The following is a 144,179-nucleotide window of genomic DNA, read 5'->3' on the forward strand; positions in this document are numbered from 1 at the left end:
AACAGGCTATTGAGTTGTTGCATTCATTTCCATGTTAATGGAGTTAACAGCCATTGTGTGTTAGCTTAACCTTTGATCTTGCCTTGTCAAATTGTTGTCAGCTAATATTAAATTAGGCTAGTAATAGAGGCTTTTTATGTAAATGATGTAAAATGCTTTAAAACTATAAATAGGCATAATTCAGCTGAGAGCTGATATGATGGTTCGTGTTATCAAAACATTTTTGCTGCGTTTTAATGATCAGATTGTAAAAAGCCATTTATGATAGAGGATATTCAGAGGTGCTGATGTTGAATGTTAATCTTATTCATCATAATCACAGTGTATTTTTTTGGATTTAATACTATAATGGCTCAGAATGCACAGAGCAAATATCTGCAGGTTTTTTTTTTTTTTTTTTGCAAATCAAGCTGGAGCCTCATGTTGAAGCATTAGTCACATAATTTACACCAATATTCTATGTAAATATAAGTGAAACCGGTGGCTCTGTGTCACCCGTCTGGAGAAACACCGCACTTTAATCTCTGCAGCATTTTGCTTGCATAGCATAACGACAAATTGCAGATTTTATTTGAACTTGGTAGTCACTTTGTAGCTCCGACTCGTCACACGCTTGCGCTTCCTCCCTCGTTGAAAATAATGAGGCTGTTTGATGTGAGACCACTATGAGCCGTAATGAGAGGAGTAGACTGTTCAGGTCACATGAAAGCTCTTCAGTCCATTTGGACCATAAGCGGCCATTACGGTGCGGGACCGAGACACCATGGAGGTCTACTGACTTTATGAAGGGGTACAGGTTTTAATGATGGAGGCAACAGCTAAATCTGTCACCCTTTTAACTTCACATTGGAAGGAGGGAGTAAATATTCCAGAGGTGTTAAACACGGGGAGACCTACAACATTCAAGGGCATGCTGAATGGGCCACATGCACAGAAACATGGCCACATTAAAAAATGACAGCATAGGGACTGTAGGAGAACACAAATGAAGAGAATCTGCCACATAAATTAAAGTCCTTGATTGTACCAGCTCTGCGACTGTTTAAGTGATTGTTCAACTTCAATCATACTTCTGTATTCGTTCATAATGATAATTTCTTTGAGGGTTATTCTTTGTTAAAAAAAAAAAATACAGATTTCACGACCCACAAAGTGATGAGTCCATAAATGATCTTTTTTCTTGTCCAGAGGCAGGAAGCAGCACATCTACCTCTCATCATATCAATCTCTTCCTCCTTCACAAGACGCCACTGTCAGTGGTGCCAGAAGAGACACAAACAGAGAGAGTGGATGAGTAGGAGGAAGGAGAGGCTGATGGTGATGGAAGGATCAGCATCTCTTCATTTATCTGCGGGACGATAGAGGAAGAGCCCCAGCTGAGATGGGGTTAATATTTCTCCAGCCTAAGTTCTGGGGAACATTGTGATTTGTCACCTCAGTAGCACAGTGAGCCCTAATACCAAGAATCTAGTTAATGGTTAGACACAGCATCCTGCCACTGGGCACCATTTTGGCTCCATAACAAAGGAAGAACTGCCTCAGCCACCGAGTGCTGCGGAGAACCGGGGCACCCTGTCACTATCTGTCTCCCCAAAGATGGCAGTTCCTGATCAGTTAATAGCTAACGGACATGTGGATGCATCAATCCTGAGGAGTGACAAGGAGTATAAATGCACAAATACACAGACCGTGGGAGCCCAACGCTGATGCTGTAAACATATCTTGTTAGCAGGAAGCAGACCCTATGCCACCGCAGCATTGACTGACAGGATCCCAGATGACTAACAACAACAGCACAGGACTTTTTTTTTCCTTCTTCTATTTCCTAACTAAGCATCTGTGATGCTGATTCCCAAACGCTGAAATTAACATTATTACCTTTATTCATTCTTTGCAGGAAACTTAATGTAGGAAAGTAATTTATTAGAAAGCAAAAATAAATAAATATTTGCACCTTTGACAAAAAAAGCAGAGGATTGTGAAAGTATGACTTTATACATTGCCTTTTATGTACTGTTCTAGTATTTTATATATTTTTCTTGTCTGCTACAGTATGATTAACAATTTTAAGTCCCGCAAACACTGCTCAGTTTCTCCATTTCCAGCTTTACATGTCCATACCATACTCTCCAAAGCAACAAAGGCAATTACAAAAACTACAACCTAACTCACATTTGTTAATTCACATGGTGATTGCTTACAACACAAGACAAGGGAATTTAGGCAGTGAGAGAAAGTGTTTTGATTTTTAAATGTGTACTGCTGATCTGACTCATACATATGAAAGCCCAATTTAAAGCGGCAAGAATCGGAGGGGGGGGTGGGCTTGGGGGAGGACGAAACATGTCTCTTTAGGTTTCCAACACTCTACAGGTTTGAGATCAGAGACATCTTCCGTCTGATATATGGCCTGAGCTTTTAGGCTTGGGAAACATACTCTACCGTATACGCCCCTCTGTGACCCCAGCATGGCTCCTATACACTCAGACAGGGAGAGACGTCACTCTCTGTGCCCTCCCCACTGTGAAAGTGACAGTTCATCACCTGCTAAAAGCCACTGGGAGGAGGGGGGGGGGGGGTTAGGACTGGCCATTATGCACTACTGAGGAGGAACAGTAAGGAATAAGGAGGGGAGGGGATCGTGGGATGCTACAGCTCTGCTATGTAGCTAATCAGAGGGGGTACAAGCAGCCAGCACAAGCACGGCTGACTGAAGAGTAGAGATCTTTTCATTAGTGTGCAGCAGCATCACAGCATATTCCTACTGACCCACATGGAAACAAATAGTGCAGAGTACATTTACTCAAGTCTGTTACTTTATACCTATATTCCACTATAGTTCAGAGGCATAGTTTGTACATATACTACACTGATTTGGCAGCAGTATTTACTAATTATATTGCAGATTTCACATGTAAAACATATGATGCAATGTTACATGTTAAAATACCAACCAGTATACAAAGTACTTACACTCAGACCACCTCAACCATCTACAACATTATAAATGAGTGTATATGTTGGTGAATCAGTAGTAATAATCCAATTTATAATAATTTAAAGGCCCTCAAAACGGCTTCTTACTCTGAGTGTCTGAGTCCTACATAAACACACTATTTTCTGACAAAGTTGGAACAGTTTTGGTTATTTTGACATGAGAGATTTCTGTGTTTGTGTTTTTGTCCTGTCTGTGCTTTTCTCACTGATTTGAAGTTGTATTGTTACTTATTTTGTCAGTAATATTAAAACATTTTCGGGGGCTTTGACCCTCTAAAAGGGCCTATTCTGCAAAATGTCTACAGTAATGCTTTACTAAATGTACTTGGTACATTTTGCTGATAATACTCATGTGCTTTTACTGAAGTAGATTTTTTAATGCAGGACTTGTAATGGAGTATTTTTACAGTGCAGTATTTCTTCTTTTACTCAACTTAATGATTATACTTCTTCCACCACTGAGACAACTGTTGTAACAAATGTATCTATGGTGTTATTGTATAAACATGTGACGGTAATAAAGATTATTTAAGGTCGTAAAAAAGACTCAAGGCTGCTCATCTTGTCAGTCCCGACTAAGATGGACTAAGACTAAAAACTTTAGTGGTGGTTTTTCTGACATTTTTTTCTTTCTTTTTTTCAACTCATAGAATAGAATATATTGTACAATACAATACAATACAATACAATATATCATTAAGGGATGCAATTAAACATAACAGACCAAAACAGAATAGAACAGAGTAGAATAGAATCAAAGAGAACATGATACAATATAACAGAATAGAATAGAATAGAATAGAATAGAATAGAATAGAATAGAATAGAATAGAATAGGGTGTAATAGAACAGAACAAGATATAATAGAACATAATAGGATGCAATAGAACAGAATAGAACAAAATAATAGGTAAGGATAGATTAGAACAAAAGAAAACAGAACAGAGTAGAATAGAATAGAAAAGCAGGACAGAATAGGATAGAATCAAATCGAATAGAACAGAGCCGAATAAAATAGAAAATAATAGAACATAATGGGATGACATTACAACAAAACAGAAGAAACATAATGGGATATAATAGGATCGAATGGCATAGCTCTACTAATTCTCAAACTAATCTAAAAATGCACTAATAGATAAATTAAGTGATCTCATCCTTGATAAACAAGCGCTGTATTGTTAGTTCTCCCCGCCTGTCCAGAAAATAACTAGGCTCTCTGTTGCCTTGTTATTCTTCACTAATGGCTCCAATTCACAACTATCAGCATTCAGCAGGCATTAAAACAACTGTTGCGGCAGGGAAAGAAAGCTGCTAATGCTGAAGTAGCTACATTTTGCATACATTTCATGGAGCTCTGAGGAGCGGCGCTTGATTTTGATGGTTAATTTAGATGCAGAATACATACTGTAGTTGGCGTTGGGGTTGGTGTGCACATGCAAATCGTCGCCCTGCTTGACGGGAGGGTGCACTGTATGAGCTGAGCGTGTTCAGCCCACTCATTTTTTATACTACTAGTCTTTATGTCCCAGCCCAGCCTCCTCTCCCAGTCTCTGATTCAATCTTGGCAATGACAGACATGCACACACACACACACACACACACACACACATACTAATACACTTCACACACACTCTTAATCGGCCTCCCTCGCTCACTTCTTTCTCTCACTAAAAACACACATGCGCACACATTTTCCTCAGACTTCGACACATTCCTCTCTCCGCTTCTCTATGGGTGAGCCATCATTATCTAGAGAGAGTGCCAGTGTTTGGCCACAGTATGCCTTCTTCCCCGGCGTTGAACTGAACAGCCGAGACATAGGCTGCCGGTAGTGACACAGCTGTCACAGACATGCCTCATTACTGCTGTTGCAAATGTCAAAGCACTAAAGTAATCACTCACAGCTCTACTGGACACATGGTCATACAGTAATTTATTTTACAGGAAGAGGGGTTAACAGTTGTGTGTGTGTGTGTGTGTACATGGTGATGTTACACAGATGAGTGGATTTTACACAATTTTTGTTTAAGATACTTTGCGAGATGGCTGCATGCTAATGTGACAGCAGGTATCTGGATGTTTGCAACAGGTAATAGCATGACAGACATTTTTTTTTTTTACATAAGCATAGACTTCCTTCAGAGTCATTACTGTCAATCCAGGATGCTTTCAGCTACATTCCCCTCACGGAGTTGATGATATATATGCACCTGACGCTCATTTCAACCGCACTTGTCACAGCAGTTGTGTTGGGCAGTTCATTGTCAACAGGTTATTCCCAGATTCATCCAAACAACAAAGTGATGAGAGCACAGGTGGGATTTTTATGTGTGTGTGTGTGTGTGTGTGTGTGTGTGTGTGTGTGTGTGTGTGTGTGTGTGTGTGCATAGCTGCTAACATCTATCATGACTGATTTGAATGATCATTCACTGTTAGAGGAAGCTGTAGTACTCTGCCACCGGCTGATTGGGTTAATGGTTAACATTTCATCCTGTTGTCACTACCAGTCGCTGTCACAGCCGTCCAAACTGGGCTGGATCACAGTCACAGTGGTATTGTTATGGAAGGAAGGGGAGAGAGGCTAATCAGGTCTGTGTTGTTGTAAGAACACAAGCAGATTGTCTTGATGGAAAACATGTGATAGCATTTCCTTGTTTCCTTCAAGGAACTCTAAAGGCTCAATTTGTCCTTTATACATTTATTTTTAACCTGCAATTATCACCTTATAAAGTTGTACTTGTTAACATACAGTTTCCCATTAATACGTCCAGCAGATACAGAGCAACATTAGTATTCATTTGGAGTCATGTTTCTGGCAAGCTGGTGAATGTAAGTCCAATTTTTACTCTCCTCTCAGCTCTGTTCTTGGTCTCCACTAACTCCTGAGAAAAAATATCTGCTGTCTGCCATTTGATGCAGGGCAGGTCATGTATAGAAGGCTTTTAGTGCTTTTTTGCTGAAAAAAGCTGCCTGCTGCCCCTGAATATGACACTATGAGAATGAACCAAAACAGTCAAGTTGCAGGTGATAAAACTAAAACAATGAGCTTAAACTCATAATTTTAAAGATTTTCATTTAAATAAATGTCTGTTAAGTCACTATCTATCGCCGAATGAAGTAACACAACAGTGATTGGCCCACTGATGAAAGCCCTTGCATTAGCAGTATTATGAACTCTGTGTCAGTGGCAACATTACCTGGAAAAATCATAAGCGATGCACAGTTAGTGTCGTGTTTTCCATCACCCAGCAGTGGTTGGTCCACCAGAAAGGGTAGGTGGAGCTAACGCAACAGACTCACTCTTCAACTCATTTGTGTGTGAAGCAGCGTACTGTTTTTTCCAGTCGCTGCTAGCGCTGCCAACTGCCAACTGCCAACTGACTGACACACCTGCAATTACCACTTATCGCCATAGGTGCCACCAAAGAGAACAAAACAGAGATCTTTGAGATTGTTACTTTAAAGATACTAATATGCTCCACAGAGCTGAATTGCAGAGTTAAATGATAAACCTCTGTGGCTTCATCACTATGAGCCTCCTCTTGCACATTACACATATTCAAGAAACTTAATTGTCTGTCACATTGTAACAGAAATTCGTCTTTGACATGGCTCAGTTAAAGACAAAGGTAGACAAACGTAAAAATAACAAAGTAGAAACAGTAAAACGGTAAAAAAAATCACAGCAGAAAAAAACATTTGATACATCATTATTATAAAAAATATTGACTATAGCAGCTTTAAATTATTTATGTTATAAACTACTAAATAGGACCATGTTCCTGCACTAACACTAGCATCAAGCACCCAGCAAGCTGGGGATGTCAGACCATCAGGTTAAAAAGAAATGGATATATGGTTATAAAGCTGTTTGAGTTGACTGAAATTATTATTTCCATTGACTGTTCATATTCCTGGAAGGTTGCCACAGCCTACACAGCTGCTCCACAATCCTGCAGTAGTATTGTAAGGGCTCAAACCTGGAATGTTCCAAGGGCAGCTGTAAATTTTCCCGAGTAATTGAATTGCTATGAAGTCATTCAGCTAGCTAGGGTATGTTCACCACAATCCATTCACTTTAGCTGCAGCATATACTGCAAGTCCTATTACGTAGTTACCATAGAGATGTTGTGAGAAGGATAAAAGTGGTAGACTGGTCTCCTTGACCTTAGGGTTGACTTGTAATTTATGAAGGAGCAAGGAAAAAGTTATTCTCAGTCTTGTGCTTCGCCTGATCAGTAATACAAATGAAGAAATTTGGGAACCAGAACAATGGAAAGAATTAGGCACTTTAAAATGTTTGCATAATGAGCTCCTTCTCGCCGCAGTGGTTCTCCTCTTTTTAATCACCTGCACTCTCCAGACCACCTACACCCTTCTTCATGATCAGATACAGGACCAACGGGCTGATGTATGATCCGAGGAATTAATCTGCTAAGCCTGATTGCCATTACCGCCATGCGATTGTACACCTTGATTACTGAGCCCACCCCAAGGACCATGACGTGCCCCAGTGCACATTTTAAAGGTGCGCATAAAATTATGTGGTGATTACCCCACAATAGATCAATCCAGAAGCGAATGAGACTGTGTGGCCATATAGACCGTCTCAAGTAGGATTTTGATTATTAATAGGTACTTGAGGTGACCTGATACCTGAAGCTTGAACCACTGAAACTGCCTCTGATCCTTCATATAAGCAAATAAATTGATTTTCATATATTCTGAAAGTCATTATTGGATTATTGTTGTAGAGGTAGAATTGTTTGGAGTTCAAGCACGGATAAAAGGGATGCTGGGCTCTTCAGAGACGACTGGGGCTGTACTTGTTCCTCTTAAGATAGACTTCAGATGTTTAATGGCACCACAGATGTGGATTGGCTTGATACTGGAGGGGGGGCAGCATGTACGCTCCACTTATCAGCCTTTATCATATAGATTTGCTGGAGGTTAGTATGCGCTTGTGCATGATGCAAAAGAAATGGAAAAATATATATACGAATTATACAGAAAAAAAACTTACTTTTGTGTGCCAATCAGAATAAACAGATAGCTTGTGCTTACAAGTAATGAACATGTGAGTACATATCATTCTGCAATGACACTTATCCTCAGAATTTGGGCCCATCTAATCCTTCACTGTCAATTTTAAGGATTTTTTTATTTAATCCTGAGCCAAAGTACTCGTTTGGTACAGCAGATAAATAGTCCCATTGACTTATCCAGAAGCAATCCTACATCAAGCGATTAATTGGATGAGACAATGAAGAAGTGAAATCACATCTGTTCATGGTTTTCTCCCTGTTTACATATGGAATACATTAGTCACACAGACACACTACCTTGGATAAACCCCCCAATGTAAGAGTCCTAATGTTAACATGTTTGCATTAGTAATACCCTGGCGAGGATTTAATGGACTTGATGTGCTACCATTCACAGCAGAGGTCCACGTTCTGAGAAAGCACAGATCTCAGTGGCGGTCATGTGCCCTTCCTGCGCAATTACTTAATGGCTTCAGCAATTACGCATATCTACGGGAGTCGAAAAACATAAATGTCAGTCAGTGGAAAATAACTGATTTATGTCTTTTGTCTGTATCAGAGCGTGAGTTAGGCAGGTTTATGACATGGTAAATGTATTCAATAAAGACAAAACAGCTGAAACAGTGCTCACATGCTGTAGATATATCAAGGACCATTTACAGTATGCAAATGTGAATTTGAGCTTCCAAACGCACAAATGCAGAAATTCCATCACTGGCCAGAGTTCAATAACTCTTCAGTCTTCAAGTGTCTGGATAATGGTCACTGTGACTGCACATCAGTGCAATTCAAAACCTCAACTATCCATCACTGGACAATGTTTGCCACTAAAACAACATGGATGTGGGAGCGTGTGTTGATGTTGCTCAGGCCTTTTGCTATTGTAAGTGATGATGAGTGATGGACAGGAGAGGATGTGTGCATACTATTCACAGTGCTCCATGTGGCAGCTTGCATTTTCACACTGGTACAGTATGTTTGTCAGATACAGACAGCGCAGGCACTTACGCACTGCCGTGGGCAACCAAAGTAGTGTTCTGCCAGCCAACTGCGTCATGGGCACATGCATGTCCTACGTACCACGGCGGAGTCCCTGGTAAAACATGCCTGTGTCCATCCATGCATGGTTTGACAGATTGTAAGATTGATCTTGGCTTCCTAGAGAGACCCAAAGAGTACAGAGTGTCTTGGAATCCCACTTAAAGTATAGATGCAACAGTCTTTCCCCCCTAAGCTCTTGTATGTAGACTCTACTATGAACAAATCAAATTTGCTTTATTTGAACATTACTGGTGCTGTGTTTAAGGTTTTGGGGAATTTTTATCACTCCACATGAAAATGCAGCACTATTTGAGTCTATTTTTGATATACTGACATAAAAGTTTTGTTGCTTTGCAAAAATTCTCTGCTTCAAGTAAAATAAGCACTCACAACTACAAAATGAAACCATAGTTTCCACCACTGTTTTTTCCATTGCTCTTTTTTTATTCAAGTAGAGAGCTTTCAAGAAATGGAGGCCATTAACTGCATTTACAATAATGCACAGGTAGTTATGACAAGATGAGACTTCAGTACCACCATTCTTTGAGAGAAAAAAAAAATTATGTGATGATAGACCATAATCGCATCCAGCAACTGAGTGTAAATTAATATCCTTTTATTGCAAAAATGGATGAGTGAATAGACAAGGGAATGAAAGAGCAGAGAGTGTCAGATTATCTCACTGACATGGGAAGAAAATGTCCTGTTTAACAGGTTTCCTGTAGAGATTACCATGGTGTCCATGGTGTTCATCTCTACATTTACAACATGAGAAAAGTGATCTTTGAAGTCGAGGGGATTGAGAATCACAGCACTGAGTAATAGGGTATTCACTTTAATGTGTTTGAGTCAAAAGCCTTGTGAGTCACAGGGCAGAACTGTGATGTATAATGTTACGGCTACAGTGTGGTGCCGCAGGTGGTGTGTTATCATGTATATTTTGGGATAGAAACACACTCATCCGACTGCTCCGATGGGGGGATTCAATGCTGTATGAAACAGACTGGTCAGAGTAAAAAAGGGAGAATTTTGATCATTCTAAACCACACACAAGAAACTTGCTGCTTCCAGAAAATGTTTATTTTGTTCATAAACTTTTCATAAAAATAACAACATCAATATTAATTTAATGTATTGTAGAAACTGTGTATGTACAAAATCTTTAATTGAACAGTTAATATAACTTAAGGCGAGTTAAATTACTTTTTTGCAGTACCCTGTTGGTGACAATTTCACCAAACTCTCAACATTGTTTTTTTTGTTTTGTTTTGTTTTTTTTTTTGTTTTTTTGTTTTTTTTGCTAAAGTGAACATTTTCAGCTTACAGTATCTCCAGCAAAAGATATCAGGAGTCAAAAACCCTTTCATCACCAAGATAAAGTCCACAGAAACTCGCAGCAATGTGTGCTACCTGATTACTCAAAAGCAATGTTCATATGGTTTGCTAGTAAATTCTAGCTTGATTAAACATACTTCTGTACATACTGTAAAATCATTTTGTCGAAAAGCCGTACCACAACTAGTGTACATTCTGGTCCCTTTTAAATCTAAATCAGCAGTTCAATGAAATAACTCTTATCATACCAACAATGGGATGAAGTGCGAAGTTAAAATATTGTGTTACTGAACAATAGCCCTCGAAACCCAAGACATTATTAATGATTTAGAATACATTTCACTTTAGAAATGATGCTCAAATGTGATAAATGTAAAATATACAGTTAGCTATAAAAATACAAAGAAGTACAGTAATACAAATATATTTATTTCCCATTTATGATATATCTTTCACAATTGTAATAATCCAAACAATTGTAACACAACACAAAGACCAATGACAAAAAACACTGACAGCCAAATGATAAGAAGTTAAACAAACACTAAATTTGATCAAAGATGGACAGCTTTATGGTCAAAGCCATAAATATGTTAGCCTACATTCATGTCAATAACCCTCACTGTGGAGTGAAGGAGTACCTTGACAGTGGTTGATATTCCGGTTAAAGGAAAAAAACACTGACATAAACATGCATTTTAAGAAACATAGTCCAAACCATTGCTCTAAGAATGCTAAAAGCAGAAAATAAGAATCTTAAATGGAAATATTAATAATCTGTAAGTGCAATCCATCCAGGCTGAGAGGCGGATGGAGGTTGGAGCTGTCCAGATGAAGAGGTGCTGAACAGCAGTCATGCAATGCCGCAGCAGAGAGGTTTGGCTCCACTGACAGTTTCAGCAACAAGTCACTGTTGATCTGTTTACCGACTTTTACAACTTATGCATCTTTGCATAAAGTTATCCAAGGAGGGTTGAATCGAGGGCAACTGGACTTCTTGGTTGTAGATACTTCAAGACGTTTCACCTCTCATCCAAGGGGCTTCTTCAGTTCTAACTGACTGGCGGGGAGTCCCAGGTATTTAAAGTAAGCAGCATCAGCAGCAGCAGCAGCAGCAGCAGGCAATAAGGCCGAAGCAGACCCCTTCCTCCCTCTCTGCTCCTCAAAAGCTGCAATATTCGCAAAAACCTCTTATGTCAGAGATTGGCTTGCCAGTCAAACCAACTCAGGCATCAACTTGTAGTCAGCTGGCTTATCTTCCAAGACGGAAAGATCCTAATATTGTGTATGTGTGGACACATAGCTTTGTGGGGCGTTCTCACACTTCAAATCCCCTCGGGAAGAGTGAATGGCCATGCGCTGGGGGTCACCTGTGGCTTTATTTCCATTTTCTCCTTCTGTTTCAGGTGTACGCGTCCGTGCCGTTTCCTCTCGTCGCTCCGGGCGAACCGTTTGCCGCAGACGTCGCAGGAAAACGGCTTCTCCCCGGTGTGAGTCCTGGTGTGGGTGGTAAGGTGATCGCTACGGCTGAAACTGCGCAAACAGATGCGGCACTGGAAAGGTTTGTGGCCTGTGTGGATGCGGATGTGCCGGTTGAGCTCATCCGAGCGAGAGAAGCGCCGGTCGCAGCTCTCCATGGGGCAGGTGAAGGGTTTCTCTTTGGCTGGGCCATGAGAGGCGGCGGGGCTCTTTCTGGCCCTGGGGGGCTTCGTCGCACGGGTGGTGTAACTTTGGGCAAAAGAATCTGGCAACAAGGAAGAATACAGGATGGAGTCTATGGTGCTCGGTAAAGCTGGTGATGTGTATAAGGAATCACATTGATTAGATGGCTGTGGAGGTTCGGGGAATGGTTTCAGGTTAGAGGAGAGGCCCATCGGCGGTGGGAGGTAATTGCTGTACAGGGGGCTGGAGTAGCTTTGAGAGCAGGTGTCAGAGAAACACGGTTCCTGTTTGATACCTCCCTCCACTTTAAACTCCATCTCTGGGTTGGGACAAATTGGGGGGAACGTATCTAAAAGTTCCTTTACATCCATTTGCTGGTCAGGGGGGAAATCATTTGACATCGGGAAGGTTTCTGTCTGGAAGCTCGTTTCCAAACAGTCAGATTTATTAAATGTCCCCCACTCGTAGCAGCTGCTCTCAAACTCATTCTTGACCACCACAGGGAAAGATGCGGCCTCTGACTTTGGTTCAGCCTTCTTCTGGTTGGGAGCTCGGGAAGAGCCGAAGCTGAGCTGGGAAGTGGACGGGTCTTGGGCCTGGCTGGTCTGGGCCTGATCATCAGCATACCTCGGGCACGTCTGGTCTGGAGAATATACAGGAGGAGTAGGTCCGGAGCAGGTGAAGGATTGTCTTTTGACGCCGGGGTCTCCAAAATTCCCATTGGTGGTGTCCATCGGCGCAGGCGATGGATAAGTTCCCCGACTGCTACCGCTCTGTTGCACTTCTGAAAGTGGCAATGTAGATATACCCACGATCTCAGTGATCATATTGAGGAGTGTTTCGGTGCTGCACGGCGCTCCCTGAGATGCCTCAACATAGAAACTGCCAGAGTAGGCGAGCGAGGAGGGGGTGTAGGTGTCTTTTGGGCACTCGCAGGGGTTAAACGCAAATTCCGAGTTGGAAGCTTCGGTTTTGAGAGTTGCAGGGGTTCCTTCTGTTGGATTAGAAAGAGAGAAAACTTTGTCATCCCCCAGTGTTTTTTTATATTTGTGAATCTGTGCAGAGGAAGAAAATCAGCGTTACATAAACATTCGTGCGTATTTGGCACAGGAATGCCTTCATATGATGCCTTGATATACACGATTGCGCCAAAAGTATCAATATTTTTTCCCGTAAAATACTTCTATTTGGCATATTCACATTCTCGTGCATGCACATTTTTTTTATCGACTGTGCAAAGATGCGAACTCACCGTGGCCAAACTGGGCAGGTACCCCCCGCTCTGCATCGACGTATACCTCCTGATTATCTTTCCGCACGCTGTTTTCCATTCCCAGGGAAGAACTGTTGCAATTCTCAAACTGAGGGTAAAAAGAATCTTTCGCATTCAAATCCATATTGTTCAACATAATGATGCACTTAGAAGTCCGTCTCTTCCAGGGAAAAAGGTAACAGGGGAAAATGTAAAAAAAAAAACAAATTATGCAGATGACTTGTTTTTTCTTTCAACTCCCCCCTTTTGATGGTTTTCAACAAATGATCCAAAGTGGTCAAAAGGTGTACAAAAAAGGCAATTAAAGGTATTCCTTTTCGTCTCTGCTCCTCGGTAGATATTTGCTTGCTGTGGATTTCACATCAGCGACTTCCCCTCTCTCTCCTTATATACACTTTGGCAGCTCCCTCGGCCCTCCTCCCCATTCATCAGCTCCAGTGAGAGGATTCCCCGCTGCGTGTAAACTTCATGCCCATATATGGACAGAGGATGTGACGGAGTACCCCCCCACACCCCACCCATCTCCTCCTCCCCCTCCAGTCCTCCCTCCTCCCGTACTGTAGAGATGGAGACTGACGTTGCAACAAGTGGCGACCAGTGCTGGGTGGTAAAACGTTGTAATGGTGCATGGCATTTCACTGCACAGCAGCGATGTGTCATTTCGCTTTGAGGACTATTAAAGTAAAGCAAATATTTTTTAAAAATGAAGTTACTCTTGGTGTCATCTTTCAAAATATTACACTCTGTTATCCCAAATGGCTTATAGGTACCTCCAGCATCCGCCGATGAGTTTTGGCTGTGAACGCTGTCCTCATATGAGAGATAAGACATGACAGAAATGTGAGCACTCAAAGCAGAGGGATATTCCAGTTTTGGGGGGTAAGAAGACATGCAGCCGTCAATTTAGGGGGTGGAATGGGAAGCGAATGTAACGGGTAATATTACAAATACTCTCAGGGAGTCTACAGTTTTGAGAAAAAAATTAGGGAAATCAGAAAATAAACATTTTTGAGCAAGGTGGCAGCTAAAAGACAAAATGATCTCCTAATATCTCACGGTATTTTGCTATACATTAATATAATACAACTTAGATATTCAGTGAATGGCACAGACTTACTCAGGATGTAACCTTTCAGAGGTCAAAGACACTTTTTTGGAAACTTCACAAAGCAGCAAAGTATTTGCTACACAAGAAGTTTAGCGCTCAAATATAACACTTGTAAATTTATGTAATTTATTGTAAGCTAGAAAACAAAGCGCTGTAATAAGTCTATAACATACTTCAGAGAAATATTGTAGACCTATGGATATTACAGCACACTAAACACCGTATGCTTTATAAGGGGATATAAATGGAACACAGATAAAATATCATAAAGCAGGATACAATGCACAGATGGATTTTACGATACTCTGAATATAGATGTAGCTACTATATGTTTAAGGTCACTATGGAATCCCAGACACTGTAACTCGTTATAGCAATAGACTACAGTATTTATTTTTCCACTAAGGCATCTCTATCATTGGGGGCAATTCTGGCATTCAGTGTCCAGTCCAGGTTCAAACCAACATGTGCAGATTTCAAAGAGATGTATGATTTATAGATCTGACTGCCGACGTCCGCACGCTGTACTGAAGCTTAGTTTGATGTAAATGTAATATATGTGGTCAAGTTACCTCAGACCTAAACTGAAACCCTATCTTGTTATGAACAAATAATAAGATATATTTTTTTGCCAGTTTGTCGGGTTATCTTTGAATATAAGTTCTAGCTAGAGAATGACTTTATTTTACAGACGGATACAAGAAGAACTTGTTGTCCAGTTCAACTAATAACTCCTTTGAGAATTCACCCGCCTCATATCTGGGCCAGACTGCACGGTCTCGATGTTTTTCAGCAGTTTAACCGAAAACCTCTCCCTGGCAGTGGACTGCTTAGATTTACTTTCACAAATTCACTTCCTCTCTTGTGGTCGCTGAAAATTGTGGTCGCTCACACTGTAAGGGCGAATAAACTGCAAAGCCCTGCCTGAACGAACCCTTGGCCTTTAAAAGCATTGAAGGGAGTCGATAACACCCCTGAGGTGTTCAGTGGTTGAACCCAACTGTTCACATGACATTTCAACCCCCAAAGCATTTTTTTTTCTGTTTCGCATCTGTTGCTGGGTGCACTCAGTGGTCACACTTCCTATTACAAAAAGTCGATACTCTTTCATAGGACGTTGCAGTCTGCAGCAGACCTCTAGCACCTGTTTGAGGTTCAGGACCATGGATAGCGACGGTGCTGCATTCAGTCCTGTAATCACACATGAACCAGCAACACAAACCCTTTACTTTTTTTTTGTTACTTCTCTCTGAATGCTTCCTGTGGTTCTCTATTCATATGAATGGCATTCTTTTGCATGAAATCAATCCAATCACATCCCAGAGGACTATGGGAAATTCCAGTCACTATTTACACAATGATTTTGTCGGATTGCTTCAATCCTGTGGTGCATTTCTTTCTACAGGAACAACAGAGGTGTAATGATCCTGTTGGTATAATTTGAGCAGTGGCCCTGTGGTTTAAGCGGTGTAATATTATACTGTATTAGCATTAACGTACCACACAATCATCACATTTATGGGATGATTTAAGTCTTTTGGCTACACTAAGATGCTCTCTTCCATTTTAGATGCAAGCCACAGACAGCTCATAAAAATCAATATTTTAGTGGTGATGTGCATTATCTACTAAATTAGTTCTCAGTGGTGGAAAGCAATTAAGTACATTTACTCAAACACTGTACTTAATTATAAGGTACTTGTATTTTACTTGCATACTCCAGTTTTTTGCTGTTTTTTAATTGTACCCCACTAGATTTATTTATTTTTTTCAGCTGTAGGCACTATTACTTTTCAGATTTTACACACAAACATATGTCCAGCTTATAAACTATGCTTCATTTTTATATTTCATAGATCAAAACACCCAAAAGCAGTTAAAATTAGCTCAGCATCAAACAACTTCAACATTAAAGTGATACTAAGTACAAACATAAGTACATTTTGTTGCTAATACTTCTGTGCTTTTGCAGAATTTTGAATGCAGGACTTTTACTTGTCATGGAGTGTTTTTACAGTGTAGTATTGCGATTATATACTGTAGCTTCTTAAATAAGTGATCTAAATACTTCTTCCACCACTAGGGATTCCCAACCTGGGTGTTAGTAGCCTAACAAGGGCCACAAGATGATTATTGGAGTAAAAAATATTAATTTTGCTACACAAAATCATGTTTATATATATATATAAAGATGATTTTGTTTATAAATGGGCCAAAACTGTAGCAGAAAATCACTTCCTTTACACCACTACAGACTGCATTTTACCAATAACCACACTTTTGAGACAGATAGGAAACATAGGGAAGGATAGAGGAAAGGTGACATTCAACAAAGGTCCACAGCCTGAAACAAATCAGGGATCTTAACCACTAGGCTACTAGGACGCCCCCAAAAGTAATTTTTCAGACTTTTCTCTGATTTTTGGTTTCTTTCTTGTGAAATGCTGTATAGTTTTGCCTCTTCGGGCCTCTAAAAGTATTCAAATGAAACAATCTGAGAAGGGAAAATCACTGTTCAATTGCACTTCTCAAAATAGATGACGCATCCTGCAACAAAAGGTCACAAATATGGCTGTGCACAAGGAAAAAGGTTTGAAACCAATGCTCTGTAAGATAAATGGATCAAAACTGTAGCAGAAAATGTCTTCACAACACTACAGACTGCATTTTATCAATAACCACAGACGTATTTTAAAATTTTGACCTGTAATGAAAGGGCTCCTGTGAGCTCAGAGCTCAGACTATTTGAATAATATCCGAGTGTGCTTTGTTATGGACAAGATCAACTGGAAATAAGAAAGCTTGTGGGCCATATGGAATAAAATATATTGTGTCTATTGCAGCACAAATGCAAAGAGACTATTAGACATAATAAACAGCCTGCTTATACTAGACTACTGAAATTTTATGTTATCTCCTACAATACTGAGCGGTGGAAAATGTATCAAAGGATCTGAGTCGCTGCCCTGTCATCTTTTTAAGGTAGTGTATGATAATAGCGTATAAGCTCTTTCATTGCAGCAGTGACATTCTCCGGAACAAATCGTTTTCACCTCAGATGTGCACTCTAATTCTAGGCCCAGAGATGTTTAGCTTTGAGGAACTGCCTCCAAGTAATCCAGAGTCTATTAAAACCAATCTGATCACACAGAGTTCAGATCACGGGATGCTGTTATGATAACTGCAGTGTGGCTAACCTCTCTCCTCCATAAAATGCCACAGCACAGGGACTAAGTAATGGATTTATGTAATGTTAGCACTTACTGACATTATAGCGCAGGGGTAACTCCATATCTGTGAAAGTTAAATGAAAGCCTTTGTTTTATTCCCTAACATCTGAGCAGTGTGAGAAAAAATGCTCCTGTTTCTTAGGGAACGGCGTGATAAGTTGAGAAAGAATGTGGAGTGATGCAAAGTTGGCTCCGTGTTTTAACAAGGATATTGACTTCAAAAGGGGTTCAAAGTACTGGCCATGGTAAGAAGATGAAACATTGCTTTAATGAAAGGATATCTTGGCACTTCTACTGAATGTGAAACATCCTTTAATATGGTCCTGACCTAAAATAGGTTCAAACATATAGTAAGTCCTCCTAAATTAGTCATTTGTCTTTCCACATAGTGTAACAAAGTAAATTGCTTCTGAAAAACCTTCATTTGTGACATTAAGAGCCACATAGTATGATTTTTCTAAATTAAAGCCTGCCTGCCTGATACATTTCCAAATCAATAAAAATTTGCCATAAATTGCAAATGCACATGACACTAATTGAATGCATTAGCATGCACAATTCAGCTCAAATGCATAAAATAAAGTTTGTATTTTTAATTTAAAAAAATATCGGTGTCCTGAAAACTGCAGACCTATTCTTACTTGCATATAAACTGTCAAACAGACTCGTTTCATTCTCTGTTGATTATATTTTGATTACATTACTCCTGCTTTATTGATCATGTGTGCAACGCTTAATATTACTTTCATAGCTGGAGTGAACGCTTTGTGCTTCAGGGAAATGTAAATACTTGTCTTTATTCTGTATATGTAACCCCCCCTGGCCGCGTTATTTTCAGGTTCACTCCTGGACAGGGTGTGGGAGTTTTGCTTGCAGGTGGGTGCCTGATAGAGTTGAAGAGGCAGTGAGGAGTGACTGGCTTCTGGAATCACTGCCTGCAAGATGAAAGATGAGGTGGACAGTAATGACTTCTGTTTATTTTTTTTTATTTCCTGTTTTAAATATTATTCTTCAATGTTCATTATGTTATAGTAATAAAAAGAGCTGTTATGGTGGCAACACTAAGCTAATCTAGCCAAGTGCTAGACAAACTGTGCTGTCTCTTGTTGTGTTGAGCCTTTATTAAACATCTACAAACAATGTGAAAGAAATTGTATTATCTTTAACAACATTTTACATTCTGGCTCACACAAAGCAAACAATACATAATCCACAAGCATGTGGCCTGTTGTTGATTTTGCAGAACAGCAGTCGAGCTATTGACAAAAACTAAAGGCACATCAATGAATCATATTACACCTTATTTGGGTTCTGCAAATATGGTAGTTTAGGCTGATCACCAGACATGCCAGCAAAATCACTGTTATCATTTTCTATTGTTATTGATTTTTATTATTGCTTTTTCCCTCTAGAAAGCAAACTGTAATTTTGGTTTAAACTGAGTCAGATAAGTAAAGGACATTTGCCCCTGTTATTGAAAATCAGTAGCCAGTTTCTGTTCATCCATAGATTTGCAAAGGAATTCTAATTTTAGTGGACAGTGCAGCTTCACTGTCTTTTTGATTTTGTCATACCATAACAATTTTAAACCCCGACTAACTATAACTGTGTTTCTGGTGTCACATCCACATTACTACTGCACAGCATAAAAGACAATCATTTCATACTCATAATTCTTACTTCAAAATGAAATATATCACACTTGATGTACAGTAGCTCCTCAAAGTCTCAATGCCTTGGCATTCTGTCAACCAACTATGCAACCCACACTGTTTGAGAGTAAATAATAGAAGAACCTGATCCATACCAGGAAATCCACTGAGATGCAGAGGCTGTCGTTGCTGTTTGAAATAAAAAAGCACTTCAAACCATGATCTGGAGAGGTTTTACAGGAAATACTGAATCTACAAGTCAAATACAAAATACCTAAGATTAAATAATAAGGTAGGCTACACAGCTTAGCCTGCATCCATACAGTAATGAAATGCATATAGTATTTCACACAGAACATACATTTACATTCAGCCTCAAGTACTTTTGACTAGTGCCTTTTTAAGTTTCTGGATGCAAAGCAGATTTTTTGGAGCAATCCTACGAAAGCTAGGGTTGCACAAGAGCTGGAGAAATCCATCTGCCTCCCCCAAATCACATTCTGACATGTCTCACATTCAAATCTCCCCCCAAGGCGTTAGATGAGGGAACATCTTCCATGTAAACCTGGATACAATAGGGCCTGTAAGACACCGCAAAAATGGATTGGGAGTGCTAAGACCACAGAAACCTCTGCCGGAAACACGACTTTCTATAAATACGAGATACTCGCCTCAGCTGCCAAGTTCGTTATTTTCTCCCTCTCTCCCTCTCTCTCTCTCTCTCTCTCTCTGTCATGTTGGGCTCTGCATAGTTATATATACTACATCATCATTCAAACACTGGGCAATTGAAAAATAGCACAAATAAGAAGAATAAAAGCAGCGGAAGCGTGGTTCTTCTTCTGAAGGAACATCTCTCTCTTGCTCTTCCTCTGAGAGTGGGAGTGGGTTAGGGAAGCCCGGTACCAGGCCCCGATGCTGCTGCTGTTGGTGTGGCAGGTTTCCCATGCGTTCCAAAAATACTTTCGCACTCGCCCACTTTGGTCCCCAGCCGCCTGTACTCTTTGGTTCTACAACAGGGATGGGTGAGAATCATATTCAGCGCTCCAATCGTGATTGCGGAATGCCCCGGTGTTTCTTTAACCATGCCCCCAGACTCCTCCACACACACTGCACTCGCATGGCTCCCACCTTGCCCTCTTCTCTGCTGGATCCATGCTCGCAGCACTCTGACAGTCCAATTCTTGGGCCTGATCCAGCTCCTGTACCTGCTGTTACCTAACGGCTTGCACATTTTCAAGATAAATCCATGAAATATAGCATTGAATTTTCACATGTTCTCTTTATCACAATATTTGCAGAACTGATTCAAAAATGTTTGAAGAATGCCTTCACTCCCAGATACCTGATAGTATGTTAGATAACAGTAGATTAAGTGTCAAAATGCAAATATCTACGTTATTTGCTTCACCAGATACAACAACAATCCCCTTAGACTGAGGCTCAATAACATCCACTACACAAAATCATTATCATACAACATGGGACTAATTGCATGTACTTTTGACCAACAGAAGTTAATAGGTGTACATATTTGAATCTCTGACTCATGTGCACCCACACTGATTTCTATTTGTTGCTCTTTCTCCCATCCAGTGACACCACAAATGTGCATGAAAAGATACAAACGTTATTAATTAGAATGCACTGTTTTCATCACTGCTTTATCGATGCACATACAGTCATTATGAGGACATGCGATGCAAACAGATTGAAACAAATAGCTAACAGCAGACATGTGAGGAAACAGATGAAGAATGTTAGAGCTTGCAGCTAACAAAAGTAACTATGGAAACGGCCAGCTCTACATTGCACTAGCTTCCACAGCTCTCTCCAGAAATAAAAACTGTAAGAGCGAATCAGGTAAAGACAAAAGATCCCGGGTGAACCTATTTATAGTGGGCCTTACATAACATACATAGACCTATGTTGGCTGAGGCAAGTTTGGTGCTCAGCAGCAAGCTTCTGGGGGGCAAAGGCAGGGTACAGAGCACTGGAGATGCTGGATCCTGGAGAATATTTTACAGAAAGACAAGTGTAAACAGCAATTAGGCCAGTGTGGACGATGATGCTGATGGCAACTGAATTAAGTAGAGGGAGGAAGTCTTGCTTGTTTTGATGTCAGGGAGAACAAACACTGTTACAGTGCCCTGGGAGGGCAGTGATGTCAAAGCTGGAGTTCCACGAGCAACATTGACATGCAGTAAGCTGATGGAAACTGACGCTAAAATGAACATTAAAGAACATTAAACAGTTCATAGCCATGAGGCTCAAGGAATAGACAAAGAGAGAAAATAATGCATACGTCACAAGAAGCAGAAGTTCATAGTCTGTTTGCCTAAAAGCTTTGTTTGTTTGTTTGTTTGTATGTGAAGCAAAAGGAGTTGTGTCAGAAGAGAACAGAACAAACACACACACACACACATATAACTGTGTGGCCGCAGGACAAAACATCTGACATCTCCAGTGAGATGATATGAACATGCATGCCCACATATGCACAGAGAACCTGTGTGAGAGTTACTGTAATTTAAGAACAGCGGTCTCCTGGATATACAGCCTGCCACCATATCTTAAATCCAAATTGAGCCATTAGCATAATTATCCACTTATACTGCTTTAATTCTAAGTAGCACTCCATTGTAAGTAAAATGATAGCTAAGTTGTATTGAAAAAGCCTATTTTACACTCCCAAATTCCTTATTAATTAGCTCCCTCTAGCATAAGTTCCCAGTAATTACATTCAATACAGCAGTCAGTGCTGCAGGGGGGTATTTCCAGCAACTATTAGACAACTTTATTATCACTATGCTGATGTATAATGATTTCCATCATAAAAATACACTATCTCAACACTAAGCAGCGGCCATTTGGACACTGCATTCACTACATGTTCACTGCACTCAATAGTCAATCCACTGGTAGTAGGCAATCACAAAATACTCACTATATAGAAGCTCTATTAAGGTTGGGATGATATGCAAATGAATACTCCCTGACTCATCTGTTTATTATGCAGTCACATTAGTTAGCTCTGATGCTGTTTGGCTATTATCCCATCACACTTTGAAAAAAGGGTCTTGGGTGAGGGGGATGGATTGCGCAGTGAGTGCTTTAGTCACACAGATTGTCCGCACTCTTCAAAGAAATAAATGCATTTTCGACTGTAGTTGTATTGAGGGGATGTGGAATCCATTTCCTCTGACAGAAACTGCAAAAGGCAGAGGATATGGCTCATCTGTGCCCAAATCCCTTGATACCATGCTTTGCGTTAACAGGTCAAAGGGTCAAATGATGAGCTTGTGTCTCCCACGACTGAGGCTGAAGGCAATCATTGCACACTGATACATAATTTGCTAGTTTTTGAGCTCTAAGCTCACAACGATTCAATCAACTGAATTTCTCAAAATGTTGAAACCCTCTTTTAAGATGCACACAGGCATTAGTATTTATCAGTGTTGCTGTTAATTTACAGTATCTAATGTTCTGTTAAGTACAAGAACTGAGGCACATACTGTATATGATGACTGATAAATGTGGTGAAACTACCAATCTGTGGCTTCACAGCCTTTCTGCTGTTCTGCTAACTGATAGAAGCACTATTTTTAGCCATGCAACCTGAATGCACCACGCTAAGCCTCCAACTATACAACTGCACATCTAGCCCATTCAAAGGATTCATAACAGTCTAGAGGTTGGAACCCAGTGGTCAGGCACACAGACTGAGAGCCAGTATCAGTGCTCTCAGTACCAGCGTTTTATATCTGGTGTCAAAGTATTAATAAGAACACTGCCACTGTATGCCCGATGTGTAAATGTATGCCAGCATATGTCAAGGAGTGAAAAGAATTCGCCATCTATGTACGCTCCATGCCTTTTGATGTTAGCTAATTAAGCACCAAGCCCTTACAACTGCGCTCCATGGAAACCATGCAAAAAAAAGAAATAACTTGCAGCAGACTGACGTCAGCCAGAGGCCTTCGAATGTGCCATCTGACAAAAGAAAGAGGACCGGGCTGCTGTACTTAAGGTCACAGTGTGCTGAAGCTACTGTCTGCATTGACTGACAGAGAAATGCTGATATCTGTGCTGAACATGTGAGGGATTATTAACGGAAGGGTGAATAAAAAATACTGTAATTTCAACACTTTAAGAGCATTGTATGCAAAATAGGGACACTTTATGTTAATAACTGGAACCAGAAGCAGTAAACAAATTTGGTTTGATCGATCCACTGTTGAAGCTGTGCATTGGGGTTTAAATATTCTGGCTCTCTCAGGTTTCCTGTTGATGATACAGCATACTGTCCATTAAGCATTTAAAATCTAAATCATATTTTCTGGACAATATGCACTCCTGGGCAATTTTAGAATATTTGAAAGGTTTGAAAAAATTACAAGAAAAAAGAGCCATGCTGGGATTTCATCTATTGGCAGCAAGAAAAACCTTACCAATCTGGGATTATACTTATTACCCAACAATGAAATGTGCACACATTCAAAAACTACCCACACAGACGTGTGTACTCTCAGTACGTGTATTGTTACATGTACTGTAAAATGGAGCAACCAGCAGCTGTTATTAGAATGCATGTTTGTGCTCATGTATATTTTGTTCACTGCTTTCTTGTGACATATAATTCAATACAGTCAAATGCTGTTCCATACCATTGCATTAATCAAAAACATGGATTAATCAACTCTGTTTGCAAGGATAGAAAACTGAGTGATCTATTTTATTTGAGAGGGACTCAGATAAAACTTCCATTGAGAGCAACTCATAATTAGTGGCTGAATAAGGTTATATTCAGAGATCACCAATTACAAGCACCTAGTGTGAAGGAGTGTCACTGTCTGAACCATAATGATGATGATGATGATGATGGATGGCTCTGTAACAACAGATGAAGAAGGTAATTTTCTCTCTTCAGACAGACTGCAGCTATAGGCTTAGATTGAGTCAATCATTTGCTTAGGTCAATGGAGGCAACACACCAACATTAAAAAAGTACAGCATGACCAAAAACTTATTTAAACCATTTATTGTTTTTTAACAAAACAAGACCAATGCCACAGTCAATGCTGCTCCCTGCCAGTGAAACCACAGGCTGTGTATACAAAATACTGCTGCTTTTAGAAGCAGTGACTTTATAAATGTTGAGCAAGACTGAAAAGAACTATTTGTGAAAGACTGTGATCAAACAATTAAATATCAAAATGACCAATCATTAAGACAGAGAACTGAGGACATATAATAGATTTAAGAGAAAATGGCACAATTAAAGATAATGACTCTTATTTGTCAAGTGACACAACTCGCTCATTTATGCACTTATTGTCCCAGAACGTGTGACAAATCTGGTAACAGTTCTTCATATATGGCATCACACGTCTAGCGTGAAAATATGAACCTTCCCTCAGACAGGTGGACCAGTAGTTCCCTGCATTAAAAACAACACCTGTCTTGATTTTCCATATTAAAGATTGCCGTTTGAAGCTGTGAAGTTGACGTGTGTGAAGTTGAGAGGGATATGATTTCTTAAATGCATCTTAAGTGAAGCACTCAACAGTGCTTGGCTCCACATACAGCAAAGAGTGGTAATGTAAGCTGTACATTACCCTTCAGAGAATACCTGTATGAAACCTGTTATTTTAATTAAAGGGCATGGCTAAATGTGGAATTGTGATCTTAAATGCCTGTTTTTCAGCTGAATCTTGTAATTACAGTTTTTGATGATTAGCACAGTTTCCACAGCCAGACAAGACATATTTCTATATCTTGAGACCTGATTATGTTGTTTCAGTCACATCCAGATACAAATGAAGGCCGATATCTTGAGATATAAAACATGAGATGAAATCTACAGTTTTAGTACTGTTCAGCCATCATTAATACTGTCAGAGCTGACCAGCCAGTAAAGGGGTGGCTTCCTTGGCCCTTGCCAGTGCTGTCATTGTACTGTTCCCAGATATACCCTGTTTGAACATACTGTCTATAAACATTATTGATAATGTTAGTCCTGAGTTCCTCATAAAGAGCAGCTGCCTTCTCTTGGTATGGCCCTTGTGTGGTGCCGTAGTGGTGGAGGGCTCTGACTGCCAAGTAGTTGATGTTAATCCATATCGGTCCCCTCCAGTAGGGGGCGTCATGCTCTGTGTTTCGCTCCATATACAAGGGATCGGCCTTTGAGAGTGAACGCAGACCGTAGGGAGTCCACAGCTTATTGGAGTCTCTTATCTCTCGAAGAATATGTTCATGTTTAGGGGAGTCCGGTTCGAGGATGTGCAGCAAGAAGGGGAACAAGCTCACATAACCTAAAGCATTGACATACTGTAGCTTGGGCGCCCTGCGGACGGAGCGCACAAGGCGTGCTACAGGGAACTGATGACGAGGTTGTCCGGGAGGTACGTACACCTTCTCCCGCTGCAGGGACACACTCTGGGTGTGGTTGCCAAAGTCACTAAAAGCACGAAGTTGTTCTGACCAGTGGAGCTCATTCAGCAGGTTGTTGTCACTGAGCACTTGGTGAGTGAGTTGGTAGTCCTGATGGGGCTCGCCTAAAAGCTGAGCTATACGAGCCATGATGCCTGAGGCCAAGGCCATCCAGCAGTGTAAATCCACGTGGCGCTCATCTGCTGATGGGTGTGAGGCACGAGGGTAGTCATCTAGCCCAGATGTCAAGGTCTTGGGGTTGAGGAATAGATTGGTGTCCTTGTCACGTCCACGCCAGCGGTAAGAGTTGGGTAAGGGCCCTGACTGTGTGGTGTTGTACCATTCAAACCAGGTTTTCAGTCTTGGGAATAGCCGTCTGAGGAAAGGCAAGGTTGGTTGAGATGCTGCCTCGTCTGGATTTGAAGAGAGCTGTTCAATGAGTTCCTGAAGACTTAAGAAGAGAGTGGGTGGGTTGGCATTCTCGTTCCGCTGAACTACAAACTCAGCTGGGACCTTACTGCGAGCCTCATCTCCGAGGATTTGCTCACGGGGGATCCAGCCCTCAATATTCATCAGGTCTATCCAGTGGGCAATAGCCTCTCTTGTCACCTGGGGATCCCACTTGCTCAGTAGCAACTGGTGAAAGCCCTCATCCCAAAGGAATCCTCTGGGAAAGAAAGAGCGTGATGGGACAGCAGTAAATAATGCGCCTTCGGGGTACAGGAGCGGATATTCATTGTAGACGGACTGTACCACTGACTGGCCGTAGAAATAGCCCATTCCACCTAACATGTTGCTGAGTGCTGCCTTGCCAAACTTAATATGTGCGTGGCTAAAACCTTTGCTCTCAAGCCCAAAGGTCTTCTCGAACTTTGCATCAAACTCAGCTTTCCTCTTCTCCAGCTCCTGAGTCATGACTGAGCCCACCAGCTGGTTGGGACGGGCGTGGAAGCTTGCCGACTCAAACAGAACTTCAATCTGAAATGGCGTCTGGACGGTGACTTGGTGAAGCACAAAGTCACTTTCTTTCCTTGTGTCGGTGGGTTTCTGTTGGTTTTGGTGATGTGGTGGCTTGTAGGTGTCCACAGCAATGTAATGCCTCTTCTCACCAGATGGAGGACTGTAGACAAACCTACGGTTCAGACTGTGCTTCACAATATCAGTCAGCTTCTCCAAGCCAGGAGAGACAGTCTGAAGGTAGTTATAACTGAAAAGACAAGAAATTAGTGATTATCATCCCGTTTTTTTCAGAATCTATGAAATCTAAGCAGTCACACAAAATATTCAGGTGTAGTTTATAGTCACAAATGACCTTAACTGCACTAGCTATGCTTATGAAGCCTTAGCACACTGTATCTTAGCTTTTGCTGTCTCGTGTTGTGCTGGTGAGTCAGAAGTGAAGCGACTGGTCATACAACGAATCAGTAAAATCAAACATTAAGCTCCCACTTAAACTACATCCTCCATTGACCTACCATAAGTCATAAGTCATACAACTCTTACCATTTCTATCAGTGCATACCTTTCTATTTTGCTACGCTGGTCTTCTTTGGCCTTCGTGAAATTGTGAAATACTGTTGCTCCCTGTGAATGTTGCTAGCAGTGAGCTAGCAGAGAGTCTTGATCCACTCAATATAAAACTTTAATGCAACAACAGCTCTTTCTAAAAGGTAGATACACACCTTTACTTAAGTAAACTGATGCTGTGCTGTTTCAGAAAAAAGACTAGTAGCTTCATAGAAACGGTCTGCTTTTCTTTGGCTTCTCAAACTTTATTTATCCTACTATATATCACAATGTCCAGGAAACTGTGTGTGGGGAATAAAAAAGGTGATGAAACAAAGGCTGAAAGGCCTGTTTTTTGCTGCCATCTAGAGGTTGTGATTTTCTTACCCCAGAAGTCTTGTAGGATCACACTACAGCACAACATGACATTTCTACTGAGTGTCACGTAGAATGTTAAGAGGCCACACTTCTGATGCTGGGAATCTAGAGAGGCGCAAAAGGCCTCAAAACTCCGAATCAATTAAAGTCAGTGCAACAATGCTTTTTGTATTTTTATGCATGAGTCTTGCACTTGCATGCAGTTTAAATGGCCACTGTTGATTGCTGCTGAATGACAATGTCTTCTCACCTTTCTATCAAGATTTCTGTACATATGCAGCTTTTCCTGCTTTCACTGATTGATAGTTGTAAACTGTTTGCTTGCTTTATAATATTTTGTTCATTTTATGAGTCATTTAGTCTAATTGTCAATTTTCTTTACTGCTAATACTAAACACTAGCGTTCTATGTTCCCTCCAGATTTCTAGTCTACTCCTTTTTGGGTGATGCTGATCTTATCATTCTCTCATGCCTTCATGCATTTACCTGGCATATTTAGCGCTGGATAATTCCCCGGTAACAGGCTTTCGGAACGTGATCTTGAAGTTGCCAAGCTCCTCTGAGAAACCAGTGATGGATGCGAGGCGGTCTCTCTCTTCCACGTGAGCCTCCAGTGAGCCCTGTGTATCAGCTGCTGCATAGAACATCAGGGAGATAACCGGCGCTTGAGGGGCAGAGCTCTGGTGGGGGGAAAAAATAAATCAGCATCCTACAATGATCCAAACTTAAAATCATTAAACTGAAATCATTAAATATTGCTTTCACAGATATTGTAAGTTTTGACCACATAAAATACAACAATTTTGGTCATGTGAAGGAACATCTGCACATATAGTAAGGCTGAATAAACAGTCAGCACTTACATGCTGTTTGGCAGTGACCCTCCAGGTCCAGTCTCCTCCATGATCCCCTCCCATCCTCTTGACAAACTCTGTGGTCAGTGTGAAACCATTGTCTCGGATTTCCTGGACACCAAAGCTAATCCCGTCATGCATCAGCCAGCCATAGCCTTGCAAACGATCTCCCTGCTCACAAGTGTGCCTCAGGTTCACGTCTATGTCAGAAAACTGACGCATCCACATCATACCTGAGGAGATACAATAAAGCAAGTAAATAAATTTGCTGGTACAGCACAGAGGATGCACAAATAGATATGCATCAAATGATGTGGGAAAGAGTAACTTGTCAACAGTTTCACATAAAAGGTAAGTCCCAAAACTCGCTGGCAACGTGCAGTAAGTTACCAGCCAACTGGGTTTTGAGAACAGCAGTACATAATTATAGGTGCTTACTTAATACTGGAAATTGTAGTGCACTTTTTGTTGTCATCTAATCAACAACAAGAGTTATCCAAATTGGCTGCTAGAATGTACAGTCAAAACTGCGGCCAAAATTTACCTGAATTTAGAAAGTGTCTGGGCTCATTTCCCACTAGTAGTGCAATTTAACAATGAAGATTTGATTAATAAAATAATGTAAATATTTTGTAAAAGCAAACTATGATAATTAAATACGAGGGGAAAACTATTCTAAAACAGAATTTAAATTGTGTTATTTATGTAAATGTTGACATGTAAACAAGTAAAGTATCTATGAAACATAACTGTGTAAGCTGGTAATCAGAGTCTTAAAGGAGAACTCCACTGATTTAACATTGCACTCCTGTAACATTGTCGGACTCATGGTGGACAGTTTAAAAAAAAAGGGATCAAAATCGATGCAGCAGGATTAGAAATAGCATTTTTTTTTTATCCCATGCGTTCTTCTTTCCTATCAAAAACCTGCCATCTACATTACCCACAGAAAGTTTTTTTTAAAAGAAATATTTTTTATATATATAAAAAAGAAATATTATTATATTACATATCATTTTATACACATTTCAATCATTCAAAATGCAGCTTGACCCTGACACATTTTGAATCTTTGGAAACCTTGGGATACCTTGGGATCTTCACTAGAATTTAAAATAGTTCTGTGGGCTGCACAGGAGGAGTTTGTAATGACGGACCCACCTGGAGGTCAGTTGGGTTTAAGAGGTTAAATACAAGGTTTTTTTCATGGTCTTAATCTTTTGAACTCATTAGTACTAGGTGCCTGAGTGAAATAAACAATGCATACCTCAACCTGTAAGCAGACGTGTTGTTTCTCTAGAATTTTGACAAACATTCTGGAGAAAATATGGTCAAATCATATATCAAGATATTGAGTCATAAATATTTGATTAAATATTTAGATTCTGTCAGTATCATCCAGATCTACTCATACTCTACTAAAATCACAGGTTATGCCCCATCTGCACAATATTACAGAAATACTGTATGTCCATGCCAGTTTTTTCTTTAACCTTTAGCCTCAGTTTGACTATGAATGGGTCAGCACACCTGTCACCATCGACCTCGGACTCCTGGTTTTCATGCCAAAGTAGACCTGAGGTCTGTATGAGCCCCAGAACCTCTCCGGAGAAACCTTGGCACTGCTGCAATTGGCGTCCTGGACGGGAGACGAAGGGTGCAGGGTCACCACCCGTTTGGCCAGGGTGGACCGCATGTAGAGAGCATAAAAGAACCAGATCAGGCTGAATATACAAAGGCCGATAGAGATGTTGATGAACACTTTGCCAATATCGACTTTCTTTTTCTTCTCCTTGCGGTGAAACGTAGCGGGCTTCTCATCTTTCCTTGGTAGGGGAGCAGCTTCACCAGTTACCACCCTCTTCCTCTGCCTGCCCATCCTGCCCTTCTGAAGCTGGAAACAAGAAGAGATTCATATGCACTTGTCAATGAACCATTTCATAAATCTGCACATATAGCAAATACAACATATAGTATCCAATAACCTCTTAATCTTATAAATCCCATATGTTGACTACCTCATTGAGGCACAACACACCTTTTAAATTAAATGAATTACAAGCAGCTTTCAAGCTCTTTCATGCCCCGTGGAAATTTTAAAGCTTTATTATCTAATGTTTTTTCCTGATTCTTATAATTGTTATGCATTCTATTTGTCACCCGGTTGTCGATTGTTTGACATACAATACTTTAGGGGTGCAACTACAAGTCATTTTCATTATCGATTAATCTGTCGGTTATTTTCTCAATTAATCGATTCATTGTTTGGTCTAAAAATATCAGAAAATGGTGAAAAATGTCCATCACTGTTTCCAAAAGCCCAAGATAATGTCCTCAAATGTCTAATTTTGTCCTGACCAACAGTCCACAACCAAAAGATATTCAGTTTACTGTCATAGAAGACTGAAGAAACCAGAAAATAATTGCATTTCAGAAGCTGGAATCAGATAAATTTGGATATTTTTTTCTTAAAAAACAATAATAAATCAATTATCAAAATAGTTGGCGATTAGTTTAATAGTTGACAACCAATCAATTAATTGACTGATTGTTGCAGCTCTATACTTTTTATTTGAAATGCACTTATAATTGATAGCTTATTAGACACATCTAACTAAAACTAATAATTCAGTCTAACACAAGAGCCCTGCAATAAATCCCACCTTCACAAAGATCAGGTTCAGTTTTTGTTGAAGATGTGAGAGAGGTGTCGTTTCATGTTTATCATCATTTTGGAGGCAAAGAGGTGTTTCAGATTTTTAGTCTACCCTCATTGATATGAGAGGGAGAAAAACTCAAGGGTCTAAGGACAGAGGCTGAGGTATGCTGAACAGATTGTAAAGCCCTTTGAGGCAAAATTGTGATTTTCTGGGGGGCTATATAAATGAAATTGATTTAAAATGACTTTCTTGTGTGCCAGCTGGTTGTTTGGTTGAATGACATTAGCAGGTTTTTTTGTTTTCAGGTCTGAGACCACAATCTCAATGAGACTGCCTGCCTAAAAATACTTCAGTCCACTTGATTAAGCAAATTATCAATCAACAAATCATTATCAATTAATATTATGTCAATCAACTAATCAATTAACAGTTTCACCTGTAATAACAATGTCCACTTTCCATTAATACTGCTTTAGAGAGGTGTTCATTCAACTTTAGGGTCATTTTGGAGTTTGTGGTGCATCTGGATTGTATTGGTTATACTGACAGGTGTTTCTTTTATTTTGTCCATTTTATTTACATCAATTAGGGTAGATTAATTAGGCAGGATTCATTGCAGGGCTGTTGTCTGTTACACTGCATTAGTTTTAGGTACCTAATAATGACCTGACAAAATTTCATTAACCAAAGCAGGGGGAAAATATTGTCACAGGAAGATGCATATATTATAGAATCCGGATATACTTATGATAACATTTATCTGATAAAATTCGTCCTCATCATTGCTGTTGTGGCTCTTTGGTAGCCTCCTGTAATGTTAAGTTCACGTCATCTTAGGCTAAAAAAAGCAATCTAGCTATCGTTAACCTTGCATGGCATATCATGGCAGACTGGGCAGTTTGACGGCGCCGACCACTTTATAAATCAACCTCAGCCTATGTGCATTGTGTTTCAAATGTAAATATCTATCCCAGACACTTGTTTTAACCAGAACAGGCTGGGTTGCCACTAACATAACCGGTAATGCAACGTTTCGTGCAGGCTGCACACTACTCGCTGGTAGTGCCGTAATGCTAATTAACGTTACTTTTAGCGAAACCGACCGGCTGTCACGATATAATGTGTCAGCTAATAAAATATGGTGCCGAATCGTAGTTCCACCTAAATGTTCATTGAGCAAAAGGCTACTGACCTGTGAAAATACCAGACTCTCAGCTGCTCATTATCCGTTGCTAGCTCACTAGCCACTTCCTGGTTAATACTCGCTTCCACTGACGTGTACTCCGCTCCCGAGTGCACGTGGGTGTGACACCATCAACTCAACTGCCACTAAATGAAATGAATATAAAATACCAGTGGTGGAAAAGTAACTAAGTACATTTACTCAATTATTGTACTTAAGTACAATTTTGAAGTACTTGTGCTTATTTGAGTGTTTCCATTTATTGCTACTTCATACTTCCACTTCACTACATTTCAGAGGGAAATACGTACTTTTTACTCCGCTATATGTATTTAACAGCTTTAGTTACTTTTCAGATGAAGATTTGACACAATGGATAATATAACAAGCTTTTAAAATACAACACATTGTTAAAGATTAAACCAGTTTCCAACCTTTTTGGTTTTTGACGTCTTACCAAAAGCAGTGTGTAGTCGGGGTCATATTTCAGATGTCTATGAGTTGACAGCTCCACCAAAAACTTCTCACATGGTTTCATTTCAATAAATATTCAAGTGATTCAATATTTCACCAAAAATCAAAGATTAGAGAAACAGTCCAAAAACTGAAAACAGATTTGTGTATCAGAACTTTGTTTTTTTCTTCTTTCCTCGCCCATTAATCATCCTACAACCTCTCAGATTTACCTGGTGACCCATTGCAGGGGTCCAACCTCATGGTTGGGAACTACTGGACTAAACTTAACTTTATATAGTAGTTCAAACTAGCTCCACCTCAAGCAGCAACAACAGTAACATGCTGCTTACACACTGATGATTCAGTATTAATAATCTGTCATAAAATAAGTCAGTCAGAGGGACCAAACCACTACTTTTACTGCAATACTTTAAGTACATTTTGCCACTAATACTTAAGTACTTTTACTTAGTATAATTTTTCATACAGGACTTTTACTGGTAATGGAGTCTTTTTACATTGCTGTATTGGTACTTTTACTTTAGGATCTGAATACTTCTTTCACCACTGCAAACTATTGACATATACACAAGGGAAAAAAAGCAAGTGTGACACTGCAGAGGGAAATATGTCATGTTTATTGAAATATATAAAATGAGCCTCTTGAGTATGGCAGTATGTTGCAAACAGTTTGCTGATTCCAAAATATATCAATAGTACAAAGATGACTGTAGGAATACAAAACATAAACATTGTAGCCCGTATTTGACTGGACAGCTGCATGCATGCATGAATGAATCCTGTGACTTACACCTATAAGCATTTCACATAATTTCCCTCAACCAGTTATTTACACTGTAGGCATAGTAAAGCTGTGCTATGACAACACATAGCCATTATCTTATATGTACCATAAATGGGGTCAAACATCAGAGTCTTTTAGGGGACAAAAAACCACTTTGGCCTCAAACTACTTCTCAATTTCAGGTTTAAGTTACAATTTTTACACCTGCTCGGACTGTGAAGTCATTGAGATGTTAAATGATACACACTGACAGAGAAGATACAAGTGAAGGATCACAACCGATGACTATGATCAACACATGTGATAGATGTACATCTCTACTACACTTGTACAGTCACTTATTCCTGGTTCCTCTTTTACAAATACTGCTGGCGTGAAAAAAAAAAAAAAAAATTCAGAAACACCCTTCTGTTGCCTTTTTTTAATGAATGAGATATATATATATATATATATATCTCCATATTTAAACTTTGGTCAACATGTAAAACTGTTACAGACAATGGCAGAAAAGTCTGAATATGTTTAACATATAATCTTCCAAGAAAAACTGGGCTTTCCATTACACAGACATACAGCTTAATTAAAGCAGGCTTGGTTTCATATGTGAATGTTACCTGTCCAGAATACACTACTGACCACATGGCTGTAAGATCCATTAATTGCAAAATCATGCTCAAAAAGATTGTTTAATTTTTTTAATATATTTTTTTTTTTTACACATATTAACCCCAATTTATTCTCATTTTTAAGAACAAACTTCCAAAACATACTTTCCCTAATGCAAGTGTCAACTTAACACCCAAACAAGTGCCCAAACACCTCTTGCTTTGACTGCTTTGCTTAAGAAAGTGAACATCTTGCTTCAGAGACCGAGATGCAAAGGAAAAAAAAAAAGAAAGGAACATTGTTCGTAAAGGATCAATAGAACCACTTAAACCAGAAACTACAAAGCACATCATCCTTGAAATAATTTCAAATCATTTGTGGCAGAAAATAAAAAGGTTTGGATCCTTGCCATTGAGCTAAATTGCTAAGTGCTCACTGACTGTACAATATGCTCTGTCTTTTAAGTGCTTTTTCCATTTAGAGCTCAATACATAAAAAAAAAAAAAAATAGCAACATGGCAACAGGTGAAGCAAAGCAAGAGACTACACACCCCAGTTTATCTCCCACAAACCCTGATCTGTCCACCTGCCTTTTCTTCTGCAGCTTTGTCTTGAATTATTCTTAAGAAACAGGTACAAAGACTGAGGCAACAGGGGTGGATCAACCCCAGAGATAAAGAATATTCTTACAAAAAAAAAAAAAAAAGTCAAAAACAGTGATTAACAAGATGAAGGGAACTGGACGTCCGGGTCACTCTTCAGTCTACTTTCACCGAACATCAACGCTGGTTTGTGTCATGACAATGTTATCAGGAGAGGAACAAGGAAACTTTGACTGCCAGCATGTCCGATTTCAGGGAAACACGCTGGAGCAGAAACAGGGTGTGAGAACCTGTATGCACCCTTCCTCCTCCTGCTTATCCTCTTCCTATTGCGGATTAGTTTTTGATCACTCCTCCGTCTCCTTCGCTTACAAAACGCTTCCGCCCTCTAGTGGACAAAACACAGTTTGAAGAGCGTGTTAGTATAATATCGTAAAGGACTGTGCAATATGAAGAATAATGAAATTAGCAGATATGAAAAGAAATAAATGTTTTGCCTCTTAATACTAATTCCTAACTAACCTGGAGGGACAGGCATCTCTCAGCTGTTTGGTGATGACAGACTCCTGGTAGCAGAGATCCACAAATGTCTCCATGATAGAGTGAGCATGCGGCACATCCAGGTTGATTTCAGGGAGGTCATCGTACACACGCTGGAAACCCTGCATGGAAAAGAGCATAAGTACAAGCTTAAATGTAGAGCTGATTAGTTAACTATAAACTCAATTGGTAGATCAACATGAAATATTAATTATTCATGAATTGTTTACATAATTTATCAAGCAAAAAGTGTCAAACATCCTCTGGGTCCAACTTCTCTCCATTGTGAGGATTTGGTAAATAATTTGGGGTTTTGGACGATTTGCCGGACAGCAATTAGAGGACATCACATTACGCTGAGGGAAACTGTGAGAAGTGTTTTCTCATATATTCTGATATTTTAAAATCGTTATATTAATCAATGGTAAAACAATAATGGCGAGTTACAGCCCTGATTAAATTAGAAAATGGAAATTTTGTTGTAAATTATTTCATAAAGAAATATTTCTTCAAATTAAACTACACTCATACACTTTCATACAAAAAAAATTTTTAAAAAAAAGGGACTGACCCTGTTCATCTGATCCACAGTGATAAGTCCCATTTTCCAAAAGGCCTGCAGCAGTTTTACCATCATATGGCTGGCAGTGTCCCCTTTCGACTCCAGCACCATCACCACAGCCTTTAAAAAAACAAAGATATACAACATAATGTGTGAAAGAGAAGTGTGCTGCACAGATGTCAAATATTAGAAAGCGACGATTAAAATGGTATTTTTAGAGATCTGTAAGTTGCACGTTTCACCACATGGTGGCAGTGTTTGCATCTACCATCTAACACTAAAAGCTACAAGACACAGTGTGAAGGAGGACAGTCAGTTTTCTTTACTTAAATTAGAGGCATCACAAATTAATATTCAGCTACAATCAAAATATCACTGAGCAAGAACATTTGTTTGGAGGACGGCAATTCCATGTTATGCAATGTGCTTCTTCATTTTAGATTGACTGATTTGGACTGAGCTGTGTTAATAGATGTAGTGCAAATGAGAGAAAAGTCTCTGCCAAAAACAAATTGTCCTTGGCAGAAAACAGAATGACTGTCACTGAAGAGATTTTTTTTTTCCCAGTTTTGCTTTGCAATTTGCTTGCCTGACACCCAGAGAGAAAATACTTAAAGGTTCACTTTCCTGATTTTAACTTGCATCATGTTGTCATAGTGTGGGGTGAACATGTAGGAATCTAACGCAAAAATTAAATTTTGTTTGACATCAACTTGTTTTTTTTCTACAAATACAGGTAACACTCAATACCAACATATAATCAACATATAATCAAGTCTTGAATACCTCATAGACCAGCTCATGGTGGAAGTGGGGCACCTCCAGCTCCCGCAGACAGCGTCCTGCCTCAGACACGTCTCCTGATGTCAAGTACTCTTTAAGCAGAAGGTTCATCTGGAACAAAAAAAAAAGAAAGAAGTTGATTTATTTTGTCTTTGTTGTTGGGATTCTGTTTCTCTGCACAGTTGAGGATACCTTATTCAACCTTTTGTGCCAAGACCTCTACCAGTACTGTCACTGGAGGAGGTTAGGTCTATAAAGCCACTCAAAACAATTTCCTTTAATTTACCCACCACTTGGCATCATTTATTTAATATGGTTATGGGTATAAATATGTATATATACAAATTTGGGATTTAATTCAATGAGTTTATTATGTATGAACCATCACTTCACTTCACTGGAAGGCTTTCATCTTGAAACAGAGAAAATTTCTATGAAGAAAAGAAAGTATTTCATGACTACTGATGGAATAATACAATGGAAATGTGGATTGTACCATGTTTAAGTACAGATTATTCTGTTTTTCTCCCCTTCATTCCCCAGCCTTTATCTTAATCTTCAAACAGAGCTGAGCATGGAGAGCTCCATGAAACCTGAAAACACCCATCTGTGAAAAGTATTTCATCAAATACTACACAACTGTTACTCCAGCAATAACCTGACTCCTTTGAGAAATAAAACCTAGCACACAACAATTTGAAGTCAGTTAAAAAAGATAAAACATTTCTCTCTGTTTGGAGCTTGCTTGAATCTTTTAGTGTCTGCTTTCTTTGTTCATATTGCTTAGTTATGTCACTCGCACTGCTGAGCTGCGCACACGTCAACGAGCACTCATTCGTTTAAAACTATTTACGGAACAATTAGTCATAACACTTGAGATTGATGCAACAAGTTTAAAATCCGCTGAGCTTGACCAACACTTCAGAGTCAACTCTGGGTCTAATTCACTGAGCTGAGAGAATATGTGGCCATCTGAGCTACAGATGCACCAATACTGATATCGGATATCTGTCCGATACTGACTCAAACAGCTGGATCGGGTATCAGTGACAATGGGCCGCTCTGGTACCGGATACCATTATTATAATAAATAACAATTCAGTAAATTTATATCTATGTATATATTTATTACATTTTTGTTTTACAAAGTTAGGAAAGCAATGTTTAATTCAAGCCTGATTTTGTCTTAGACATAAAAGAATGATCCCAGTCTCTTCCACACAGTGAGCCATACAGCTTATCAATTAAACACTGGTATTGGATCGGTATTCTCTATCAGCTGATACCTAAAGCCCAGGTATCGGTATCGGGGCTGAAAAAGTCAGATCAGTGCATACCTAGTCTGAACAACAACCGAACCTAAGAAAAACGAACAGGAGGGAAATGTAATATGTGAACACACAGGGCAGTGACAGAGAAGAGGAAGAAGAAATTGAGAGGATTAGAAAGAGTGCAAGTATGAGGTCAACAACAGATTGAATCAGAAAGTGAGTGAGAGCAGCAAGATAAAGAAGTCTTGTGCCTCCTCCAGCCCATCGTGTTCCCCCTTCGGCTGCACACAACCAGGCAGGAAATCAAACCTGGACACGAAGGCCTGAGGGCTCAAGAGGTTTGCACAATGCTATATGACTGAGAGTTTACTGACAGACCAATCTCCCATTTCTAAACATCACTTAAAATGTTGCATAACTTAAGTCTACAAGATGTGCACTTGAAACTCCCACATTATCCACACCCACATTAGCAAGAAAAATTGCAGAAAATCCAGATCATGGAACAATAAATGTAAACAAAACAAAGCTGAAAACATGTGGGGTGTTCATGAACTGTGTGTGTGTGTGTGTGTGTGTGTGTGTGTGTTTCTCAGCTAAAAACTAGAATGTGCGTTTGTGTCGGCCCTTCCTGCACCCTCGTTTCTGCAATTCACACTTCTCAGGGGAGAAAAGTGCTCTGCTGACACAGCAACATAGCAGAGGGCTGGCCCGTGGCTCTCTACCCAGCATGCATTTCTGCCTTCTGTTTATATTACATAATGTCAACAGAAAAGCAGAGCCCGGTCAATACAAGTACTCTGACCTCAGGTGTGAAGGATTATTCAATCGCTTTTAATAAGGAAACACAAAACAAATAATTAGACATTCATTTATTTATGAGTTTACTTTTTAACTGGTTAACATTCTTGCTTACCTCTTTAACGAGATGTTTGACAGGTCTTAGTCCTCCGCCCACACCCCACACATTATCTAGGCGAACCATCGCTCTCTTCATGGACAGCAGCACTGCAGCGCGGTCTAAAGCCACTCTGAACAAAAGACCATAACCACAATGTCGTTAATATGACACAAAAATGCACATACATAAAGTCTAGTTTGTTTTAGAGAATAGTAAGACTCAAGTGGTTTCCTTTGTTCAGCACAGAGGTCCAAAATCACCAAAACAGCATCATAACACAGATGTTTTATTCTATTTAATCATTATCTAATAATCACACTGTCTTATAAGAGAGGAAGACAAAAAAACTATTCCTCCTATAAAAGAGAAGGAAAGACAAACAGTTTTCCTGTTGCATCAACAATCAGCATTTGCTTATCTTGCTGTTAACATTTCAAGACATCTTCTACTTTATCTGCATGTTAAACTTTGCTTGTTTTGGCTCACCTGGCATGCTCACAGTCTACTTTGCCCTTGTAACAGTCCAGGAAAGACATGGGGAGGACGTGGTCCGCTATGGCTCTGGCTATAAACTGGCCTAACATCTGAGAGACACAAGAAAAAACATCTTTTAAAAAGATAAAACTAACAGGCCATCTTTTCTTTCTGCCATTACAGAAAAATTTCAACAGAACTACTTTGAAAAAAATGACATTTTAAACAGTTACACTCTAGACTGATGTGTGTGTGTGTGTGTGTGCACCTCTATGGAAAATAAGAGTCACTTTTAATCTTTTAAGTGTGTTAAGCCCTGTAGTGTGTCCCCACCCTCTTATGCAGCCAACACTAAATCAACACCACCTCAGATCCGGATCTTGATTGCTACTGACTCCTCTGCATATCATTTATACCTGTGGAGCCTCAGGTGTGTCCAGTATGAGGTCTGGCAGCTCTTTGAGCATCTTGTCGAAGGCGCGGGCCATGTCACTTTGTGACAGCAGCTTCACCGACAGATCAGACAGCAGGCGGGAGGTCAGCTCTCTGTGGCTGGCCTTGCCTTCGAGGGACAGGGACACGGCCACGGAGGAGAATTCGAACTTATGGGGGCCCAGGTTGAGCTCCTTCAGTAACATCTGACAGGAGGGAGGACACGCAGACATTAAAGATTGTTATGGAGGCAACTGATCAACTCTGAATCAATAGTGTAGTCCACAACCAGCAGTTACAGACTCAATGATCTTAGAATACATGCTCTCAATTACTTGTTTCATTCATCTACTAAACCCACCGATCCCTGATCAGTATGTACTGAGTGAACTGTAGGAAAAAGGTTTAATATCAGTTAATTTACCTGGACCTCTTTTGTGTCTCCGTGTTCAAAGTACTCCTTTACGATTGGGTTGACCATTTTTCCCAGTTCCTTCTCATCTACCTCAGGCACAACTGTTGCATAAACTGTGTCCCCCTTTTAAAAAAACAGTTAAAAAAAACAACTGATAAACACAAATATTCACAACAAAGTGTATTCAAATATCTGTGCTATATTAAACATGGTCAAAGTTCCTTAAGTATCACGGTCTTAAAGAGACAGGGTCTAAAACGGCCTGTTTCAGACAGAGGCTGAACTGAGGGGTTGTGTAAAGGGTCAGTATGAGTTAAATAAAGAGTTTTTTTTAACTGTATGTCATGCAAAGATATACTAGTAGAGCCCCAGATTAAAAATATAGACCTGTAAATGTGCATAATATGTCCACTTTAATATCATGGCACAATAATTTGAGATCATCATCAATAGGTTATCTTTTTCAAAATGCCAGCGTTATCTGTCACTATTCAGTCCTTCTGTAATACAGTCTAGTAACTTAAATTTGTCTCTTTGGTTTCAACACTTACATTCATGACTGCCAAGAACAGTCATAACCAGTCCAACTAACTTTACAGGTGAAGGTTTTTCTTCCCCTGGAGAACAATAGTAAGCATTGATAAAAATCTTGGCACAGATTGAAATAATTAAGCTCCTTTAAACTACAATAGGAGGATAACTACTTTTGCCTTTTAAAGAGAAGAGCTGGCTTCTATTTTGATGTCCCGTAAAATTTAAGAACATAAAAAATAATTATTGTATTGTTTTGACCTCCCCTGACAAGTCCAAATCGGTAAGACAGGAAAAAAATATTAGTATAAAGAAGGATTATAGCCAAAACTCCAACATGCTGATTCACTTTCCTGTTTTCTGTGAAATGACGTAACAAAAATAATACTTTATGGCCAAGAACAGGCAAAAGAAAGAACCCTTTGGGACAGTTCTGCAGAAGTTTTTTTATTTAATTTCTCTACCGAACTGGATTTCAGAAGAAGATTTTGTTTTAAATGTTATCATTTTCCCAAAGGCAGGGTGACCTTTATGATCCAGAAATCTTTCATCAGGTGATCCCCTCCTCTGATTCAAAGGCCACAGTCTGCACATATTCCACGTATTTTTCTGTACCACTCTGTCCCAGTCCCCCACTGACATCATTCCACACTGTTCCTACAACATTCAAGGCCAAATCACACTGGCTTTTCTACACAGTTCCCAAATTGTTATCAACTTTTTTTTTCCCCCTGACAGAAGCTCCATTTCCCACTCTGCATTCAGTCACTGTGTCCATAACTGAAGACAAACAAACTTGGCTTTCACCATCACACTGAGCATTCGCTTGATAACGGGGTTAAAGATTGAAAATACTGTTGATTGTGATGGGACAGAACCATCTGGATGAGACAATCATGTGACTGGTTGTGTTATGAATGTGCTTTGGCCAACTCCTGAGGACTTTTTGATATAAGAACAGTTTAGAGCTTTCAAATAGATTATTAAACCAGTACAAATTATTTTAAAAATATGTTCTTTGATTGTGGGCAGAAAATTTATGCCATGCAAGATACCATTTTATAACAAGAGACTAAAACACTATGCGATGCATTAGACAGACAGTTGTGCATTCAGTATGCTTGTTGTCCATGTGTGACAATCATCATCTTGTTCACAGAGAAAGAGCCTCTTTTATATACTTAGCATCCCGGCAGTTCTTCAACATCAGCACAGTTGTTTGACACAAGAAATAAAAAAGGTGTTATTCCAATATACCACAGCTGTGATCAGTGGGCCTCTTTGAAACAAAAAGATGTTCCACACAACAGGTCAGAAGAACAACAACTGTGATGAACTGACCTCTGCAGATGACGCTCATTCATCACTCACTGGCAAACGCAGGTGTGTGTATGTGTGTACAACCTGCTGATGCCCAAGTAATGCCAACATTTTGCAAATAAAGTTCTCTCTTTAAAAGGTTGTCATGGTTTAAATACTTTTTTGGTTAAAATGCTATTTCACACATTTTTCATGGTTGCCTCTAGATTTTCAGTTTTCAGTGTAATGCATCTTTAACGTAACAGTAAGTCCAAAAGAGAATTTTTTAACATTCAGCTCAAAACTTAATGTCTTCAATCCCAACTTTTTCAGATGAGCATGCAAACTAAAGTATCGCTACTGCCAGACTAACTAACCTGAGCAGATTCATCATAGTTGGGATCCTGTACATCAGGTTCCTCATCTTCATAAACCATCCCTGCAGCCCCCCAAACTCCTTTACCACCAGCTCCACCTGTGAGACGACAGAGAATGACAGCATGAAAAAGTATGCCACAAACATATTCTGTGAGGCTCATGAAAGCAGGTCATGCAAAGAACAACGTTTCCAGCAAAACCAGTTGCCACTGTCAACACAGCGCATATTTATAAGCCACACTTCATAATCAGAACCTGACAATCAGCTAATAACTAAGAGAGATATTTTCTGTGTTTTTCCATTATCATTCTAGTAGTTGAGGTTGTAACCTGTCTGTTCATTGTTGCGCTCTGGTTGTCTGAAAGCGTCAAAAAGACTGTGGAAGCCTTCAGAAAAGCAGGCGGCAGCATACACCACTGTAGCTTAAAATGTACCTTTTTTTGGCAGGCCTCTGCCTTTGCCTGTCCTGGATTTGCGGTCATTGGTGTTGACTTTGCCTTTTGGGCTGTTTGGGTCACTTCCTGCCAAGTCTCCTGACTCAGAGAAGGACTCGCTGGTAGAGTTGCGCGATGAGGACTTGCGCAGGCGTCGCTTGGCTTTGGCTTTGAGCCGCGCCTCGTGAAGTGCTTTCTCCTGGGGCGTCCAGTTACCATTCACCTCCGCCTCGTTCAGCTCGTCTTCATCATCGCCGTAGGGACGGTTAGCCTCTGTCAGGTTGTCATCCAAAGAGAACATTCCTGTGATCACAAAGAACCGTTGATAGCATGATGCAAGTTAGCACAGACATTATTGTAAAGTTTGTAAAAACACATAACAAAAAGTATGTGGACACTCCTGTTCTTTTAGTCTGGGGTTGTTTTTCATGGCTTTGCCCATTTCATTCCAATTAAGGGAAATCTTAACGTTAAAGCACACAATTATATTTTAGAAACTAGTGCACTTTCAACTTTGTGGCAACAGTTCCAACATGACAATGACCCCACACGTAAAGAGAGGTCCATAAGGAAACAGTTTTCCAAGTTTGGTGTTGAATAACTGAACTTGTCTGCACAGAGCTCTTACTTCAATTCTATTCAATAGTTTTAGGATGAATTGCTGCAAGTTAAACATCACTACCAAACATCAGTACCCAACGTCCCGAACCTTCTTGTAGGTGAGTGAGAGCACATCTCTGCAGGTTACAAAAAACTTGTGGAAAGCCTTGAAGAGTGAAGGATTGTGATATATGTTATAGACTATATGTAACTGTCACATTTGGGTGTAATGTTCTAGTGTCCACATACTTTATTTGGGTGTCCAAATAGTTGTGGCCATGTACCACACATAGGTAGATAGACATATATATGGTATATCTATGGGGGTTTTTTTGTATATCTTGTTCTTATCTACACCGCTATGAAACAATGTTAATAAAAACAGCAGTAAAAACTTTATGGTGCAGCTCTTCTACAAAAGCTGAGGCTGGCAGTGAGCCTAACAAGGTAAATGGTAAGTTTTTGCCAGTTATTTTAAAGCCAAATAAAACTACTGTGCAAACAAAAGAAGTCAAATATATTTGGTAAATACTGCATCAGCCTTCAAGGGATGCATTCTGGTAAAGGTGAAAAACACAAGACAATATTTCAGCATGTTACAGCTGTAGCTAAAGAGATATACAGTCGCTCCAGATACAGTTGGTCACAACAGCTCAAGCTTGGTTTACTTGCTAATGGTGTCTAGCCTGGATTCACCTGCACTGCAAACACTGTGCATATAGCTTACTGCACAACAAAACACCTTTACACCACAGCAAAAAAAAAAACCCAGCTCAGAGTATGACACAATGCATTCTGACTGTGTGGGCTCCATATGTCATGGCCGCGTTTTGCACATCAAGCCAAAGGTCTCAAAACATAACGTAGAAAGATGGCAGCACAAATTCTCACACGCACATTCTTGTGACACTCACCAGAGCTATCAGCAGCCATATAGTGGTTCAAACTGTCAAGTTACTTATTAAACTACTCCTCTGAGTGTAAAAAAAAAAAAATACTGTATCTAGGAATAAGTCTGTCAAGCTCAGGTTGCTTCTTCAAGGTGTGGAGAAAGAGACAACAACAACAACAAGTGGGACATGAAGTGCTGCTGCAGGCATGGGAGGAGGGAGGGAGCAAAGGGGAACACATGCTGAAGAAATGCTGACACCAATTTTTTTTTCCCTTCCTCCGTCTTCTCGCGATCTGTCCGTCGCAGCTAGAGTGGACCTGACTACATATGGCATTGTTGGGTCCATGACTGGTCACATGACCGGGCTGTAGGAAAGGAGGAGGAGGAATGTCTGAGGGTGTAATGAATACTTAGATTCCTTATGCACAGGCCCAAATGGCAGTGTGAGGAGTTATGGGCCTATAGATTACAGGACATGTAGAAAACACACTGAGGGAGGAGGAAAAAAAATGCACAAACCACAGATAAAACTAGCAATCTATGCTCATTCCTCTCAGAAAACACGAGGAAAAAAGTGAGCAAACGTGCATAAAAGGTAGAGAAAGGTTGCGGCTAGTGTGTTCATCAGACTTTTGGTGCAGGGCAAACCGTTAACTAACAAACTGCTTTAAAAAGGTGCTAAAAGACCTCTAAAATGTTATTTTTGCTGAGTTGAGTCCGCTTAAGAATGTCAACAACAAATGAAAAGGAACCTCCTTTGAGCAAAGTGGGACACCTCCCTGAATTAACCTGTTGAAGGAAGAGCAGCGCCACACCCTTGGCCTTCAAAAATCAGTAAACAGCCGACCATGTGTCACCTCCTCCTTCAGCTCTTCCTCCTTCCCTTATGTAGGCTACAGGGGCTGCCAGCACAGTAAATTAGGAACTAGCCAATGGCAGCGTGCCAAACACACGACAGGCCAATTGGAAAAGAGCGGAAAAACGAGAAGGCAGAAAAAGTCAGAAACGTTTGCCAAGACGAGAGTTGCAAAACAAGCACTTAAAATGCAGCCAGGCTAGCGAACTTTTTAAAAAACACGGCAAAGATCGTGTGTTTTGTAGTGCAGAGATTCACTGCAACTGCTGAAAGAATTATTTTAAGGTTTCCTTTTGCAAAAAGGTGGGTCTGTGTGTTACTGTCACAGTCCAATAAAGCTGCAGCGACCAGCCCACTCTGCTGTCTTTAACCCTGCACACCCACCAGAGTGAATCAAAATGAATACCAAACCACACAACGCTGTCATGATGGTTTTTTAAAACCGCCCCCACTGTTAACCAGTTTTTAAACAGATGAAAACTGCAGCCAGATGCAGGCCAGCAGAGGACCTCTGCCCTACATGCTGTGTGGGAGCTTTCCACAGGCAGCAAGCCTGAGCAGCAGTGTTGAGGTGTTTAGTTTGAGGTATTCGTACAGTAGCAGCGAGAAGGGGGTCAGTGGAGCAGAGCTCTCACATACCTCCCTAGGGACAGACCTAGTTTTCAAAACTGTAAATGCAACTATACATATTATCATTGTCATTTTGAGGGTAATCTGTCAAATGCTCCAAAATTTTTTAAAGCCCCCCCCCCCCTTGAAAATTCTTGGTCCTTCACTTGGATGTGAGCCTCGTTGTGCAGAGTGATATATGTGCAGAGTTTGACGCTTGACAGCTGTTTCAAATCCATCTGCTGAAGAGGGGAAAGTTTCTCTGTGCTCAGAAACTTCAAGGCCAGTACCTACGAGTATGATTTGTGACATCACAATTAGTTCGGAGCCCATCATGGTCATGGTCTGCCAGTGCACAAACACTGAGAAAATGACTTTTCGGTTGGAGAAGAAGACATTGTGTGTCCGGCATGAAAAACATTCATGGACGTATATTCGTAGATTTGGGATTTTTCAATGAGGGAGAAGGAGTAGATGTAATATAATCATTTTTAACGAGATAATTGAACTTTTTGTGTGGAAAAACCATATCCGACACCGATTATTATTCCAAGCAGAGTGTTTTTTTGCATGTCATAAAACATGTCTGGAGGGGAAATCATTTTGCAGATGACACAGATCTGTTTTTCCATTTCTACTGTAAAAAGCTTTGGGAGACTCACTTTGATGAAGTCAAAACTTCAAAAAATTAGGCAAGTCTTATAAATCCCTGTACATCGAATGAGAAACAACAACAAAAGCTGCAAGCAATTAACGCACTTTAAGAACTAATGATGACACTCCGGTGTACATCGCTCAACAAGGTTGTACATGAAGGCTGGGAGAGAAGCAGAACTTTTTCTTTTAGCCTATATTTTTTATATCTTTTTTAATGTTTCATGCCTTTAAGTAATTTTTTTGAGACATAAGTACGTTGCCATTCTGTCTAGGACTCCATCAAAAAGAAAAAAAAAAATCTCAAATCAGGAAAACACTCTGAATAAATAAAAGTCATATATAAATAGATCTTTCTCCATCAACCCACACATAGAATAACACAAGCAAAGACACATGATGTCCTCTGAGGTCAAACAAGTTTCTGCACCCTATATGGTCCTGGTGAGTATTTATCGGAGGAGAAAAGGGTGTGGCTGTCCTTGAGGTTTAACTGTCATTTCAAATAATGAGAGGACAGTCTACTTTAAAACATGCTTCACAGAGATAGCCTAAACTTGTGTGCATATGGTGATTCGTGTTTAAATATACAACGGTAAGAACAGGAGCTGAGGATCGGGCCACACATGCTCGACAAATAAACGCTCAAGGGTTGTATTAGGTGAAATAACGTTAGGCCTCTTTTTTTTCCAGGTGGAATAAGAGGGAAAAAAAAAAAACTTTAAAAACTTAATGATAACTTGCCAAAACTGTAGTTGTGCTGACTGGGCAACAGGAGTAACCCTCCTGCGTAACAGCTGCAGAGCGGTAACACAGATAAAGTGCACGGGGAGGTGCGTACACAAGATTACAGCTATTCAGATAAACGGTTAAGAGTGTGATAGCATGTTGTTTTTATAAAGATAATCAACCAATCACGTCTACTGATGCCCTGTAAGGCATCACGCTGTAGGGGTGGTTTGTTCGGTTTCTAAACTGAAGGACTTAATGCAAACGGATGGTGTGTGCAAACATGTATTCATGAACGTATGTGGGGGTGGAGGGGAAACAAAAGAAGAGATGGAAAGAGCATAACATGATGTGCACTCAGCAGGCCACGAAGAGATCTGGCTTGACGTTTAAGGCAGCGGGTGTATTTATCCGAGGAGTTATGTAAATGTTCTAACAGTTGGGGCTCTACACAGGCATTAAATCAGTACCTATAGGTCACTTGTAAGAGCAAAGACCTGCTCTGTGCTTCTCCAAACACTCAACCAAACCAGACAGAGTCAGACATTACTTGATCTGTCTTTAGACTATTTATGATAATAAATTAATTATGTCTAATTTTTAGGACTTCTAGTTTATCAAGTAAAAATGCCAAAAAAATGCAATCCTCCCTTGGACAATAAGTTTAGTTGTTTATTAAGGATTTTGCTTCTAAAAGCCAAATTACAAAAAGAGATTAATATTAAGCAACACAGAGAAAGGATTAAGGTGATTTCTACTAGATTAAATTATATCAGTTTGGCAGATATATCCAAACTGCACAGCAACAAGAGCTAAATGTCATAAAAATCGTCATGGGTGTGGAGGAGAAGTTATTGTATTTGCACAGACTATACCAGACCCATGTACCTCACATTAATAGCATCTCAACGGTTTTTTTTTAAATTTATTTCCAATTATCGTAAAGACAATATGTTTGTGAGTTGTTTAGTTATGCGTTTAGTTAATGCAATCAAAATGGTCTTAAAAAACAAACGTGCTGGTTTTAGATTTGTATTCAATGAGTTTATCAATAATTTGATGGATTAAAGCATTAAGAATTGGATGCTAAAACCAGATAACACTGAAACACGAGAAAGGTATTTGGAAACCTGAATAACCGATCATGAGGAAAGATGCACGGACCATATACAATAAGGTTTTACCCATTTCCCATACTGCTATATGAGTCCAGCGTCCAGTGACAGACCCACAACGTATGGAGGAGTTGTTTTCCCTGCTTTTCCAGCTCAGACAATAAAGTCTTTGACAGTGTGTGTGTGTGTGTGACCACCTCATCAACAGAGGCTGCTCGATCAAGCGTGTCTGACCTTCCTTGAGAAAAAGGGCCAGATTAACCAGAAGGGTAAAAAAAAAAAAAAAAAAGAGCCCCTATTAAACTCCATGATAATCCAACTCTTTGCATAGCTTTCATACACTATGTCCTCACTGTGCAATGTGGCCATTTGATTAAAAACATGCATCGATGTGGGAATATGCAACATGTAAGCTCAAGAATGACATAAAGAAGTTCTTGAGAGTCGTTGACAGTGTGTGTGTGACCACCCTCATCAACAGAGGCTGCTCGGTCAAGCATGTCTGACCTTCCTTGAGAAACAGAGCCACTCAGGAACACTACCATAACATACCAGTAACGCACCATGTGCTGTCTCACATGCACTGATTCTACCTCTGTGTAGAAGGTGAATGAGGTGAATCTGTTATTATAATTAATGCGTTTCAAAAAGGCAAACACAATCCACTGTTCGGTTAAAAATACAATTATCACACAGGTTGATACATTATCACAACCGGCTGCGGTGCTAACAATACATTTCTACTACTTATATAACCTTTAAATACACAGCAACGCAGAGATTATGTAAGGCTTTCCGATTGGCTCTTATAGTAGGCTATACGTGTCGACGTCACCGCCAGGCTGAGTGGAAAGCACGGAGCACAGTGTGCCATGAGCTCAAATAACATTCAATAAAAGCCACTGTGTGCAATGATCAGAAACATGACTCAAGCACTGTAAGCGTAAAGGAGAAGTGTGTGCTATAAAAAAAAGATCAAAAGATGAGTTAAATGTCGAGTGCTTATCGAATGAATCAAAATTGCATCCTGGTTTAAAGTGGCTGCAGGTTGAATGTGCTCTGCAAGCACTTAGCTTATCGGAAAAATCTCATTTCATGCACTAAAGAGATGTGTATTATCTGCACTGCGTGTTGGTCTAAATAAAAGACTTAAATATCCAGACTGACACATATACACACACACACTAACACACACAAGCGCGCATAAGAGATTGAGGAACTGCAACTAAATATCTCGCAAATCACTGTAAGAAGAGGAACAAAAACAGTTTTTTTCACGCATCCTCTCGTGTAGCTGCAAAGAAAACAGTCTCTGTGCATAGAAACACACTCTCAGCTGCAGTCCCCCCCTTGTGTGTGTGTTTGTGTGCACAAAGCGACTTGCGGAAGTAAGCATTGTGGCCTCGTCCAATCAGGAGCGTAAAAGGGTTAAATGTAAAAACAATGACAACAACAACAACAAACATCGCGTCGAACCAGTTCAAACACGAGGAAAGTGTTAACGTTTGGTTTCTGGCGCGGTGGTGTGAAGTGGTTGTTGCACCAGTGCTCGCTGTGTGTGTGTGTGTGTGTGTGTGTGTATGTGTGTGAGTGTGTGTGTGTGTTTACGGAGCACATGGTGGAGCATGGCTGGCGCTGCAGCCCATCCCATGCAGGGACAATGGGTGAAGGAGAGCACGCCAGCAGGCCAAGTGGCAGCCCCCTGAGACTCTGCACCGACAGACGGTACAGTGCAAAGGCTGAAGCGAGTCACTCACCGTCGGCTTGCTGAGCGGTGGACCACGTCTCCACTTCGGTCGCCATGACGCTCTGCTTGATTTTAAAAAAAATCCTCTCGGTGCTCTCCTTCTGTCGAGCTCAGCTGCAAAACCCCCCCCAAAAAACCTGCAACTCGAGCGTCTGCAGCACAAATTGTTTTATTGTACACGCAGTCTTTTAACAAAACAAGAGTCCTGCTGCTTTTTTTCTTCTTCTTCTGCTTCTGCTGCTGCTGCACGGTCTCAGCTGAAGAGAACAAAAACAAAAATGGTGAAATTGAATTACAAAAAAAAAGACCAGAAAAAAAATGCTTGAAGGAGCGAAATGCAAGAGTTTTTCACTCTTCTCAGCGAATAGTAAAAACAACGAGACGCGTGGAAAGAGGGAACGTAGGGGGGGTTATAGGTGAACTAGTCGGAGAGCATTTCAGCAAACAGCCTGCTGGATAAACAAAGTCTGTTTTTAACTTTGAGAGGAGCGACCCGAGCGAAGTCACGTGGGGGGAAACGCGGGCGGGGAGTGGTCAGGAGAGGGGGTGGGTGCTGGTCCGCTCTGACCAATCACAGAGCAGGATAACCTGTCGCTGTAATATTTATAGTGTATGTCACAAACTATATGGAAAGAAGTAACTAGTAAAACATATAAACACTGTCTGTATCATTTTATTTATCTTTTATATACTTTTATCGTTTCCATTATTATATTTTTTGTCATGTGTATAAGGTATTTTGGTTGTATGCAGTTATTCTGATATGTAGCCTCCCCTTCCTTTTGTTCAAGCTGTGATGTCTGCCACATTGGTTTTGATAATAAAGATTTTACTAATAAACATATAATAATTATAATAAAATCTTATGTATCAAGTCTAGTTTTACACACTATCTGCCAGTTTTTACCTTAAAATTATGACCCAAAATATGACTTAATAGCAGCTTTTCAAGCACTGATGCTTTCATTGGCTGCTGCATGAATGGAAAACTGTTGATGATGTTATAGATGTTTGGGTGTTCTCCTTCTGTGCTTTTCTGAAGCTTTGACACCTCAGCCGCCTATTCCAGTTCATAGCAGCAGACCTGCCTGTTCCATTTGTGCGATGGTTTTACTCACAATACACTCTTCAGTGTTTTAGTTATTTAAAATAAATAATTTGGGGTCATCCTGGGACCCAGGGGTTTGAGAAAGTTACCATGTGATCATGTCTCTTGTTTGTGGCCTGTTGTAGAGCTATATTGCATCTCCTATCTCTCTCCCTCAAGTCCGGTCAGCAACTTATTGTGTCCAATATAATAAAGACAAAATGTCCAAAAACACTTAAGAAGGAAAAAATAAAGAATTTTGGCAGAATTCGAAGGTAAACTTGCTGCACACAAGATTAAGCCACACTTAAATATTTTTGTCAGCTAAATTCACACCAGCAGATGGCGCTAAAACCTGTGCAGCTATTTGGTGACAGCCAATAAGAAGCAGAATACCAATATCAGGTAACTATGCCTATAATGACTAAAACATATGCAAATTTTGAAAGCTCACATTAATTATGGCGCACATTTCACACTTTTTCTCATCTTTATGAAATATTTTGGTCTTGCTACTGGACATGGTGGTTCCTCTTTTCATCTGCAAAAGAAAAAAGTCTTCATGACATGTTAGGCCACTATAACGTATCATGATCATGGCCAGATTATCCAGAAGGGAGCCTCAGGGTTGAAATGAACTGTTTAAACCCCTGTTCATCCAGCTCTTTGTGTAGTTTTCCTATGCTATCCGGTCTACCTTTGCAGTGTGGTAATCTGATTAAACACACATTAACTTGGGAATGTGCAACATGTAAGCCTCAGACTGAAATTATGAAGGTCTTGAAACTACATTTTCGCACATGGACCCCGATGTATGCCTACAAAACAGTGTCAATGTTCTTATACTGCATGTTGTGATTGTCGTCTCAGTGCATGCAGCTAGACACGTTTACAGATTTCAACTTCATTTTCTGGTGGTTTACTCCTGACAAGACGAAGCTTCCAGAGTGAGCGCGGTCTCATGATTCATCTTGAGTCACAGTGACAGCTACTCATGAGTGGGAGTTTTTAGCTCCTACCCTGACTAAATAAGTTGGTGTATTAGCTGTGTTTGAAATCAGTATATTGCATGTACCCCAGTTAACAACAAGTATAAATGTATATAATGTTCACAAAAGCAAAGACATGTATTTGGTAGCACTTGGTAGCATTTATTTTGACACAAAATCCACAGTTTTTATTGAATAAAGTAGCGCAGATGTCCGTGTCAAAGTGGTAGAATCCTTGTGAGCAACAATGGAAAAAAAAAAAACTCAAATGGAAGAAACTGAAATACAACTCCACCTTCTGAAAAAAAGCACCAAGAAATGTGCAACCAAACACATACTTAAAAATGCAGAGAGATAATCTCATTGTTCAGATTTTACATCAGAGTATGCATCAGAAATCTCTATGCTATACACCAAGATACAAAATCAACTTGATATTCATGATGACATAAAAATGTTTGGATATTTATATCGACAAATATCATGTTAACAAATATCAAGGACGATCAACTTTGGCCTCATAATAAGCAACAATGATTAAACACCACAACAACACAGCTGACAATAACTCTCTCACACATGCGTACAACACACTGAAGAGCTGCAGGTAGAATTGCACAAAGATACCCTTAAAGAACACCACATTTTGTAGTAATATTAATCTGAACTACTCCAAATACAGTCACGTATAGATGCTGCTATAAATCCTGCTGTGTCGTAGCTGCAGGAGTAAAAGGAGAACGCTTTGTTTTCCCAGACAAACAGTCTTGAGCTATCCTGAATCAACAGGGTCTGATGTTTTTTTGTTTTTTTTTCCTGGCAAACTAGTTCAGCCGTACCAATGTGGGCTTTCTTTTTTTCAATTCTTCAATTATCAGCATTACAAAATAAAGTCAGTACAAATATAGAGTAAATACTATCTTGATAAGGAGAAGTAAACAGTCCTTTGCAGTCAAAACTCAGCGAGGTAACAGTCTTATATCAGGCCTTGGCCTACAGTGGCAATGAGGGCAGAGTTTGGGCGTTTTGTCTATACATACTAGCTGCTGACAAGGCAAAAGAAATCAAAGTTGTTCTATACACACTGAACTCAGATCAGTTTGGCTTCAATGTGAAATCAGAGTTTAGCCTCTAAATTTGTGCCTCTCGTGTGTCACTGTTACATTCGAGTTAGCCATCAAAGTCAAAAACTAATTTGAGTAATTTTCATATTTTCAGACCTTACATGCATCAAAATTTAACAGCCACTCCTATTTTTGATCATTTGCGCACTAAAATATTTCAGATTTTTGTTGCTTAAATGATCGTATTTGAAAAGACAATGAGACTCGCTTTTCTCCAAAATCCCACGGCTCACACATTCTGTTTTCCTCCTGAATATTTTTGAATATGCTAACCGCAATAGTCACAAGATGAATGTCAGTTCTCAACTGTGCATCTAATTATCTTTAGTAAAGATGAACAAGATGGTAAATATACAAGTTCAAATAAATAGGTTATTTTGTATATAATAAAACTTTGCTACCATCTTTGTGTGAATTACACTTTGGGAAAAAGATTTTTCAAAAAATTGTGGAGGAAATTTCTTTTACAGATTGACAGAAGAGTCTTTGAGAAATCTGGAAACACCTTCAGAACAGCGGTAAGAGTTGGTAAAAGACCTTCTGGGGTTTTCAAAGACTGTTGGGTTTATATTGTTCAGAAAAATTGATGCTTAGCTTTGTGACTCAAATAAAATAATAATACATGAGAGGCACAAACTAAGACTAAGGCAAAACCACATAATCTGAGTTTGCACTTGGGAGAAACCTTAAGCCAAAGGCATTTAAAATGCTGTGTTATGTACAATCAAGGGCCTCTGCCCAGCACAGCTCACGGATAAGTTATAAAGAGGTAAATGTCTTTTTCACAACAGTTTATTTCCTGTCAACCAGCATCAACTAGAGTAAGGAAAAAATTGTGAATACTATTGCTAAATACTATTTTTGCAAGTCTCACATGTACTGCGTACTGTGTATATTTTATAAAGAGACTGCTTAAGCACAGCTAAAAAATGTTTGCCCATTTGATGTACGACTATACACAACTCACAGAAAACACACACACACACACATACTCACATAGCAGCAGTAAACTATAGAGTGCCTAACAGAAAGTCTATTTTCATCTAGGCACCATAGACTTTGTTAAAGAACATACATCGGCTAGAGCTAATGAAAATGAATAACTCTCCATTTTTTTAGCCTTAAAATGTACAGTTGCCTTTAAAAAGGCAAGGCTTTTATGTTGATATGTTCAGAGGATGAACAGTCTCCACCAGAGCCTTGGTCACCTCTGAGACACACCTGTGAGTCACTGCACAGGAGCTTTGAACACAGATGATCAGAAGATGTCAAAATGACCTTCATAACAAAACCAAACTGCAACACAAACTTTCTTGCACTCCCTAGATGAACACATTAAGGTACAAACAAACATGATTTGTCTTTGACAAAAAAAAAAAAGGTATTATAAAGCTGAACCGAGGCAGCATTATCTGTCCAAAGAGCTATAAATAAGTTGAAAGCTTTGCCTTCAGGCATTAGACAATTAAGTCTGCCAAGGACAAAACAAAGTCCTACAAAAAGTGGCCTCTAGTCAATGAACTACAGAGACATTTGTCTCATAACTACAGCAAGACAAACGTACAAAAACACATGATGTTTCTCATACTTGTTCTACACTCCAGTACATTTCATACTGGGAATTTAATTACAAGATAGTACATGTGCGCTATCCCCACTAAGTAGTGAGACCAGAACAGACTAACTTGACTTAATCCTAGGAAGTACAGAGCATCAATCAAGGGTATCAACCTAACAGTCCACCCACTGAGGCAGAGACTATTCAATAGTGACATGTACTGTACAACTGATGGATGATCTTACATACAAAAACAGGATCAACCAAGATACACAATGTGTACCAGTCCAACTCCTAGAAGTGACTACATGTTTAGCCACAGCAATAACCAAAAACCATTATTCCAACTTTAAACCTTTCACTTCATACATTTTGCACATTTGATATTTAACAATCATTACTCGGCTCAGACAGACGTTACAATGGGCTCTTCATTTCATAGTGTCCTCTCAGGGCTCACACTTGCTAGATTGTATTGCCTTGGTGCAGGCTATAAAAAAATCTCCCGTAAACAATTTCAGTTCATATTTTGTTGCAATGCATAACCTTTTACATTCATTATCAGTGATGAGATTAGGCTTAAAGTTTCTGCCTTGTAAAAACTCAACAGTCCATCCGTGGAGGAATCAGATTCACATTGCCTTGCAAAAATGACAACAACCAACCAGGAACGTGTTCAAACACATAAAATCCAAAGTCAAACAGTCAGTTAATTATGCAGTATATTCATGTAACTGTCTGAAACAACCACCACCAATGTAAAGCTTTGCCACCCACACATCATTTTAATCAATGCTTGCATCCCTTTTCCTTAAGGGAGCAATATAAGACACAATGTATAAAACACACAAACTTTGAATCGGTCTAAATAGATGCTTTCTCTCATTATTGCCTCTGACAAACAGAGGTAAGTAGGCTGGTGAAAGCAAAAATTCACCCTACAACAGAACAAGTTTACAGGTTGGTCCTGTGATCTCAAACTATATATTCAATTTTTGTGAACCCTCATCTTTTTAAAAGTTATAATCCAGTAAATTAAGATTACATAACACGATCTGGACACACTTTTTTAGAGCTGCTCTTTTGAAAATGAACTTTTTTCCTTTATAGGATAATTTTTTCAATTAAAGAAAAAATGTCAGTTAATAATAAACTGCCTTGTTCATGTTTACAAATGTTGATTAAACTGACAGGGATGATGGGAGTAATGAACTATATAAGGAAGCGGTACTCATCCTTTTTGTCTTACACCTCACATATGTCAATAAGTTATCCGCAGTTCCACCAAAGATTGATTTTCGCTTCTCAGATTGTGTTGTTTGAATACTTTTTAAATGCCTATAAGAGGTATAAACTCTGCAGAAAAGTCAGAAAACATATATTGTGTGGCAGAGGAGATTAGCAGAGATTAATCATCTCATGATCCCCTTTGAGGGGTCCTGACCCACAGATCTGGAACAACTGATGTGAGGGAATTTCATTTCAAAGAGCTAAAATGTCATTTTAGCAATGTTACGTCATGCAGAGAAAAGAGAGATGAAAAAAGCAAAACAGTAATGGGATGTGGTTAGTATGTGGGAAAATGAGTGAGACAGAGAAAGAGCAATTCATTAATATTTTCATCGCTTCTCCCCAACCCCAAATGAACTTACAACTTTCCGGTGTCAGATTCTCCTGGGGAGAAAACAAGAGGATCTATCACTCAGCCCGTCCATCTGCTTGCAGCCAAGACTTTTACTTCAGTGATACAACTTTTCACCTACTAGTCTTGATCTGTGAGGATGTTATTAAGCATAAACATCTCATTTTTCTTCACTTGTTTTACTACATCTCACTTGCTGCCAACTTACGAGGACTCCACAGTGATGATGGCCTCGCTTGTCTTCGGGATGATATTGGAGGACGAGGAGGAGATGTGGCCGCGCTGCTCAGCGCAGTCGTCCAGGAGTGGTGACAGGATGGTGGCCTTTACTCGGAGGGAACAGTCCATGCTGTCGTGCAGCACGTCTGACCTCCCCCCACCTTTCACAGCCTCTTTCCCTCCATTGCCAAAATGCCCTTTCTGCAGTTCCTCATCCTCTTGTTCTCTCTTCACATGGCAGCGGCATACCTCGATGCCTGAGTCACCCGTTAGGCGTCGATGGCGGAAATGGTCCTCCTCGTCATCTTCTTCATCCTCCTCCTCCTCTTCTTTATCTCGTTTTTGCTCCTCTTTGTTGTCACAAAGCTTGAAAACAGCCACATTTGAAGCCTGTTTTGGGGGAGATGGAATGGGCCGGGCAGTCGGACCGCGGGGTGAGGCCTCTTCATCTTTTTCTTTCTGAACGGGCACGGCTCCAAGTGGGTCTGAGAAAACGAGAGGTTGGACTTGGCCAGCAGGAAGGGAAGATAACAGAATGAGGGGTGAGAGTGGGAGGCGAGGATGGTGTGAAGGACGAGAGGGATTAAGAGAGTGTAAAGGAAGAGAGAGCGGTGGAGCTGAAGGTGAGATTCCCTCATTGCCATTAGAGGACTGTCTCTGTACTGGAATGACATCTGGGGTGGCCGTAGGTATAACATCAGGAGGAACTTGTGATGGAGGTGGCGTGGAGGGAGTTGGTGTGCAGGTAACCCCAACCCTTGGCAGGGCAGACTCGCCCCCTGCTTCACTGGGCGTGGAGATGCGGCTGCTGTCATATGTCTCGTCTGTCACCTGGACAGAGAAGGAGGTGCTGGAGGGGGAGGTGAGGGAGCACGACTCACAGGAGCAGCTGGTGTAAGAGCTCTGGGAGGAGGTCAGGCCACTAGGACCAGGGCCCAGATAGGGAGGGCAGGGGTGTCGGTGGTGGTGATGATGGGGGTAAGAAGCGCTAGGACCACCCATGGCACCTCCCTGCAGGGCGAAGACTGAGCTATAAGACGGAGGAGGCGTGCTGGGCTGCGCTGCCACCTCCTCATAGGAGGGCAACTTGAAGGAAGCCAGAAAACCTATGACAAGAAAAAAAATTAGCTCAGGTGTGGTGATATTCTATATTATCTTCATTGTCAACAAATCTGATATAAAATCCCAAAACCAGCAATGAATAGATCCTATTAACAAGTGTTGCTTTTATATCTAAAGCATGATATAGCTCATTCCTCAGTGCCATAGACCTCCATTACTGTCAAAAAAAAACATCAAAAAACATAAATGAGCCACACTGTTGAACTAGGTGACACATTCTTTCATTACAATGAACATGGACACTGTAGGTTAATTTGAACCAATCCCACACACACCGTCCTGCTGTCATAAATATCCACTGGAGCACCAGAAGTGTATTAACCTAAAGCTACAAAACACTCTCAACAAATGCACTACTTAATCCTGTTTGAGTATCATTTGCCAAAAACTACAGTGGCCAAGTGTTTTATTTAATCGTTGAGCTTTTTAAAAAAAAATGAAACTATATATTTCTGACCTCTTTTTAAATTTTTTTTTTTGTCAGTAGGAACCAGTGGGTTTGAGTGCCATTGAGGGGGTTGGGAAGTCAGAAAGTATTGAGAGACAGACTAATGTAGTTTTGCTTTGTGTTTTTTTATGGGATTTGTTGACAGTTAAAAAAAAAAAAAGGTAGAAAAACTGCCATCCTTATCCTTTAACACTGAACTTACAGCAGTTAACAACAGTTTTTAAGACTTTAATAATGCAAATAAGCCAGTTTAAATGAACTGGGTATTGTCGGTATTCGTTTTTTATTGATTATTGCTTTACTGGTTACGGTTCTATTTAATGCAATTTTATTGCATTTGGTTTAGATTATTGAATTAAACATAATATAGACCTATCTAAATGTAGATTTGTTTAAATTCTAAACAGCACACTAAGATAGCAACATATGTAAATTCTAGGAAATTGATTTCAAGATATAAAAAGCTGTATTTATCTGTATTCAAAACCTTTTCAGACTCTACTCAGCTTCCCTGCCTGAGTAGAATTATTCTATCAAAAATAAAATAAATGTTTGAAATGAAATAAACATACTGAGGTCCAGCATTGAGGAAGGGTAGTTGCAGGCTCCGTTATAGGCGATCAGATTGATTTCCCTCTGTCTCTGCTGCTGCTGGATCCTCAGCTTGGACCGGCGGTGGCGGTAAGCACAGAAACAGCTGAAAAGGATCAGCACTGTCCAAAGCAGCCAGAACCCTGCAGGTAACAGATAATGAACTCAACATGAACCTGACTTTCAGCATTATAAAAACAAACATGGACCTTCTGCTCTGTCATCTGAATTACATCTCAGACCTTCAGATTACACAAAGTATCCTATTAGATTAAAAATTGTATGTTTTACGTTAGTGCTGATCATTTTCCAAAGCATAGCCGAAGATTTTTGATTGTTTTTCTAGTTTTGTTGCTCATTGACTGCCATATAAAAATGTACTTTCTGAACAAATGACATTTTAAGTGTAAAATAGATCATTTTATATTTTATATTTTGCCATAGATAGGTTTATTTTGCAAAAGTCTTGGTTGGTCTTTTCAGCAGACCACAGTTATACTGATAAATCCTTAAATCTGAATGTAAGTACATATTGCCCAGGCCAGGGTTGTAGTGCACACAACCTTACCTGATCATGTGATCTGACCAAGAAAAAATGATTTTCTAGGATCTAAAGATCAGAGTTAATTTGATCGCACTGCTACACTTAGCCTTAAACAGCTTTTTGGTGCCCCCTAGTGTTCATTTATAATCTTTTTCTATGGTAATTGAGTTGTATTTATTTGCAGTGAGGAAAAAAAACAAAAGGGGAGATTTTTTTCTTAACCTTTATTTCAAAGGTTATGTTTCATTGACAGCTACTGAGACATAAAATAATAAAACAGACATAAAATTATGAAATTTTCCATCTATTCACATACAGTAGCTTGTATGAATTCCTGAGGAACAACATCCAGTCAAGATAGAATCCCAATTGCAATGCAAACCAAGCCACTTTAATCGCACATCATTCATATGTAACAGGAGTTTAAACAAACACATTTCTGTGTGTCCAGATCTTTAACTTAATGCATCCTGGCAGGACTGGATTAAAATAAATGTCACAAAGTAGAGCCATTGCCTTGGTACCCTGTCTGCATAGTGGAGAAGAAGCAGTTGACTCACACCAGAGTTCATAATAGTAGGTACAGCAGCCTGTCTCTCCACAGCAGTGTCCTGTTTCACAGAGGTACCCTGGATTGTTGTTTACCCCAGGACAGTACTTGGGACTGACTACAGGCTGGCTACCAACGCCTCCGTGATGCTTCACCACCTGGTGGACAAAACACCACATCACAACATAACCACAAGGCAAATTAGGTTACTACAGTTATTACAGAGAACTGCCATCACATTTATATTTTTCCTTTGACAGATGACAGTATGAGGATGAAAGCTCATTCTTCACCTTGGAAATAGTAGTTTGACAAAATAATCTTAACTCAACATTCCCCTTACTGGTGGAGCTTTTAACCAGAAGTTCAAGCCAAGCCAGAATAGGAAGCCATCTTTTGTCTTAGAACCACAACAAGGTTTATAGTCTGCTTATGAAAACCATGAGATGGGGCCAGCACAACAAGCCGTAAACACAACACTGGCATATTATCCCTTTTAAGTTGATATGGTGGATGTGTTAGCAAACATTTTATAATTCACACATCCAGCCAATACAAAGCAACAATAGCATTAATTTAGTTAGATGTTCAAAATTCACTCTCCTTTTAGTTTTGTTTTGGTCTCCATCAACTCATGAGGGAAATATCTCTCTATCTGGCTCTTAAACAGCTAAACATTCCACTTTGTTGACTAGCTAGTAAAATAGTAAAGTTGCAGACTGTAAAACCAAAACAATGACGCTAAAATGCTCCATAGAAGGTGACAATTTTCTGTCAGTCTGCCTCTTTCACATTACACATAGTCATTTGATCTACTGCTAATTCAAAAATATTAATTAGTACAGCATTAAGATTATTTTGTCAGCATGTTTGATGGCAGCTACAGGTTAATGTTAAATGTAAAAAATCTCACACCTTATTTGCCTCCTTCTGAGAAACTGCCACCTAAAATGAGAAATGAAAAGTCCTCTGAGAATTTTACAGTCACATCTTAATCATTAACAAGTCACTGCAAACGAGAGTAGCAAGTGAAGATCTAAATCAAGATATTAAACAGATTGACAGATAGAAAATTTCAACGCCTGAGTAGAAGGGTCTAGATGAGTGCATGCACAATAATAATGCAGCAAGGAGGTTTCTAAATGAGACAGAGAAGTGCTAACAAATAATTATGCATTACCATAGCAACCACTGTGGTTACACTTTGAGGCTTTTTTTAACAAATGTGAACAATCTATATCATCCAGTGGTATGAAATGTTTAACTGTGGTTGAAGGTCGAGTTCCTTACTGTAGCAGTTTCGGTCCCGTCCAGCCCCTGCAGGGACATGGTCATCTGGTAAAAGACAAGAGAGGTACAACGGTTTAGATGGAGCAGTGATGTAGATAGAGAAATGATAGAGAGAATGATGGAGAAAATAAAAGACTAGCGCTGCATTTTTAATAGACAAGGGCACACGCTTCACAAGAAACAATCAGACATGACACACACACAAAAAAAGCCACTACAGGCCTACTTTCCAGTCTGAAGACACTGGTTGCCCCACTCTCTCTCTCTCTCTCTGCTTCCTCAAGGAGATGGAGAGGTCAATGTCTTTTTAACAAAACCTATTTCTCCTCTGTGGGTTGAGACAGCAGACAGACAGCACCAATTCCCAGACATGCTCCTTAAACCTCCCTCTCTGTCTCTTTCTCTTTCAAAGGCGTACAAGCATGCAAAAGGTACACCTCTAAAAATGTAATGACAGTCTAGGACTGCAAATAACGATTATTTTCACTATACAAGAATCTCTGAATAGAAAATGTCTGAAAATGCCCATCACAAATTCCCAGTGCCCATGGTAACGTCTTCACATTGCTTGCTCTGTCTGATTAACAATCCGAAAACCAAAGATTTTCCATTTATAGTGTTATAATATGGAAAAAAGCAGTGAATTCTCATATCTGAGAGGTTGGCAATTCAACAAATTTAAAGGCAATTTGCTTTATAAGTGTCTGTAAAGAGCTATATAAATACAGCCCATTCACTTGCATAATTAATCAGATATCAGAAATGATATTAATATTCTGTCAACTGACTAACCAATTAATCAACTAAGCCTGTCAGCAGTAAAACAGACAAAAGACTGACAGTTTTGTTTGGCATCTCCTCTAAAAAGGCATCAAACAGACTCACCTACCTATAACGGTTGATGCTGGCACACAAGCAACAAATGTGAATAATCATATTACAAATTAGCCACCAGTGTGTCCAAATATCTGCCGTGATGATCAATAATATATGTATGGAGTCGTTCCCCAAATGCAATTCTGTCACTGCACAGATTTCAAAATTCTGTGTGTCTCTCACACCTCTGTAAATGTCACACACACACACAGCAATTTAAGAGAAACATTGCGTGTACGTGTGTTGCTGGATGAGGGGCCACTGTCAAAAAAACAATGTGGAGACTCTAGGGGATCACTGCCGTGTTGCAAATCAGGCCTGCAGCCCTGTAAATGAGAGGTCTTTTGTTAAAAACTGGCTGCTGGTTATGTAGTCAGCATGAGGAACAATGTCGGCCCTACACTGCAGATCTACAAAATAACGATGAGCCAAAATTTAACAAGCAACTAACTCCACACACTGTCTTAAATCTGTACTGTATGTTTATTATATACAAGAGAGCATAGTACATACCTCTTATACACCTCATGCAACCACAGATTCATTAATATTGCAAAACACAGCACTACTGACATAAGAACTCAAAAAAGTGTACTTAAGAATAAAAAGTAAATATAATAAGAAGAAGAATTTTTGCTATTTTGAATCTTTCATCTACTTTCTACTACAAATTTCTTTGCTTGCTGTGTATTTGATTCTGATTCGTGCACAATAAATATGGTGCAACAGCAAACCCCAACAGAGAAGTCAGGCCGCATATCCGTCTGTCAAAGTATAACCTCATGTGATTCATAAGTAGGCTTCTGTACTGTTATGACAGTCATAGACAAGACGGGAAATATTCTGGCATCTGTGATGTCGAGCTGAGTTCCTGTGGTAAACCCACCACATGTCGTTGAGTACATAAACACACACATGAGTGTGAAGTTAAGTAATTCAGGCTTCCCCTGAGACCACCGACTAACCACCAATGATTTCCACCCATAGGGTCTCATAGGTCCCTGTAGCATTGCCACACACATAGCCCTTCACACCTTCCATCATAGATAACATGAAACCTGTGAACAGCTCTTCTCTATGATGGCTGGAGGGGAAAATGAGGAGGTGGGGGGTGAAAGGCTGCAGGATGTATGATGACATTCAAAATTCTGTGACCTGCCACAACAACAGCATTCAGTCAAAAGTATTTTAGCTCTGAGATGACAGCAAATTGAAAAAAAGCCATAATATGATGTACAATCCAGATTATGCTCATGGTTGTTAAATGATAAAATCGGCATGAAAATTGATTACAGTGAGGTTGAGGTCAGACTCCTTAATGCTAAAGCAAACAGTTGTTTAAGAGGCTCAACTTCAACTCTAGAAAGACAGAAAAACACTTTCGGCCACACACTGCAGCATAAAGACACCAGGAACCAAAATCTACAAAAAAAAGAAAAACTGACATTGCCATGGAAGCAGCAAAATACTGACAACAACATAAAACTGTACTGAGCTCCTTCAAAATCTGCCTTCATCTCTTTCCTCCTATTCCCTCGCTATGTTTACTATGGTTTCATTAAACAGTAGTGTACTGAGTAATAGTGTGCCAATCTATTGTTGAGTTTTGTGTCTACTATAATAAATTATGCCAATTGTACAAATTTGAATTTGAACATTTCATGTTGCTTTTTAGTTGTCCTACATGTGACGATGACTGGCTGAACACAGAGTTAAGTACCTTCGACATACTGCACATTTACATATAAGCCATGTAGTTTTCATTGTGGCGTAAATACTGCAGTAAAGGCCTGAATACTAGTTCCTTGTTTCCAGAAAACACACTTGAAAAAAGGAACTTCATCCTCAGTGTTTAACTGGCACAGTCCTGAATCAGCAATATGGTGTTATTTTGCTTGGACAAGCAACAACTGTATGTTAGATTCATCACACTATCAGTCTGGTAGTAAAAGCTTGTCTAATTACATTTGAAAAAAATCAGGGTTATTGGTGCAATACCGCAGATTTTGTAGGCTTCAGGGTGAGAAAACATGAAATCAAAGTGCAGTTTCAGCACACATTATACTTGCAGTATTCCCAGAGAAAGTTGACTGTATGTCTGAGTTTAATCACTTTATAGTAAATTTGAAATAACTACTCCAACAATGTTATGAATATTTTGTTGTGCTTTAGTGGGAGACACACCTCTAAAACCTATGATGATTTTTTTTGCATTTACTACAACATCCCGGACACCCTTGCATTGACCAAAAAAACACGCAAATAGAAACCACATAGCTGTCTGACTTCACTAACACAAACTGCTGCAGTGGTTCAAAAATGCATCTATTGTTGTCTCGCGAAATGTGTGAAAATATTCACGACAATTAAAAATTGAGGAAAATGAGAAGACAGATGTGTGCAGAAAACGAGTTGACGCCACTGTTTGTCAACAATAACAACAACAACACAGGCCGAGGGAAGCATGTTGCTCTGCAGAATAACTGGAGCCCAGCTGTTGACAGCAAGTGTGTGTGTGTGTGTGCGTGTGTATGTGTATATATGAAAGGAAAACTGTGCAGTGCGTTACCTCCTGAGCCTTCAGCCCATCGCAGAATGTCAACGTTTTCTCTGGATCCATAGCGAGAGCTGGACACCAAACTAAACGGAGAAAATAAAAAAAAAACCGCACAAGTGGGATTTTATTCTGCTAAACCCCCATCACCGCTGTCCCACTCCAAAGACACGGCGGCCTCCCCATCCGCCATTCCCCCCGGACGGACGGACGGACGGATGGACGGACGCCCCTCCCAGACTCCGCTTTACATACGGGGGGTATCGGGACAGACACCCGGTAGTGTTTTTAAGGATGGGAAGGGCGGAATATCACAGTGCGGACGAATCTGTCGTCGACTACAGTTTCCTGTAGTGAAATACAGATGTTTGACTCTTTGTTTTCGCAGAGAGGGTCGGAGCTGTGCATGATGTCATGCTTCTCCAGCCCCCAAACTACTTGTATGGAAGGGCTGCGCCTTTGATTGGCCGGAGCTCCCAGCAACAGCCGCACAGAGGCCGCCTCAACTGCGCCTTATTCACACACTGTTGCTCCAATACATTTATACTGTCTATAACATTAAACCTGACACCTGTGTGCTGTTACAAAATGTAATGAAACTGAATCCTCATATTTAGACAATATAGTTATTGCACAAAGAGAAGTATTATTGAGTATGAAGCATTTAGCCTACTCAATACCCATTAGAAAACAAGCTAACAAGTAGGAGAGTGCCTAAAGTAAAGAATACTTGTTATATTATGAAGAATGGTCCCTTCAAAGTTAATTATTATCCTATTAATGTATTAGGTGTAAACCATTTTTGTTGGAATGGAAAGTGAGCTATATTGGTCGACTTTATAGCGTTAATATCTTAAATCAGCCTCAGATTATTTTTTAAACGACAACATTTCCCTTTGCATAACCTGAACTGCTAATGCTAACTAATGTTAGTTCCCATCTCTATTTTGTTAGATTAGTTGGAGCTATATGACACCTGGAAGACAATTCTTCTCATAACTTTTTACTGTTATATTCCCAATTATTGGATAAATAAATTAAAAAAAAACCTAAGTAGAGGGGTAGCAATGTTAGCAGTGAGATTGGAAATTCTGCACTTTAGAGTGCTGTGTTAAAGGACCCCGTAGGGGAGTGTGGGGTAAGATGAGCCAATGGGCAAGTTGACCCAACCCCAATATTTAGGCAACTGTGTACATGTTTTGTCATGTGACCATAAATTCAGGAAGCACCCCCCATGTTTACCTCACTCAAGCCCTCAGGAACAGCGCCTGGCTTCGATGCCAATTTGGCATAGTGGCCAAACGGTATAATTACAACTTCCGTGTCTGTCACGTGATGCACACTGCCCCAAAAAGACTTTTCCCTGTTGACTTACATGGTGAAAGCGACGTCTGTAAATCAGCAGATTTTTTTTTTTGAGTGTCATAACCTCCGCAAAATGACTCGTTTCACTATCAGAATTTGATCCATTTGGTCTGATAACATTTGGAGAATCTAGAAGAGCTGCAAGAGCCGAATTATTTTAACCCCATTCAAGTTAGCGAAGGGGTAACCTGGAAGTTAGCTGAATCGGCCAGCAGAAGTCTCTGGTGCGCACTTTCAATGGGCCACACGATCCCAGTAGATCCGGGTAATTTTATACCCAGAAGCTGAACTTTTTTTTGCTTTATGCGCCACAGAGCAACTTTCAGAGGAATGAACGGGGCCCACCTCCGACGCTGTATCCAGTTCTCTTCATACATCCATGATCTCACTGAGGCGGAGAGAAGCACATGAGAGAAATGGAGGTATTTCTTTTTACATAGAAAAATGTTTTGCTTCATGTCAGATATAATGACTGTACAGTGGAACAACAGAAACAAAGAGGAGCCACACAGTGGAGGTAGAGAGGGAGCTTGCAGACCATATCAAGAAGCTGGCTGACCAGTTTCATGGACTCACTCCCAAAAAATGCGGTGAACTGGCATCAGAATTGGCAGAAAGAAACAACATTCCTGTCCCCAACAGCTGGAAAGAGAAGGGTCTAGCAGGAAGGGTGTGAATGAAATTACATGACTCATTAGGTCAGCATAGACTGTCTTGTGTAGTTTAATACAGCACCATGATAGAATGAGTTATAACCTACTTTTTTAAGGTTTTTAAGATTTTATGGCACACCACCGTCTCTCCTGCCTCATGCCTTAAGCAACATCTTTGGGAAGGGCTTCAGCCTTCAAGGTGGCTGGCACCATCTTTGCATTCAAGTAAATGATGAAGCATCTTTCCAACTGAGTGATGAATTGAAAAAGCTACCTCAACCTCTAATGGTCTCATGAAGTCAGATGGTCAGTTTACCCCCAGATGGCTCAATTTACCCACGCACTTGGATCAACTTACCCTTAACCTGGGGTAAGTTGAGCCACAGGAACACTTTTTTTTTTTTTTTGATAAGTCATATTTTCAGGCCCCTTTGTCATAGATGCATTCTTACAATTTCATTTGTTTGGGGATACATTCCTCAAACTACATTTTGGCACTGCTAATAAAATGCCAAAGATTACATGACTATGTCATGCTTTGGGGTTGCCTATTGTCAGTCAGTCTCTGCTCACCTGTCCTGTTTTTGTGCATATTGCAAAGAAATCCAGCTTAAGTCGCAGTGGACATACAGCTTGATGTCATTGGTGGCCCTGCCTGACCATTGCATATACCTCTTCCTATAGATGTTCTCAATAGTGCACAGTTATGCAGGGTCGGTATTATGTTACTGACTCAGCTTTTAATGTTTCTGTACTTCCTCAGAATAGCCTCCTGACCAAAGAATACGTATGTCCTGTTGCTAAATATTACTCAAGCATTTTTTTGACACTATTGTTTACCCAAGCCTGTTATATTTGTCTGCTCATTACCAGAAAAACTATTGTAAAATGGATTTTGAATCTCACTGGGTATTCTCCTGGCAAAAAAGCTGAGGCAAAAGTACTAGGCTATTAGGTCCTATCCTGCAGTGTATATCATATACACAGTTTGTGTCTCTTTTGCACAAGGGGGCAGCAGACTACAGGTTTTGGCTTTTTGCATTATTTTCCTGCACTGCTGGCCTAGAGTGTAATCAGTGACCTGTGGTAGAATAATAAGACTCCAGCAAGCAGGTTAGAGCTGATACAGTTAAAGGAATACTCATGCAAGAAACTTATTCATCCTCATTCATTCATTATATATGTATATATAAATAAAATGCTTGTGTGTGTGTGTGTTTGTGTGTGTGTGTGTGTGTGTGTGTGTGCGTGTGTGCGTGTGTGTGTGTGTGTGTGTGTGTGTGTGTGTGTAAAAAGGAGAACAAGGAAACTATTTCCACGGCCCTGCCTGTTGTTTTCCTTTTATTTCATACCTGTGGTTGAAAACCCTGAAAGTGAAATAGAAGTTTGAACTCTTGCTCACTAACAAGTTTTGATTGTGCACTTGAGCGCTGATAAACAAGGAGTGTTAGTTCGTCAGAGGTGTTGTGTTTAACCAGCCATGGGTGTTAATTGGTACATAACCACACCATGTTCCATACCACGTCAATGAGCCACATGCAGACAGGAAAAGAGCATCTTTGAAATGATTGTTATCATTCACACACGTCTGACCTAAAATCTTGATGTCAGATAGATCACTAATCTAAATGTGAGCAGGACAAATCTTAATGCAGAAAGCCAAGATGGACAGTTGACGTTGAAAGAAAAATAAAACTAGAAAAATCTAGAAAGCTGTAAGCTACCCAAAAAAATTTCCATTTCAGGTGTGTCCACAATAACGCAATACCTGATTTACTGTAATCTCAAGAATTAAACGGAAGATGTTTGGCCAACATCTTTGCTCACCTACATAATGACACAATACGACAAAACACACTTCCTCTGACCCATCTTAGCACATCCACATGCATGTGCACACTCACACGTAGGCACACACAAAAACAACACAATCATAATAAATGTCAGATGCTGTGAGAATTCATTTACATAAATACACAATGTGGCATATAAAGAAAAGTCTTTGTTTAAAATCTTTTACATTAATAACTGTTTGATTCAGAACAGCTATAGCTTTATCACACCTTTATGTCGCACAAGGCTTGTCAACAGGTAATAAGTGGAAAAGTGAGGCTGTTAGAAACAGGAACATTTGGCAGTAAACAAGAAGAGCGCACAAAGTCTGTGACATCATTTAGAAGAAATCCAAAGTGAAACACATTTTATGTTTTGTTTCCCTTTCCATGATGAGGTTAGACATGTGATTTATGCAGAAATTGCTCCTTCTAATTACTTTATTTGTCCTCCTTTGAGCCCAATAAATGTGTCGTTTACACAAATTGCAAACTGGCATTCGCTGTGTGCGATGCAGCACGTCTCTCTCTCTCTCTCTCTCTCTCTCTCTCTCTCTCTCTCTCTCTCTTATCTCACATTAGAGTCATTGCCTTTTTGTTCCACAGAAGGGGAGACACTCCAAAGCAGCACATACATACATAAATTATCAAATACATGAACAAAGATGACCTAGTATTTTACTCCAAGCAAGTATAGAATGGACATTTGTACTTTCAATACATTGCCATACATGATTTCTATTCAAACAGAAACAACTGAGTGAGCAGTTTAAAGTGACGGTTTAGAGGAGACTTTGATCAGAGTTTGTTTGGTGCTGGATCTTCCTGAGCCAGCAGGGGCAGGTGAGGTTCAAAAGGCCTGGTCACAACCACTAAACCATGTTTTGGCACAGAGTGATTTATTTTCTGCTATCCAAAATGCAGGCATCGTTCAGTGCTCAAGCTGGGAGACCTTTTCAACCTATGACAGACCTTTTAACATCCATATTTAATGCATTCCTGTAAGCTCTTCTTGATATAGTTGACTTTCATACACTAGCAAGCATGTATAGAAATATATTTACTACAAATATTAGTCATTCAGTCTCCTCCCTCCTGCTGATAAAATCTCCCTTGCACAACAAACATATTGTAAGTGCATGTGCAGAAATTTCCACAGTCATATATAAAGCTGACAGCTACGTCTCTAACAGCACAACAACACACACAATGGATTCTGTATGACAGCATGGGGGATGACAAACCACCGGTTGTTTAGTGAGCGATTAGACGCATCTCTCAAGAGTACATACTGTAGACTTTGACACAGATGTCAAAATTGAAGCTCTTATATGACAGTAAGGAATGTTTCCTGTGGGTACATTTGCTGTGTTATTTTGAAACCTGTCTATCAAATGATAGTCCTAAGTCTTGACATTGATGTCACTCTGTAAAGTGCATGAAACTTTAAACCTCCCTTTCCTCTCCAAATGCCCAGCAGAAAGTCCACAAAGCAACCACTAAAGCTTAATAATTTGCTAATGCTGGGAAATGCAAAGTGGCTTGCTGAAAAAACAACATACATCTGCCGGCACTTACCACATTGTCAAGTCACATCCTGTGCCTCATGGACATATGACATTTAAAAATGCCACTGTAAATGACAGCACAATGCATGATGGGTCCACAAAGGGGAAAGCAGAATTCCATATACTTAGCATTATTACCAGCCAAAGAAATGAAGAGCACTGAGCTATTTTCTTACCTCCATGTTAAATTACAGCCACTGACTGTGTGTGCATGCGCCTTTGGTAATATGTGCATATCAGAAATATGAATTATCTGCAAGCAAGTAACCTCCAATTCTCTTTATGTGGTTTCACCCTGGGCCCTGATGAAAGCCCTAATTTGGCCTGTTTTTGACTTGATGACACAAAACATGCAAAGCCACAGGTTGCCTTAACCAGAGATGTGCTGATAAAACTTGACTAAAGTCAAAGTTCTTGACTCCAATTTCACTGTCAGGAAATTCATCATCCTCTACTTTTGTTTTTCCATACTGTCTACAATGATTAAAGGCCATGAAAACCTATTCTTTTAATCAGTTTCTAATTATAAGTAATAGGATCCTATGAATACAATATTGTCTGTCACATTTGATACAATACTGGTAATTTCACATGAAAGACTTCTATATTTGCGTGTTTTCTGTGCTCTTCCTATTGCTTTGAAGTGGTCAGAGCTGTTGAAAAAGGTGATCACATAAGCACCAATGAAAGTTTAACAATATATGAATAAGGCTGTGTCCAAAATCACCTCCTTGTTCACTCATTGATTATAAACTATATAAAAGACACTCAGTATTGGAATTTCAGGCATTTTGCGTCATCACTGACCAGATTAGATCCACTTGACTAAATATTTTCACATATACAAGAATACAATGAATTGAAGGATTATAAGCAGAAAATAGTGCACAAGCTGTGCACGTTGCTTTATTTGCTCCACTGTGAGAGCTTAAGATCCCTATATAGTGCATAAATCTTACACTAGCAAATAGCAGATAAAATCTGATGACAGTGTTGGGTTGTTTGCTTATGTTGCCAGGGAAATATGTTGCCATTGTCTGACAAATCTGATCTAATCTCACCCACGCAATACCAACGAAGCAGATTAGCCGAATTTTTGAGTGTTTAACTCTTAAAAACGGAATCCTAAGGATGCTTTTATTCCGTTTTACCTTTGATCGGTGATTATTTAATCAAACGTATTTTATCTTATAGATAGATATTCAACATTTGAACCTACATGATCAGGTGAAGTAAGAATTGCCAACCATCTTGGCAACTAGTACTATACTTCGGTACCTTGTCATCATTTGTCCCATCAATCACTTACCTGACAGCTATACCTCACATCCAGCTTGGGGCCTTTATATGCTCCCTAGAAGATCCTACAGCAGCTGTCACTGGGTAAGACAGAACAAGTCACTGGATCAGTGTCAGTGGCATCTTTTCTTTGAAGTATAACAACAGTATGTTATCATCAGCATTGTAAATCAGCTGTCCCTGCTCTAATATACTACAGCTGTCAAACAGAACTACAAGGAGACAGATACACAAAACTATTCCTCTGATGTTTGTTGAAGGATCACAGGACTAATCCGGGTGCAATCATTTGTCATGACGTGCCGTGCTGCAGCCCTACACCAACTACATACAAACCAAACACAGGGAAAAAAAACGCATTGCTGTACATCTCAATACACAGATACAACAGGAATTATTGCGTATACTCTCTGGCTTTATCTCTTCACGATGCATCCTCATGTCATTGATTTTGCTAAGATCAGAGGGAAAGCTTTTTTTGTTTGGTATTTCTGTAGAGTTGCGACAGTTACATCGATGTGAGTCAACCCTGATTCTGCTAAATAATGAGCTGGCAGTTTAGGCACAAATTTCAAATTTTGCCTCACCAACACAAACAGCTTCTTGTTCTAACATTTCATATTCCTCCCATGCTTTTGTTTCTATTAATGACGGTATTGTTTCCACACGAAGGCTGTTCAGGCAAACATAATGTATCACTCTGTAACTCTGAAGTCATTCATAAGGAGAAAAATACTGGTTACACACAGAGAGAAAGAACACGTGACTGACAGGCTGTTTTGCACCCCTACTCTCCTGTTCCTCTCTTTGACAGCGGATTAAACTGACAGACCCCGCCCCCACAACACACACACACACACACACACACACACACGTACACACACACACACGTACACACAGTCTGGAACCACAGGCCAAACAGAGGTTCATAACAAGTCCTGGCAAGTCAACCGTAGTTAACTTAATGAGGGTAGTAGAGACCTCAACACACACACACACACACACACATACACCACACATACACACACACACACACACACACACACACACACACACACACACACACACACACACAACACACACAACACACATACACACAAGCGCATGCTATCAAACATGATTATCATGCCGTTGAGTGAAACAACCAAAACATCATCTGAGAGAAGACTTGGATCAGGTTACCTCGCTCTTCACTGACTGAAATCCATAGCTTCACATCAGAGGATCATAACCAGAGAACATAAACAAATACGTATGATGTATTTTATAATCCAAAGACTTAAGTTTTGATATTTTTGTTTACTTTGTAGGTTATAAAGGATTAGCTACTGAGCCTCGGGCATTGTTGAGTAAGCTCATGTCATTTTTCTCATGTAACACTTGATACAGATGTCAGACAGATGCATTTAAAAAAGTCAAAAGTGTAATTTTAGCAGAAAATACAAACAATAGTGAGTAGTCTGGGTTGAAAAATTGACATGTTAGTTTGGAAACAACACATGTACATGCATAAATAAAGAGTGATAATGTTTGCGACTCCCTAATGTAATAAAAAAAAAAGGCTTTAAATCATCCCATAGAATTCATTATTTTAGCAGCCACCCCTTCATTTATGTCTATTTATGATGCACTTGCTTAAATGTGAACAAAGGAATGACGCAAACAACAATAGTTTACTTGGTTGCGCACTGGAAAAACCAAATATATCAAAGTAAAAGAAGATGCAAACCACCATAATTAAAAAAAAACTTCTACTTTGTCCAAATGTGTCCATTGAAAGGTCAGGCTTGGGCCCACGAGACAAGAGTCATGCTAGGATAACTGAGATGTTGGACAACATTTATTTGAAGAGGTGTAAAGAATTGGGAAAGTGAACTGGAGGAGGCACAAATGGAAAACAGAGAGAAAAAAAAAATCATGACTGAGTTTAAAAAAGGCTGCCATATCAGCACAGTTCTTCCTTTTACTCCCCTGTTGATTCTACAGTCTCTCTGCAGGACCTTGATGGCTTTCTTCAAGTTCGGTGCTGCAGTTGCTGACATAAGCCTTTTGTCTGAGCCCAGCACAAAAACACAAGGAACCCAGAGGACCATCAGGGCCCAGAGAGGAACAGAGTAGTGCAAGTTGGACAACAAGTGCACCGAGTTAAGTTTCACCACTGCTTTTACTGCTGCAAGCAAGTCTGCAGAGGAAACTCAAGCACAAGCAGAAAGGCTGGTTCCCATGTCTGCAGTGTGTCTGTTTCTGCCTCTATGTGTCTTATTTGAGTTCACTGACACTGTTTCAAAGAGGATTCACTCACTCTTACTGCTGCAGCCACTTTTTGATAGATGACACCACTTAAGGACATTAAACTTGACTAAAAAAACATGCACATGTACAAAGACATGCACATTTTCTCTCTAGCCATATTGCCATGACTTTCAGAGACAAAGACTGATTTCATTCATCAGCTGGTGAGAAACCGTTGATATGTTATCTATAAAAAGGGACTGACTAATATTGAAACATGCTCCTTTGTGCTGTATCGCAAACAGCTTTTGAGGCTTGTACTTTTCTGTCACACCTGTTTTTGGTGACACAAGATGAAAGCCTGTCTGCCAGGAGTAACGCTTTTTCTCAAATAATCTGGTGTCTTGGTTCACCCCTCCTTCTGCTCCTTTCCTTGTAGAGTTGTGGATGCACATTTCAATCCGATGATTTTTTGGCTGGCCTGAGTCCACCACTGACTCTCTCTCTCTCACTTTTCCCTTCTCCCCCGCTCTCTGTTTTGTTTCTTTTTTTTTTTTTTTCCCTCTTGAGTCCTGAGACACAGTGACCCACTTCCAGTTCCTTCCTCTCTCCGAAGCTGAGTGTGTGTAAATGTTAAAGCAAACGGCTAACGGTTTTTGTTTTTGCAGCATTTTTGCACTGGAAGCCCCCCTCCCCTTTGCTCTCACTCTCTCTCCCATACAACACACCCACCCCCATTCTTTCTCTCTCTCTCTCTCTCTCTCTCTCTCTCTCTCTAACTCTCTCTCTATCTCTATCTCTGCATGACCCGGGGAAGCGTCCTGTTTGGGAGTGGGAGTGGATAGGGATCTTTGCCATGAGTCATTACCAGGGGACCCCTGGCACTCGGCTGTACCCCTCCTCTGCATGCAAGGAATGCTAGCTAGATGCGCTCTAGCCTTAATGAAAAGGGACACTCATTCAGATGCAGACAGCAGAACTTTATGAAAGTTTGATCGACAGCAGGGTGTTGACAAAGAAAAGCAATTTTGAAAGATGAGGAATTTCCAAGCGTAACAACTCCATCCAGAAGACCAGAAAATTGACGGTCAGGAGGTTTTTATGAGTCCTTTTTTCCCTTTTTCTTTTTTAGGTGTGCACAGCTGCACTTTGGGGCTGTGGAAACATTTGCAGGCACGCACAGAGCTCTGCCTGTCTGACATACTCTGTTATTAAACATGCATGCAACCTGTACTGGACCTATACCTGCACAATCCATCCAAACACGAAAATAAAAAAAAAAAGGAAGAAAAAAAAATCGATCTTCTCTTTCTTTCTTTCTTTCTTTCTTTCTTTCTTTCTTTCTTTCTTTCTTTCTCTTTTTCTTCCTCTCTTTCTGTCTTCCTCTTTCTTTCTTCCTCTCTTTCTCTCTTGCTTTCTCATCCTTTTTTCTTAACTCCAGGATCTCCTCCCTCTTGTTTTTCTCCCTCATTCCCTCTACCTTCCCCCATGGCTGAGTCTGGCAGGGCCACGGGTTCAAAGACGTGCAAGCACCAGAATGTAGGTCAGCCATCGGTGCTGAGTTACCGATTAGAAACAGCTGTGCATTTGTGGGCCATTCTCCCTGTCTGCTGAGGCCAGCAACCATCGCAGAGCAGTACTGAGCTTTAACTTCACTTTTCAAATGCCCCCTGCTCTGAAACTCATGCACTTCGCTCCACTTTCCACCCCTAAAAATGATGAATAAGGGGGATAGTATGAGCGCTTCAGTTATGGTTAGCTCTTATGATCTGTGCCCTTGGATTTATATGCAAACAAATCTTGTGAGTTATGCTCATCACTCCTGTCCTAAGGATCTACGTGTGTGCAGAAAAATAAAATGTGTTGGCATGTTTTTTTCTTTACCAACATGTATCTTTCCTCTCTTTTTGCTCTTTCAGTTCCCTCATAAAAACACCCCTGGAGGTTCATTGCCCTCCTTTGCTCCAAACCCTTAAAAACAGCCGAGCATATCTGTGGTTCTGCCTATTGTTTTCGAATGAAAACATTGCTCAACTGCACAATGTGTTTCCCTCCTGCTGCTCTGGACAATGGCTGATGTGTAGCATGAATTAACTAGCGAGTGCCTGAGCTCGAGTCAGAGCTGCGGTGGTCCTGAAGGTGACACCAATACTAGCATGTCTGGATTAGCCCTCGCTGCCCCTCCAGACCCACCCTCATTGCCGGTGCTTGCTGTTATATACATATACATACACACACACACACACACACACACACACACACACACACACACACACTAAGAGCACCTGGGGGTAATTACCTGTCAAGGCCCATGGGGACGCCACCTGTCAGGGGCCTCAGCGTGTGTGTGGAGAAAAGAAAGATGGCTTATTTTTGTAGAAAGGAGCGGCTTGTGTATAAATCTTCACACTCACTATTACACAAGTACACACAGAGACCCCTCCCCAAAGCAAGAGACAAAACCACACAAGTGAGAAAACACGCCACTTGAAGTTGTGTATTAAGAAAGTGAAGTAGTGGAAGAGTACAGCAGGAAGGGAGAGCAGTGATGACTATTCACACTCCAGACCCTTTAACACCCCTCCCTCCACTGCCAGCTCAGCACCGGATATGAGCCAAACCCTGTACCTTGCAGCTGTGGGTCTAAAATGCCAAATGGGCAAAATAATGCTCACAGACAAATGCAGACACCCCCGCACACACACACACATCCACACATAGTACACTCACAATGCAAATATGTGTGCAAGCATACAAAGTGCATAAACAAATATTCACATGCAATTATCATACTGTATACACAATATAATCCTGTGAGATGGGAGTAATTACAGTGGTGTGATGTCTCTGAAAATTGTCCCCGCCACGCCTTTAACCACTTCTGAGCCAGCTGATGAAAAGCTCGACATTTCGCAGGTATTCACACACGCGCAACTAATTATCAGTGGGGTGTGTGTACATGCATTTTTTTCCAGTGCTTATGGATGCTAATGGCCGCTTAAGATTCCTTGCTAAGAGAGTGGGTGTATGAGTGACTTCAATTGTGTGTGATTTGTGTGACTGAATTGTTCTGTTGTGATAATATTTGTCTTTTAATCTCAAGTCTCTCTTCATCTCAGCGAGACCTCCTGAATAAATAAAAGTTAATGCTACTTCCAGCACCAAAGCAGGACATGGAAGCAGCATATTTTAGCCATTTTAGCAAGGTGATGATTGTTAGGAAGATAGTGAGCATATGGACTGACAGTTAATTGATTTTCTTGCCAAGAGAGTTAGTTGAGAGGATCCATACTACTGTTAGTATGAGGCTGGAGCTGAAAGGTGATCAGCTTGAGTTAGCATAAAGAAGGGAAGCAGCAGTGCAACACGTAACTTCCCATAAAACCACAAAATGTAGTTTTTTACATCACTGTTTGTGTAAGGATTAAACAAACACGATAATTAGTGAGCTTTAGAGGTGCCAGTGGGTGTATTTTTTAAACTTTGGACATGCTATCTGCTTTCCTTTAGTCTACTTTTACTCTTTATGCTAAACATAGGCTAACCGGCTGCTGGCTCAAGCTGTATACTTCTGCTGTTGAATCTGGTCAGCATTGAATTAATGTGCAAGAATCTGAACACTGCTACTGTTCTCTATCAGAAAAACTACAAACATTGAAAGCCACCTTTCAAGCCTGCGGGGGGTGTTTGATACTCAAAAGGCAGATTTCGGGTGGAGTATTGCTTCCTCTGGTTGCATTGAAATGCCCAGTAAACAAGTCACAAAGGTAAGAAGCAGTGGCACACCAGGGATTTGTAAATCCAGACATCCTGAAAGGGATTCTCAGTGGGATCTCAGACTCATATCTCAAACCAGAACAGAGGCTTCAGTTCTGCTTCTCATTTCAACAAGCGAGTGTTTTCAGTTTCTAATATTCATCCATTATCAGAGGAGAATCACACCCATTGGTGGGTGGTCTGTCACCGTCCTTCTCTACTGCCCATCCACAAGAGAAGATAGGCCTGGTTTGCATATTTATAGGGAGGATGTTTGTTGTTAGAGATCCGCTGTTTGAGTGTATGAATTAGCTTAAGTTCAGCAGTTGCCATAGTCACGGATATGGTTGTTTTATTTGAGCCCATTCAACCTCACATGCACACATCCCTGCCCCCCTTGGCTTCCTTGAGTTTCTGTAGCTGTATAGCTTTTTTTTTTTTTTACATGGTGTTGGTGTCTGTCTTCAGCCTGATGGGATTTTCCCTCACTAGTAAACCAGAGGCAACATATATAATTTAAAAACTTAGTATAAAACACAAAATACGGTAATCAATCTTATGGTTTCCACATCTTTAACAACATAAGCTGAGAGGAACAGCCCAGTGCACGCACACTTTAGCACTGCTTGAGTTCCTGGAGGTCCCGTGGAGGACATATGCCACAGCAACATGGTGTTTGTCATGTGGATCTGAAAGCGACAGTCGATCCACCGCAGCACCCTGGCCAAGAAGGCAGAGGAATGCAGGAACCTGGAGGGAGTCCAGGTAAATAGTGCCAGACGTAGAGAGCAGTCCAGGTGCTACTGCTAGCGGCACAGAGACAAGGTTGGAATGCAAGAGTTTGCCACCTTTCAGCTTCTTGCTGTGAGAACAGCCGTCAGCTCTGTGGGCAGATCCACACCGGTGGAGAAAGCAAGATAGAAGAGGGGACACAGATGGGAGAATGGATGGGTGGAAGGGGAGGAAAGAGCCTTATGGATGGTCTATGCACATATATAATCCCAGAGCACAATTTGCCAAGGTGACAAGTAAATAACTAACTACGTTTGTGCTCCAAAGATGCCAAATTATGAGCCCATCCTCCCAAGAAAAATGACCCTATAGGTCATAAATTCGGTCGCCAAAAATGACCTATATTTACATTTGAGTGACAAATGCCATCTAGCGGCAGTAATTATGACCTGAGGAAGTGACGCACTTCAGATGATGTCAATACAACATGACTTCCTTATGAGGTGGATGTAGGTTGGGTGGATGGCTAGATAGTTAGATAGCAAAAAGTGGAAAAAGCTGCAGGAGACCACTGTCTGCTTCCTGTTTCCAACCACAAGTATCATGTTTTCAACTTGGAGCATTTTTAAAAAAAAACTTACTGTTGCCATGACAATGACAGTTGCCACATTTAACCATGTTTTAAGTGATCATTTTAACCCAAACCATGATCTTGCCCTAAACCTAACCAAGTACAAGTTCTGGAGTACAGGAAAAAAATGACCTATGTGGTTGTTTAATTTGGAGGACTTGTTACAAATTACACGCATATATGCAAATTGTGGGAGGAAAAAAATATGAAAAAAAGTCAAGTTAACCTCCAAAATCCTGGCATCAAAAAAGGTGAGTTTTTGATAGCCAGTGATAAAATGGACAAACGCTGTGCATTTTTACAAATACCGCTAATAGGCATGCAACTTAGTTATATGCATTGGTGATATATATACCTCCAGTTATCTTAAAAGATTTAGTAACTTCTGTGCTATTTCATCATCTGTTAACATTATTTTGTCTATGCCTATGAAAACAACCAAACATCATATGCTCATCACACACGCTGACATAAGCATGGCTGGTATTAGGTATGACTCAAACAAACGTGACAGACAGCACGTTGAAGCTGCAGCATGAAAGCTGACAGGGTGAACACTGTCTTTTAAAAAGAAAGGCTGATGGCCTTCTGAAGTCTCCAGAGTTGGTCCCCCTCAACCACTTCTAAATGTTGCTGCAAAACATAAACATGAGGATTGAGCACAATGATTGTGGAAGGAAAATGTCTAGACTGGATACACAAATGAGTGTGTGTGTGTGTATGTGTATGTGTGGGAGGACTGCCCTATGTATCTGGGATATTCAGACTGGAAGAAAGAATATCTGCTCAACTTCAGTTTGAAGCTGAGTAACATCAAAGGTTTCAATTCGAGGTTGAGATGAGTCTCACAGGCTTACTGAGGTTTTGTTATGTGAAGAAAACTGCTAGCTATAACATGAGAGCACCCCGCCTCAAAATCCCAATAATATGATGCAATTGAGTTCTGCAAATATATCTCATTCTGCTTGTAGATGACAAACAAAACAGAGAAATCAACATGATAAGACGTATTACCAGTTTTTGATAGAACACTTTAAGGTTGAGATGTGAAAACCATCGACGTCATTCAATTGGATGTTTGTGTTACGTTAGTGCATATGTGTACAGTAGGTGTATACATTGCGTGTGTGTCAGCCTCTGTTGTGTTCACACCCCACCTTGCCCTTTAGGAAGATTTTCAGACAGTTAACTCTTTGGTATTTCTCACCAGACACAGGATGCTCCTGAAAATGCAGTGGGGGAGGGATGGATGACGGGACATGTTATTTAAATGACTAAGTCTTTTTGTGCCAGTGTCGACTTTGCAAACCATGTGGTGTATTGCATCAAGCTAAAGCTGAATGGAAAATTTTGAATTGCAGGTGTGAAATCTCAAGGAACACCTTGTTTGTCATGGGACATAATTAGTGCAGTGAACATGAGATGTTGCTTGAGACCAATCACAGCGTGCTTACGCTAATACGATGTGACCTTTGTTCAGTATGGGCATGAACGCTGGATTTCTGATCTTAGCCTTGTAATAGGCTTTAACTCTGTCAGCTCAGGGTTTTAGCATCTGTTTCAATGTAGACAAGACCTATATGGCTTGTTTTGCACTTTTGGCTGGACCACAACAGCGTGACCAACCCTGCAAAAACACAAATGTCTTACCAATAGTGTCGCATCATCACTCCCCTTGACTGGGTGTCGCCACGTGTCACCACTTCCTGTGTTTCATACACAGTCCAGCCATATACTAGGTTTTGACCTAGTCTTGTTCAAAAAGCTGTCACCACTTTACCAATAACATTGTTCAGAACCTGTTGACAGAAAATGAAAAATGTGCCCTCTCTGCATTTACATTAGTGGAGTGAGACCTAATCCTGATGACATGTGGAACCAAAATGGTGGACAGCAGACAACAGTGACCTTTGGCCTAAAGGATGGAGTGGAGGACGGGGGGGTGAGGGGTGAGTGGTGCTTGCAAATGGGAGGAAGGTAGTCAGTAAACAATCAGCGTCAACAAGATAAACAACTCCCCAATTCTGCAATCTCCCATCCCTCGTCTCTCATTAGTTTTCCTGATTAACAATCACGCTGGAGTCGCATTAACACACTGTACCAGATCTGTGATTTTCCACGAGCACAGACCCAAACAAGATCAGGCTTTAATATGAAAGTAAACACAGCACAAAAAGATTGTTTAACCTCGACATTCAGAGGGTAGGCCTTACTGGGATGAAGATTTCATTGAGGTAATCTCTACAACATGCACATTAAAAACACACAATCTCAAGATCTGTAACCATCCTAGTTAAAGGAGGTCAATAGATAAAAATTAAATGACACTAACTTAACCATGTCCTTGTGACACAGCATGTCTGCACTGGCTCCATTGCTACAGCCTATTTATTGTTGAGGGAAGGTTTTATGAGCCCAAAGCATTACTGTAAATGCAATGAAAAAAAAAAAAAGGAACCACTCTTCAGTCACATATTGAAAACATTTGAGTAATTTCCCGAGAACATCACTTTGATTGGGGGATTATCACTTCGAGACTCCCTGCCTCGGCTGCGGAAGCCGAAAACACATGTTGCTGATATTTTGTTCCTCAGACATGCCTAAATATGGAAATTGACTGAAGCAGGAGAATGAAACATTAAACTCTCATTTTATGATTTTTTAAAATGATTGATTACTATAGAATATGGCTACACACTGAAGAATATGTTTGTCATTATTGTTAATTCTTGAAAATTAAAAACCTTAAACTTCATTTTGTGGTTTTGCAGCACAGGCTTTAGTGTGGAATGCATAAAATGTGACTCAAAACAGTTTGCACAGTAATACACAAGTAAACCAGGGAAAGGGGAAATAGGGAAAAATAGACAATTCTGAGGTGGACATTTTAGCGACTTAAAAAGACCAAAATGTACACACCAGTAGTTTCAGCTGACTCCAAAATAACTATATTAAAAGATATTGAAACTGACAGCTGCTCAAAACAACAGATGTTACCTTCTAGTTACTAAAACTAATACAGCCATCATAAAAAGCCCAAATAAAACTCTTCCTTGGTTGATTTTATGACTCAAATTACTAAAAAAAAAAAAAAAAAAAAAAAGTCAAAATGCTCTTATTTACTGTGCAGATTTGCTCACTGATGATCTGCGGCACAAATGTTAGCATCGGTCAGAGGCCAGCTGGGGACCGGTGGGGTTGACAGGATCGAGATGTTTAGGTAAGATGGAACGATAGAAGAAGGAAAACAAAGAAAGAAGGGAGAGAGTAGTCATTTGGCTGACAGGCCCGAGGCAATGAGCAATGCAAGGCCTGAGCCACTATGATCAGAGTGCATGCAGATGATAAGTCTATAAATAGCAACATGCAGCAGGAGGGACAAAGGCTATTTCCTTTCAAATGATGCAAAAGGCTGGTTAAATTTTTGTACTGTGACAAGGTCTTTAAAAACATGACCAGTTATTGTTGCATATTTCTTCTCATTTTGGCCCAGTGACGTCAAACACACCAGCAGGAGGACTATTTTTACCATAGTATTATTATCAAATATCACAAGATTTGATTACTAAGCTTATATCACCAGGAGGGTTTATAAGATAACAATAAACACTTTATTCCAACATTTTCGTGAACTGTAGGAACTAAAAAAAAGATATTCATGCATGTTTCAAACATGCACACCTCAATCATTAAAACAGATGCCAGGTTATTCATTTTAGGTGAAAGCAATGATCATGTGTACGTTAAAAGGCCCTCGCTGATCAAAAGGATTTTGTCCATTTTTTCTGGGTTTGCAGCCAAAAATCCACAGATGTCTACATGACAGTGATTCAGTTTCCATTTTAAAAACAATTTCAAATGTGATACAGGCTGAGATCCAAGCAGCTCAAGTAGCTGTACATGAATTTTTCAAAACCAGATGTTATTTTGCAAGTCTTTTACATTCTAATTGAACAGAAGGCATGTATTATTCCTGCCTGTCTGCTTGATCAGCACTCATTAACAATACAAACCCTTTTATAAAAAGGTTCTTGATAACTGAGCTGATTGTCAAAGCATGTCACTGAATAATTCAAGCAAATGCAACAGCAAAAAGTCACATGTTTCCACTGAAGTTCACTTCAGTAGGACGAAACAGTGCTTCTAAAACTGTGCTGGGTGAAATTAAACTTCAAGAGTGTTAACATGCATACGTTGGTGAACTGCTTACTTACATAAAAGATCCATGCAGGGTCAAGGTTCTTTCAGACATTTGCACGATTGCATTGACCTCGAGTGAGGTCAAACAAATGCTCACACAACGAAACATGAAGTGACAATCACCCCGTGTGACTCAATAAACCTGTGGCCTCCTGCAATCTGAAACAAGCTACAGATGTACAGAGTTCAGTGGAACAGTGTGACGTTACTGCATATGTTGGCCTACGATAAGAAGTGTATAACTTGCATAACTTCTCTATAATTACCCCATGAATAGTCATGAGGTGTAGCCCAAACAGAGCACCAGCTTGACCAGAGAAAATGCGACAATTCAGTTGTGAAACATTCTCACAGTGTGCGCAAACTCTCACTATGACTGTACAGCGGCTGCACTGTCTCAAACAAGGATGTTGTGAGGCTAATTTGGTTGCTTGTTTACTGTCTTCAAGTCACTATGGAGAACATACATGCAGGCAGGACAGCAGACACTATTCTCCTGTGAAAAGCTATCAAACTGCCTCATAAATAAATCATTGTATTCCATTAAGCTTGAGGAGTAACACAAAAAAAGAGCAAATATCTCCCCTGGTCTGATCTGTATACACTGAATTAAAATTGCATGGGCGGAGAAATCATTAATCATCTCACTAGCAAGCAGCCTCACTGCTTAAGTGGGTATCAACAGGGCAAACAAAAGATAGCTAATGGCACATAAGCTATCCAGTTCATTTTGGCCTTTATAGCTGTCTGCATTATGGCAACATTTACATTTTTTAACATTAATCTAACAGGAGTTAAAACTTCACTCAGATGAGACTGAAATTAAGTCATGCAAAACGCAGGCGGGCAAAACACAGGAAATAAAAACTCTTGATATATAAATTCATGTACAGCAGCTGAATGTGGTTTCTGCATGGCTTCAGCTGGGTGAACCAAATATAATCACATTTTTTTGGAAATGTCAAAGCATCTATTCTCACCTTCATCCTGAATGTCTTGTGCAATTTTGAGTTTATTGCTTTTTACTTGACACATAATGAACACTCACTTTCCAGTTTATCACTGTAGGTACACTTAGTCTAAACTAATGCAGTTTAATACAACAGCTCTGTTTTGTGGCCTTTTTTCGAGGCTGTAGTTTTTGGAGCTGCTAAATTGTATTGTATTTTACTGAGAGATGTTTATATATATATATATATATCACATATAAATGTGAGTGGACTACATACTAGATACACCTCTCAGTATAACACATCAGCTGGGTGTATATTCACATAATGTGGGGCATTCTGTATTAAAATATGTTGTATACAAATAGATATCATTCATTTTATCACAGCTTGTATATGTTCATTTGTGTCTATGTCAGTCAATTACATGTTTTTACACATTTCTTTATATATTTCGAGGATTATTTAAATTTTCACAGCTCCACATTTATCATACATTTTGTACTGCAATCTATGACAAACTGTCTGCAGTACAGGCCCCGTGAGGCTCCTGCGTGACACTACAACAAAAACAATGTTTGTGGCTCTGGTCCTCAAGGGTTTTTTTCTGTATCATTGACAGTAAAAGTTACTTTCCTCATAATAATGCCTTTGTGATTTCTTCAGCATGTACCCCAACAATCTGAGGCACAAACATCTGGCTGCTGTAGCACTATAAACTGCCTGCCAGAGCAACCCACATTTATACTCTGCAAGCACTCCTGCTGAGATATTCATAACTCTTCTTTCTTGCTCTGGCAATTGTGACACCTTCAGAACTCCCACAACTCAGCAGCATGCTTATTACACAGCTGAGGGTTTGCAGTGAGAATAAAGCCACATTTGCCCTCTGAGGTGATGCACTGCTGCAACAAGAAGTGTGGACTCAGGTCACACGACATGGACTTCAGCCAGACTTGATACATTAATCTAAGGACTTTAAACTTGATTGGACAAAATAATAATAAAAAAAAGCTTTGACGTTATCACCAAATGACTCGTGGCTTCATTTTTGACTTGGAATGAGTTCTTCTCCAAACCCAGAATTTTAAAAATATTATAAAACGGGATGCAGTGAATTTAATCAGACAACAGATATAATTTGAATTAATTAAACAGCATCCAGTTGCATTGCATGAGCAGAGGGGAAAAGTTTGTCTAGCAGCAGACAGACAATACCTTGAATTATCACATTTGATTGTAATGAGTAGCACATATAGCCAACAAAAACAGAGAGCAACTTGCAAAACATTCAGAAATTACAAATTGTGTCAAATTGTGTCTAACATATAGGCACACCTGATCATTTTACTTTTAAATGTTATAACTTTATTTGGAAATAAAAGATAGGATTTAAAAAAAAATGAAAAGCATTCACTACATCAGTAAATTTACTATACTAATTACCGTGTTTACAGTGTTTTCACTTATAACTTGTTGGTATTGACTTGAGACTTTGGGGCCTATACAAGAAACTTATTTTTGACTTGCAAAATGACTTTCTCCCACCTGCGGCTGCAAGTATTTATACTTGTTCAGAGACATATGTATTCTGCAACCTCACGTTTTTCACGTGTTCCTCAACGTCATGCAAATAACAACGTAGGCTAGGTCATTTTTTTATACCTTGGCGCTCATAAACTAATTTCTGTAGCCTCATATAAGACTTTCAGAATGACTTGGGCAGGAAATGAGGACGATATGGGCCCTGTGAGTCACTCACAGCCACTGATGAGAAATAGCTGACATATCTAAAACAACCTTATTGACTGTATGAACGTTGAATGTACTTTACTTCACGGGCCAAATCCAAAAGCATACTTTTTGAGAAGTTATCAAATTTGGCAAACAGCACAACAGCCCAAGTACAACTATGAGACACGCCCAAAATATCTTACAGCCAATCACAGGCTGCTTGTCTGCGTACCAAACCAATCAGCTACGGAGGGGGTGGGCCTCACAGGCTGTTGCTAGGGCATGTCCCTGATGACTTATGCACTGTCAAGCCAATCGAATCGCAGCTCACAGATTTTAGCCTGTTCATTGGTTACCATATAACGGCCTCTAGCGTTTCTGGTTGGACGGATGTGCAATCAGTCACGTCCCTTGAGTTTTAGTTAGGTGCTGTTGATAGTGTAGTTTGGAGTCACCAAGACTCAGAAGTGAATATAGCAGCGCACATACATCGCTCTGAAGTAGTTTTTTTTTTTTTTTTTAGATTACCATTCCATTATTTTATGACTTGTACATTTGTGTAAATAGATTGTTTCTATTTTTATAACAAGACAACATCAAGATGGAACTTAATTCTCTTTTAATTCTGCTGGAGGCTGCAGAGTACTTGGAAAGAAGAGACAGAGGTATTTCAAGCTAAACTGACAAGTTGACAGGAGATTTCTACCCTAATATTCATAACGACAATGGAGATATTTTAGATTGGCAGCTGTGTTTAATATTCTCTCATGTGTGAAGTTTTTTACTGGCAGTGCCATAGTGCAGGTATGATGTCACTTTGGAGACAATGGGACAAACGATGGGTGCAAACTGGACCCGGTAGCCTGTATGCTAGAAAAAAAAGCTGTAACGTATGTTTTAAAGTGTGTCATGTATTCATGAGTTGTGTTTGCATTATTTCTAACACAGGCCAGCTCGTATATATACTCAGAATGCGGTATTTGTTTTCTATTCATTGTAGGGAAATGAGTAAACAAGAGTGACATTGAGAATATGAGGCTGTATCATAATGACACATACTCATATATGGCCATGTAGCATAAACTGTGTAAAATATAGCCCTAGCTGAAGTCTATATGGATGTATTGGAAGCGATTATAATGATTATCGATCACGTTTTGTTCCTCTATAGCTATTCCATGTTTCACCATTCCCCCTCCACCCTCCCTCCCTCCTCCCCAAATGACTGTGACAGCTTATATTGTTTTGTTTTGCTTGCAGGAACCTCAGTAAATGAACATGCATGTTGTCTTGTTGTCTTTCTCAATAGAGGCAGAACACGGTTATGCGTCTGTATTACCGTACAGTAGCGACTTCTCCAGGAAGAAAACGAAAGCCTCGCCAATCTCCAGAAAAACTCAGAACAATAGGTAAATATGAATGCTTGCTTCTTTTTATTTCCTTGTGTCAACGCATAGCATATATGTATATATACATAAGTATATATACATATATATATATGTATATGTATATGTATATATACAGCGTGCACACACATAGTGGAAGGGAGCTGTTTTCATGCCATCTCTTTGCTGCCGGGGCTGGGCTCTCTGTGTTTTGGTCCCTCCAATAAACACTGCCACGCGTACACTGTCAACTCAGCTGCTCCCACTCAATACAATCTCAATTCAAGTCAATAGGCTTTATTGGCATGACATTTGACATGTAGTTGCCAAAGCACAATTATGATTATGATAGACAAAGTTATGGAATTAACAAAAGTAATGTGAACAACAATGTTAGTATGACAGTATAATATAGTATAATAGAATAAAACAGATAATGAAATAGATGAATGAAATAAAATAATACATGTATAAGTAATGAAGTTAGTATTGGTGCAAATTCAATGTGGCTTTAACAATGAAAGACAAAACAAATGCAATGCAAGTGTTAATCTACTGATAGTAAAATTAAGAGATTAGTCAGCTGTTAGTCTATAAATAACAGCTTAAAATCAAACAAACAAAAAAACAACAACATGAGATGTTGGCAGTAAGTAGAATATGGTAAGTACATGTATATTTACATATGTCTATCTGTCTATATGTATGTCACACACACACACACGCACACACACACACACACCCACACACCAAACCTTTCCCATGCCGACAAAAAACATGCACATAGCCTTTCATATCCGCACGCAGTCTCACACGGCTATCATGCTTTCACCTGTGCAAAGCTTTGAAAAGCCTTTTTTGTGGTTAAGAGGTTAAATGAAAGTAAATGTCCCATGTCAGCCCACTTTCTCGCCCTCTCTCTCTCTCTCTCTCTCTCTCTCTCTCACACTCACAGACACACACACACACACACACACGCAGAGTTCATGACGGTTGACACATAGCAGATTGAAGCTTCTGATCAGAATATTGATTGTTTTTCATTCTCTAATCCTGAAACTCTCATTAATGCACATTTGACCCCATTCATGCTGTCTGCAACTAGACACTGAGACTGTATTTGTTGAGCCATCGGATTCTGTGACCCGCAGTGTCGGTTAGGTTGGTTTAGGTTTAGCGATGAGGAGGGAGGTGATGGTTAAGGTTAAGGTAAGATTATCAGGGTAGGTCACAGAATCTGATGGGTCACCAAATACTGCGTAACACCTGACTGTACTTACACGGACTAAGATTACTTAAGTAAATAAATTGAAGTTTCGCTTTCGGTTCTGTTGTGCTCTGTTGCTTTCTCTCTTCATGGAATAGCTGGATTGCTGGTTAAAGGTCATTTAAATGTCAGTAGGTTAATATTTAATACAAAAATTCTTGAAATTAAAGGCCTGTTGAGCAGGTGGGTCGTCAATGACACAGAATTGGCCCACTGTGTTTAAAATGATTGAATCGTTTTGGGACACGCCCTAATCAGGAATCTCCTTTGACGTCATATGATTCCACTTTGGGGATTTTTACATTCACACAACATGCAAATAATTGCAGGGTTGGGTGTAGTTGGTTGTTGTCTATGAACTTCCTAAATGGATCTGCCTGGCGTTGATCCGAATAACAGTAGTGCATCAAAACCTGATGAAAAGATCAAATTTCCTGTTGGCTAATATTAGTTCAGGGAAGCACATCGAGGCCCGATTTCCTGAGCAGTGAGTGTGAGTTACGTCACTGCGCGTACATCATCATGTGGTGACTCTGTCATAATTGCACTGTCACAATCGCCTTTTTAAGGCGTGTAGTTTTGTGTGGTGTCTACTCAAACGAGAATCCAGCCTCTTTTACATTCCTGTGATACAGTGTCTGATGGCCTGACACAATTATTTGCAAGTGCGTGGGTGTGGTTTCTCAAACAGACAAACACATACGCACTGTGACAAACACCAGCTCGCCAGGCTTCATGCCTGAAATTAATATAAATAACTCAGATGAGAAGAAGTAGCTCGACTTCTTTTGCTACCCTGAAATCCACCGTGTGAACGTGGGAAAATATACCCAGGGTGCTTTGGGGATGAGCTCAGGCAGTTTTACATCCCATAAAAAGCTGATATAAGACTAATTTACAGGCCTTTGATCACCAGTGCTGAGTTTATGACACAAAGTCCTTTGCATGATACACCATTCTTTTACATATCATGTAAAGGTGTGTGTGTTAACCTGCTGTTATTACAGGTCTGTGAGCGTTCCCTTCCTCTACAGTACTATATTATTTCCTGGTCATGCCCTTTGCTTTGCCTGGGACGTTTCCCCAATTTGTGCAGGTTTGAATAGCTTCACTTCCTCCATGATGGAGTAAAGCCCTTTGTCGGCCCTTTTTGAAAAAAAGGAGTTGCCAGGTTCGGATCAGGTTATCAGGAGCGGTGCAACCATCCTGCTGCTTCTGGGGTGATTTTGTGCCACTTTATCCCAGTTGCGCGAGCAACTGTAACCCCTTTTTTTTGGTGCAGCGAGCAGCGTCGTCTTCCAGGCGCCTCGGCCTCCTCGGCACAGCTGTGGGAACCACTGCTTCACAAGCACAAGGGCTCTCGAACAGCGGAAAATCTGAAAAGGCTTGTTGTCAGTCTGGCCCTTTGTTGTCGCTGTTTTTGTTTTTATTGCCGCGGTATCCATGACGGTCTCATGAACAGAGGGCCTGTTTCAGATGGACTGCAGTGCCCTCGCTGCTCCCGGCTGCACATCATAATAGGGCTCTCCTCGGAATAGCCCACACGCTGAGGAATTCTGCAGCGTCTAGGCCTCCAGACGTCTGAGTGTGTTTTTATCCATGTCCACACTGCTGTTCAGCCAGCGTGCAGCAACAACAGCAGTGTATGCATGCTGTTTGTATGTGTGTGGGAGAGGGTGGAGAGGAGGAGGAGGAGGGGGAGGGGGGCGAGTCACAGATACTCTTTCTCTTTCTCTCTCTCTCTCTCTCTCTCTCAGGGCCATTTTTTGCCCTCTGCTGCACGCACTTTGACAGATGTCACACAGAGATGGAAAAAGATTTTCAGAATTAGACCGACTATTACCAGAATGTGTAAACACGCCTTTACATTGCTTGTTTGTGCCTTTAGTTCCACTGCAAATCAGCATGACTATGCAACACACAAGGCCTGTTTTTGAGTATTATAATCGGTGAAATTTAACAGTACAGCCATTCTAACATTCAAAAAAAAAACCCAGAGCCACCTGGAGGCAGAAATAAAAGAAAAAGCAGCATTATTTTCCAAATGTTCTACTGTTATTTGGCATTTTGCTCCACACTTCTCGCTGTCATCTGTCTTGCATTTAGATCCCAACTCTCACGTCATGTCATTTGAAGTCTGTGTAGTGTTTTTGATTTCAGCGCTCTCTGCCCCGACAGTCACCCTTGTCTTTTGTCTGTTTGCCTTTTCAGATCGTCGCACAATGAGCTGGAGAAACACAGGTAAGGTGACATCTTACCCCGCCCCTGTCTATCATGTTTGTCTGATCTGTTCGCGTGTCTTTAGCCCCGCACACCCTCGAGTTCCTAACATACAAAGCGAAGAGATTGGCCGGCTACAGGTAAAAGAGGTGAAATATTTTCACCTCATTCAAAAGTAACCAGAGTTGCGGATCGGATCAGAGGTCATCTTCAAAGAGGGAGCGATTTAATCGATTAATTCCTCGTGTCTGAAAACGGATAATAGGCTGATTTCAAAGAGCACCTTCATGTTGATTAGATCTGTCTCTATTTCACGGATGAAACTTGTTACCTTGTATGGAGAGAGAATCTTGTCGGTAATGCGATAATCTCGCCCAGACTGACACTGTGAACAGAGGCGTGGCGAATCTGGCCCCTCGCCTGTCATTTCTCCAAAACTGAGAAACCCACAGACTCATATAGAAACGATTCCTCTCTCTCCTCCCAGCACGCATCTCTCACTCTAGCTCACAAACAGTTTTTTTTTTTTTTTTTTACTTTTTCTTCTTCTCCTCCTCCCTGCGGAGTACAGCGCTGGGCTCGTGGTGATGTGATATCCTCGCTCACTGAAGACACAGATGTCTGCTTTTGCTTTGTTTTGACTTCACCAACAGGGGACGTGACTTCACAGATCAGGGATCTCTGGTCAGGAAGCAAAATTTCTTCTTTGATACAACAAAGCCTAGATTCTTTGGAGGAGAATGTTCGGTGGAAGTTGTAAAACAGTTTTATAATTGTTTTTTTCGGCCTCAATGTCACCCCCCCCCCCCCTCACCCCCCCGAACTGCTGCATATATATAAAAAACAAACGCCTGCCCGAGAGGATTTAAGAAACAGCTGATGTGACGTTCAGCATGTAAGCAGAGGCAGAAATGGGTGTGTTTGGCTGCATGTGCGTGACACACTGTCACCCACGTCGAGGGATTAGGGTTTGCCAGTCACATGTCTGGGAGTGAGTAATGGATGTGTGTAGAGCGGCGTGAAAACATGTAAGGACATATTCCTCTCTGACCTGACAGACAGAGAAGGCCCCGGCTGATTACGCTGCAGGTGTTGAAACACCACGGTTACCTCATGTCCGATGACGGGGTGTGGTTAGCTAGAAAAGAAGTGTTGTCCAGTCAAAATGAGAAACACAAGTGCCAGTAAAGAGTTCCAAAATCAGTTTACTCACTTCCCTTGTCATCACTACGGCCACATGTTTCTAAAAAAATCATGAACATGAAAACATGAGTTATTTTACTTATTCACTAATGTTTTGGTGATGATGTAAGGGTTTAAAGAGAGGAAATTATGTTGAAACGCTCTGCAAGTCACACTACACCATCCTTGTTGACAAGTAACGCATTATTCTGTATTTAAAAGTACTTTCCCGCTTTTTTTTTTTCCTTTTTTTTTTAATCCGTGACTGTTTTGCGTGACGAGGTATCATTAGGAACAGAATGCATCCTGATTCAATCCCTGTCTGGACCTGCGGCCTCAAATTACATGGTCATTACACCAACGTGCAGGTGTTAAAACTTCATTCTTTGGAACAATTATTTTACAGGGTATGAAGGTGTGAAGCACCTATCATTTACTGGTTCCAGGTTCTCAAATGTGAGGGTTTGCTGTATTTCTCTGTTTTATATTGTTGTGAATTGAATGTCTTTGTGGTTTAGACTGTTGGTCGGACAAACCAAGCGATCATCGTGGGCTTGCGGTATGTTGTGATGAACATTTTTTCACTTGTTTTTCACATGTTATAGATAAAAGATCTAGAAAAAGATATGATTAGTGGGAGTCTCACTGATAAAAAAAACTCATATAGAAATGAATCATTTTCAGCGTCCCTGCTTGATCTCTGGCTGTCTGCTGTCGATTCATGAGAAAACCACAAGCCTTCAGCTGTCCTGTTCAACCAGTTCAATGACTGTATGACCAGTTCAGATCATCGGCTCAGAGTTTAATCTGCGCCAGTCCCAGTATGGTTTCCTAAAGCCAGACCTCCATCACGCCCTCGGACGCCACTCCAGGGAGGTGCTGCTGTTGTTTCAGGCCTGACTCACTGTCTTTGTTTGGTCATGTGTCGGTGTGTTTGGTTCACGCTGGTACAACAAAGCCATCCTTGTACTGTATGTTCACGAGGTAGACTAGGTGACTGATGAATGTCTGGTTTAAATGCTGGAAGGCATTCGATTTATTGTGAGTAGTCAAATAGTTGTTTAGTAGTGTTATCTTGCGAGTTTTTATATCTGTTCAGTTTGAATGCCAAAATTGTGCATTTTTTTGGATACTTTATTTTGGAAAATACATGTTTTCATTTAACAGAAGAAGCCAAAATTATCAAATGATAAATGTTGTCTAAAAACAAAGCTGGAGTTCATGAACTTTGCCTAAAAATAGTCTAAAAGTGGTAAATTTATTTATTTTTTATCAGGAATTTAAATCAGGAACTATCTGATCAAAGATATTAATAAATAAAAATAAGTAAATAGTCTTGAAAGTCAAATTTAAGGCAGTGTCAGTGTCTAATGTGACAGCTTTCTGATATGTTTCTGTGGACATCAGACTCTCTGGCAATGCGTAGTGATCTTATGCATGCTAGGTATCTCTTATGAAACCGACGGCTGTCTTGGCCGCTGTTCAGAAGGCACCCTGCATATATTTGTGTCCCGTTATCAGAGTGGGTGGGTGCCAGCAGCGTCTCACAGGGTCGTCTGTCGTGACGCAACCTGCTTATCTGCTGCAGCCCGAGTGCAGCCATGACAGCTCTGTAAAGACCATCTTGAGGGTGACTCTGCTACTTTTTTTTTTTTTTTTCCTGTCATTGCATTACTGGCACAGACCAGAGCTGTAGAGCATCAGCTTGACGTTTCTGTGAAACCAAATGCTACTGTGTGGTTGGTCTCCTCTGGCATTGCTTCCTTCCACATTTCTGACTTCAACCGCTCTTGATCACGCCTATGACGACTCATCTGCGCCACAAGTTTCCTTTTCTAGCAACACCAAGACGTTGCGAAACTTCAGACGTTTTGTTTTCCCATGTATCACCTGTTTACGGGAAATCAGAGTCCGGTCGTGTAAAGCAGAGTATCTGTTTGTTCTGCTTCCCTCAATTGAAAAAAAAGGATTTACAGCTCTATATTTAACTCTTCAGACACAGACACCACCCATGGCAGGTCAGATTCTCTCGGTTTCAATTCTGAGATGACACAGACAGAGTGATGCTCAGAGGTTGAACTGGTCTTCCCACAAGTACGGTTCTCTGAAAAAACATACAGTATAACCTGCTGCAGACAATGTGCAGCAACACCTGTTGAACTGAACTCTAAACTTACATGCACTTTATGAACACAGAAGCCGGCACTCAGTTTGTCACGGTCTAATCGTCTCTCTAATTAAATTTACTCTCCCAGTGTCTTCCACTCCCAGCTGTGATAAATGACTTATTTGACTTTAAGGAGCTCTTTCCCCTCGAGTGAAGCTGGCCTGTGTGTATGTGTGTGTGAGTGTGTGTGTGTGTGTGTGTGTGTTTGTCTATAGGCTGGGCCGGGCACCTCGCTGAGCTTTTTGAGTTATTGGATGGGAGGGAGAGCCGTCCACTGCCCTGTTACTTCACCTCCCTGCCTTCTACTCTTTGTCTCCCTCTCTCTCCAGAGACCACATCTGTTTTTTCTGTTATCTTTTTTCCCCCTCCCCTCCCCTCCCTCCCTCCCTCCCTCCCTCTCCTCATTCTGGCGCTCCATTTCGCCCCCTAAAAGTGTCTGAGTCAGCAGAAACCTGAGGCAGTAAGGAGGAGAGCCGCTCTCCCTTCTCACAGAGGGCCTTTATCACTCTTTACCGGTCCTCCTGCCAAAACTCATTTGTGCCCGTTTCTCTTCTTTTGAGGTATAAATCTTCTTTTGTGACAGTGAGTTTATGTGGAGGGCGTCGGGCTTTGATGGGCCTGTTAATCCTGCTAATCTGCATTTTAATGTGGCTTGTAAACCGCACAACGATCATGATCGCAGTTAAGATTGAGGTCATTTAATGTCCACGACTTGATTTTAAAAATCTATTCCCCCCCCCCCCCCACCCCCCTCTTACAGGCAGCTTCATCAACAAAAGAGAGGCAACTTTCTGTATTCAATGTTGTTTTGGTTATGGTGTGGCATTTGTGTGGCTCACATGTTTGCACGTGGCTTTTGTACTTAACTTCCTCAAATGTCACACTGTCAGATACATTCCTCACGAGTGTGTGGTGACCTGGACTCATTAGGCTTGCGTGGGCAGATGATAAACCAGAGCAATGAATTATGTACTTAACATTGGTGGAGTCATTAAGGCACATGTCGCAATTTGAATACATTCAACCAGGTTGACCTCATGTTACTGTTGACATCAGGCTGATACAGATCTTGATAAATCTTCTATCAGTGACCATGTAAATTTATATTGCAATATAAAATGATTATTTTCATTACCACTTACTTACTTAATTTCCTTGTTGGTCTATAAAAGGCCGTAAAATAGCGCCAGAGGTCCAAATGTTCAAAATTTCCCAGAGCCAAAGGTGCTTTAAAAGTGACTTAAACAATTTATAGATCATCAAACTAGTTGCTTATTAAGTTTTCGCTAATCAATTAATGGACTAGTTGCTTCAGCTTTAAATGTATGCATTTTGTGATGAAGTGATTTTTCTGGAAAGTCAATTAAGCAATCGTTTGTAGACAAAATATCTAGATGGGAATATCTGTGTTTGTGAATTAAATACTTGAAAAATCAAGTGGTAGTAGTCGACTTTTTGTAGTCATAGTAGTCCTGCTTATTGGTTAGCAACATTGCCTGCAGTGGAGTAATACAACCGGAGATATTAAAGGGATATGTAACCTGTATAATCTGTGATGGTTTACATATTCTGTCATCTCCTGATATATTTTGTCATATTGCCCAGCCTTCGGATGCACTGGATTCGTCCAAATACTTACACATTTACTAAAGTCTGTGGATGTAGCCTCGGGACAGTCTGGGTTATAAATGCGGTGTTGAAAAAGCAGAGTCTTTATGTGGACAAAGAATAAGAAACAGGCTACAGCTGGAGGTCAAGCAGACGAGGTCACATGTGGAATTTCTCTGCCGTAAGGTCACCGGGTGCTGAGAAGCTCTCCGGTTCACTCAGGTCAAGCCCGGCCGTGGTCACAGAGTAGCTGTTTGCATAAGGCCTGTGCTGCAGATGATGTTTTTTGGGCTTTTTTTTGTACACTCACTGAGACATTTGAGCATGTGAACGCGACCGCTGTAGACCTACATTTAGGTGAGAACGTAACTGCTCCCTCTCAGGTGTCGCCACTGCAGGGTACACCACGTTTCTGTGTCAGTAAACTTGGTCGACTGCCGCAAAGCAGCTGATGCTCATAAAAACAACAGTGTAGGATGCCCTTTAACAAGGTGCAGGTAGGGCTGCGCCATATCACCAAAATCCCATATCCCGATATAGGTCATTTCATATCCAGATAACGATACATATCGCGATATAAACACATTTTCTGTAAATTCAGTGAAGAAATCTGTGGCATAATTTGCAAAGTACGGTTTTCTGTCCATGTCAGACTTTTGATACCCAAACCACATCCATGTGACAGAAATAGCCCCTCTTTTAGGTACTAGCCCCTCGTTTTGTCTCGGCTGATCCTCGCTCGCCTCCTCCTGTTTGGAATTCTGTGTCGCGTTCACTCTCCTCCATGTTTGTTTTGTGTTGCTTTCATGCAAATTTCCTGCCTGCATCTGCGCCGGGCGGAAGAACACAAAATGTCGTCTGAGTGACAAAAAATATCGGCCTAAAAATTTGCGACACAACGAAATAAACGATAGAGCATAACATGAAACGATAGACATTTTTTTGTTGTCACCCGATATATATTATATCGCCTTATAGGTGCAGGCGTAGGTTTGGGGCAAGAGCAAGGAAAAACAATTAAAAGGACACATCCACTTTACTACATGACACACACACTTGGATAGGTTTAGGCAAGAGCAGGGAGATGGTTAGGGTTAGGATTAGGATTAGGGTTAGGGTTAGGATTAGGGTTAGGGTTAGGATTAGGGTTAGGTTTAGGGTTAGGATTAGGGTTGGGGTTAGGGTTAGAGTTAGGGTTAGGATTAGGATTAGGGTTAGGATTAGGGTTAGGATTAGGGTTAGGGTTAGGATTAGGGTTAGAGTTAGGGTTAGGATTAGGGTTAGGGTTAGGGTTAGGATTAGGGTTAGGATTAGGGTTAGGGTTAGGGTTAGGGTTAGGGTTAGGATTAGGGTTAGGGGTGTGTGTGTCATGTAGCAGGCTGTTACAGTGACAACATTGGGGGGGGGTGTCATGTAATAAATCGGGTGTGTAATGTAGTAAAGTGGGTGTGTCGTGTAGGTCTGCACGACTGCGGATAGACTCTTCTTAGGAGGAGAGGGAGAAGGAGGAGGAGGCAAAGACATTCTTGAGCGTTGCCGAAGGGAGGGACTGGAGGCAACGTAGGACGTGGCTGCTCTGTGTGTCGAGCAGGCAGCCTGAAATTCAGGTCAGCAGAGTATGCACACATATGCTGGAATGCAGAGTTAAGTAACAGAGGCAGTTTCAGGGGGGAGAGTGTGTGGGTGGATGGGGGTCACAAAACTAGCAGACCGAGTATTACTAGAATGCTCCGCAGCTTCATGCTCATTCAGCGACGCCTGTTTTTTTGGCAAACAAGCAAATATTTCTTTGATTATGCATTGATAGATTGCTTTAGAGCTGCAGGCATTCTGTCATAAATCAATCTATTTTTGTCTCTCCTTTATTCCGAACAGTAGTTCTCAACCGTTTTGGCTAAAATAACTGCTTGTCACGGGTTGCAGGATCCTACAGGTGGTGATTCGGTCAACTAAAGACTGCTTTTTCCCTTTGGTTTTTATTTAAAAAAAACATCTCGATGAGGTATAAACATCCTGCAATTGACAGGGAAAAAGCAAAATATTGAGGAAAGGCTGAAAAAAAAATAAGCATAATTTTGTTATGTTATCATCTCTGGACTCCTCAGATTTATCTTACGACCCCTATAAGTGGCTCCAGACCCCCAGGATGGACCCCGCCCCGCTGTTCTAAAACCCTCCCCTCCAAAGTAAACAACAACTTTTACAGTCAACATGGAAGCTGAGATCTCCTCTCATGCCACTGGAGTCCTGCGTGTTAATCATTGACAAGGATTCCTTATAAAACCAGAGCCCTCCGTGTCAGGGGGAATGTGTTTATTGAGCTCGCTGAACTTGTCTCTGCTAGTCTAGTCCAACATTTGCACATGTACTTTTCAAACGCACGCAGCGGAAGGCAATTAATGTCCAGGTCTGTCATTTGACATTGTGTTGAGATGATTCAGAGATGCACGGGGAAACCTTTTCTTTAGCTTCCCCCTCTATCTGTTTGCTCACACGCTCTCCTCTTTAAATTCTATTTGACATCTGTTTTTCTGTTAACACCAGTGTAAGCTGCCGGTGCTGAGGAAGGGAATTTGTAATGATCCACATTCGCACAGGGGATTGTTTCACTACACACACACACACACACACACACACACAAAAAAAAAAAAAAAATCAAATGAATCTAATTAGAAGGCATTCCCAAGCACGCCCAGTGGAAATTCCAGTTTGCTTTGTAGAAATACTACTACGACGAGTGAACAACAAACTGCCTAATTCTTCAGTTTCCTGTTGTTTAATCACCAGAAAAGTATGCGGGGCCTTTTCTTTGGTGTAATTCTACGAGTAAGTGAAGTAATTAGGCCCCTCCCTCTGTGTGCACTGCTGTTTTGGAGTATTCAAGTTTCTGTTTGCTGCTTGCGTGTCAGAGCAGAGTCATGTGAGAGCGAGCTCAATGTTCCTGCCGTCAGGAGAATGTGTTTATGGGGGACTTGTATCCGTCTGTCTCGCCTCGCAGTTGTCACTGCACACAGTGGGTGGGTGCGGCATCCTCGACGACAGAAAACAAATACAGCTCGTCCCAGATGACTGCGTGATAAAAGACTCTCGTGTCTCCCTTCGTCTCACTGTTTATGTGTGTGTGTGTCTCTTTTTGTCTCGCTGGCGTGGGCAGCGTGGCAAACCACTCTGCCAGTTTCACATGAGCTGCCTCAGCGCCGTCTTATTTTTCTACCCTCTTGTTTTTCAGAGGCGGCGCATCAGATCTCTGTTAAATGTAAACATGTTCCGGGCAGGGCTAGAGGGTGACAGGGAGACTGATGAGGGGCTGCTGAGAGATCCAGTGTGTGTGTGTGTGTGTGTATGTGTGTGTGTGTGTGTGTTTGTCGGCTGGCCCCTGGGTAGGGTCCCTCACCACCTCGAGCCTCCCTCCCTCCCTCCATCTGCATCGTACTCCCCAGGAACCTGCCAGCCAGATGTGGAGTCACTCCAATGGCAACCCCAAATTCCACCACCGCACCGCGGTGATCCACACTCACGCGACGCAGCCCCCACTTTCACTCCATATAAAGAGACACGCCGTAAACACAGGACCAGATGCAGAAAGGTTTTGAAAACTTTGGAAAAGTTTTGGAATATTTTTTTTGTATACTGCTCAAAAGATAAGAAAAAAAAATGATGCTTTGAATTATTTTGCCACAAAAGTTTTTTAAGGGATAGTAAGAAACTCAGTTAGTCAAAAGTTAGATAGTTCTGGTATTTGCTGAGATCTGGGAACATGGCAACCATGCTACAGCAAAGTTTTGACATGTGCAGTGACACAATCAGACAAGTTGTAAACAAGGTCAGACAGATTATTAGATTAGTTAACCACTTCTTTTTAAGGTGAAACCAAAAGTTGTCTACCTGTGTGCGCAATGCACGAAATAGAAGAAGTACACCGAGGGCGGTTAAATTTGAATCATTAAACTGTGATAGATCTTTACAACTGACAGTCCAAGTCATAATTTTACTGTTTGCCTACTTTTTCTTCTTCAAATATGGGTTTTAAAACCTGTTTGATCATCTGGCTGTTTGTGCTCTTTGCCTCTGTCAGACTTCTTTTTGAGTGATTTTGCAGTTTTCCCAAATAACTTTGTGATTATTACTTAGTTCTTTAAAAACACAGACCGGATGCCCTTTTTTTAGAGACTTCAAATGACACAACCAAGTTTGATATTAAATTATTCAATAAACATTCAATATGAGCCGACTAGCCGACTAGTGCATCCTAAATGTAGATGTTGATGTCTTGTGGGCTCAAGTCAAAACAACACCAGAGGAACGGTATTGCATTTTCTTTTATTTAAACCCAACAGGGACTAACCGAGTCAACTCTAGCAGTGAGAGGAAACATTGCAGTGGTGTTTCTGATGACCTTTGACCTTAGTTTAGCGGGTTTGGCTCCGAGCCAGGCGAGCCACTCGGTCCTGTGCGTATGGGTGGAGGAATGCGCTGGGCTGCAGCGAGCTCATTAAACAGTGCAGTGAGTGAGGGGTGAAGGCCCGTTGTTTGCACTGGCTCGCCTTCTCAGGCCCTGCAGCGCTTTGTGTGCCGATAGATCCCCGATCCCACAGCGCTGGACAGTCCGGGGGCACGCTGTCGTCTCCAGGACAAACCATCATGAGTGTGTGTGGACACTGTGAAACCGATCGTGTTCATCCTCCGGTGCGGCGTATGTAAATATCTTTCAGTATGCATCGGTCAGACATACACAGGCGGCCACAGACACACAGCTTGCCTTTGATTTAAGCAGCAAAACAAGATATTTCACGGTTGTTCTCCCTCCAAGGCCCAAAGTGTGAGCAGATCTGTGAGAAAGGCCTGGTGTGTACTCAGTAACCTTGGAGCATAAGTCAGCAGTTTAAATAGCTTGTTCTAGTTTCAGCAGTGTGCAGCTTTCTGAGCAAAAGTTCCTTTTTTTCCCCCTTCGCTTTGTTTTGGCACCGAGCCCCTGATGGAGAGGGAAGAGGAGGGGGGGAGGGAAGGCCAGAGATCAGACACAAATCATCCCGTGGTACTCTGCACGTGAGAACGGTCAGGTGGTCATTTCCCTGCAGACATGACTCCATGCAAATCAAATTGCAGATTTACTATTGAACCCTCAAATGCAGAAAAATTGCAGGGCATTTCGTTTTTTTTTTGCAGCTTTGCAGTTTCCACAAAAAACTTTGCAGTGTGAAAATGCTGCCATAATAATGCAGGAAATTAGCTTTTAACTATCCTTTAAAAGTTTGCTTTAAAATGAGATCATTTGAATATTGAAAACAGCCTGTGAGTATCGTGTGCGCCGTGCATGAAACCTTGACTTTTTGCACAATGTTTGACACAAACAAACCAGAAATCTGCTTGCACTGCAAACCCTTATGTGACACCACCGCAACTACTCTCTCACTGTGACACTATTCATGAGCGGAATATCAAAGACCGTCCTATTTTCAAAGCCAGACAAATTGGAAAATTTGATGTGATTCAGAACCGTGTGGACCAGTCGGTGCAAACTGTCTTCTCTCCTCCATGGACACAACATTCATCTGGTGCCACACTTTGCATGGCTGTTTGAGTCAATCTGATAAACATTGCGTGACCAGGGCTTGGCTCAGGAATAACAGACGTGAGGGAGGGAGGGTCCTGCTCCGCTCCAAATCGTCTGTGCGCTCTTGAAGAAAAATAGCGAGTGTGTCTCGCGGCGGGGGAACACGTGCTGCTGGGAGGGAGCTGTCAGGGACACACTGCCAGGTTTAACCAGGTCCTGTCCCACTGATATGCATCAGAAAGATGACGCAGAAACACAATAAGGACAGATAGAAGAAAGACACATGTAGTGCAAAGAGACTCTGCCCAGACCTGTTGCAGCCCACGAGACAGAAATACTTAGTGGATTGTTATCAGAATTAAAAGAATGAGCACGTTTGACATGAAGCCAAAACTACAGCTGGGATGTAGGAAGTAAAATGTGCCACTGAGGATGCAAATAGTTCTTTTTTAATACGTTAATTCAGTTTGAGTCATACATGTGAAACTGATAACATGTGACCCCGATAGAAAAGAATTAACAAATGTATTCAAAATGATTAGATATCAGGGTAACAAGATCAAGATATGTACACACTCTCATATCTAGTTGTTCCATTGAAATCGAAAGTTCATTCTTGGACTCTGGACACAGTAGTCGATAACACAATTTCACCACAAGGTCTATTTAGTAGAAGTTCTGGAGCTGTCAGTCATTTCAAACTTTTAAAGCCAACATGGAAAACAAGAACCTTGAACTCATTAGAAAATGGAAATTCGAACGTCCATAATTCCATGACAACCGGGCAAACTCCCATCTGTTGATGAGGATCATGTGATAGGATCAAAAGCTCCAGAGCAGCTACTAAATGGACCTTATGGAAAGATTGCTTTTGTACACTAATGTTACCGCGTTTAAGCGATTAGATTCCTTGTTTTGCATCTTGATTCATGTAAATAATCAGCTTTTCTGCTGGCCACGAGCCCACAGTGTTCCCAAAATACATCACAGAACAACTGCAGGGAATGACATTTATATCCCATTATATATTTTATGATTCTTATCATTGTCCCAGAAAGACTTTCGTTTTGTGCAACTCTAGAAAACGCGTGTACGGGTTTTGTCTCCAGGTCACCACACAGTGTCTAACACGGTGGTTGAGTGGCTCGATGTCTGCTTTTGATTTAGAAGTTATATCTGACAGCTTGAATACCAAACAGGGCAGACATTCATTTTATTTTTATGTGGAACAGTGATGGTGAAAGCGCATCTGTGCACATTTCTACCCTTTGCATGCCAGGTAAAATATGTGGTGAGCGTACAGGTGGGGCGCCTGTGATGAATAAGTCCATAAAAACACCAGAGGTTTCTTGGAGGGGGGGGGGGGTGGGGGGGGTTGGGCAGTCAAGGGGAACGCCTTGTTTTTGTTTTTCATTAGAAGAGAGGGAGAGTCGGGGGGGGGGGGGGGGTGCAAGATGGTTGCCCATTGGCTCAAGTTACCCTTTGGATGATGTGTGTGGAGCGCTGCCTAGTGCAGCTGAGCACACTGCACTCAAAGAGCCCTTTTTTCAACCCAAGAGAAAGTCATCCACTTGCTCGGACCCCACTCCCTTCCAAAAAAACATCCCTCTCCCCCCCCCCCCCCCCCCCCCCCCCCCCGCTGCAGACCCCCAGCTCCTTCCTGCCTGCTTCCCCTGGCTTGAGTCCAAGTGCTTCATGTGGCCGTGACTGGGGCAGGTTGGAGGTGGGCCCCCACCCCTGTCCTCAGAAGACACTTGTTTTCCAGTGGGACGAGGGTGTGTTGGTGTTGGCAGGGTGGAGCAGTGGGGTGGAGGGGTTCAGCGGATGGGGTGGGGGGGGGGTGGGGGGAGGTGGAAGCACCCCCTGGGAGAAGAGGAAATAAAAGAACCGGAGCACTTTCACACGCCCTTTTTTTTTTTTTTTGGGAACGCTTGTGTGCACCTGTAGAGAGGTAGAGATGGTTTTGAAGGGCATAATCTAAAAATCCAGTGCATTTTTATAAAAAGCTACAATCAAATCCCTAAAAATTAAAAACGGAATTATCATTTAAGACTTTGGATTATTATGTTAAGTCCCCGAGACCCTCTTGTTGCCCACTGGCCGTCTCTGGCTGACCTCTAAATGAAACAGACGGGGCTACTGAGAGGGTCTTACTCTATGTGAAAAACATAGGCGACGCCCTTCCTGAAAAAGAAACAGGGAAAACTCTGTGTGTGTATGTGTGTGTGTGTGTGTGTGTGTGTGTGTGTGTGTGTGTGTGTGCATATGTAAAGAGTGTGTATTCTTGTGCTCTAGCTGTGGTCTCCTGTGTGCTCAGCTCTGCAGTCGGCCCCAGAAAGCTTCATTTCTCTGATTAGGTTTATTGTAGTTGCAGCAATGGCCAGCGGAGACCTCACATTGTTGGAGTTTGTTTACCGTTCTGCTGGAGTTAGCCAAAGGAACGGGAGAAAAGAGGGGGAAGGCTAGCTCAGAACAAAGAAATGGTTCATGCACTAGCTTGACTAATGGAGGCTTGAAAGGCCTTTATGAGCAAATCTGAATGGACCAAGGACAGAGAGGGGAGGTAATCTACTGATAAAAATGTTGTGAATAAAAGGCAGTCCTTTGACATAATATACAATATCCGCACAGTCAGTCCGTGTCCGCGCAGAGATTAACTTTGCTTTGTCGTCACTGTCACTGAATTGAATATCCACATGCTGCATCCAGCGAGCTGTTTACTCGTGGATCCGGGGTTGTTGGCCTGTAGGGCTTTTGGCAAGGATGCAGGGTTTTCTGGGGCCACGGTTTGCATCTTGAGTTCAGCCAACAGTGACCAGAACAGATGAGAAACCTCTCATAGCTGTCATTTTGCTCAATAATGATCTTTTGCTCCCCGGAGACCGTGGCTTTAAGGAGTCTCCCTTTAGCAGGGCACAACCGCGTTGCCATTTTGTCCGTCAGTCAGTCCGTCACGGACAGCGAGGAGGTCAGTGTGTCATTCTACGGTTCTGCAAACGTATCTCGTGCAGGTGGTTTCGTGCATCGAAAGCACGTTTTTGTGAGTCAAACAAAGAAAACCACAAGCTAAAAAAAAATTTAAAAAAAAAAAAAAAAAGGATAGAGGGATATCGTGTGAACAGAAAAAGTCAGTTTAATGTGTGTCACATGTGGGTGTACAGTATGAAAAGCTCTTGTTGATGAGGAAAGACATAAACGTTGGGGTGCACACATGAACTCTGGCTTTGGGCTGATTGGTTGGTTGAATTTCTGGTCGGATGTCATCAACGGGCGTAGCTATTCTCAGTTTAACACAGGAATCTGAAAGTGGTTTGCTGGAGCCTCTGCAAGCTTTTAGCGCTTGAAAACAGCAAGACTCCTCAGTCCTTTGTCTTTCACGGTCCAAGTCCAAAAATCAGAACTGAAACCAACCCCTGATCATGTAGTATTTAGTCACCATTCACCCTGAAGTATGACATAAAACTCACAGTATACAAAGAAAGAAAGAGTATGATTTGTCTCTGTCCTTCGGGGACATGTAGATAAGCTCTTTTCAGTTTGTTTGTGTAGGTGTCGTCTCTCTCTCTCTTCTGCCGGTGGATGCTTGCTGACTCACCCTGTGTCCTGTGTGTTTACAGACGTGCCAAACTACGGCTGTACTTGGAGCAGTTGAAGAAGCTGGTGCCTTTGGGTCCAGACAGCACGAGACACACCACACTGAGCCTGCTGAAAAGGGCCAAGATGCACATCAAGGTACTAAAAAAAACACACACACACACACACAGCCTCACGCAGAATGCCAGACACGTACTGTATTCACAACAATTTGGATAATTGCTTTAATTGTTAGATGTTTATCGAGCAAAAAAAAAAAAAAAAAAAAAAGCCAAACATTTGCAACCGTAGACTGTATATAAAGATGGACGCAGCGACACAGTTACCCTTTGGTTTACATTAGAGCCGTTTGAAATTCCTGCGGTCGGCGCTATCTCCTCTTCTCTTGGAGCCAGCATCTAACGGCCGTGGGTGGTGTTAGACCGCTCGGTTCCGACTTGTTAAGTACGAGGAATAGTTGCTCTCCACATCGTAAATTAAATATCTGGAGGTTTTGAACTGTTTACCAGACAAAACAAGCGATTTGAAGACGTCACCTTAGGCTTTGGTAAATTACACTTTTTCCTTTTCGCCTTCTTTAAGTGGTATGTCGTTTTCTAATCTTTCAATCAAAGCAGTTCAGGATCTGACAGAAATAAAATCTCCCCAAGACTGAAACCTCTAAACAAATGATTCAGCAGAGTGGAACAAGCAGCACATTTGGTGGCTGATCTTCAGATATGTGAAAGGAGATAATTGGAAGTTTGTTTAAGGCCCCCTCCTGTTGCAGCTCACACACACACACACAGACAATAGGACGTGTAAGACACTTTTTCAAAAAAAAAAAAAAAAAAAAAAAACATGCATCAGCAAGAGGACCAGTGACACAGAAGAGCTTATAAAACTTCAAACATCAGCACTTGCAGAACATTTTTGGATTCTTAATTTGTAGAAGATGAGCTGCACATATGGGAACAGATCTCGCTGTTTACAAGCTGCAACAGCAGTCACAGTGTGGTCGGTGGAAAATCCAGGCAGTTTTTAACCCTTCACTTCCTGTTTATCGTGCATGTTGTCTCTGCTCAGAAGGGCCTCTGCTACAGACATTCTCGTCACCGTGCCGTCTCTCTCTCTCGTGTTCCCGTATCACAGGGTGGGCAACGACGTGTATCGGCGGACGTCATTTTGATTCACCACAGAGAACTTTCACATACCAATAAGTGCATAAAATCCAAACCCATGTTGAGTCAAACTTTTACAAGAGTTTTAGGTTTATTTTTACTTTCTAACCTACAAACCCTCACACAGTCATATGGCCACTTCCCCATTACATTTTGAAATTTTGTTATTGTTAAATACTCTCTTTTGAAACTTTGGCAGAGGCTCGGTCGGCAGGAGATGACATAAAACAAAACTGGTTTCATAAGCTTTCGTGGTTTTATGTAATAACGTCAGCAACAGCATCTAAAGCTATGATATGAATCCAAATTTAGGCAAAGGTGACACTGTATCCAAAAACAAGAATTACAGAATTAATCACTGTAGTAGGAAAGAAAAGAACAACAGACATATTTGGTGTGCAGCAGTGACGCGTCTTTTGAATGTGAATGTCAAATGGTGGAGAAATACTTAAATTATATGCTGTGTGACTTTTCTACAGAGACCCTGAAAGGTCACAGTAGGATTTTTTTTTTTCTTAACTTCTTTTGTGTTCCCTTGATGAAAGGTTTTTGGATTCCTGTTGGAAGGTAGTGCAAAAAAATAATGTGAGCGAATGCGAAAGTAGATAGAAGAAACATAAAGACGTTTCTCACCGTGACCTTTCGGATGGATGTGTACATTTCAATGGTATGAAACAAACAAACAAAAAAAAAGTATTAGAGTATGCAGTTTGAGCTGTTTGGGTCCAGCAAACACACTGATTTTTTTTTTTTGGGGCATTTCTGTGTGTCTTCTGCAGAAGCTGGAGGAGCAGGACAGGAAGGCTTTAAACGTGAAGGAGCAGCTGCAGAGAGAGCACCGCTACCTCAAACGCCGCCTGGAGCAGCTCTCTGTGTCAGGATCCGTGGAGCGCATCCGCACTGACAGCATGGGCTCCACCATCTCCACCGACTCCGAGCAAGGTACGCCGACCAGCTGCGCTAAAACAAGGGTCGACCCGTTAATAGAACCTCATTTGTCTCAAATCTGGACAGGTTTAACCGCAATATATTACATTTCAAATAATCACGGCTCGTCTGAATAGGACTCTCTGGAGTTCATATGGTGTGTGTACCATATTCTGTAAAACATAAACTCAACATTTACATCTAGATCAATTCTAGAGGTATTCAGATACAGCTCTGACCATTGTTATGGTCACGACTTTATGTAACTGTGACATTAATGTAAATCAAATTTGCATCACCTCCACATTTGATGCAAATCAATAATGGCCAAACTACACTATGCGTATCAAGACTAGTCTTGACATGCACACTGTATGTCCTGAAGCTATATCTGTTTGCAAATAACCGCTACAATGCAACACTGGTAGTGCTTTTGTCCACATGTAAACTCAGTGTGAGCTGCTTGGCTGTTTGCATTCCTCTCGCTGTCCACTGATAAACTCTGAGCCACACTGTGATCCAAGTGAAAAGCCAGCTCCATGATTAGCTCCTGCCTTGTTTGCAGGTGATACCCCCAGTCAAAAGGTTAACACCTCAGACTCCAGATAAAGAAATCTGGCTTTCCTCCTTAGCTACCGATGGTGGGAAATGTCAAGCTGTTGCATACTGGTGCAGTACTGCTTGTAGATTTGGCATTTTCATCTGTAGACATAAATAATAAGGTCGGGCATGTTATTTCTGCCCACTAACACTGCTTTTATCTGAATACCAGCGTCCTGAAACTCCATCCAGTTTATTGAGGCTTGAGGTGCATCTGCTGCTCACCAGTGTCACGAACTCCCCTCCAATGCTTAGTTCAGACTGTTGCCGTGTGTGTTTACTGACCCTGAATGAGGTAAACACAAATGCAGTTGTTTATCAATGGATGAGGATTAGCTGCAGGAGTACAAAGATCTGCCTGCTTGTTCAGAGTTAATGGCAGCCTAAATCCAGGTTTAATCCACAGGCGCAGCAGGATCCCTAATAAACATGCCCACACTTGGTGGGTGGAAATAAACAGTTTCCTCTCTTATGCTCTGCTTTCAAACAGTGCTGAAAATAACCTTGTGTTGTTTTCTTTTTTTGTGTGTGTGTGTGTGTGTGTGCAGAGGTGGACATCGAGGGTATGGAGTTCACGCCCGGCGAGGCGGACAGTGTGGACAGCATCAGCGACGGCGAGGAGGAGGACCACTACAGCCTCCAGAGCAGCTCCAGCGACACCAGCTACTCAGCCACACATTCCCACAGACTGCAGCCGCACCACTGTTAGACGCAGCGGCCCTCCATCTCCCAGCCTGATCCAGCTCCCTCACCCATGCTTTCCTTCTCCAGCGCCGCCCACTACCTACATCAGACCAGTCCACAAAGGCGGTACACCCTGAACCTGTTCCTCCTATCCTGGCTCCGGCTCTCCAGGAAGCCGTGGGGCTAAAATGCCACTCAAGCCTTCCTGACCTCCCTCCTCCTCCTCCTCCTCCTCCTTCCTATATACCACTGACCCTACCTCACCCTACTGTATCCTGCCTGAACCTGCCCCTCCTGACACGCCCTGCCCTCCCACTGCCCTCACAACCCCTACCTAGTGTTTTGCTGCAGGCTCAGAGAGAGCAGAGTAGAATTTGTGGTTCATGTCGGGGACTTCTGTGGTGTGGTGGACAGCTTTGACTTGTTAATCAGGATTTTGTAAATGTTTGTTTGTGTGTGTGTGTGTGTGTGTGTGTGTGTGTGTGTGTGTGTGTGTGTGTGCAAGAGAGAAAGACCAAGCCAGTGAGTTAAAGAGAGGTCAAAAACAACATATAAGCTCCATGTCATCTCCATGTGGCAATAATACACAAACACTTCTGTTTGTTCTGCAATACATGCAACACCGGGACCTCAAAATGTATTTACATCACACAGTAACTTCCCTTCACACAAGTACGATTCACAGAAGTAGCTTTAGCAGATGCCCTGAACATTCTCTGAAAAGTTCGACTGTCGAAACATGGTGTAAGCTTAAAGGAATAGTTTGACATTCTGGGAAATACACTTGATTGACCTTCTTGCAGAGAGCTAGATGAGAAGATTGATACCATTCTGATATCTGTCCAGCCAATATTAAGCTGGAGCAAAGAAATGTTTAGTCTAGCTTAGCAAGTTTGGAAATAGGGGGGGAACCAGCCAGCATGGTCTAAAGATGAAAAAATACTTACCAGCACTTCAAAAGTCGAAAGTGTTGTATCTCATTTGTTTAATCTGTAAAAAAAAACAAAATGTAAAATTGCAGTTTTATGAGGAGTTGTTTGGCAGGGAGCAGTGACTTCCACATAACCTCCATCAAGAAACTGTGACTTGCTGATTTTTGTTTGTTTTTTTTTTTTTATATTGACAAAATAAACAAGTGAGAGGTGTTGTTAGGCAGTTTTTTTTTTTATTTGGACAGAGCCCAGCTAGCTGTTTCCAACTGTTTCCAGTCTTTATGCTAAGCTAAGCTAACCGCCTCCAGCTTCTTATCAAACGGACAGGCATGAGTGTGGTATCGATCTTCTCATCTAACTCCCAGCAAGAACCTGAATCAACACGTTTTTTCCCTTTAATTTTTCACTTTTCAAGATGGTGTCAAAGCGTAGCAGTACCTCTGCAAATGTGTAATCTTAATCTTCTGTTTGTAGTCAGATCTTGTTTACCAAATGTGGCCGACTTTTCGGGCCAAAGACAAACTGAAAAAGTGACAGAGCCGTAGCAGAGAAGAAAGAATGTATATAGATGTACAGTTACTGTCCAAACCCTCATGTCTCCCTTTGGTTGGGTTGCCTAACCACTACTCCACACTACTGACCACTACACTATACCACCCTATGGTGTGGATGGACTACTATGTCAAATGAAAACAAGAGTTGCCTCACAACATTAACTCTATTCCTTAAAGATTGATTCAAATCTTGTGTTTCCTTCTCAGTAGCGAATTGATGTAGCAATAAATACGAGAGGAGGGTGCTTCCTCTGAGTGTTTTAAAAACGATTCTGGTGGACCATAAGGTATTGCGGGAGACTTTTTCCTTGACCTTTTTACCCTGTAGATGGCAAGTGAGCGGCTACAGAGAGCGGACCTGCAAGAAAAGGAGCAATCCTCCTTTTTCTTTTTCACTAGTGGTTCGTTCTCTTTGCTCACGAGTCCATCGATCCAGAATTTGCATTTCTCTATAGCTCTGTTACTTTTTCACGCAGTATTCATGTGTGTGTGGATGTGTTTTTTTTTTGTTTTTTTTTTCCTGATTACAAGTCAAAGCTGCAAATGTGGAAAAATATATATATACAGTATATATATATATATAAAAAAAAGGGCCAGCTCTAATGATTTGTTCTCTGTAGAGGCGTTCATTTTAGTTAACTTTAGCAAAACTAATCACATTCGGTAGTAATTAACAAGACTAATGATCTTATTTTCTCTGCGTTAGCTTTTTCTGGAGCTTCTGAGCACTGCTGAAATTTCCCTCTCCAACTTGTCTGTAAGGTTATGCACAATAGTCACTATTGACGGAGGAGGCGCTTCTGTCGCTCTCTGACCATTTAATAATCACAAGGCCTCAGTCCTCTGGCAGTCTTTAGAGCTTGGCATCCCAACACTTCACAAAAAAAAAAAGGGGCCAGTCCACCATGGCAGGTCTGACCAAACAAAAAGAAAAAAAAACTACAAAAGACTCAAAACAAAAAAACTTGCATACAAAAGAAGCTACTTGTCGCAAAAAGTGATATTAGCCAGTCTAGTCTATATTTCTTGTATTAAATTTTGTATTATATTTTCCTAAATGTTCTCTTGTAATGAAAAGACAAAAAAGAGTGAGTATATCTATCTATATATATATATATATATATGAGAGACAGACAGGAGGCCAGGCTTGTTGATGGGAGAGTGGGGGCAGGGGAGCTGATACACTGGCCCCTCTCCCTTGGGTGACTCTCCTGCTGTCGTTCTGTGCCTTGGTGAGCCTTCGACCTCCCTCCCTCCCACCTCCTCTTCCCACCTCCTCACCCTCGGTCCCTACTCAGGTCGTCACCCCTCCAACGCACTCCCCTCCCCTCTTCTTAAATCTCATCCTCCCTCTTCTTCTTCTTCTTCTTCTTCCTCTTCTTCTTCTTCTCATCCGGCGGGGTTGAAAGCTTTTCAACCATTAACCATGCCAAAACAGTCAACACTTCCATGAGCAAAGGGCACGTGAAGAGAAGACCTCATTGAAAATATAAGGAGAAAAAAAACAAACAAAAAAAAAAAGCCCCTTAGGTCTCTACTGAGGAGCCGCTGTTGTTGTACACCCTGTCCAGGCACTCCCCACCCTCTTGACGCCCGCCCGTCTGCCAGTGCAGCATCTGTCACGGAAAAATGTTAAAACCACACACTGGTGAACTCCCATGGCAGCTTCCAGTCACCCCGAATGGTCACCAATGGGGTTCAAAACTTGTGGGCTTGAAGCGTGTTTTTTTTTTTTTTTTTTTTTGTCATTTTACTATTATTGTATGTCGACTATATGTTTGTTCAGTGGGAGTCACTGGGAGAGGAGCGATAAAAGAATAATTCAATCGATGGCAGCTTAAGGTGTTATCCTCCGCTCTCCCGGTGGTCCGTCCCGACATAGTGTTACCCGTTGATCAGGGGACCTCTTGAGACACAGCAATATTACCATCTTGTGCTTTCTGAGGGGGAGGGTGGGCGGGCAGGGTTTTTAAGACAAACAGGTGGTTTTGCTTTTGACTCTGTGGTGCATTTATTGGTGACCAACTCTTTTTTGACTTTTTTTTTTTTTTTTTTTTTTTGTTTTGATGAATTTTTTACCTCCTATCTGCACTCTCTCTCTCCAAACACTGCAGGAGGGCAAAAAAAATTGAACTAGAGATTAAAAAAAAAATGTGTTTTTTTTTTTCTTTTGAAAAAGCTGTTTTTTTTTTTTGTCATCCAGAGTTTACATTCATGTCAAGGATTTGTACATGACTGTTTGTAGCAAAAATGTCCTTTTTCAGTTTGTTGGTCAAATGAACAACTGAGTAAGTAAACCATGTTAATGGCATAAGATTATTCTCTTGCACAGAACCTCCCAGTAAGATAAAGATGGAGTGGATGGGATGAGCCGAGGGCCAGATATGAGATTATAATTTTTCAGTGGCGTCATTGAAAAATGAACATAGCACACACTCACTGACTGGACGTGGTAACATTTTGTTTGAATGCTGGATGGATAGTTGTTATGGAAATTATTTTAATGATGTGCCTTGGAAAAAGTTATTTTCTTTAAAAAAAAAAAAAAAAAAAAGAAGAAGAAGCAGAGACTGTACCTGTTAATTAAGACTGTTGAATCAGTCGCTCTTATTATTAACCCCTTGGAGAGGCAACACGAGATTTTACCGCTTTTTTCTTCTTCGCTGCAAAAAAAAAAAAGGTAAAAACATTTATCTCAAGAAGTTGAATGAGCTCTATTGAACCTTTTAACATCAAAGTGTAATTTAAGAGTCATCAGAGAGTTGAGGGACCTCAGTTTTTTAAAATTGACTTCAGAGCAAGTGCAGACAAGGTTTTGATATTTGCTTTCATGTTGCTGTTGCACAGAGATTTACTTCAGTGTGTGGGTTTTCTAAGAACACAAAAGCACAGCGTGATGTTTGGGGAAGTCAGCAGGCACAGAGAGAGAGAGAGAGAGAGAGAGAGTGAGGGTGGGTGGGTGGGTGTTAGAATGAAATAAGCACAGACCAAGAACAGTGTGCACAGAGAGCGGGGTCAAGGCAGAAACGTCTGTGCACACAGATGAATTGAGAAACGCTGAAGACACCTTCCTCTCCCCGAGCCCGCTGTGCAACAGTGCTTTTAAAAACCCGACACGATGACTTCCATGAAATGTTATTCCTGCCAAATAAATAGTCACTTTTAAACCTTCCATGTCGATTGATTAGTAAGAATTCCTCTATTTAATTCCAGATAGCTTTAACTACTTGTAGGCTTTAGATCAGCAGCCCCCCCCTTTTCTGGACGTCAGCCTTCATGTCTTTTCTCCTTATTTTCAATCTTCATGTATCGAGCGACACTCTGACTCTACGTCGGGTGTCCCACTAACGTTAGGGTTCACCTTTAGTACCCGCAAGAACCTAGAGGCCGTAGCGAGGTCGAGCTGGCTGGGGTTTCGTTGAGAAGAGGATGGTGGAGAGTTTGTTTGGGCTGACATACTGTGCAGAGTAGGGAGAGTTCTGTGCTAGAGACCTGTGAATATGTTCCTTTTTAGCGGATGTGTAATATACATTCAGAAGATGTTATATAAGTTCCTTTTTTTTTTTTTTGGTTTTGTTTTGTGTGTGCGAGCGCGTGTACACGAGTACCTGGTGCTGGCTACATTTTAGCAAACACTTGAAGGTATTGTGTGTATTCTCTCATTGTAATATAATTAAAATGTTTTATACATAAAGTCTCTGAAGTCTCATTATTGTCTGTAAGAAGATTTACGAAATCCCGCTCAATGTGGAGGGAAGTACCATAGAGCTACGTGATAACATTCAACTGAACAAATCATTAGGAATATGCAGATAAAGATGTTCAAATGTTTCGTGACTTCCTGTTGGGTTCGTGCAGCTGTGAAACTGCAATCTGCAGTCTGGAAAATTGTTCAGTTTTTAAAGGGTAGAGTTCATCTTCTGTCACTGTTAGAAAAGAGAAAAGTTAACTGATGAGAAAAAAAAAGACACTAAATTAAATGAATAACTTATCAAATTTTATTAAAGCTCAACTTGACAAAGAAAAAAAAAAGAAAACACTGCACTTAAAATTGTGGAGATGATTGAAAATGTTTTTCTCTTCACACTTCAAACATCTTCATCTCTTTCATTTTTAAGTCCAGTCAACTCTATTTATACATAAGACATCTTGCTACCAGGTTAAATAAATCTACATACTCAATATTACAAATCCTTAATGCTAAATAATGCATAAAAATACATCACATTCATTATTTTTCAACTGTTATTCAAGTCTTGCTGCAGAAAATCCAGTCAATTCCATCTTAAAGGGAATGCAATCACTGACATGTTTACAATAATATCATCTGCATCGATAGTTCAGCTTATATCAACAGTGACACAGTCATACAGTTAAAGGCTAATCACATTACAGAGTGAAATTACAAGTCACTTTGGTTTCTTTTGATTATCAGCGCTTCTGTACAGGCCTTCATGGAAGTGACTAACCAGCAGCATTTACACTGAACTTTCTATTTATGTTTGCAATATTACAGAATATATTGTGTGCTGACTCTTGTGCTTGTGAAAGTGGCAAGTTTATTAAATGGGCTGCATTTAGATAGCACCTTTCTAGTCTGATCAACCACCCAAAGCGCTTTACACTACATGTCACCCATTCACCCATTCACACACACACACACTGATGGTGAACCATCTAGAGCAATTTGGGGTTCAGTATCCTGCCCAAAGGACACATCGACATGCGGGCTGGTGCAGCCGGGGATCAAACCACCGACCTTCCGGTTAGTGGACGACCCGCTCTACCCCCTGAGCCACGGCTGTCCTAGTGTATTATAGTGTTGGACCCAGAAATTGAGCATCACTACACATTAGTAAACCAAGAACACAATAACATCTTGGTTCTGACTCATACTCTGAATGTCACGTTTACATGAAACAAGAGAAACCTGATTATGCATATTTTTCCGTTGACGTGGTAATAACAGCATTCAGGTTTCTAATCATGTATGCAAGTGCGTCTTTGATTTCCTCAACATCTCAGCTAATCATTCCTGTTCTTGCTAAGTTAGTCTGTAACGTAATTCTGCTGTATTTCCCACCCGGCTCAATTTAAGTTCTCAATTTTATCACCAGTAATGTACAAGACGTACATTTTTTTATTTTGTTTTCTTTCTGCATTTCTCAATTCGTACTTGGGTGTTGATCATCATTAATTGTAATATTCTTTGTTTTACTGACTAAACTACTACCAAAATCAAGCTAAGGAAGCACCTGCAAACATGGTATAAAATGTTTACATTACAAAATATCCTGGTTTCTATCAGAGTAATCCAAGTAGAATTTCTGAATTTCTCTAAACCAGGATATGATATGTAATTGCATAACACATAACCAGGATACTAGTGCACATGTAAACTCACTCAGTGTAAAATAAGGAAGAAATCATGAGGAAAGGGATCATTTTACAAAAGGATTAAAGGGATCATTTTACAATAGGATTTTAGTGGCTGTAAAAGCTCCTGCAGGCTGTAATCATTGACCTTCCTGGCTGAAGTGAAAATAAAAGTACAGTCAGTCATATGATTTGGTCTAATGACAACGTCAGGCAGGACTAATACCTGAAGCAGTGTAATATCTTACTTGTATTGCTGATAATGTGCCAAACTGTTCATTGAGAATTGTATGATTTTGCATAAAAATAAGCTTACTACATTTAAATATTAAATATATGACCAAAACACCAAAATATGAATTTACAGCTGACATAGTTACAGCATTTAAAAGGGTGCTGCTGGTCAAAGTCTGACAGTTTACACCAAGGCAGTAGGTTTCATTCAAAGTCTAAAGACCTGAGATTTAATAAGAACAGAAAGAGAAAGACAGAGCTGAAAGGACAGAGAGAGACATACAAACCAGTCTAGCGGTAGAGAGATAAGCTAACCAGACAGACAGACCTGGTTCAAACAATAGAAGGACACAGATAAAAACAGCACTGAGCGAGATCCCAGCAAAACTTCAGTCTCGTCGAGATGATCAAGATGATCAAAAGGCATTGTGCTGGCTTCATGTCACCTGTACAGTACTTCACACTCTGTCCTGTCATACATACTGCTGGGGTTTCTGTGGGACAGCAGCAGCTGATGCCAGGCTCTTGGCCGCCTCCTTGGCTTTCTCTGATGCGTCTTTCACCGTGTCCCTGAGCAGCCGCTGGGGCGTCTCTCCTGTGAGCCCAGAGCGAGTGTCCGGAGAGGGAGAGACAGACAGAACAGAGTCAGTGTCTCATTAGTCTTCTAGTGGAGAACAATACAGTTTTCTGCAGGTAAACATACAGTGTGCTGTAAAGGCATGCAAGATGGAAAGGTGGCAAAACTTAAATTATTATAGACCTTCCTCTAAAAAGAGAGTTTTTAAAGGGAAATATAAAAGAATATCCACACATCTGTATGCTGTTTACGAACAGCCTGACGCAGAATTCAATACCACGGCCTGGAGAGTCTTTCTGTGTCTGACCTCACTGTGAACCCTCAACCTTAAAATACCTCGTGTGAGAACAACAACCAGACTCACAATACAACAGAGCAGCCCGCCTATAATGTGAAGGAGACGGAAAGAAACCAGAGACTGGCTGTTTCCTCCACTTTTAGGTGCTTTCAGACACAGCAGTGGGTATTCACCAAGAGCTCTGCCTTGGCAGGTGGCTGCGTGTTGGCAGACGGAGAAACCTCTTCACATGTTTGGAGGCTGACGATAACTGCGGGGAGTGAAACGTTGGAATTCACGGGGGCCAACAACAATGCACTGAAGCTGTACAGTTTATACAGTTGACTGACAAAATGACTTCCTTTTTTTTTCTCCTTTTTTTTAAAAAGCCATCTTTACTTTTACTTCCACATCACTGTCATAGATATTTCTTGGACAGGTTGCTTGCTACAAAATTTGATTTTGAATGTTGAAAATACTGTTTGTGAACCTATGAGATGAGCACTGTGTCTGACAGCTACGTTATAATGAAGGCATCAAATAAAAAAGGATAAACTTCAGTTTGACATCTAGATTTGCCAACAGCAGAGGCATAGACTGAGGTGCAAAAGCATAAAAATCACAGCATTACCTCAATCCGTTCTTCACACGACACTACTCTCAGTTTCCACCACTCTGGCCAATTAGAGAAAATATATTTTGACGCAAATATGTAAAATAGGCAACCGCATACATAACTACTGACATTCCTCAAAGCTTTTAAAGCATCGACACTGGAGAACCACTCTGTTCCACATGACTTGTCATTGACTATACTGCCATACGATGGCCACATGTTGTAAGTGACTCTGTTTTTTCAAAGTCGTAAGGTTTGCTTCTACAGTAATCTGTCTAATCTAACAATGTGACTTTTAATCTTAAACTGCAATATCAAAGCATCAAAAATGCAGTAAGATCCAAAAACAAGATAAGAAATGCAAAACGTGATAGTGAATAGTGACTTCATTTTGGTTTTGCATTCTGATACGTACTACTACAGTTCAGTACAATACAGGTATCATGGTGGTAGCTGCATGTAAAAATATATAAATACTATTAAATTATTGATCATTGGGCCTCAGGCAAGGACATTTTTTGTATTCTTATCCTAAAACTCTCTTACTTTTTTCTGTGAGGTTTGCTTGTACAAATGTTCCAAGTCTCATTCAACAAACTGCCTGAACTTTTCATGAGGAGGTGCGCGTTCGTGAGATGTGAGATCATTAACATAATCCACGCCCCTAAAATCAAGCTCCATGTTATGCTCCATTTGTGGGCGAGTTTCAAAAAAAATTCCCAAAGAGTAAAAACGCAATCAGTAAACAAAAACATCACAAATTTAGGAGTGACATTAGGAGACCCAAAACAATTAGTAAATATGAATCCAGCTGCCAATCACGAAATAAAGAGGGAATCATTTGACATGAAGTTAGATGCTAAAAAAAACATCTTTCTAAAGCAAAGCGCTCTGCTTATGGGAGGTCATGTGACAGTCACGGAGATATGAGGAGAGAATATTATAGTCTACAGCTGATGTTACACTGTCAGCTGCAACACAACATGATACTGGACAAAGACACGAAGGCAGCTGTCACAGTGACAGAAGTTTAGCAACTACTGACATGTAGAAGTTTCTGTGCCAAAATATGCCAATAGAAATGATAAAAATCTAAAAAACCTTTCAGTAAATTGGAAGCCATGATGATGATAATCTGGTAAATATTAGTTTTGCATTGAAGTTTGTTTTAGTTCTATATTTATTTTTGTTAATCTCAGCATATTTAAACTGCAAATTAATTCAGATTAGGACATTATACTGCAAGTCAAACGAGTGTTTCTCACGCAGAGATGATCTATTAATGACACAACAGGTCTGGAACACTCGTAAATTTCGTTCATACCTCAGAGAAAATTCTCAGTACGAGAAAATTGATGAATACCACAAATGTTCTTAAACTCGTAGAGTCTCTTCAGAACAAATCTGTTCATAAAAGTGGTTCTTGCATAAGGCCCAATATCAGGTGAAAACATTATACACAATATATTTCAGCTAGATTGCAATATCAATCACATGCGATGTTCCTTACTGCAATGGGTAATAGTAATGGTGCTCATTTCATACACATTTTACTTTGTGTATTGTTATCAATCAAAAACGGGATTTTAGACATCAAATGTGGCATTAAAACATTCATTGTGACATTTAGGGGGGAAAAAAAACAAAACAAAAAAACAGGAAATTGCTGTAACTAAAGAGAAGAAAGGTCATCACTATGGTTCTGTTGTCGTACGCAAAAATAACATCAAGATCAACTAAAACTACACACTACCTACTTCTACACCACTAGATTCACTTTTCTGTCACTTCTCTTGGTTTTACTACTACGAGTTTCTGTTCTTTGATTTTTTTTTTCAAGATAAATACAGTGTGTACCTGCATACGCAACACACAAGGGGAGACAGTCACTACCTCTGCTACACAGACTACTGTGTGAAGGCCAATATACTGTATGGCATCATGTGACAAACCCGGGCGAGGCCAGGGATGGCAGATGGATGCCCCGCTGCTAACATACTCACCACAACGCTCAGCATGATGCCAATTCCTGCAGTGCCATCAACAAAGGGGCAGTGGGACAAAATCACAACAATGGGAGAATGTCCTTTCAGACAACAGAGCGCTGGATCAGCACAACGCAAACTTTGTAGCACAACACAAACCTCACTTGTCAGGGCGCGCTGCCAAACAAGGCACTGCTTATTCCATGGCTGCCCCGGCTTCAAATACACCTGTGTGATGATTACTGACTTTTCATTCTTGATGGTTTTGTGTGGCACTGATTTCTCTTCTTGGCAAAGATGACGGACACACATTTGCAGATGTGTTTGTTACTGCCGACTCATATTTTACAGCCTGCACCTTTAAAATCAACAGGAAGATTATGACTTTTTTTTTTTTTTCCATCTAACCTGCTCTACAATATTTTGTTTATACAATACTGACGACGCAAATAGTTTTCGTCTGAGCCTAAATTCAGAAATGCAAACTGCTTGCCACTGTGGTTGTCATGGTTTCATATCCCTCTGCAGTCATTTCTAAGGTCCTATAGGCTTAAATCAACCTGTTTCTAAGACATGTGAGGGTACATTTCCAGGCAATGCTGAGAGGTTTTACTGACACAAATAAGCATTCCTGAATAATTACTGCTTTAAACTGCTCTGCGACCCTGAAGTCCATTTGGCTTAAAAAAAAAAAAAGAAGGGATTTTTGTTTTTGCTGTGTCAGGGCTTCATTCGCACCAAATCCGGCGGGTTACACTTCCACGTCCCGCAGGGTTGTGCGGAGGTGTGGGCATGAAACAATCAGATAATAACGTTTTATTTCTCTGATTCACTGCTTTGTTCTCGCTACCGCCGCTCCCTCTCTTCATTCACTCTCTAGCTCACTTGACCACTATTGTTCTCTCTCTCTCATGCTCTCAGCTTGCTTTCCCTCTCTCTCTCTCTCGTCTTTTTTAAAATGAGTTGGGAAGCTGACAGCAAAGCCTAACTTTACTTTTAACGTTATCAAACAGAGAGAAATGTCCTCCCCTCACACTAGTAATGTCTTTGTTTCTTGGGTTGTACAGCTCTGCTTCATGTTGCCCACCATTCTTCCCTTGGGCATCTTCAGTCTGATCACTGGCTTACATGATTGGCCACCGCAACATGATGTCGTGTCGCATTTTGGCAAAAGTTGATTCTGGGACTGGCGTTTTTCCCTCCATTGTCAGATCTGGTGTGAATGCAGCCTTAGGAAGGTGAATGTTAAGCTTGTAATGTCTGCAGAGAGCCACTTCAGTTTTTACTTCCACTGAAGTCATGACAATAATTCATGAGGATGTTTCAAGGACGTTTAGACATGTTTTAAAATATAAAAATAATGTTTAATTTATAAATTAAGTGTACAATGTGTTGTGGTCCAATGTTTTGAGGAAAAAAGCCTTTCTTCCTGTGTTAGTTTTTCTCCTTTCCAGAAATGGTAACAGTTAAAAATAAACTGTTTTGCTATGTCCTCCTCTTTTTTTTCCCTTGCACTCCCCTTTGATTTCTGGTAAAGTGTACCTACCCTGTAAGTTTGACAGTGCGTATTCCAGCCCTTTCATGGCTTTAACCTGGTTGCTCTTGAAGCGGGCCAATCCAAACTCCTGGTTAAAGACAAAACAGGAAATAGGTTTACATGAGGGAGACGTCTGAAAAACAACACTTAGCTGACAAGTCTTCTCCTTTACTCCGGGGATATTAGAGCGAGCCAGGCATGTTCTGCAGCTAATAACAACCATTTCAGGCTGACACTGACTTTGCTTCTCCCCTCAAATGCATTTGTTTATTTTGGTGATTGCACACAGGCTCCCGCACCTCTGACCTACAAATCAAACTAAAGGCTTGAAAATAGGATTCTGTTTGTCATCCTCTATGATAAAACAAACGCATCTACTTTAACTGAAGCATAAACACATACCTCTACACTTCAGCACAGATAAGTAAGGGTGTCTGTATAATAAATAAATATAATACATATATTAATATTAATTAGGGCTGTAGTCTGCTGGTCGACTGGTCGATTAGTTGGTCGATATGCTCCCGTCCGACTAAATTCTCATTGGTCGAATAACCTCCGTGTTATTTTCATAAGGAGAAGAGTGCTACATCAACAGCTTTCCAGGAGTAATCCATTATTTCCTGCGGCGGGAGGGACAGACTAACAAATTACCTGTGAAAACAGGGGTGTATTCAAAACACCCAAGTTGTTTTCACAACTTTGAACTCGCCCAACCTAATGGAGACTGCTGGGTCTAACTGTACTGAACGTTTACTGAATCTGTGTTCCTCCATAATGACACAACGAGAACCCCCGCCAGGCCCAAAAAAAAAAAAAAAATTAATATTTGATATCCGACAGCGTTTGGGAGTCTCTGAGCAGCGCTGTTCCGGTACGTGAGTCAACCTCTGTCGTTGCCTGGGAAACCACTGGTAGCGTGACTCCGTTAAGGAGTATGTTTGCGTAGCGAGTAGGAAAGAGCGAGGGGCAGAGAAGTGACAGTGGATGCGAGCGGGGCAGAGGAAAAGGTCAGTAGTAAGTTGTCATTCTGGCAGTAGATGTACAGTACAGACTACAGTGTGTCAGTTAATAAATGCTAAAAAGTCACGTCTGTTGTTTCCCCAAATGCTGGAAAAGTAAAGGGGGTTAGCTCCAAAGTTAGCAACAATGGGCTAGCATAACCTGAAGACACAAAACAGAGAAATACAGAACAGAGAAATGTGTGGCTGCCGAGTTTACTGTGCACTCTGTCCCGTTACACCCCCCCTCGTGCGTGACTAATCGATTAGTTGAAGATCATGTACGATTTTAGTCGACCAAGATTTTCTTTGGTTGACTACAGCCCTAATATTAATACTGGCTAAAATCAGGAAAACCTTTTACAGAGAAAGAAGAATGAAGATTCACACAATCTAATGTATATTACAAAACAGTTTGACATCAACACGGTTAATTTGTTATTGTACAAAGGGGTGAAAAGTACCTGAATAGGTCTGGAGAAGCCGTAAATGCTTGACGATATCCACGCTTCCCGTTTCAGCTGGGTGGTGGCTGGCTGCTCCTCGGAGTCTCGGAAAACACAACGCTCTTCAACTGACTAATATGAGAGAGAGACAAGCAACAACAGGTTATGGAGAAGGGCTACATTTTACTTTGTCACACAGTTCAGGATCAGACGTAAAAGTACTGAAGAATAGTTTTGTATGTACAGCTTTGACAGGTGCTTAAGTGCTGATTCATTGTGCAAATACATGCTTGAAGCAAATAAATCCACTTTTCTTGTGTGATCCTAATCACTTAAGAGGAGTGTTGACATATGTTAGATTTAATACATGACAGAGTATATTTTAACTAACTATATCAAACCGGTTTTCTTCTTTGTGAATCTTAAAATGAATTTTACAATTTGATTTGAATTAGTGGGGTCATGATTGGATCCAAATAAATTCTCAATTCAAAATGTTCATCTTTTGTTGTATGAAGAAATGTCACCATTTGTTTCAAAGCTGCAGGAGACAGACAGTTTATTGCTTCCCATGTTTCTGTAACTCTTTCAAATAGAAAACACTGTATTCTCCTCTTTGATCAGTCAATTTCTTTGATCACAACCGGTTAGTCATCTTTACTGTTTGTTTCATATTACAGTGGATTAAAAACAGAAGTAGCATACATCTATGCTGCCTTAGTGTGTAGCACACAGCGGAAAGAGTGTAAAAATAGCACAATTTAATTGCTGCATACAAGCAGGCTCTTTAGGCAGAAAACACTTATCACCATTCTTAGCAATATGACATCCTTAGCTGGTAAAATCTAATGAAATACACTGACACCTGCCTGATGTTTACGATCCTAAATGGCAAGGCTCCTCAAACCACTTAGTACTTTTATTAAGCAGAAAAACAAACAGATGTTGTAGATCAAACAGATCTACAAGATCTGCTCTGAGAGGGGACAGTGTAACCTCTTTCAGGTCCAGCTGCTTCAGCCAATCATGCTTTTCTCTAGGAGCTTCTCAATTATGGAACACAACTGAAATAAGAAACCACCTACCACACTTTCATATGTCTCAAGACCTGGCTTTTCAAAAGTCAGACATGTGAACATTTCCAATCTTCATGATACATTGCTCATTTTATTATTATCGTTGTTATTACTGGTTAACCTGCTGCTAACTTGCCCCGTGTCCTTTGCCCGTTGCCAGGCGGCCAGCTTAACATGGCGTGGGTCTGCGTGGAATATCTACTATTTTATTAACAATCTGGTATGTTCTCCTATAGTTGTGTCTTACAACTCGATGTTGCATGGCTTGTGTGTTAGGTGTATATTACCATTTTACTAACCCGTAACTGTATCTTTGAACATTTTATCAAGATAAACATGTGCTTTGTTGCTTTGTGTTGCTTGCGTGGCTATATGTGCCGAAATGGTGTTTGTTGTTGCTGTATTATTGTACTGATGTTTTGCTGTTTCCTGTTGCTATGCATGGCTTGTGGTCTTTGTTCTGTAAATTTTATCACTTAAAAGGTTTCAAAACATCTCGCCAAAGGACTGCGGTTGAAAACTAGCCAGCTACCTAACACTTGCATATTTAAAGAAATGTTGATTAATGTGTGTTTTCCATATAAATAAATAAATTAAATTAAATATTGTATAAACCATGTCAAGGTCCCTCTTCCCTGAGAGATTATTACATCTGAACCGCGTCCTAATGCTCGTCTTCTTTGATGATCAGGCTGGTTTAATTCATATTTCCTCCTCCCTGCTGAAATTAGCAGTTACACCCGACTGCACTGTGCACTCATGGTACAGAGTTCAGTCTTGTCTATTCCGTCAATAAAATATACTTTATTAAGTGAGGAGAAAACTATTTTTGGATTTTTGTTTTACTTTGTGAATTGATTTTGAATTCAATCCAATTCGCCTCTCATTAACCAACACACACTGATGGTGGCAGAGCAGCCATGCAAGGCGCTGGCCTTAAGAAACTAAAAACAAACAAGGCTTCAGCCAAGTAAAAATTTGATTTCTCACGGTAATGCAGGCCTAGTATACAAAGACAGTAAGACAGATGAAAACTTGACAGCTACATCCATACAAACAGGCAAATAAACACTTGGTTGCAAAAAGGTTAAAAGTGTAATTGAAATTCGATACTAAAAGCAATGAACCACAAAGAATCAGTTTCCCACCATGAGAGTTGTGTGGTTGAGGTTCCACGTGTAGGTTGTCAGGCTCCTGTTGACAGGATCCACGATGGAGTCCTCAATGATGTACACACAGCGAGACATGCCAGCAGGGAAGAAGCGTTCCGCCCAGCGAGGCAGCCGGTTGGTCTTCATCAGGAGGCGTCTGGAGAGAAGCCGGTGGTCCGCAGTAACCTCCCGGTACACAACGTCCTCTGTGAGAACATGGGTGCTGATGGGTACACAAACATACAGCCATGCCAGCCAGATGGTTACTGGTTACTTTCAGGTTTCATATCTGTTTGTGATTCATTTCAGTTCTGTTTTAAACTGTCAATTTACTGGAAACGTTTATGGGTGCTTGAATCTATTTGTGCTCAAAGTTCCACTTTGATGTTTGTGAAAACTTTCGAACAATGATCCGTCAAGTTTCTGATGCTGCTAAATCAAGTCATAATGAGAATAAAATGGCTTGACCACACAACTTTGATCATGCTTAAGTTAGTTTTACTTCTCTGATGTGTTTTCTCAGTTCTCCATCTCAGTCATGACAGAGTTTATTTTTGCTGAAGGTATATAACACAATTCCTTCAGATCTGTCAACACATTGATGCTACAAACACTGCGCTCCATAATTTTATCCTCAACATCCTCCATTCATGTAAAGAATTTTAATATTATAATTATAATTATGTTATAGATACTGTAATAATCATTAATAAGGTGAAAAAGTATGATTGCAGGTTCTGTTTTCTTTCAGAAAGTCAGCCAATAAAAGCTTGAATATCTTGAAGAGAGTATGGACTTTAACACCTACTACATTCTTTCAAATGAGCACATGTAATACAAAAAAAACTGACCATAAAAATACTACAATACCTGAAAGGGTTCGGATACCTCTGCCAGAAAGCAGAGACAACATGGTCCCACATCCCCCTGATGTCTGTGTTATTACAGAAATACTTGACCATTCTTCTTTCGCTGATGTGCAGAATGACGTGAATCCTGAACCCTGAGGTCCCTCACTGCGACTACACAAGACAATGAAAACTTGGGTGCTGACTCCATCCAAAGTCTGTCACAGTCCTGTAAAGATGAAGAGAAAGCTTTAGCAAATATGTATAGTATATAATATGTTGTGGTTTAATTTTCACCTTGCGCTATAAAATGTTCATTATATCCTTTTATTGTCAAATGAATGTGATTACGTACATTTATTTGATACACAATTAATTTGCTGGATTAGTCAAAAAGAGGCATTCCTGTCTGGTTATTAGATCCATTAAACAGTTCTTCAACTGATTTCCTAGAAACTCACTTTATCACTTGACTATATCACTATATCTAGTTATATCACAATATAAATGTAGATACATACAGTATGCTGTCATAGAGCATTTTATCATAAACTACCATCCTATGTAGATACACTTTTTACACTACCAAAACATTATTTATTCCAGTGTTGTTTATATATTTTCATACCTACTTCCATAATAGAATGTTTATGTTTGCTTTAGCTATTGGTGACTTAGATATTCCTTGTGTAAATCTCCCGGGGATGCCAAGAACCCTGCGTAGAGTAGAAATGTCCTTAAATTACAGGTTCACAATTTTTCAAGTCTGTCCTTAAGCAACAGTCAGGTGCCTACATGAAGTCTGAAACATGTTTCTCTTGCTAGAATCATTCCTCCTGTCCATGCTGACCATTGGAAGATCTCTTCATAATGCACTTACAATGTAAGTGATGGAGGATAAAATCCACAAGCCTCCTTCTGTGCGAAAATGTATTTAAAAGTTTATCTGAAGCTAATATGAAGCTTCACCTGTTCAAATTAGTCAAATCAAGTGAATATCTATCAGCATTGCAGTCTTTTTAGAGCCAAAGTCCCTCTTTTTGTTACTATATTTCTACCATAGCTCAACGGGGAAACGCCAAAAATATCCAGATATCCACTTGATATGACTAACTCAGACTGCTGAAGCCTCATATAAGCTTCAGATCAACTTTTAAATGCATTTTTTAAACAAAATATCTGTGTGGACACACTGTGTATTTTGGCCCTCATCACTTAAAACAGACTTGAAAAATGATGAACCCATCCTTTAATGCCAAATTATATGAGGATATTTGCATATTACCGTGTTATCAGGTTTGTTATTATTTACACATTGCATCCACAGCAGCCTGAGCTCTTTCTACTACTTTCAACTCATCACTGAAACACATGGTAGCTAACTATCTGTTACTACCTCTTATGCAATCTGCACACATGCCCTTGGCTTGTGGTTTTACATTGCTCTGTATGGGTCACTGCTCGTTTTACCTTGCAGGCTAACGCTACTGCTGCTAACGATATGCTAGTTACCTGGATAGCTAACGTCGAGCTAGCTAAACTTACCCAGCTAGTTCAAAAGTGTGACATTTAACGGCGATAGAGAGACTGTGTGACTTTTCATGATAGTGTTTAGGGTTTGACAGCTAGTCCACCATAACAACAACTCAACCAAATTAAGGTTGGCTGGCTAACTAGCCTGAACGCTAAGTGGACAGTAATTAATGAAGTTTCAAACGCTCTTGACAAACAGGAAACAAGGACAATCTTACCTGATGTATCCGCAGTGTGAGTGCCAGTCTGGTGTGCTTCTAGCCCACAAATTAATTGGCTAACGTTAGCTATTTACACCCATATTTATGCTCCATGTGACAGAAACACATGACAGGCAGTCAGACCTGAGCGTTTGACAGATTACCTTATAATAAAAACGTCTTCTTCTTCTAATAATGATGAAATTTGCAGCAGGCTTAACGCAGCGAAGGCTTATTGCTGCCCTCCACAGGTCATCTGTAGAATTACATTGAGTAAGCTAAATCCATATGTAGAGTCCACTGTGATGGTGGAGAAAACTGATGACAGTTGTTGTTGTTGTTTCACAATGTTGTAGGCCTATTGATTTCATTGAATGATCTGTAACTTCAATTTCTGAAAGCCCTGCCTGCATGAAGCTCTTCTCTGTGTGATAGTTGGTGCATTAAATCAAAGCATGATTCACAGTTTCTGCCTCTCCACAGATGCATTTTCCATCTGGGTGCTTACTTAAAGGGATTTTTTAGAGAGTTTTTCCTTATTTGAATGGAGGGTCTAAGGACAGAGGATGTTGTATTGCTGTACCGACTGTAAAGCCCCCTGAGGCAAATTTGTGATATTGGACTATATAAATAAAATTAACTTGACTTACCAACCAGTGCCAGCCCATGATTCAGCGCACAGTGACCCAGTTTCAGCCTAGTTATTGCCACGTTGTCCCTCCTGCCCATTCTTGTATTTGACGTGTGTTTCAGTGGTGGCTGTATTGAAAAATAAAACCAGCACTTGTTTCCCTCTTCCCATTCTTTTTGCCATAACTTTGCTATTCCTTGTTGTATTAAACTCTTACACTCAACCTTTCCATACAGTACTTCCAGATCTACTGTTGACAGCTCTTTTTGCTGTCTTATCAGCCTCTTCATTCCCCTGTACTCCTACTTGACCTGGTACCCAATAAAGCCCAACAGTGTTCCCCAACTTAGATACTCGATTTAACACAGTCAAAATTTCTACTATTAGATCTGGTCTGGTCCCACTTTTCCCACCGTTCAGTGCCATTAGTGCTGCAGTAGAATCTGAGAATATAATTATCTTTCCTTCCTCGTCCCACCCAACCGCCCACAAGATTGCCACAAGCTCCATAGTGAAGACTAACACATGATTTTATATCCACTTTCCATGATGTATCTGTAACTGAGGAATGTTTATTCCTATTGCGGCTTTTCCATTGTTCAGATTCTTGGAGACATCAGTATAAATCTGTATGTAACCCATTTTTCTTTAAGGCGGCCACTAACTAGTCACAGGATCACCTACATCCTTCTTTTTGATTTTGTCTAAGACTGAAAAATCTAACAATTCTTCTTCTGCTGCTGCTCCTTCTTCTTCCTCTGCTCCTTCTTTGGACTTTTAATAACCAAGTGGAGCATTATCACCATCAACTGTTGTGGAAAGACTCCCTGTATGCTTATCAGTCCTGTATCTTGTAGATAAGTGAAGACAGGCATAAAAACCTAATTTTCAGAACTGTTGGGGAAGATTGTTTTTAAGTCCTTGTGTTTTAAGATCCAGCTCGTTCCTTTTGCATAAATCAAACAGACAAAAATAACATGATCCACAGTCTCCATTTGATTGCAGACATCACTTTCTCCACTTGGATGCCTTCTGATGTGGCTTATGTCCCAGTCTCATCCTACTAATTAGACACTCTTGTTGGACCAAATATATCCCTTTAAGATTCCCATCCCAACCCCTGTGTCTTAATTTTGTTCTAAATGAAAGATTTGGTTTCTGCCTCATTTATTGACATGCCAACTCTACTTGATTTGCTTTTAATCCATTTTTGGCACGTTGATCTACTGTTTCATTCTGTTGAACACCTATATGAGCTGGTATCCAAACTGTACATCAATTCCTAATCAAATTCTACACATATACTGCTATTTCATGAAGAATATCCTGTTGAGAACATATGAGACTAGCCAGGACTTCAATAGAGTCTGAGCATATTAGAATTTGCATTGGGTATGATTTTCTCTACCCACTGCAGGACCAATGAAACATCCATCACTCTCTTCTTGTTCTCTTTGTCAGTGGCAACTTCTCATTATCAGTGTTTTTAGATGCACAATATATGTACAATGTGTCCTTATCTCTCATGTAGAGTGTCCACATACATACATACTCATGTACATGATCCAATATGGAAAAAAATCTATTATTGGTTGAGGTAGTAACTATGGTGTATCAGCTGACATTAATACATTTTGACTAATGTTCCAGTCATTTAAGAAAACTCCCCTTTTTGTTCTATGTTCCCAACACATCTTTATAACCTTTTTTGTAGGTTGTAAATCTTTATGGCCCTGCAGATTTGCCCAATAATTGTCAATTAATTGTTTCCTTCTTAGATAAAGAGGCATCTCCACATCTTCCACCTGAAGTGCTGACAGTGACATTGACTTGTCTGCCCCACAACATAACCTATCCGTATTCTTGGGCTTGAATTTTGTCTCCAGTCAATATATATGTTGCCATTTTCCCCACTTAGATACATTGAGGAATAAGATGAATTATGAAAGGAGAAAAGTTTTACAGAGGATACGCTTTTTATTGTATTGAAACTGTCGAAATTGTAGAATGTAATGTCCAAGACAGTCAGAGTAACAATGTAGGTGAATAATTAATCTGAATAGTTCAGCAGAGTAATACACCAATCTTATTATATGAGCTTTAATCTATAAAAAAGACTTTACAGCTCTGCCAGGCTGCACTGTGAAGAAAACCTAATGACCAAAAAGATGGATAAAAGTTTTTAAACTTGCCCTGGTGGGATTATAAATTACATCCAGAAGATTATTTTTTTTGACAATGTTAAGAATCAATATGTGTTCTTTGCCTTAAAATGAAGATAGCTAAATGAGATCCCTGATTTTACTGATTATCTTATGAAATGTGATGTCATGAGTGACACATCCTATGTCCTCAGTGAGACAGGATGTGTCACTGATGACACATGACGTCACTGGAGCTTGACTTGATAAGGTTTGAAATAGAACCCATCAGTCTACATCCAGGAAGTCCGTTTCTGACAATATGCCTTGTCACGGTCACAGATACGCTTATCGCCCCATTCGCAGACGCCGGGGCCCTGCAAGGTCCACTGGTGTCCGCAGGCGTAGGCGAACTGTACGGGGCAGGCGAGCTGTACGACGCAGACGCTAGACAGCTTCATTGACATGAGCTCCATGCATTAAAATAGCAGCTTAAAATGGCATTTATGCATCCATTCATTCATTCCATTCATCCAATTGAAATAGTTATTGTTGTGCTGCATTTTTTTGTTTTAAAGTCACTTTTCATGAGATAAAAAACAAAAAACTAAACTAAACAAACAAGCAAATGAAATAAACTACTTCTTGTTCAAACGTCAGCAGCCTTCATGGGAGCCGAAGAAATGTAAGAAATTGTTTCTGAACATCCAATATAAGGGCCAAAAAAGTTCTTCAAAAAAAGCTGTAGGCTACACAAACAGGGAAAGTCATAGTTTTGCAGGTTGGTCATAAATACCTGTGTATTTTGACCTGATCATGCAAGAGGAAAAATCAGGGGATCACCAAAGTTTGTAGCTAGTTGTCATGAGCGAAACATGAATATTTTAACCAAATGGAAAGGAAATCCGTCCAATAGTTGTGGAGAAAGTTCAGTCTCAACCAAAAGTGTCGATCATCAAAGTCACCACGATACATCGCCTGGGACTCATGAGTGTTAGTACCAAATTTTGTGCCAATCCATCTGGTCGATGTCTTAATGTGTTCGTGGCACTAGATGAAAAGTAACAGGATCAACAAAGTCATTGAGTTTCATCCTCTAGGGACCTTGACTGACAAGAACTTCCATCCATTATTGAGATTCACAGTCTGGACCAAAGAGTTGGACTGACTGAGCAATGAATAGATCTTACCACCCCTTTTGTTGCCACCTTTTAAAAAAGCTTTTGGTACATCTGTGTTTCCTTTTTGGTTTCTTCTATCTTTAAGAATAACATAAAAACTAAAAAGGCCTGTTTCACCTGTAAGTATGTTCAAGTTCCCTGCTATCCTTGCATTTTATTTCACCATTTAGTGGATCAAACTTGGTGGCTGCAAACATTATGTTGATAACTGGTGTGTATATGACTCACATCTAGGGCTGCAACTAACAATTATTTTCATTATCAGTTAATGTGTCGATTATTTTCCTGATTAATTGATTAGTTGTTTGTTCCATAAAATGTCAGAAAATGGTGAAAAATATCAATCATTGTTTCCCAAAGTCAAGAGGTAACCTAAGATGTCTTTTTTGGTTCCAACCAACAGGCCACAACCCAAAGATTCTCAGTTTACTCTCATAGAAGACTAAAGAAACAAGGAAATATTCACATTTCAAAAGCTGGAATCAAAGAACTGGGAATTTCTTTTTCTTTTGAAAAAAGAAAGACTCAATGATTAATTGAAAAATGAATAGTTGGTGATTAATTTAATAGTTGGCAACTAATCGATTAATCAACAAATCGTTTCAGGTCTACTCATATCTATTATAATTATCTATTATAATTGTTTACATATATATATATATATATATATATATATATATATATTGTCATAAATATTTCATAAACCAAATACTCTACATGAGCTGTAATACTAAACCCATGCTTGCAAGTTGTTTTGTTATATTGGACGAACTTGACTACCAAACTATCACTGCTTCTGTCACTCTTCTTAATTCTACTCTCACTCAAAGTCATTTATTTTTGAATTACCAATAGAAGAGTATAACCAAAGGAAGAAAAATCATAAGTTACAGAAGTTATGGGCAGTGTCAAACCAAACCAAGTCCAGCCAAGCCAGCACAAGTATATGGAAAAGGCCTATTAGAGTCACACATTCTCCTCCGGTCCAGTAGGTGTCGCATTGAAATATGTCAAACTGTTCATTCTGCGTCACGTTTCCTTCTTCTTCGTCGTCTTTGGCGTACTTCGCTGCCACAGGAAGTGTCCTCCATGGTGTCATTGTAGGTCTTCTGAGGTTGAACTGCAGTAATAAGCGATGTCTGGATACACACCAGACGAGAAGCTCCGTGTGGAGCAGCTCACCAAACTCCGGAGGCAGTGGCTGAAGGACCAGGAGCTGAGCCCGAGGGAGCCCGTGCTACCATCTAAAGCTCCCGGTGGCCTCGCCAAGTTCTGGGCAGGCTTTCTGGAGCCCAAGAGCCTGTGGAGGCTTTACGTGAGTCCCGCTATACAGCTAACGCGAGCTAGCTAGCAAACAACCACTGATGATAACACTATAAACAAGCTGCATGCGAAATAACGCTGCCAAGAAACAAACTGAACAGTTTGTAGTATAATTAGTGTCACTTTTATTAACCTTAATCCTACCGACTGGGACAGACTTCAGAGGTTTTTGTCATATCTCTCAGGTGTTGTTGTCTGTCATTCCAATTAGCCTATGCATGACTTTCTTAATCAGTTTATTGTTTTCTGTTTCTGTTTAAATATTGGGGGAGTACAATGTTCAATATACATGTTCACTCTGCTCCACTGTGGTGAAACAGCTAAACTAACTTGTTACTTAATTCACATTTCAGGCTTGTTTGATCTTAACATACTATCAATAAAAAACGTGTTCAGGTTAAGTGTACAGGCATTTAGAATTGACATTTAGACCTTCTGTCGAAATGAGATGTATCATTTTGACCATGTAGTATGGTCCTCAAAAAAAAAAGTATAATATTTTTATTAAGAAATATGGTGCATGAAAAGAGAAGACAATGTCAGTTTAACAATGAGAATCACAGTTAAAATATATCAACAAAATAATAGTATAATCAAAATACTGTGCATCTCGAAGGATCAAAAGAAAAACAAGCCATACTTTCTGCCTTTTTAAAGGCAAAAATCATGGCACACCTGAATGTGTGAGAGGTGCGTTTTAATAATGAGAATTCCCTCATACTCGTCTTGCTTGCTGCTGGAATTGAATAAATATTCCAGCAGCAAGCAAGACTGTGAGTGACAGTTCTTCTCATTGTGACCATGTAGTATGGGAAAGATCTTAAAAGTGTGTCGTGTTCTGCAATTAATGCAGATATGTTTGAGGAAGGCAACATAAATCTGCTGGACTTTGTCATCTTTTCCTGTACATAGAAAGAAAGTGAATAACACTCAGCCAGGCTAAAGGCTGCATCTAAAATAGGGCATCAAGTAAGGTATTTGTTAGTTCTATTAACCTGAACCTATCATAGCCTTTGATTCAGTATATGCAAAAAAACAAAAACAAAAAAGAACTGCCCGACACTTGAAATCAGGTAGATTTGATTCAGAATGATAATTTGGTGCAATGACCTTCCTCGGGATGTCTCCACTTACTGACACAAGTTGACTTTTAGAGTAGTTTTGAATCCATCAATTGCTTCACTAACCATTTTGAAAATCAATTAATAGTTCCAGTGTTTCCCCTATGATTGTACAATGAGAGGCCCCACCCGGCCAAAAAAATATTTTCTTTAATGCCAAAAATAACGCCAAATATCCATTCATTCAGAAATCAATAATCATTTGCGTTTGGTAGCCTCTGTGTGGCACTGTTCTAAAACATTAGTCAACCTCTGTGTCGTTGCTTGGGAAACTCTTCACACCATGTGCCTTGTCTCTTTAGGGTTTTTTCGGTGCGTACCACCAGGCCTGAAAAAAATTCTAGGGGAACCGCTGAGTTCAGTCAAGTCAGTTGCTAAGTCTATTAGATCTATATAGCTCAAAATGATAAATGTGTCTACGATCTGTGAAACTTACCACACCAAATATCCTTTGTCTCGATTTAGAAGTCATTTATCAAGCAAAAATGACAACATTCTCTGGTTTCAGCGTTGCAAATGTGAGAATTTGCTGCTTTTCTCTGTTTTATGTCACTGTTAATCAAATTTTATTGAGTTTTGGACTGAACAAAACTCATTCTGACATTTGATACCCACAAAATGATTAACCGATTGGGGGGGGGGGGACAAAAAAAACAAAACATACCTGATGAAATGTCCACTGAGATATTGGTATCAATATCTTCATACTTTATATTAATTGATTTTTCATTTGAGACTTCTCTGAGTTGTTTGGGTCCACTTACTGTTTCACTGTGTGTCCAAGTCTGCAAAGCAGCGTCTCTTTCAATTCAGTTTTCTTTGTTTGAACAACACTTTATGTACAGGTGAATATTTTACATGTATGAACATCTCACCTACTTGGAGTGAGAGGGCAAACTCCAGTCTAGGTTGAAATATCATTATCTGTTAGGAGCAGTCAGGATACACACTCTAATTCATTATGTACTTGTCTTTATTAATATTTACCTACATCTGTATTTTCCTTGCAGACCTACAAAGCATACAGAGGTGGAGTTTTCACATTAACGCGGCTGCTGATCCCTGCTTGGATTGTTCACTACTACGTGAAATACCATGTTGCTGTAAGTTAACTGAAATTATTTGTGATATTATATCGCACTATGAAATGGCCAGTGTGGTAAACAAACAAGGAGTGGACAGAATAGAGACCTATCACACGTTACGAATGTGGCACATCTTGTGAACTGAATTGTATGACTTCATGAGCCAGACACTTATTGTTATCGTTGTGTATGCCCTCTAGGAGCTTTTCTTTTAGACACTTGTACATTTAAGTTGCTGAATAATTACAGGAAATGGATAATAGAGCTGTGATACAGAACTCGGAATACGTGTTTTGTTATTCAAAGTGTTCTTTCATTTATTGAGTCACAAACAGGTAGAGTAACTTGCAAAGAAAGCAGGAACACATTTTACAACACTGTACATTACTCAACTGATGCATGTGTCCCCTTCAGTTTATAAATGTAAAATTCAGTCATGTGACAATGTACTGATCAGTAGGCTTACTTAATATCAATATCATTGTCCTTCACAGAAAAGGCCATATGGCATTGTGGAATTGAAGCCGAAGCTGTTCCCAGTAAGTATGACTCATTTATTCACTTTGTTTTTCCTGTAATGATAATAACCCTTCTTTTCATTTCTTGTATGTGCAGCTGCATGTGAGCTTGCTTTACCAGACATACCACAGCCTGATTTCCGTCATACTCCAATCCCACGCAAACAGACATCTGTCCTGGGATGATCCCACAGAAACCTAGAAGAGCTGCTGTCTTAGATGTCTTAATGGAGAGAAAGAGTATTTTCTAACATGTTTGTCCTTGTTTCTGTGTCTAGGGTGACACCATTCTGGAGACAGGCGAAGTTGTTCCAGGTCTCCCCGAAACCCACGGTCATCACTGAAGTTGAAATATGTCGATTATTTCCTTGAGTTTCTGCTGTAAAAACTGTGTATATGCCATTAAAATATAAAGTCATTGGTGAGCGTGAGTCTGATTTTACAATTCATGTAAATAGGGGCATCTCACAGTAGAGATAATGAAAATGTTTTTGCTTTTTTCACAAGTTAAGAGGCTTTTAGTGTGTATTCATTTAGATTTACTGATCACATGTCTGTTTAAAGAGAAATTTGTTAGTCATCTCCTTTACGGTCACAGCTTTAAATGACAGTTTGAAAACGTTTTACTTCAATAGATTGACGCATTTCCTTTTGAGGCATAATACTGGGGTGGGATAAAATGTAAAGAGAAGGCCTTCAAATGCTGTAAACCAATATCAGTTGAGAGGAGAAAGTCAGCTTGCAGTAATTTATGAAAGAGCTGATTAGGTGGGATTGTTCAAGATTGTATGACTACTTTGAATTTTAGATTAAAACAGACTGTGGTACAGCATAAACACTGAAGATGCTCTGGATTTCCAGGAAGCAAATTTAGCCTAATGAAAATAAAAGCATACATGTTGTTTGTCAAATTTTGACTTAGCAGGCACATAGGTTATTCTGATATGACTCAACTGATGTTTTTCAGACATCAACTGGAACAAGAACCTTCAATTTAAATAAAAACAAAACACCATATGTGCATGTTGTATCATTAAAGGACAGATTCACAATTAATTTTTTCCCCAAGTCTGTCTTGAAACAACAGGTGCCAAAATGAACATTGAAATAGGGTTTTCTTGCCATAATCATTCCTCCTGTTCATACTGACCATTAGATCTCTTCATAGTGCACTAACAATATAATGGTGACAACATCCACAGGCCTCCTTCTGTCCAAAAATGTATTTAAAAATTTATCTAAAGCTGATATGAATCTTAAGTCATCCAAATGTGTCAAATCAAGTAGATATTTTTCAACATTACAGTCTTTTTAGTGCCAAAGTCTCTCTTTTTGTTACTATACTTCCACCGCAGGTCAACAGAGAAACACAAAGAGGGAATTTGAAGCTAAAAAGACTGGAAATGTGGCAGATATCCACTTGATATGACTAACTCAGACAGCTGAAGCCTCATATAATCCTCAGATAAACTTTTAAATGCATTTTTGGCACAAAAAGACTTTGTGGACACACTGTGGACTTTGGCCCCAATCATTTACATTGAAAGCACATTTGAAGGGGATCTTTTAATAGCCAGTATGAACAGGATGAATGGTTCCAGCAAGGAAAACATCTCTCAGTGTTAATATGGGCACCTGACTGTTGTTTTAAGACAGATCTGGAAAAAAAACGTTGAACCTATCCTTTAACATGAAAACAAAAGTATAAGTTTAACTATCGACAGGAAGGGTGTTTCATATGGATTCGCAGTAAGTACATTATAGAGTAGCTATTATCAATAGAAATGTAAAGATGAAAGAATTAAAATGAGTTTTTATTCAGATGTTTTTATTGAGTACAAATGACTTTGTTTTGATGGGTCTTCAAAATATGAGTGTGATACTTTTATCCTGAAGGCCGGAAGTGTCTTGTTGCTTGTTGAATTATAAAACATTACGGTGGGTTTGAAAAGGACTGTTGAGAAGCCAGGCTGGGGGTCTAATGTTAACAGTTGCTCGGGAATGTAGAAATAAGTAGGTATCTACAAGACAGAGGGGGCTACTCAGCTTTCAACCACACAGGCGTTTGAAAGTCAGAGGTAAACATTAATTACACAACTTTTTTTCAACCGTCGTAACTAGCCGTGGCGGTGCTAGCCTACCTAGCCTCCTTAGCTATCTAGCTAACTTTAGCTAACCAAGTTAATCTGTTCGTAAACTAACGCTACGCAATATTGATAAATGGTAGCGTCAACGTACTTCTGATATGACAGATTGTGTAAACGCCAGGACTATTAACATAATGACAGCACTTGAATCCGACGTGTTTTTAAAAAACTGACGCTGTATTCTGACACTACTTTGAGGGAGCAAGGAAGCTACTGTTTTAGCTCCTAAGCTAACTAACCGAAAACGACGCAATCGAAGGTGTAGTAAGGCAGAAACATTATCGATTTAAATGCAGGACTACCCCGATGTGTTCTTTTTAAAAATTATACCAATATTACTCATCGATGAGCAAGGGATTTCCAGGGTCAAGGTTAAAACCGAAGCTCTGTAACGTTACGACAATGTATAAACGTGATGCATGACCGTCATGGTTAGTGTATCACATGCTGTCATAACGATACCATATGCGGTATCTCTATTTGTGATTTATTCGATTGAAGCTATAATATCTGTTATTTAGTTTTTGCTCTGTTTCCCCACAGTAATTCTCGTTATTACAAGATAATTTCTTAGACATTTTCGTATATGTATAGATAGCTAAAAGGTGAGCTGCATACATGGTCAACAAAGATTCTGATTCTGATGTGTACAGAGGGACCTGTACTTGCTAGTGTGGGGTTATTTATGTAAACATTTATGTTTCTGTATTCAAATTGGAGCGAGACATACTTGTTATAACAAAGTAAGCTGGTATCTCATAATAACTGAAAGTGACAGTACTCTAGAGTATATTGTGGAAAGGTCTTGGTCTCATTATGATGTGAACTTGTTAATTATAACAAGTAAGATGAGGATTATCTGGATAAGAACATGCCTGTCAACAGTACCAGGTCATAATCCTTCAACATGATATATGTTTGAAACTTATTCATATGCAGTATCTGTGACAAAATATGCTCATCTATTTTTTTCATGTTTAATGCATGAAGAAGGTCAAAGCTGACACATAAGGAAACTGAATGGTTTGTATACTGTGACTCGAACACCAAATATTATGAATGTGCAATTTAATGCTACACATTCAATGATATTTTCTGTACAAACCACAGGATACAGATTTACGTTGCCTTATCAATCAGGTGCATATACGTTACTAAAAGTGTGTTCTTTTCCAGTGAACAGGAAAATATTTTGCGCAATTATAGGGTTCATTGTAAAATTTAGCTACTTAAGTTTATAGGTATGATTTTAGACTTAACTGCAGCATATCAGTACAACTTCACAGGTTACTCTATGCTGCCATACCATTGTAATTTGGTAAATGTTAGAATTTCCAATTTCAAAATTATTTTAACCTTCGTTTTCTTACCATATTAGATCATGTCAGCTATCAAGATTGCCCTGCAGCAGAGCAAGAAGAGGGAGAGAAGGAAAACCTCTGAAGCAATGTCTGAAGATGTGTCACCAGACTCCAAGTGTCCCATCTGTTTGGACATATTTAACAACATTTCTTACCTGGACCTATGCCTGCACAAGTTCTGTTTCCGTTGTATTCATGAATGGTCCAAGAACAAAGCTGAGTGCCCTCTCTGCAAACAGCCATTCAATTCAATATATCACAGCATAAAGTCAGAGCAAGACTTTAAGAAGTATGACCTGAAGCCACTGGAAAATGGCTCCTTTGGGACTTTTGAGGGAGTGCGGTTTAGATACCGCACAACTCTTACTGGGGTACATCGACAGATGCGGGGAAGGACCTCTCCACTTCCCGACAATGGAGTAATGTTTGAAGCCTCAGCAAACCCTCCCCAACATCGGCAGGACCGATACATCAGGCGCATGATGATGAGGTTGGCAGCCAAGAGGAGAGCTGCAAGTGAAGGCAAGACAGTGAACAATGTCAGAGAGCAAGAAATGGTTAACTTCAGGAGGGAACTGTACCGACGAGGTGTGAGAGTTCGGAGTGTTCGGGATGGTGGCCGCTCCCGAGACACCTCAGCTGAGTTCTACCGAAGAAATCCTGCCTGCCTCCATAGACTTGTCCCCTGGCTAAAAAGAGAACTTGTGGTACTATATGGGACTCATGGCTCTTTGGTCAACATAGTTCAACACATCATCATGTCACGCATTACACGTTATGATATGGAGGAGGGAGCTATCCAGGAAGAGCTCAGGCCGTTCCTCCAGGGGCGCACAGAGCACTTTCTGCATGAGTTCATCAGCTTTGCAAAGTCCCCCTTCAATATGGAAGCCTATGACCAGCATGCTGTCTATGACTGTCCAGCCCCTTCTTCCAATGAAGACAGCAGCTCCAACTCATCTGTAATAGCTATCTCAGAGGATGAGGATAACTCTGTGGAAATGGACCCTCCAGGAGACTCGTCTACTCTGAGTCACTCTGTGTGGGATGATGAGACGCCTGGACCATCATATTCTACATCAGCAGAGCAGAGCAGGGCAGAAAGGCTGTCAGTCCCTGACTCAGACACAGACAGCAGTTTAGAGGAGGAGACACAAGAGTTTGGGATTTCTCCACAGCAAATGAGTCCTCATAACCAAACAGACTTGACTCAGGGTGAAGTTAACAACGAGGAGTGTTTGTCCTCGGATACTGATGACTGTTTAATTGTGGGTTTTGTTAAGCCAACAGCAGAGAGGACTCCTGAACTGGTCCAGCTTTCCTCTGACTCCGATGAGTCTGCAAGTGAAGATACTAAAGAAGTGCCTCATCTACCTCAACACATCCGCTTCACCAGTCTCAGTCCTCCAGCTTCACAGAGTGGTGATCTTTGTGGTGCTGGACGTTCAGAAAATGTAGAAACTGACCACTATTGTCAGTCAGATTCAAAAGAAAGATGCAGATCTTTAACATCTAGCAGACACAAGACATCCAGTAAGTCTGAGAGACAGTACAGAGATCGCTATGACGGAGATAGAAGATATGACTGTAATAATAGATCTAGGGAGAGGCACTGGTCAAGGGACAGAGATCACAGGAGAAGGAGGAGGTCAAGAAGTGCAGAGCGCAGGCACTCTAGCAGGAGCCCAGTGATCTCTCAAAGCAGTGGAAGCAGTCTCTCTAGAGAAAGAGGTTATTCTTACTCTAGTAGCAGAGACTTCACCTACTCAAAATGTGACAGCAAATATAAAAGAAGGGACGGTAATTTTAGCCATAACACGCCACCGCACAGCTATCAGTCATATAGCCATTATAGCCAAGAGAGAGACGATAGTGGGATGCATTACACAGAGAGACGGTCCTACTATTACAGTAGCCGAAAGTACTCTGATCGACACTCCTACTCTCGCTCCAGGAGCCGCAGTAGGGAATCGTACCGTCAAGACGGGAGGCGTTCTCGATCGAGAACTTACTCGAGCAGTCGCTCCCCCTCAACGAAAAGGAGACCTCATCATGACAAGCCTGGTGGGAAGAGAAAATACAAAACAAGGCATTTGGAGGAACCTTCCAAAAACACACTTTCCAGTTCACACCCTGAAGGTGACTCCTCAATAATACAAACAAAACACAATAAAAGGAGCAAAGAGAAGCATCATAAAAAGTCCAAGGAGAGGCCACGGAAGGGGAGCAGAAGCCTCAGTGTGGAGCTTGTCAAAGAGGAAAATTCTTCTGAACGAAGCAAACGTCACCATAAGAAAAAGAAGAAACACAAGAAGAAAAGCAAAAGGCATAAGAGTAACGAACGCACAGAGAAGCGTTCACCCACCGTCATTACCATTGATAGTGACACTGATGATTTTGCTAATGACGGTGTCACCCAGGCCAGCATCTCTAACGATCCCATGAACAATGCCACAGATGACCCAGTTGACCCCAACCCTCCGGACTCTCTGGTGTCATAACTGGGAGGACACGTGTCCACTGGGTGTTGTGGGAACTGATGGATTCACCCTCAGCTGCTAATGCCTGCCAGCAGTATTTTAGATCTGAACAATGTTAAATATTTGAAGGGTCATCTGACCTCAAAGGGTGTGGTGAATTATACAAATATCCCTTTAAATGCAAAGTGTTGATTGGACGTTGGCTTACATGACAGACTCATATCCCTATTGAACTGGACAGAGGTCATCATTGGATAAATGACCATTTTAGACCATCAGAGCCTAGTTTCGTGACTGATAACTAACACCTAAATAATCCTATTTTACTTGCAAAGTGCCACTATGAACAATGGAATAAATGGGGAGTCGCTCACTTTTTTGTGTTCTGGAAATTCATTTTTTCATAGGAAACATTTGATTTCTCAGGTGCTCTCAGGGATAATGTTGATTACAGTGGATTTTTTTTTGTTATGCTAAGTCAGCTATATCCTTGAGATAAAACAATTTCTACCTGCTGCTCATGGAGTAGCACTTATTATCAACAGATGGTGTTTGGATTTCAGAATGGGATCTTTTGTATGGAATTTTATTTAAAAATAAATTGTAATTAGCAATTGTGTGTAGTATTTTTCTTTTAAATGTTGCTTTTCTGTTAATTTCATGAATGACCAGACTGAGTGTTATAGTATTGTTGTTGTTAGTGTAGATTGATATTAGTGATAGCTATGTCATAGATTTGTTACATAACAGCAAACATGCTTACATCAATTGTTATTTATATAATTGGAGAATTGCCATTATAATCAAGTGATTGGGTTTCCATCATGCACACAGATCATGTGGTAGACACTTTGATACTAAACATACATTATGTTTTGATGAAAATAGGGAAAAATGCTCCAAGACATAAATTATCCTCCTTTTGAGTAAAGAGGATGATTAGGCAGAGTATAGTGTGGTGAGAGAAGATATGAAAGAAGGTAGTAAATGTATATATTCCATACAAATTAGGTCAACTGACATCCTGTTTTCTGTACTTCTCAAAACAGACTGACAGCTGTGGCTACAGTTGAGTTTCATTTGACATAATGTTTTGCTTTTCCTTCTGAAGAAAAATCAACAAATCCAAATTTAATACATCTTGAATTTGGGCTGTGACAGGGAACACTCCTGAAAGAGATTTATTGCTCTTCTACCTTCCCTTGAATCCCACACTGTGAACGCAGAAACAAGATGGTGAAGTTTGAGTAACCACACTATAGTATAAAGGCAGGAAAAGCCTTTTTGGTTTGTGTCTGGACTCAGCAGTGCCTATTTTTCTAACCCTCAATCTTGAGTGTGCTGAAAGTTTCTTTAGTAAGTCCTACTGTTTTTTAAAAGTATTTGTCAAGGCTCCATTCAAACAGGAAATGTACTGTTTTTTGCATGATTTAGTGTAGTACAACAAACATACAATATGTTTCACAGGGCTGCAGATGATTTCAGAAGCACAATCTTGTGTTTTAAATATGAATGTTTTTTCTACCTTTCAAGCAACCCCTCCATTTTATTTTACTATAATAGGAAAGTCACTCTGCATGTCAACTTGGCTGAGGCAGGTAATGAAGACAGGATACATAGTCATAAAAGGAATATAAAGTGGTATGGTCAGTGTGGTATGGAAGTGAAAAATAAATGAAAAAATCTTCATTGTATTACCTAGCTACAAAAAATAAAAATGTCAACTGAAGCAAACGTTAATAGATTACAGGAGGCATTAAGTGGACTTTGACGTTTATAACTGAAGGGGAACCAACGGCCTCCTGCAAGGTAAATAAATGAATAAATAAATAAATAGTTTGCTTTGGAAAACGGTTTGCAGTGAAATAGGCAAGATAAATAGCCTGGAACTATAATGTCGTTGTACGTTAAGCGGAGTATTCAAATAGGAAGATAAATGTCCGCGGTCCCTTGAGGGCCTTATTTTTTTCTTCCCACCCGCGTTCCGTTGCCTTCGTTGATTAGATTGGTTAGGTTTAGGCATGAGGAATTATATGATTGGGTTAGAGTATGAATATCAGAGTCAGAACCAATCAGAGGCAGGCTAGGGGCGGGTCTTCACAGAATGCGGGTGGGGAGAAAAATAACGCCCCTGGGGAGTGACGGAATCGGATGTTGTCAACGCTGGGGTCTTCAAATTGGCTTCCCCGCAACTTTGCTAAATCTTCACTTCTACACCCAAGGAGACTGTCGCCATGGCTTCCACGACGCCCATTAAGGTAAACATGTAACATAGCAAGCCTTGCTGACTGATTATTGTGTGTTTCAAACATGCTAACAGAGGACTCAAGAAGAAAGCATATCTAGGTTATTTCATACAGGATGTGCAGCTGTATGACAAACCTAGAAGTGCGGGAAAAGCTTTTAGCTGTTTTAATCGTTTTTAGCAAAGTCTGCTGTCTTCAGAAGAAACGACCACGGCTAAATAACTTAGGCTAACATACGCATGCTAACTGCACACGTTAGCAAGTGTGTTACTGTGAAATCAGGTAATAGTGAACCATCCCAGGTAGAGTTGCTTTGACACGTGGTTTGGCAGAGTGCACCCTGCGGCTTTCACTCCCTGCACACACAGACAGTTGAACTGCTCTGTAATATGAAGCTATAGGCTGTTAATAGTAGTGGAAGAAGTCTTCACCTCAAGTAAAAGTAGCACGCTGAAAACATTACATAACTAAGTAAGGTCAGCAAAATGTACTTAAAGCATTAGCTAAAATCGAAAGTATCCATTACACAGACAGCATGGACTTGGTCAGTGTTATATAATTATGTGTTGTAATATTGGATTATAATTATAAGGATCCGCCTAACGATTATTTTATTATCAATCCATCTTCTTGATTAACTTAATCGTTTGGTGAAAAATGTTTGTCACTCTCTCTTAAAGCCCATGGTAATGTGTCACATATTGGCTGAGTTGTAAATGGCTGCATATACAGTACTTTTATCCAAAGTATTTAACAATTTGCTTTTCATTCACACTCCGATGGCAGCTACAATGCAAGGTGCTGACCTGTCCATTGAGAGCAACTTGGGGTTCAGTGTTTTGCCCAGGGTCACTTTGACACTTTATGGACATGTGGAGGAGCTGGAGATTGAACCACTGACCCTAAGAGAACCAACATTTAAAGATACTGAATTCAATGTCACATCATACTGAGGCTGCAACTGCCAATTATTTTCATTATTGATTAATCTGCTGATTATTTTCTCCATTAATGGTTTTATTGAAAAATATTAAGATATTTTTATAAAAATAGGGAAAAATTACAACTTTTTGACATGTTTTGTCCAACCAACAGTCCAAAATCTCAAAATACTCATTTTACTACCATGTATGACAAGGAAAAGCATTAGGCCCTAAATCATCACATTTGAGAAGCTGAAACCAGCTTTTTTTTTTTTCACTGCAAAACACATTAGACGGCTAAAAGAATGACTAAAATTAAAATTATTCACTCAAAATATCAAAATAGTTGCTGATTAAATTTCTGTTGATGGATTAAGTGATTAATCAACTAGTTGTTGCAGCTCTACATAAGACTAGGAATAGCAACAAATATAAATGGCAAGCTGGAATTGGGGAATGTTTTGCGTTTTTGCTTTAAGAATGACTTTATTGTCAAAATTATATAAAGATTTTCTTTCTGTCGATCAACTAATTGATTAACTGACTAATTGTTGCAGCTCCATGGTTATTATTGATGCATTAATTAATGTGTAAGCAGCACTCCAATGTTGTAGCTGGTACAAGATGGAGCTAATTTGAACAATTTATCATACTGTGGGTAGTTTAATTTTTGGACTATATCATATACTAGAATCCGTTCATATGTTTATATGTAAAATCTTAATCTGCAAAGT

At 40.3% G+C, this 144,179-nt stretch overlaps 9 protein-coding genes across 11 annotated transcripts in view; 4 read left to right on the plus strand and 5 right to left on the minus strand.

Annotated features, from left to right (window-relative positions):
- Nucleotides 1-11,574: 11,574 nt before the first annotated feature.
- LOC122979132 (E3 SUMO-protein ligase EGR2) lies at nucleotides 11,575-13,837 on the minus strand. Its single transcript, XM_044346359.1, has 2 exons — nucleotides 13,336-13,837; nucleotides 11,575-13,077 (listed from the first exon to the last, which is right to left on the minus strand). Exons 1-2 carry the CDS (start codon nucleotides 13,490-13,492, stop codon nucleotides 11,747-11,749), a joined length of 1,488 nt encoding a protein of 495 aa, XP_044202294.1. The 5' UTR covers nucleotides 13,493-13,837; the 3' UTR covers nucleotides 11,575-11,746.
- A 10,535-nt stretch (nucleotides 13,838-24,372) lies between these two features.
- On the minus strand, nucleotides 24,373-32,476 carry mogs (mannosyl-oligosaccharide glucosidase). Its single transcript, XM_044347029.1, has 5 exons — nucleotides 32,369-32,476; nucleotides 30,047-30,410; nucleotides 28,526-28,749; nucleotides 28,149-28,342; nucleotides 24,373-26,985 (listed from the first exon to the last, which is right to left on the minus strand). The coding sequence occupies exons 2-5, from the start codon at nucleotides 30,393-30,395 to the stop codon at nucleotides 25,215-25,217; spliced, it is 2,538 nt and encodes an 845-aa protein (XP_044202964.1). The 5' UTR covers nucleotides 30,396-30,410; nucleotides 32,369-32,476; the 3' UTR covers nucleotides 24,373-25,214.
- Nucleotides 32,477-33,434: 958 nt separating this feature from the next.
- On the minus strand, nucleotides 33,435-50,545 carry pdcd4a (programmed cell death 4a). 2 transcript variants are annotated; one of them, XM_044347032.1, is made up of 11 exons: nucleotides 50,062-50,545; nucleotides 42,850-43,152; nucleotides 42,414-42,511; nucleotides 40,216-40,329; nucleotides 39,776-39,997; nucleotides 39,372-39,469; nucleotides 38,901-39,015; nucleotides 36,717-36,824; nucleotides 35,940-36,050; nucleotides 35,351-35,490; nucleotides 33,435-35,216 (listed from the first exon to the last, which is right to left on the minus strand). In XM_044347032.1, the coding sequence occupies exons 1-11, from the start codon at nucleotides 50,105-50,107 to the stop codon at nucleotides 35,165-35,167; spliced, it is 1,407 nt and encodes a 468-aa protein (XP_044202967.1). In that variant the 5' UTR covers nucleotides 50,108-50,545; the 3' UTR covers nucleotides 33,435-35,164. The 2 variants fall into 2 exon arrangements, with proteins under 2 accessions (XP_044202967.1, XP_044202968.1); XM_044347033.1 differs by lacking the exon at nucleotides 50,062-50,545 and adding an exon at nucleotides 44,364-44,509.
- A 1,723-nt stretch (nucleotides 50,546-52,268) lies between these two features.
- Nucleotides 52,269-75,970, minus strand: LOC122979521 (WW domain-binding protein 1-like). Of its 2 annotated transcripts, XM_044347034.1 has the most exons (8): nucleotides 75,894-75,970; nucleotides 71,373-71,442; nucleotides 64,661-64,731; nucleotides 61,216-61,260; nucleotides 60,841-60,870; nucleotides 59,936-60,083; nucleotides 58,813-58,974; nucleotides 52,269-57,776 (listed from the first exon to the last, which is right to left on the minus strand). In XM_044347034.1, exons 3-8 carry the CDS (start codon nucleotides 64,709-64,711, stop codon nucleotides 56,656-56,658), a joined length of 1,557 nt encoding a protein of 518 aa, XP_044202969.1. In that variant the 5' UTR covers nucleotides 64,712-64,731; nucleotides 71,373-71,442; nucleotides 75,894-75,970; the 3' UTR covers nucleotides 52,269-56,655. The 2 variants fall into 2 exon arrangements, with proteins under 2 accessions (XP_044202969.1, XP_044202970.1); XM_044347035.1 differs by lacking the exon at nucleotides 64,661-64,731.
- A 10,076-nt stretch (nucleotides 75,971-86,046) lies between these two features.
- mxd4 (MAX dimerization protein 4) lies at nucleotides 86,047-110,354 on the plus strand. The gene is made up of 6 exons (XM_044347037.1): nucleotides 86,047-86,262; nucleotides 86,907-87,006; nucleotides 90,461-90,490; nucleotides 104,598-104,712; nucleotides 106,514-106,676; nucleotides 107,810-110,354. Exons 1-6 carry the CDS (start codon nucleotides 86,199-86,201, stop codon nucleotides 107,968-107,970), a joined length of 633 nt encoding a protein of 210 aa, XP_044202972.1. The 5' UTR covers nucleotides 86,047-86,198; the 3' UTR covers nucleotides 107,971-110,354.
- A 4,704-nt stretch (nucleotides 110,355-115,058) lies between these two features.
- LOC122979523 (PRELI domain-containing protein 1, mitochondrial-like) lies at nucleotides 115,059-126,471 on the minus strand. The gene is made up of 6 exons (XM_044347036.1): nucleotides 126,307-126,471; nucleotides 124,578-124,784; nucleotides 123,705-123,930; nucleotides 121,499-121,612; nucleotides 120,043-120,121; nucleotides 115,059-115,636 (listed from the first exon to the last, which is right to left on the minus strand). Exons 2-6 carry the CDS (start codon nucleotides 124,667-124,669, stop codon nucleotides 115,515-115,517), a joined length of 633 nt encoding a protein of 210 aa, XP_044202971.1. The 5' UTR covers nucleotides 124,670-124,784; nucleotides 126,307-126,471; the 3' UTR covers nucleotides 115,059-115,514.
- A 4,814-nt stretch (nucleotides 126,472-131,285) lies between these two features.
- ndufb6 (NADH:ubiquinone oxidoreductase subunit B) lies at nucleotides 131,286-134,713 on the plus strand. Its single transcript, XM_044347397.1, has 4 exons — nucleotides 131,286-131,556; nucleotides 133,696-133,788; nucleotides 134,265-134,309; nucleotides 134,567-134,713. Exons 1-4 carry the CDS (start codon nucleotides 131,377-131,379, stop codon nucleotides 134,630-134,632), a joined length of 384 nt encoding a protein of 127 aa, XP_044203332.1. The 5' UTR covers nucleotides 131,286-131,376; the 3' UTR covers nucleotides 134,633-134,713.
- A 1,478-nt stretch (nucleotides 134,714-136,191) lies between these two features.
- Nucleotides 136,192-140,890, plus strand: toporsa (topoisomerase I binding, arginine/serine-rich a). Its single transcript, XM_044347040.1, has 2 exons — nucleotides 136,192-136,366; nucleotides 137,814-140,890. Exon 2 carries the CDS (start codon nucleotides 137,817-137,819, stop codon nucleotides 140,295-140,297), a length of 2,481 nt encoding a protein of 826 aa, XP_044202975.1. The 5' UTR covers nucleotides 136,192-136,366; nucleotides 137,814-137,816; the 3' UTR covers nucleotides 140,298-140,890.
- Nucleotides 140,891-142,393: 1,503 nt separating this feature from the next.
- The window catches only part of LOC122979527 (methylthioadenosine phosphorylase), a 15,172-nt gene continuing 13,386 nt past the window's right edge, over nucleotides 142,394-144,179 (plus strand). Inside the window, exon 1 of the mRNA XM_044347041.1 lies at nucleotides 142,394-142,534. Coding sequence (XP_044202976.1) covers nucleotides 142,511-142,534 — 24 coding nt within the window. The 5' untranslated portion in view covers nucleotides 142,394-142,510. The remainder of the gene's footprint in view (nucleotides 142,535-144,179) is intronic.

The sequence above is a fragment of the Thunnus albacares genome, chromosome 3 (genome assembly GCF_914725855.1).
Source record: "Thunnus albacares chromosome 3, fThuAlb1.1, whole genome shotgun sequence".
Lineage (NCBI taxonomy): Eukaryota > Metazoa > Chordata > Actinopteri > Scombriformes > Scombridae > Thunnus > Thunnus albacares.

Coding starts and splice junctions, on each gene's coding strand:
- pdcd4a (XM_044347032.1), bottom strand. CDS start 50,107: ATGGCGACCGAAGTGGAGACGTGGTCCACCGCTCAGCAAGCCGACG. Junction 39,470..39,775: donor ACACACCTGAGGCTCCACAG/GTATAAATGATA, acceptor TGTGTCTCTCAG/ATGTTAGGCCAGTTTATAGC. Junction 39,016..39,371: donor GTAGACTGTGAGCATGCCAG/GTGAGCCAAAAC, acceptor TCTTTTGTTCAG/AGTGGCTTTAGACCGCGCTG.
- LOC122979523 (XM_044347036.1), bottom strand. CDS start 124,669: ATGGTCAAGTATTTCTGTAATAACACAGACATCAGGGGGATGTGGGAC. Junction 123,931..124,577: donor AGGTATCCGAACCCTTTCAG/GTATTGTAGTAT, acceptor TGTACCCATCAG/CACCCATGTTCTCACAGAGG. Junction 121,613..123,704: donor TCAACCACACAACTCTCATG/GTGGGAAACTGA, acceptor CTCTCATATTAG/TCAGTTGAAGAGCGTTGTGT.
- LOC122979132 (XM_044346359.1), bottom strand. CDS start 13,492: ATGTTGAACAATATGGATTTGAATGCGAAAGATTCTTTTTACCCTCAG. Junction 13,078..13,335: donor ACCTGCCCAGTTTGGCCACG/GTGAGTTCGCAT, acceptor CTAATCCAACAG/AAGGAACCCCTGCAACTCTC.
- mxd4 (XM_044347037.1), top strand. CDS start 86,199: ATGGAACTTAATTCTCTTTTAATTCTGCTGGAGGCTGCAGAGTACTTG. Junction 87,007..90,460: donor AGAAAAACTCAGAACAATAG/GTAAATATGAAT, acceptor TTGCCTTTTCAG/ATCGTCGCACAATGAGCTGG. Junction 90,491..104,597: donor AATGAGCTGGAGAAACACAG/GTAAGGTGACAT, acceptor GTGTGTTTACAG/ACGTGCCAAACTACGGCTGT.
- ndufb6 (XM_044347397.1), top strand. CDS start 131,377: ATGTCTGGATACACACCAGACGAGAAGCTCCGTGTGGAGCAGCTCACC. Junction 131,557..133,695: donor AGAGCCTGTGGAGGCTTTAC/GTGAGTCCCGCT, acceptor TTTTCCTTGCAG/ACCTACAAAGCATACAGAGG. Junction 133,789..134,264: donor ACGTGAAATACCATGTTGCT/GTAAGTTAACTG, acceptor TGTCCTTCACAG/AAAAGGCCATATGGCATTGT.
- toporsa (XM_044347040.1), top strand. CDS start 137,817: ATGTCAGCTATCAAGATTGCCCTGCAGCAGAGCAAGAAGAGGGAGAGA.
- LOC122979521 (XM_044347034.1), bottom strand. CDS start 64,711: ATGGATCCAGAGAAAACGTTGACATTCTGCGATGGGCTGAAGGCTCAG. Junction 61,261..64,660: donor ATGGGCTGAAGGCTCAGGAG/GTAACGCACTGC, acceptor GTCTTTTACCAG/ATGACCATGTCCCTGCAGGG. Junction 60,084..60,840: donor CTCAGAAGGAGGCAAATAAG/GTGTGAGATTTT, acceptor TTTGTCCACCAG/GTGGTGAAGCATCACGGAGG.
- mogs (XM_044347029.1), bottom strand. CDS start 30,395: ATGGGCAGGCAGAGGAAGAGGGTGGTAACTGGTGAAGCTGCTCCCCTA. Junction 28,750..30,046: donor TCCGAGGTCGATGGTGACAG/GTGTGCTGACCC, acceptor GTATCTCCTCAG/GTATGATGTGGATGCGTCAG. Junction 26,986..28,148: donor TCCAGCGCTAAATATGCCAG/GTAAATGCATGA, acceptor TTGTCTTTTCAG/TTATAACTACCTTCAGACTG.